Genomic DNA, 144,179 nt, shown 5'->3' on the forward strand with positions numbered 1-144,179 from the left:
AACCTTGCAGGCAAGATGACCATACCCTCGAAATCACTTCTATCTTTGCTTTGCTAGTTGTTCGCTCTATCGCTATGCTTGCGCTACCTACCACTTGCTATACCATGCCTCCCATATTGCCATGTCAAGCCTCTAACCAACCTTTCCTAGCAAACCGTTGTTTGGCTAAGTTACCGCTTTTGCTCAGCCCTTCTTATAGTGTTGCTAGTTGCAGGTGAAGTTGATGTTGGTTCCATGTTGGCACATGGATATTTTGGCTTATCACAATATCTCTTATTAATTAATGCATCTATATATTTGGTAAAGGGTGGAAGGCTTGGCCTTATGCCTGGTGTTTTGTTCCACTCTTGCCGCCCTAGTTTCCATCATACCGGTGTTATGTTCCTTGATTTTGCGTCCCTTACGCGGTTGGGTGATATATGGGACCCCTTGACAATTCGCCTTGAATAAACCTCCTCCAGCAAGGCCCAACCTTGGTTTTACCATTTGCCACCTAAGCCTTTTTCCCTTGGGTTTTCGCGAGCCCGAGGGTCATCTTTATTTTAACCCCCCCCCGGGCCAGTGCTCCTTCGAGTGTTGGTCCGAACCGAGCCGCCTGCGGGGCCACCTTGGGGAAACTTGAAGTCTGGTTTTACTCGTAGCCTGTCTCATCCGGTGTGCCCTGAGAACGAGATATGTGCAGCTCCTATCGGGATTTGTCGGCACAGCGAGTGGTCTTGCTGGTCTTGTTTTACCATTGTCGAAATGTCTTGTAAACCGGGATTCCGAGACTGATCGGGTCTTCCCGGGGAGAAGGAATATCCTTCGTTGACCGTGACAGCTTATAATGGGCTAAGTTGGGACACCCCTGCAGTGTATTATCTTTCGAAAGTCGTGCCCGCGGTTATGTGGCAGATGGGAATTTGTTAATGTCCGGTTGTAGAGAACTTGACACTTGACTTAATTAAAATACATCAACCGTGTGTGTAGCCGTGATGGTCTCTTTTCGGCGGAGCCCGGGAAGTGAACATGGTTTGGGTTATGTATGAACGTAAGTAGTTTTCAGGATCACCTCTTGATCATTTCTAGCTTCGCGACCGTTGCGTTGCTCCTCTTCTCGCTCTTATTTGCGTATGTTAGCCACCATATATGCTTAGTGCTTGCTGCAGCTCCACCTCATTACCACATCCTTCCTATAATCTTAAATAGTATTGATCTCGCGGGTGTGAGATTGCTGAGTCCTGGTGACTCACAGATTCTACCAAAACAGTTGCAGGTGCCGACGATACCAGTGCAGGCGACGCAACCGAGCTCAAGTGGGAGTTCGACGAGAAACTTGGTCGTTACTATGTTTCGTTTCCTGATGATCAGTAGTGGAGCCCAGTTGGGACGATCGGGAATCTAGCATTTGGGGTTATCTTCTTTTCATTTGGATTTGACCGTAGTCGGTCTATGTGTGTATTTTGGATGATGTATGAATTTATTTATCTATTGTGTGAAGTGGCGATTGTAAGCCAGTTCTCTTTATCCCATTCTTGTTCATTACATGGGATTGTGTGAAGATGACCCTTCTTGCGACAAAACCTACAATGCGGTTATGCCTCTAAGTCGTGCCTCGACACATGAGAGACATAGCTGCATCATGGGCGTTACAAATATGCTAAGGTGGCACGGGTGGAGTCCTGAAGTGCTCGCGAGGAAATCCACCAGGCGAGGCAGATAGCGGCTGGTAAGCCCTTTGTTTTGCGGAGCATTTTTGGAAGTCAGTAGTATGCGTTACTCACATGCCTATGGAGTTCCGCAAACGCGTTTGCAGATCTTTCGAGGAGTGCCACTGATGCCACGTAGTTCTTTCGGGCCCAGGAGGGGAACCGATCGAGAAGTTGTTCTAGTCGCAATTTCTTGCGCCAGAGCACCCGACGCCTCTCAACGACCAGATGAAGCAGCTGATAGAGCTGCACAGGATGGCCGGCTTGGCCATGAAGGATCTAATAGTCCGGTTATGGCCAGCCGAACCAATTCCTAGCAGCTACTTCGGTTTGGTGAGGCGACTCATCAATGCGCTGCCCCGAGTTGAAGCTGTGAAGCGCTCGACGTGCATAGAGGGTGCTCGGATGGCCTTTGCCCGTGTCAAGATGCAGTGGGCAAAGATGAAGGCCACCGATGTGGAGACCGCAGGCCCGCCCAAAGGCAAGGACCACCGCAAGCCAGAGAGATACATTGAAGATGTCATGGCAGGTGCCCGAATAGTAGAGGGCCAATGCTCAAAAGACGTCATATTTGAGTAGAAGTATCCGGGTTTGTAAAAATTGTGTTTTGTGAACCCATGCATGTAATATATTTGCGCTATTTATCTTAAGTTATTTTCCTCCTGTGTGGCCGTTTTAATTCTGAAAGTTTGCCAGTCGTTGGCCTCAGCCCCCATATATATATATATATATATATATATATATATATATATATATATATATATATATATATATAGTTTGGAGGTGTTCGTCCTGGAGCATTACCAGACTTTATCCAACGTCTTGGTCCGTGAAGGAGGTGTACGGGAGGTGAACTAGGCAATCGGAGTATGCGGCTTTATTACTTTCACGTAGCCATAGGAGTTTGACAGTGGGGCTGAATATTAGCCCCTTGTATGTGTGCGGCAGTCCGAACTAAGGTGCCTTTACCACGTGGCTGGATGAAGACCAGTCCCTCGTATAACACAGAATAAATCACCAACGATTTGTAGCATAAGACTATGTCACCGAATTGCTGACCAGCTCTCGGCTTATCATGACAGTCAGATTTCGGCTTTCTCTACTGAGGTATTTGACCGAACGAACCAGAAAAACAATCGCGGCAGTTCTCCCTTTACGACCTTAGCCGAACGAGCAGAACGTAAGGTGGTAAGCACAGGAGCCGGGCAACCCAACTATAGACCAAAGATATGATTCGGAGCTGATGCATATAATGCAATATTCGGGACGCCGAATTGTACCCGATAGGTGTTCGGACTTGAGAACGTGCGGAGGCAAATACAGCCCCCGGCGTTTAAGACCGGACTAAAGCACGAGTGGCAATCTGAAGTCAGGAGGGAATGCGGATGAAAAGGAAATCAGTACCAAACAAAAAATGGTGATCATCTGCTTCCTTTATATCTTGTATAATATGTCAAGACGTGCTATTACAGATAATGCCATGAATATCAAGGCTATTTTACATGCCGAGCAGATACACAAGGGAAAGTTTTACACAGGGCCGTTTAGAAAAAGTAGTGGCTTGAAGGTCCTATTGTTGCCCTGCTACATGTCTGCGTCGTTTCGCCTTGGTTAAAAAAATCCCTTGAGAGGATAGGTTGATGGTTGTCTTATAGGAAGGCGGAGCTGTAGAGAGTAGCCTCTATACAACCGTGAAGACGGGTTTTAATGAACTTCTAGTCTAAAAAAGGTTTAAGGTCTAAATAGGGTCAAGCCGTACTATAGACCTTTCTCCAAAGTGTGCCTCCGATGTTGCCCAAGGTATTTTTAGTGCGTAATTATGCACGCGCGGTATGTACGCCGCAACCTGATGGGGCGAGCGGTGGAGGCCGAACTGCTAATCCATATCCGGATCTGCCGAGCTATCATTCTGTAATGTAGACCAGACTCGCTTGGCTGGGTCAAGGGCCTTAATGGCCGACGAGTTGTTCGGCTTGATGAGGCCGTTCTGTACCTCAGCTGCGAGGGGCACGGTGTGCTCCTCGGTACGGAGGGAGCGCTCCATATTTTCATTGACTGTGATGACGCAGCGCGGTCCGGGCATTTTGAGCTTTAGGTAGGAATAATGCGGGACTACATTGAAGCGGGCGAAGGCAGTTCGTCCGAGCAATGCATGATAACCACTGCAGAAAGGGATGATATCGAAGATCAAGTCTTCGCTTCGGAAGTTGTCCGGAGAACTGAAGACTACCTCCAATGTTAAGGAGCCCGTACAATGGGCCTCCACACCGGGTATTACTCCTTTAAAGGTAGTATTGCTAGGCTTAATTCTTGATGGGTCAATGCCCATCTTACGGACAGTGTCTTGATAGATCAGGTTCAGACTGTTGCCACCGTCCATAAGGACTCTAGTGAGATGGTATCCATCGATGATGGGATCGAGTACCAGGGCCGCCAAATCTCCATGAAGGATATTGGTCGGGTGGTCCCTGCGATCGAAGGTGATCGGACAAGCCGACCATGGGTTGAATTTTGGGGCGACATGCTCTACGGCGTAGACGTCCCTTAGTGCACGCTTGCGCTCCCTCTTTGGGATATGTGTGACATATATCATGTTCACTGTTTTCACCTCGGTGGGAAACTTCTTCTGTCCCCCTGTGTTCGGAGGGCGGGGTTCATTATCGTCCTCGCTTTGAGGCCCTTTCCCCTTATGTTCGGTATTTAACTTACCGGCCTATTTAAAAACCTAGCAGTTTCTTTTGGTATGATTGGCAGGTTTGTCAGGGGTGCCACGAATCTAGCAAGGCCTGTCCAGTATCTCGTCCAAATTAGATAGACCATCTCTATTTCCTTTGAATGGCTTTATCCACTGACCGGGTTTGGAGCCACTGAATCCGGCGTTGACCACCGTATCGTCAGTTTCTTCATTGTTGTTTCGACGCTTATTTTTGTTACGTCGTGGCCTTCCGTTGCCATCCCTGGCTTCAGAGGTGCCAGGGTCGTTGGTACTGTTGCTTCTACGAGCCAACTAGCTGTCTTCGCCCACACAAAAGCGGGTCATAAGTGCGGTGAGAGCTACCATAGTCTTCGGCTTTTCCTGACCGAGGTGTCGGGCGAGCCATTCATCACGGACGCTGTGTTTAAATGCTGCTAAGGCCTCGGCATCCAGGCAGTCGACAATTTGGTTCTTTGTTATTAAGAACTATGTCCAGAGCTTACGGGCTGACTCTCAGGGTTGCTGGACTATGTGACTAAGGTCATTGGCGTCCAGTGGCCGGACATAAGTTCCTTGGAAGTTGTCTCGAAAATCATCTTCCAAGTCCTCCCAGCTGCCAATGGAGTTTTCTGGGATGCTATTCAACCAGTGCCAAGCTGGTCCTTTTAGCTTTAGGGGAAGGCATTTAATGCCATGGAGATCATCGCCGCGAGCCATGTGAATGTGGAGGAGAAAATCTTCGATCCATACAGGGGGATCTGTAGTTCCATCATATGCCTCAATGTTTACGGGTTTAAACCCTTCTGGGAACTGGTGCTGCATTACCTCATCGGTAAAGCACATGGGATGTGTGGCGCCTCTGTATTGGGCGACATCACAACGGAGTTCCGATGACATCCGTGTTCGGTTCTCGGCCCGAACTTGGTGATGCTTGTCCCGCCAAGCTTGATAGCCGTCGTCTCGTGCTGGAGCATGTGCCCTTGATCCGTAGATTGATCTAGTCTGGCAGGCTCTATTGTCCAGGTCCGAACGTAAATCATACTTGTCGCCCGGAGCCGTTGCCTCTTTGCCTCTACGGCGAGGTGGTGCGGGCTGGTGTTCGCCATAATTAGACGCTTTGTACCGTCCGCATGGTGGTCGATCTGTTTCATCGACATGGTTGTATCTGGACGGTATTGGCTCAAGGGCCTCGTCGTCGAATTGTGGTTGTAGTCTGTGTTTTGGATAGCTCTTTGTTGGGCGCTCAAGGCTGTATTATTCAGCAGCCAGGACCTTGGTCCATCCGTTGTTGAGCGTATCCTGTTCGGCTTGAAGCTGTTGTTGTTTCCTTTTTAGGCTCCTTGCGGTGGCGATAAGTTGTCTCTTGAAGCGTCTTGTTCGAGGGGTTTCTCTGGTACAATAAAATCTTCGTTACCGAGGCTAACATCTTCCTTGGAGATCGCTAGATAGTTACTATCCTCTAAATCCTCGCGATCGACAGGTTCGTCTAGGTTGACTTGTCCTTGTTCCCACTCATCTTGCTCGAGCGCAGGCTCGACAGGGTGGTCGGAGTCTTCGGCGTTGTCCGGGGTGTTATTGTCTCCGGTGTCGATATTACTGTCCTTCTCCCGATGCGGTTGTGAGCGACGCCGCTGATGTCGGTGCTTTGGTGGTGCTTCGACGGGCTTGTCCTCGATCGGATCCTGAGTGCCATCATCGTCCTTCTTTTCGGGCGTATCCACCATGTACATGTCGTAGGTAGAAGTGGCCGTCCAACGCCCAGTGATGGGTGGGTTTTGGCCTGATTCGGCTTCGACATCATCGTCATGCCGTCAATGTCCTCGGAGGCATAGTCTAGCATGTTGATTAGGTCCTCGACAGTGGCTATCAAGTGGGTGGTGGGTGGGACGTAAAATTCCACGCACTCAGCCCCTAGTTTGGTCTGGGCGTAGTTCGGAAGTGATACTTCCGTAATGGCAAGAGATCGCATTAAGTCCAGAGCCTCGTTTAGGAGCGAAGGATGGACGGGTGACTGAGGAGCTGCGGAGCTGGGCCTGGTAAGCGCCACCTGACCGTGCTCGATGGACGTAGACCTCGAGAGTTCAGAGTTGACCTCCGGAGGTGAGTTCGGCTTCCTGATGACAGAGAGAGTTTTGTTTGACTCTAGGCCCATTGATAACATGGCCACCTCTGGGTTTCCGGTTGAGAACTCCATAACTGGAGAGAGTCCGGTGGGGCTTAGCCTCCCGTCTTCGGATAGAGTGGTCCGCTCTGGATCTAAGGCCAGGGCAGGAACGAGAGTTGATCCTTGAATAGAGTCTGGTGGTGGATCCAACGGGTTTCCTTCATGAAGATGAGGAGCGGCGGCCGAGGCCAAGAACCCTTCGAACATAAAGTCTCCTCAGATATCAGCGATGTAATTCAGGCTTCCAAATCGGATCTGGTAACCAGGGGTGTAGTTGTCGACCTGCTCAAGGTGACCAGTTGAATTGGCCCGCAGAAAGAAACCACCAAACACAAAAAGTTGACCAGGGAGAAAGGTTTCCCCGAAAACAGCATCGTGGCTCATGACAAGCTGAGCCATCGATCCTTCTGTCGACGTCATAGTGGAAAGGTGTCAAAACCGTCTGATCTCGGGTAGGGGGTCCCGAACTATGCATCTGAAGATCGAGGGTAACAGGGGACAAGTGGGACACAATGTTTACCCAGGTTCGAGCCCTGTTAATGGAGGTAAAACCCTACGTCCTGCTTGATTGTATTCGACGAGTATAGGGGTTACAAGAGTTGATCTACCTCGAGATCGTAATGGCTAAACCCTAGCTGTCTAGCCTATGAGAATTCTGATAGCCTCTACGTACTAAACCATCCGGTTTATATACACACCGAAGGGACCTAGGGTTGTACAGAGTCAGTTTGTAAAGGAAGGAAATAAGATATCCGTATACCAGGCTTGCCATCCACGCATATGGGAATCCTGCCCGGACACGAGGGAAAGTCCTTCGCCTTTATCTTCACGGCCCATATCCAACAGTCCAGACGCCCGAGGACTCCCTAATTCAGGACTCCCTCACCCGCCGTATTGTCACACCCCGATTTTCCCACAACACTTAAGCTAATAAATCATGATAAAATGTGGTTTGACAAAAACTTTTGAGTGTTTTGTCTTTGCTTTGATTGAATGTTTGACTGTTGTTCGCAAGTGCTCTAAAAAATCAAATAAATTCTCCAACTCTTATACTCCTTCTCCTTGATCCAAAAATCTTTCCCAGTGATCATGCCATGTGTATAGGACATAAAAATATTTTCTTACAAAAATAATTTGGCCAAATAGTATTTTCAAAAATTAGTTTTCCAAAAACCCCTGAATAAGTATTTGCACTGCAAGTACTTAATTAAGGGCAGTAAAAATCTTTCCAAAAATATATTTGACTCCTATTAGATATAGGACACCCACAAACCACAAAAATATAATTTTAACAGTTATTTTCCTCTTTTATTTAAAGGCTTTTTCTTAAGTCCAGACATGGTCTTTAATAGGTTAAAATTATTTTAATGCTTTAAAAATATTTGGAAAAAACCTAGGGAAACTCAGTGGACATATATTGTCCATATATAAGAGTTTCAACACATGGTCATGTTCAAAATATTGGTCAAATCCCTCAAAAACCCTTTCTGGATACTTCAAGCTTTTGAAATACTTAAAAGGGAAATATTCCCCAAAAATTCCAAGAAAATTCTAGCATGTCACATATGAAATGTTTGATGATCTTGCCAAGTCTTATGTCTTGGAGAACAATATAACAGCATCAAATCCCCTCAAAACTATTTCTGTCCATTTTGAAGTTTGAGCAACTTTACATTGCCAAACATGTCCAAATGTTCTCAAACCTTGTGAACATGCTAAAATGGTCTATTTATTCATCTAGACCAAGTGGCACAAGTTAGAGAACAAGTTAACTTGATCAAAGTGCCCCAAAACCCTTCCTGTCCAGAACCAAATTTGAACAACTCTACATTGGCAACTTTCTCCTTTTTATCTCAACTTTTGTGGACATGTTAAGAACCTCAAATGATGACACTATACCAAGTGGTGCATCGAGGAGAACAGATTTGCATGACTAAATCTTGGGAAGTCCATTTCTGTTGATTTCTAGGGTTTACAAAAGTTGCATTGGCAACTTTGCCCAAATGGACTCAATCTTGGTGGAACCACTTGTTTTCTCATGACATTTGGCCCTGTCAGGCCTCATGACAAGGGAAGTCCATTTTATTGCCCAAACGTACATCAAACACCTTCGGGCAGAAATTTAAAATGCATGTTTTGTCCATTTCCACTAATCTCCATGAGCTCAACTTTTTCCCACAACCTCATCTGATCCTCCTCTACCTCTAGTGTGCTTCCCTGCGCGAGAGGCAATGATGAAGGGGGGCAGGGATCCACTTTTCTTCTCTGGGCAGCAGCATTTCCAGTCTCTCTCAACTCCCTCTCCCCTCCAGTGGATCCCCAGGGCATCCAATGCCATTTCCACATTGTTTACCCCCCCTACAGCTGCCAGACACAAGAGGGCGCGTGAGGACGCGAGAAAAAGCCGTGGGAGCCGGCCATTTGCGCGCTCCGGAGCACGTTAGCGTGCTACCGACCGTTGACGCTGCGTCTCCCGACCACCTCAAGCCTCCCCCTTGCGCCAGCCGAGGTGCCTCGACTTCCGCAACACGCCACCATGCTGGCCCCCTCTTTCCCCTCTCTGTCCTGCCCGTGCCGCGCGTGCCTAGAGCCGCCCGAGCCCGCCAATGCGCGTGCGAGCTCGTGGCTCCACCCGGAGCTCGCCCCGCTCCCTCTGTCTCTTTCTGGCGCCCTACACCACCCCCACGAACACCCCAGACATGGCCTGGTGAGCCAATTCGGCCCCTGGCCTTGCCTAGGCCGCGGCCGTGCTCGCCGTCCACGTTGCTCCGTGGCCTCGCCATATAAGTCCGCCCCTGACCTCCCTCTGGGTCCCCTTTGCTCTCTCTCTCTCTCCCGTGCATCCCCTGGGCCAAGCCAACTCTCTCCCCGAGCCCTCCATCGACCTCCATGGCCGGAACAGTGCCGCCGGCCGCCACCAAAATTCGCGTCGCCCGAGCCCCTTCCTCTCCACCCAACCGTTCCACTGCATCACAGCAACCACCACGGAGCTCCCCCGCACTCCATTTACACTCCCCGGAGGCCGTGGCATCAAGTTCATCCTCGACGGCACACCGGTCCGCCACACCCGAAGCCCCGCCTCTTCCCGGCCTTCCCCGTGGGCGTGCAGCACATGGACGGGTGCGCCGCGGCACGCTGAGTCCGCCGGTGTGCCTGGCGCCGCCGGAGGTGGCCCGTGCCGCCCAGGAGACCGTCGGCGCCTGCTCGGCCTCGCCTCCCCTGCCTCTGCTCTGTTCGAGCGGGAGGTAGGAGACGGCCTGAGCGCCGGGCCCCGCTCGTTAGTGACCCGGTGGGCGGGCCCCGCCCGTTTAAGTGGAAACGGCTTCGCCGGATCCGCCTTCGACGTCACCGCTATCGCCCGTGCGGCCGTGCTGCTGGGCCAGCCCACTAGCTATCTCTTGTCCAGTGCGAGTTTTAGGTATAAACCTAAACCCTTTTCTTTTTCTTTTCCAGTAAGCTTCAAAAATCCATAAACAATTCAAATAGACTCCAAATTTGATGATTCAAATTTCTAGTGACTCCATAAATCATGCTCTACCTGTTGGTGCAACATGCACACTTTTCCAGAAAACCTTCCTTCACACAAATTTAATAAAATCCCATTTTCCATTTCTGTGATGAACTTTAGAAAATCATAGAGGGCTCATACTTGATCCAAATGCCATGATTCAAATTCCTAGATGCTTATAAGTTCATAACTTAGTTTATAAACATTTTTGTTAATACTTTCTGTGCCACACAAAATAATGAGCCATTTCTTCATACTTGTCAACTTTGCAAATTCATAGAAAAATCATTTGAACTCCAAATCCAGTGAAACCAACTCCTAGATGCTTCTAAAATCATCCTTTGTTAAATGGGTGCCTTTGCTCATTTTTCAAAAATATGTTTCTGTACACTTCTTGCAAATCCATAAACCCCTTGATTCCATCATATCAAAATGTTTAGAAATATCCACTGACCCAATTCCAATGAAACCACTCTGGATAATTTTCATATAACCAGAGATGTCCTAGAAAAGTCAAATTAATATTTTTAGAGCACTTTTATTTTCTACCTTGTTGTGTTGCTTAATATGGTTGCTTTCGACGATAGTTGAGGAAGTAGACGAAATGCTCGGAGTTGGACCAGAGATATTTGAAGACCTCGAAGACTTTGTTTAAACAGGCAAGCAGCCCTTTGACCATGATGAACCATTTTACATCATAATAGTATTTTCGTTGCTTCACTAAGTGCATGATATACCTTGAATGGCAACCTTGCTAGGCTTGCCTCCGTTGCATACTTCATTGATACTTGCATTGTTCATGACTCTACCCTTGCTTAGAGTTGTGTTGGTGGGTTATAGAAATATGCTATAGTAAATGGCTACGCAAAGTGGGTCAGGGTTATGCATGGAAAGAAACAAGTGTGGTTTGACATACTTGCAAACAGCCACAGTGAGTGCCACTGATGCCCCTGGGAGATGATGATGAACTAGGTCACTACTTGGTGGAGAAGCAGTGTACGGAGGCTTGATAAAAGTGATGTTTACAGAGACGGATTAGATTTAAGATTTGTCGACTGTCCCAACCTTACATGCGCAACCACTCTACCCTTATATGGGAAAGGGCATTATTGATTACCTAGGCCGATACTAGCTTGGAGCCCGCATTACTAGTGACGGGAGAGTCGTTGTTGCGCTCTCTCGGGACGGGGTCATGCCAGGTAGGGCGGCCATGACTGTTTTCACAGGGCACCGGACACACCGTTGGTACCCCGTGCTTGTGGTATGTGATGAATATGGGAGCGAGGCTCCACAATTTTAAGATGTGAAATGTTGGGCACGGGGGTTACTACCAATCGAGTGGACTCTATGTTAGTGTTTTCTAGGGAAAGATAGTGATCGGGTGCTTACCCCGGGTACATGAGGTACCGCGGGTCGTGGATGACACGGAAGTTCCCCGGATCTTGTGGGTAAAGTGTGCAACCTCTGCAGAGTGTAAAACTATTCGAATAGCCGTGTCCACGGTCAAGGACAGTTGGGTGGTGCTGCTTAGACTACGTCCATATGTTTCTGGAAAACAACATGGTTTGATAAATCTGTTGACGTGATTCGTGAGGAAGTCACGATGAGCTTGAGCATGAGTTGTTCACAACTCTCTCTCTCTCTCTCTCGATGTTGATGTCTGTAACTTCCTGATACTTGTTGCAGATGCATTCATATCCTTGATAAATGCTGATCATACTTGCATGAGAAAAACTAGCTTTCCCCAAAAATTCCAATTTAGCAGTAGTGCCTTGCATAATTATTTTGATCTCACCCTTGGGTTGCTTGCGAGTACATTCAAAGTACTCATTGGCTTGCCACTGGTTATTTTATTGGCCAGGCATGAAAGAACAGGATTTGATGAAGAATACTTCGGTGCAAATGCGCGAGCTAGGACGCTTCCCAGTCAGAATGCCTGTAGGGTTAAGGCAGATGGCATGGGTCCAAGTTACCAACGAAGATTTCCGCTGCGATGTGATACTCAATACTTGACCATAATGGTCCTACTTGTGTAATACGGTATGCATGGATGTAAGACTCTTGTTATTCAGCTTCTGTGTGTTCAGTGAGCATTGATTTCTGGGATCACTGTACACGTGCATTCGGTGATCACGACTTATGAGTCGGGGTCCCCACAGAGCTGATATTAGAGCCATCCTGACTGTAGGAAGCCTTAGTTAGCATGATCGTTAGTTAGGGTAAAACTATTTCCAAAACTGTTACTAGTTTTCAAAACTATCTATACTTCTCTTCCCTTCTCAGTTTTTCGAAAACTAAGGTATACTTTCCTTATTGATCTGATCTCTTCCCCTTCAAAACTTTTGGTCGCTAGAACCCTATGCCCCTGACCACAGGATTCCTTGTAATCCTCGAAGGAGTACACCTTGCCAAACACTCACCCACCTCTTCTAAACACAAGATTGGCGACACCCGAGCAAACGATGCCAACAGAAGATACGTCTTCGAGGAATGAGGACATGAAGACCCAGAGGATGGTGATACCTTTGAATTTTCCCCAGGGTGATGCAACCTTGGCCTACGATGATCAGGGCATAGGATATGCAAGATAATGATATACATCGCTAATAGAGCAACCCTGTCCTTACCGTTGTTGTATCAGCAACCACCGGTGGATGAGAACCTCGCCATTTGGTCCGCCTCACTATAGTGAGCAGGAAAACGGTTCTCTTCTTTCCCCGCTCTCGGTGTCGATGTTGTCATCAACATAACCGACATGTTGGACCTCTACTATGCTTTGTTAATGTCATTGCATAAAGGATTACCTACTTGGTACCATCGACGCCTTAGAAGACAAAAAAGAGGGATCGTCATGATTAAGGAGAAAATAGAAGACCGAGTCAATGCCTGCTATGAGAAGCCACCTTCACCCCACCACTTCAACAGGCAAGAAGTTGTTGAAGAATTTTCAGGCTCAACCCGGATTGCTTCATCGAACAACTACAAGAGACGTAGCAACACCTGAGGGAAACCCAGAAGACTGCACGAGGCACGGAGCAAAGCACGACTACTGAATCCGAGAACCCCTAGGGTAGGATGAGTCGTGTACCCCCTATGCGCAGTCGAGTCCATATGATGGTTCGAATAGAACCACGATTGTGTGTTGCTTGTTTTTATTTGTTTGAGTTTTGATCATTCGCCCTTTTTGCCCTAGGCAACAAGTACGTGACTATATCACCTTCCTTGTTTTCTTTTGTTTGGCCCTTTTTGCACCTGTTTGTTGCACTGGCACTATAGAACCCCCTTTAGGCATCCCCTCCTCTATGCTACTTTTCCCTCTCATCTCTCTCCTCAACTGAAGACCAGCAAGACAAGATGCACCAAGGATTCCACCTCAGCGACCAACTAGCACTGAAGACTTCTGCTACAACCTCCACGACCAAGTGCAGCCCCATAGAATTATGATTTAACCCTCCAGACTAGAAACCCATTCCTATACCCTTCGAGACTTCACAAGATACCCAGCTCGAATCCTTAACCATGAGGTTAACCTGCGAAATCGCAAGAGAACCAATTAAGCCTCCGTAACCTTGCACAACACTGGGTTCATTATGGAACTAGTGGGCGTAATGAGCAAGCGCATTGTCATCCTAATATAGCACAAGAATTGACGATGCCATAGGAAAGACCAGTTTGAGGATATAGGAATAGAGGACAAATGACTTGATGAGTTTATATCAATGACTTCGAGAAATTATATGAGACTATTTGGTGGATTATGAGGCTTTCATGTTGGTACATGAACTTGTGGGATCAGTTAATAGAGTAGCATGACTCTCATTGCCCCTGAGTAAATTGGACAATTATGATTGCAAGCTAAAATTCTCAGAAATATAAGGATTTGACTTAGCCAAGGGGACATTCATAGAAGATAGCTGATATTACGATAATGACTTGGGGGAAGTGTAGAAATTCTCGTTGGACATGAGATCTGGATTTAAATAGGTGATCCTAGTGGAGTATAGGTGGTGAGTAAGTCTACATGGTTTGGATTAAATTGGATTTAGACTGATGGTCTCGATCATGATACCATGTTTCTCGGTGGACGATAAACTAGGAGATTGGATTAATTGTCGGAGTTGATTTAGGATTATATATAAGCTTGACCTTGGAGTTTACTTGACCATGATAATGGTAATCGGTGGACTGACTATAGCAAAGATAGCCCTTTCCAGTATTTGTGGATTATAGGGCATTAGAAGATCGTGTGGAACACCATACATTGGATCTGTAGAATTAATGGATTGTGTAGTGATTGACGGAAGATAATGGGCTGCTGGAGTTGATTTATAGGAAGGCACCAAGATCTTGGAGTGGCATACGACGTGTTTCCTTAGGATAGAGATGCACTACCTTGGACCCTGGAAGAATAGGATGAGCACTTGGATTGTCATGTTTTATTCCAGCTTGGAAGCTTGTATGCTCTACCCATGGATTGTTAGGGGTAGCCATAGATATGAGATTGGGGATCGTAGACATATATGATTTTGCTAGACCTCCTCTCAGGAGTCATGATGATATGAATAGCGTGAGTGATGATTGGAGTTGACCTATAGGAGATGATGCTATCGGTGGTATGGTGTGATTCGTTTAAAGGACTAGGTAGAACTATTGGCATCTCAGAAACTGTGCTCAAGGATAGGATGATAAACGTTCACACGCACCGTAGAATCCTTGAAACCCTAAAACCCTACCAAGCCACAACATGGTCGGATCATGACCACGAGCTTTGGTTCTAGGTCAAGTAGACCCTGGCCAACACTCAACCATGACCACCACCAATACCCCATCCTACTTTAGGTACCTCATGAACAAAGTCTTCATGGAGTGCTTGGACAAGTTGGTTGTCATCTTTATTTTGGTAACATACTTGTCCACCCGAAGACAGAAGAAGAATCGTTGAGCTGGTCAAGCAACATCTGAAGATCGTCATGTCTAGGAGGAAGAACTATACCAACCACATACGCCAAGAAGTAAACTTCCGCATCGAAGACCAGGTGTATCTACAAGCCACTCCTCTCTAAGGAACCAAGCATTTCCATGACAAGGAAACCCACTCCAAGATTTAACAACCCCCTCTGAGATCACTACGAGACGAAGAGAAGACAGTTACCAGGTGGAGTTGCCACCTGAGTTACCTGATGTGCACAACGTTTTCCATGCATCACAACCCCAGAAGTGTTTCCAACTTCCTAACTAGCCCGATCTCAACGAGGGCATCGACCACGGAGCCATCGACCCCTAGCCCAATCTAACCTACCGTGAGCTACCCATTAGCAACCTGGATCCAGAAGAACGTCATACACGAAGCCACACCATCAAGTACCCCAAGGTTCAATGGAGCACCACACGGAAGCAGAAGCAACATGAGGACTTGAAGACTACCCCAGATCCAAGTTTTTGTACCCCTTTCCGCGCCTAGTCTGGGAATCTCGGGGACGAGATTCTTGTAAGGGGGGTAGGTCTGCCACACCCCGATTTTCATGCCACAACACTTAAGCTAATAAATCATGATAAATGTGGTTTGACAAAAACTTTTGAGTGTTTTGTCTTTGCTTTGATTGAATGTTTGACCGCTGTTTGCAAGTGCTCTAAAAAATCAAATAAATTCTCCAACTCTTATACTCCTGCTCCTTGATCCAAAAACCTTTCCCAGTGATCATGCCATGTGTATAGGACATAAAAATATTTTCTTACAAAAATAATTTGGCCAAATAGTATTTTCAAAATTTAGTTTTCCAAAAACCCCTGAATTGAGATTTGCACAGCAAGTACTTAATTAAGGGTAGTAAAAATCTTTCCAAAAATATATTTGACTCCTATTATATATAGGACACCCACAAACCACAAAAATATAATTTTAACAGTTATTTTCCTATTTTATTTAAAGGCTTTTTCTTAAGTCCAGAAATGGTCTTTAATAGGTTAAAATTATTTTAATGCTTTAAAAATATTTGGGAAAAACCTAGGGAATCTCAGTGGACATATATTGTCCATATATAAGAGTTTCAACACATGGTCATGTTCAAAATATTGGTCAAATCCCTCAAAAACACTTTCTGGATACTTCAAGCTTTTGAAATATTTACAAGGGAAATATTCCCCAAAAATTCCAAGAAAATTCTAGCATGTCACATATGAAATGTTTGATGATCTTGCCAAGTCTTATGTCTTGGAGAACAATATAACAGCATTAAATCCCCTCAAAACTATTTCTGTCCATTTTGAAGTTTGAGCAACTTTACATTGCCAAACATGTCCAAATGTTCTCAAACCTTGTGAACATGCTCAAATGGTCTATTTATTCATCTAGACCAAGTGGCACAAGTTAGAGAACAAGTTAACTTGATCAAAGTGCCCCAAAACCCTTCCTGTCCGGAACCAAATTTGAACAACTCTACATTGGCAACTTTCTCCTTTTTATCTCAACTTTTGTGGACATGTTAAGAACCTCAAATGATGACACTATACCAAGTGGTGCATCGAGGAGAACAGATTTGCATGAATAAATCTTGGGAAGTCCATTTCTGTTGATTTCTAGGGTTTACAAAAGTCGCATTGGCAACTTTGCCCAAATGGACTCAATCTTGGTGGAACCACTTGTTTTCTCATGACATTTGGCCCTGTCAGGCCTCATGACAAGGGAAGTCCATTTTATTGCCCAAACGTACATCAAACACCTTCGGGCAGAAATTTAAAATGCATGTTTTGTCCATTTCCACTAATCTCCATGAGCTCAACTTTTTCCCACAACCTCATCTGGTCCTCCTCTACCTCTGGTGTGCTTCCCTGCCCGAGAGGCAATGATGAAGGGGGGCAGGGATCCACTTTTCTTCTCTGGGCAGCAGCATTTCCAGTCTCTCTCAACTCCCTCTCCCCTCCAGTGGATCCCCAGGGCATCCAATGCCATTTCCACATTGTTTACCCCCCCTGCAGCTGCCAGACTCAAGAGGGCGCGTGAGGACGCGAGAAAAAGCCGTGGGTGCCGGCCATTTGCGCGCTCCAGAGCACGTCAGCGTGCTCCCGACCGTTGACGCCGTGTCTCCCGACCACCTCGGGCCTCCCCCTTGCGCCAGCCAAGGTGCCTCGACTTCCGCAACACGCCACCATGCTGGCACCCTCTTTGCCCTCTCTATCCTGCACGTGCCGCGCATGCCCAGAGCCGCCCGAGCCCGCCAATGCGCGTGCGAGCTCGTGGCTCCACCCGGAGCTCGCCCCGCTCTCTCTCTCTCTTTTTCTGGCGCCCTACACCACCCCCACGAACACCCCAGACATGGCCCGGTGAGCCAATTCGGCCCCTGGCGTTGCCTAGGCCGTGGACGCCGTCCATGGTGCTCCGTGGCCTCGCCATATAAGTCCGCCCGTGACCTCCCTCTGGGCCCCCTTTGCTCTCACTCTCTCTCTCTCCCGTGCATCCCCTGGGCCAAGCCAACTCTCTCCCCGTGCCCTCCATCGACCTCCATGGCCGGAACAGTGCCGCCGGCCGCCACCAAAATTCCCGTCGCCCGAGCCCCTTCCTCTCCACCCAACCGTTCCACTGCATCACAGCAACCACCACGGAGCTCCCCTGCACTCCATTTACACTCCCCGGAGGCCGTGGCATCAAGTTCATCCTCGACGGCACACCGGTCCACCACACCCGAAGCCCCTCGTCTTCTCGGGCTTCCCCGTGGGCGTGAAGCACATGGACGGGTGCGCCGCGGCACGCTGAGTCCGCCGGTGTGCCTGGCGCCGCCGGAGGTGGCCCGTGCCGCCCAGGAGAGCGTTGGCGCCTGCTCGGCCTCGCCTCCCCTGCCTCTGCTCTGTTCGAGCGGGAGGTAGGAGACGGCCTGAGCGCCGGGCCCCGCTCGTCAGTGACCCGGTGGGCGGGCCCCGCCAGTTTAAGTGGAAACGGCTTCGCCGGATCCGCCTTCGACGTCACCGCTATCGCCCATGCGGCCGTGCTGCTGGGCCAGCCCACTAGCTATCTCTTGTCCAGTGCGAGTTTTAGGTATAAACCTAAACCCTTTTCTTTTTCTTTTCCAGTAAGCTTCAAAAATCCATAAACAATTCAAATAGACTCCAAATTTGATGATTCAAATTTCTAGTGACTCCATAAATCATGCTCTACCTGTTGGTGCAACATGCACACTTTTCCAGAAAACCTTCCTTCACACAAATTTAATAAAATCCCATTTTCCATTTCTGTGATGAACTTTAGAAAATCATAGAGGGCTCATACTTGATCCAAATGCCATGATTCAAATTCCTAGATGCTTATAAGTTCATAACTTAGTTTATAAACATTTTTATTAATACTTTCTGTGCCACACAAAATAATGAGCCATTTCTTCATACTTGTCAACTTTGCAAATTCATAGGAAAATAATTTGAACTCCAAATCCAGTGAAACCAACTCCTAGATGCTTCTAAAATCATCCTTTGTTAAATGGGTGCCTTTGCTCATTTTTCAAAAATATGTTTCTGTACACTTCTTGCAAATCCATAAACCCCTTGATTCCATCATATCAAAATGTTTAGAAATATCCACTGACCCAATTCCAATGAAACCACTCTGGATAATTTTCATATAACCAGAGATGTCCTAGAAAAGTCAAATTAATATTTTTAGAGCACTTTTATTTTCTGCCTTGTTGTGTTGCTTAATATGGTTGCTTTCGACGATAGTTGAGGAAGTAGACGAAATGCTCGGAGTTGGACCAGAGTTATTTGAAGACCTCGAAGACTTTGTTTAAACAGGCAAGCAGCCCTTTGACCATGATGAACCATTTTACATCATAATAGTATTTTCGTTGCTTCACTAAGTGCATGATATACCTTGGATGGCAACCTTGCTAGGCTTGCCTCCGTTGCATACTTCATTGATACTTGCATTGTTCATGACTCTACCCTTGCTTAGAGTTGTGTTGGTGGGTTATAGAAATATGCTATAGTAAATGGCTACGCAAAGTGGGTCAGGGTTATGCATGGAAAGAAACAAGTGTGGTTTGACATACTTGCAAACAGCCCCAGTGGGTGCCACTGATGCCCCTGGGAGATGATGATGAACTAGTTCACTACTTGGTGGAGAAGTAGTGTACCGAGGCTTGATAAAAGTGATGTTTACAGAGACGGATTAGATTTAAGATTTGTCGACTGTCCCAACCTTACATGCGCAACCACTCTACCCTTATATGGGAAAGGGCATTATTGATTACCTAGGCCGATACTAGCTTGGAGCCCGCATTACTAGTGACGGGAGAGTCGTTGTTGCGCTCTCTCGGGACGGGGTCGTGCCAGGTAGGGCGGCCATGACTGTTTTCACAGGGCACCGGACACACCGTTGGTACCCCGTGCTTGTGGTATGTGATGAATATGGGAGCGAGGCTCCACAATTTTAAGATGTGAAATGTTGGGCACGGGGGTTACAACCAATCGAGTGGACTCTATGTTAGTCTTGTCTAAGGAAAGATAGTGATCGGGTGCTTACCCTGGGTACATGAGGTACCGCGGGTCGTGGATGACACGGAAGTTTCCCGGATCTTGTGGGTAAAGTGTGCAACCTCTGCAGAGTGTAAAACTATTCGAATAGCCGTGTCCATAGTCAAGGACAGTTGGGTGGTGCTGCTTAGACTACGTCCATATGTTTCTGGAAAACAACACGGTTTGGTAAATCTGTTGACGTGATTCGTGAGGAAGTCACGATGAGCTTGAGCATGAGTTGTGCACAACTCTCTCTCGATGTTGATGTCTGTAACCTCCTGATACTTGTTTCAGATGCATTCATATCCTTGATAAATGTTGATCATACTTGCATGAGAAAAACTAGCTTTCCGCAAAAATGCCAATTTAGAAGTAGTGCCTTGCATAATTATTCTGTCCTCACCCTTGGGTTGTTTGCGAGTACATTCAAAGTACTCATTGGCTTGCCACTGGTTATTTTATTGGCCAGGCATGAAAGAATAGGATTTGATGAAGAATACTCCGGTGCGAACGCGCGAGCTAGGACGCTTCCCTGTCAGAATGCCTGTTGGGTTAAGGCAGATGGCATGGGTCCAAGTTACCAACGAAGATTTCCACTGCGATGTTATACTCAATACTTGACCATAATGGTCCTACTTGTGTAATACGGGTATGCATGGATGTAAGACTCTTGTTATTCAGCTTATGTGTGTTCAGTGAGCATTGATCTCTGGGATCACTGTACGCGTACATTCGGTGATCACGACTTATGAGTCGGGGTCCCCACACGTATCATCTATCGCTCCAAAGTTTACACAACCATCAATGGCGAACTCTACAAGCATAGCAAAGTGGGAGTTTTTCAGCATTGTGTCATTGAAGAGAAGGGCAAACAACTGCTACAGGAAATACACGCGGGGGCTTGCGGGCATCACGCATCCCCCAGAACAATTGCAGCAAAGGCTTTCCACCACGGTTTCTTTTGGTCCCACGCAATGTGTGATGTTGAGGTGATAATCCGGAGCTCTGGGGGTCAATAGAAGGGCTTTGAATTAACTTTATGTATGTGTGAAATAAAATTGTTTTGTAGATGTCTCTTGTCTCATCTGTGTTCTTCATCCTGGGGGTATCTAGTATCATGGAGAGCGAGTCATGGAGAGGCTAAGTGCGACTGTAAAGTGTTATTCTGGACACCAGTGACAGAAAGGTTTAGTATTCTAACATGGATCCTCCCTCTGGGAATTAAAGAGGTGTAGTCATTATAATCTTAATTATCGAGGCAACCCCGCGAGACGGATAAGGCCTTCGGTTGGACAATTGACTCTTGATGCACAACACGTGCCGGTTAAGATGTAATTTGGACACATCCCCCACTTCAATTCTTAACAAGCATGTCTCGATGGGTGACTTCCAACGCACAAATTAAGATCATATTTTGCCCCAACACAAATATATGGTTGTAAGCATTAAGACCTCATACTTTTGATTTTGATCCTGTCAAAAGCTGGAATTCTTCTTTAATGAAAGCTCACTTGAGGCCCTAGCTTTAAGGGGGCCTTACCCCCATGTGTTCAATAAGTCAGGGTCACCTCTGGGGGAAAAGGCAAGAATCATTTTTGGATCAACAAAGGAAGTAATCGGCTTTCACCCCAGAGATCGAGATAGGGTGCACGTAGCACCACCATCAAAGTCACACATGTGTTGTCACCATCACTTTTTCAAAATCCCAACAACTACATGCGAACAGTCGCTGCACAACTATCTCTGCATCAAGCCTTTGTCTATAGTTTACACCCCATCGCCGAAGTTAATCACCAGATCTAGAGGTTGAACCCTCTTCGAAGACTTTTTCAGTAACCATCGTCGTCATATGGAGTGGTAGGAGGTAGTTGTGGTACAACCTGTTGGGAACGTAGTAATTTTTAAAAAAAATCCTACGCACACACAGGATCATGGTGATGCATAGCAACGAGAGGGGAGAGTGTTGCCCACGTACCCTCGTAGACCAAAGGCGGAAGCGTTAGCACAACGCGGTTGATGTAGTCGTACGTCTTCATGATCCGACCGATCAAGTACCGAACGTACGGCACCTCCGAGTTCAGCACACGTTCAGCTCGATGACGTCCCTCGAACTCCGATCTAGCCGAGCTTTAAGGGAGAGTTCCGTCAGCATGACGGCGTGGTGATGATGATGATGTTCTACCGACGCAGGGCTTCGCCTAAGCACCGCTATGATATTATTGAGGTGGACTATGGTGGAGGGGGGCACCGCACACGGCTAAGACATCCAAGGGATCAATTGTTGTGTCTAGAGGTGCCTGCCTGCCCCCGTATATAAAGGAGCAAGGGGGGAGAGGCGGCTGGCCAGGAGGAGGCGTGCCAGGGAGGAGTCCTACTCCCACCGGGAGTAGGACTCCCTCCTTTCCTAGTTGGAGTAGGAGAAGGGGGAAGGAGGAGGGAGAGAGGAAGGAAAGGGGGGCGCCGCCCCCCACCCTCCTTGTCCAATTCGGACTAGAGGGGGAGGGGGCGCGCGGCCTGCCCTGGCCGCCCCTCCTCTTCTCCACTAAGGCCCATCTTGGCCCATTAAACCACCGGGGGGGTTCCGGTAACCCCCAGTACTCCGGTAAAATCCCGATTTCACCCGGAACACTTTCGGTATCCAAATATAGACTTCCAATATATCAATCTGTATGTCTCGACCATTTCGAGACTCCTCGTCATGTCCGTGATCACATCTGGGACTCCGAACTATCTTCGGTACATCAAAACACATAAACTCATAATATAACCGTCATCGAACTTTAAGCATGCGGACCCTACGGGTTCGAGAACTATGTAGACATGACCGAGACATGTCTCCGGTCAATAACCAATAGCGGAACCTGGATGCTCATATTGGCTCCTACATATTGTACGAAGATCTTTATCGGTCAAACCGCATAACAACATACGTTGTTTCCTTGGTCATCGGTATGTTACTTGCCCGAGATTCGATCGTCGGTTTCTTAATACCTAGTTCAATCTCGTTACCAGCAAGTCTCTTTACTCGTTCTGTAATACATCATCCCGCAACTAACTCATTAGTTGCAATGCTTGCAAGGCTTATAGTGATGTGCATTACCGAGTGGGCCCAGAGATACCACTCCGACAATCGGAGTGACAAATCCTAATCTCGAAATACGCCAACCCAACAAGTACCTTCGGAGACACCTGTAGAGCACCTTAATAATCACCCAGTTACGTTGTGACGTTTGGTAGCAGACAAAGTGTTCCTCCGGTAAACGGGAGTTGCATAATCTCATAGTCATAGGAACATGTATAAGTCATGAAGAAAGCAATAGCAGAATACTAAACGATCGAGTGCTAAGCTAATAGAATGGGTCAAGTCAATCACATCATTCTCCTAATGATGTGATCCCGTTAATCAAATGACAACTCATGTCAATGGCTAGGAAACATAACCATCTTTGATCAACGAGCTAGTCAAGTAGAGGCATACTAGTGACACTCTGTTTGTCTATGTATTCACACAAGTATTATGTTTCCGGTTAGTACAATTCTAGCATGAATAATAAACATTTATCATGCTATAAGGAAATAAATAATAACTTAATTATTGCCTCTAGGGCATATTTCCTTCAGTATCCCACTTGCACTAGAGTCAATAATCTAGATTACACAGTAATGATTCTAACACCCATGGAGCCTTGGTGCTGATCATGTTTTGCTCCTGGAAGAGGCTTAGTCAACGGGTCTGCAACATTCAGATCCATATGTATCTTGCAAATTTCTATGTCTCCCACCTGGACTTGATCCCGGATGGAGTTGAAGCGTCTCTTGATGTGCTTGGTTCTCTTGTGAAATCTGGATTCCTTTGCCAAGGCAATTGCACAAGTATTGTCACAAAAGATTTTCATTGGACCCGATGCACTAGGTATGACACCTAGATCGGATATGAACTCCTTCATCCAGACTCCTTCATTTGCTGCTTCCGAAGCAGATATTTACTCCGCTTCACACGTAGATCTCGCCACAACACTTTGTTTAGAACTGCACCAACTTACAGCTCCACTGTTCAATGTAAATACGTATTTGGTTTGCGATTTAGAATCGTCTGGATCAGTGTCAAACCTTGCATCAACGTAACCATTTACGACTAGCTCTTTGTCACCACCAAAAATGAGAAACATATCCTTAGTCCTTTTCAGGTATTTCAGGATGTTCTTGACCGCTGTCCAGTGATCCACTCCTGGATTACTTTGGTACCTCCCTGCTAAACTTATAGCAAGGCACACATCAGGTCTGGTACACAGCATTGCATACATGATAGAGCCTATGGCTGAAGCATAGGGAACATCTTTCATCTTCTCTCTATCTTCTGCAGTGGTCGGGCATTGAGTCTTACTCAACTTCACACCTTGTAACACAGGCAAAAACCCTTTCTTTCCTTGATCCATTTTGAACTTCTTCAAAACTTTGTCAAGGTATGTGCTTTGTGAAAGTCCAATTAAGCGTCTTGATCTATCTCTATAGATCTTGATGCCCAATATATAAGCAGCTTCACCGAGGTCCTTCATTGAAAAACTCTTATTCAAGTATCCCTTTATGCTATCCAGAAATTCTATATCATTTCCAATCAGCAATATGTCATCCACATATAATATCAGAAATGCTACAGAGCTCCCACTCAAATTCTTGTAAATACAGGCTTCTCCAAAAGTCTGTATAAAACCATATGCTTTGATCACACTATCAAAGCGTTTATTCCAACTCCGAGAGGCTTGCACCAGTCCATAAATGGATTGCTGGAGCTTGCACACTTTGTTAGCTCCCTTTGGATCGACAAAACACTACAGGAATCATCTATTTTGCCGTCTGCCACGGCGGACGGCAAAGGCACGAACGGCTGACTGCAAAGACCTTTGCCGTCAGCCGCGGACGGCAAAAGGCTCCGGCAAAGTAGGCTACGGTAAACAGCTACTTTGCCGTCTGCTTTCTGGCGGCTGACGGCAAAGGCCCTTTGCCGTCTGCCGCGGACAGCAAAGAGGGCGGACGGCAATAATTGTGCTCTCAGTCCGTTAAGTGCCTAATGGCAGCCCTTTGCCGTCCGCCGCGGACGGCAAACTTTCTAGTGCCTTTGCCGTCTGCCATATGATGTCATCTACACATCACTACATGGTAGGCCTTTGCCATCCGCCGCTGACGGCAAACTCTTTGCCGTCTGCCACTGTAGGCAAACTGACCAAATGGGTCAGCTCCCAGGAAGCACAGCTGGATGCCACGTGGCTTCTTTGCCGTCCGCGGCAGACGGCAAAGGGCCCGTTGTCGTCGGTGGCAGACGGCAAAGAGCCTGCATATTGGGTCTTTTTTCTGTTTTTTATTAAATCCAACAATTTTCACAGAAAATATATATGGCATATATAGATATATTTCACAAGGCAGAGTTCCATCACATAAGATTTATATGACAACAATTTTCACAGCAAACATATAAGATATCCAATATGCATAGTTCCATCATACATAGTTCGATCACATAACTTCATCACATATGTTCCATCCAACTACCAAGTTCCATCATACATAGCATAGTTCATCCAACTACCAAGATACATGCATAGTTCAACGATACAAAAGAAACAGAGAAAGGGATAAGGAGCACTCCATCTATGCAAGCTTTCGTCAAGTGAATGAAATCTACAAAATGAAAAACAAGAAAGTTAGAAATAGGTGACTCGAATAAGAAGACTAGAACAAGAAGAGTAGAACAAGAAGAAAACTAGAACAAGAAGAGTAGAACAAGAAGAAGACTAGAACAAGAAGAGTATGTCATTTATGAGCTAACTTACGTGAAATGGATCATATATGAGCTAACTAATTTGAAATGGGTCGTTTATGAGCTAGCTAAGGTGAAATGGATCATTTATGAGCTAACTTAGTTGAAATGGGTCGTTTATGAGCTAACTAAGGTCAAATGGATCGTTTTTTAGGTAACTAAGGTGAAATGGATCTTTTTTAGCTAACTAAGGTGAAATGGATCGTTTTTGAGCTAACTTAGGTGAAATGGATCATTTATGAGCTAATTTAGTTGAAATGGATCTTTTTGAGCTAACTTAGGTGAAATGGATCATTTAAGAGCTAATTTAGGTGAAATGGATCGTTTTTTAGCTAACTTGGTGAAATGGATCGTTTATGAGCTAAATTAGTTGAAATGGATCGTTTATGAGATAACCTAGGTAAGATGGGTCATTTTGGAGTTAACCTAGTTGAAATGGGTCATTTTAAAGCTAACGTAGGTAAAATGGATCATTTAGGAGCTAATCTAGGTAAAATGGGTCATTTTTGAGCTAACTTGGATGAACTGGATCATTTATAAGCTAACCTAGGTAAAATGGGTCATTTTAGAGCTAACTTAAGTAAAATGGATCGTCTATGAGCTAACTAAGCTAATTAAAGCTAAGTCTAGGTCTTTATGCATGTGTTAAGCAAAACACTAGATAAGCTTACCAAGATCCAGGAGGTGTAGGAGCGGTGTGGCTCGTGTCGGTAGCTGGAGAAGGATCGTGCGATGCTTGTCTGGAGTTACGCTGCACCAAAGATCATTTCCAATGTCTTGTTAGCATGATGACACTCAAATGTTAAGACTAGCAAGTAATGTCCATTCAAATAAAACTCACCGTGGTCCCAGGAGCAATCACTGGCATCGGCGGAGCGGTCTGACCTGTCTTCTCGCACACAGACTGCACATTTGGTTTCGACGACTCAGTCATACTAGTTAGTAATGAGACAAACACTATATGAATGTTTTGGCTAATCTGCAGAAGAAACTTACCACAAGGAGCTCGTACATGGCCCTTGCCTGCATGTCATTCCGTGCCCTCTCCTCCTCCATCATCTTTGTCATCCTCTCCTCCAACTCCCGCTGCCTCTCCGCCGCCTCCGCCAGAAGTTTCTCCGTTCGATCTCTCTCACTCTGTATAGCAGCCTGCAACACCACTCACATGACCATTTGTAACCATTGATGGAAGCGCACACAATGTAATGGAGAAAGATAACTGAGTACGTATCACTAACCTTGATGGCGAGTTGCACTGGCCGTTCACGAGGCCTTATCTCAGGAGCGGAGCTCGACTGGCGCGCCTTGATCTCCGGGAGAGTGCTAGGACAACGGATAAGTCCATCTCCAATGGCTATGGAGCCATGGGACCTCCCGCCACCAGATATCATCACCAGCTCTGGATCAATGGGACCCTGGCTCGGGTTAAAGTCCTCCCCTTTCCTCGCCTTCCCCTCATCTCTATATCTCACGAGCTTGTTGTGGGAGGAGATGTTGGTGAAGTTGTTTGCATCATCGAGGTCAGACTGAGAGAAAGCCTTGACTTTCTTGAAAGAGGCAGTGTGGGCCATGGCATACAGGTCGTACACCTCTGGCACCTTATCCACCTTATTGTGGCGTGCCTGAAAGAGAGAAACAATGTAAATTAGTAATTAAAGGGCTCAAGCTAGCATGATGAATGAATTGCATGATTCATGAAGCAAACCACATACCCAGTTGCGCCCGAACTGATATAAGTTGGAGCTGCCTTGATGGTGTGGCACACCTTCCATTTGGGCACGTTTGTCCTTAGCCTCGTTGTGGAGGGCTAGCCATTCTTTTGAGCACCACTCATCGACCAACACCTCCCAACAATCCATCCGATCCGCACACCATCTCGGAGGCGCCTAAGTTAGCAAATAGAAACTTGAGCGCTACGGCTAAGAATTACTAAATGAAGGAACTTAAGTAGAAGGCCTTAAGAATTACCTTCATGTACTGCTCCTTACTCAGGAACTTATCGCGGCACGCCGGCTTGGTCTTCTTGATACCACGCAAGGCGTAGTAGTCTCGAACAGCCTGCACCCGAGCCTCGTGCCGTAAGTTCAGTTCAGTTCTGCTTTCCTTTCGGTTCTTTCATGTTTTGTAACGGCCTATCACATAGCGCCTCCAGATCGACTCTAGCCTTAGTATTATCCTTTGACTTCCCATCTATGCCGAACAATGTACCAAAAAGTGCCTCGGCGATATTCTTCTCAGTGTGCATCACGTCGATGTTGTGTGGGCAAAGGAGGTCTTTGAAGTAAGGCAGATCCCATAAGCATGTTTTGTGAGTCCAGGCGTGCTTAGAATTATACCCCTTGAAGTACCCTGGACGCTCTGGATCTGGCTCAAGAGCGTTTAACTGATCCAGGGTCTGTTGGCCTGTCAATGCAGGTGGTGCAGAGTTTTTGACAACTCTACCTCTGATGAAGTTCTTCTTGTCTTTCCTGAACTTATGGCGAGGATTCAGGAACTGTCTATGCATGTCGAAGCAAGAAAACTTGCGACCGGCCTGAAGCCAACGAAACTCAAGAGCTCCCTTGCATGTGGGGCACGGGAACCTTCCATGCACACACCAGCCAACGAATAGCGCATACGCTGGCAAGTCATGCGTCGAGTACATGTACCAGACACGCATTATGAAGTTCCGTTTGCTATAGGCGTCGTATGTCTTGAACCCATTATCCCAGGCTTCTTGCAATTCGTCCTTAAGCGGTTGCATGTACACATTCATATTTTTCCCCGGATAGTTGGGCCCTGGAATTATCAACGTCAGGAAATGTTCTTTCTTTGCAGAATCTGTCCGAGGGGGAGATTGAGTGGAAAGACAAATACGGGCCAACAACTGTATTGGGCTGCTGTCATACCAAACACACTGAACCCATCCGTGCTAATGCCGACTCGAGGATGCCTTGGATCTGCCGCTTTGTCACCATGTAATTCATCAAACTTTTTCCACGCAACACCATCTGATGTGTGTACAATCATCAGATTCCCATCTGCATCTAGTTCGGTTCTTTTGCCCGTTTTGTGCCATGTCATCTGTCTGGCCGTCTCTTCGACCATGAAAAGACGTTGAAGTCTTGGTACGATTGGCATATACCAAAGAACACTAACGGGGATTTTGGTCTGTGTCTTCTCACCCATACCATTGTCTACCACAACATACCTGGAAGACTTGCAAATGGGACAATAGTTCAAGTCCGCATAGTCAAGCCTAAACAAGACACATCCTTTCTCACAGGCATGTATCTTATCATAGGGCATCTTCAGTGCACGAAGGATTTTGTCCGACTGGTACAGGTTTCCAGGCATTACATGGCCTTTGGGTAGAAAGCGTCCAAATACTGTCATCATTGCATCGTAGCATTCTCTGCCCAAGTTGAACTGAGCCTTCAGAGCCATTACTTGTGAGATGGCATCCAACTGACAAAGCTCAGTGTGCTCATGGAGCGGACGTTTTGAAGACTCCAACATTTCATTGAAGGCCTTTGCAGATTCCTCCAGCTCCTCGTCCGAATCCCGAGCATCATCGAAGTCTTGCACCATGTTTTCCATCCCGGTACCATGCTCGTCGGTGCGACGACGATCCACCTCAGCTCGGTCACGTTGGGCAGACTCACCATGAAATGTCCACACCGTATAATCGGGCGTAAAACCACTCTTGTGCAGGTGTTTGCCCATTTCAGCCTCTGTCCTCTTTTCCCAATTTCCGCACCGTAAACAGGGGCACCAGGTTTTCCTCTGGCCATTTGCAAATGCGGCTCGCACAAACCCCTTGGTTTTTGTAAACCATTCAGTGCTCCATTTGTTCTGACCAGTGTGACCGGTGTACATCCACGCACGATCACTCATCTTGACTTTCAGAGCTACTAGACACACAACAAATATATATATATATATATATAATTCACCATGTATATATTCATCAGTTGATCTACTTTGTCAATTTTATTACGTCCATGCAACCTACACTCTAATAGGTAATGATAGGTCCTAATCCCACCCGAGTATGTTTAGATTGGGTTCATTTTCCCATACTATGCTCTGGATCCTACGCAAAATTTCGGCAGCACCTCCCCGCTGTTCTCCTGATACACGTCTCTGCAATAAACAGAGAGGATGTGTACCCGGAGACAATAGGGGAGGCACTGATGAAATTTATGCGTCGGATCCGGAGCAAAGCATATGGGAAAACGAACCCAATCTAAACATACTCGGGATGTCCATGGATAGCGTTGGACAATTCGAAAGAATCAAGGTTATAAATATGCAAATGCATGCATATTTATAACTATGACGCTTTCGAACGGGAGACACATATTGGTTACGCATACTGATGATTCAAGACACATATATAGCTAGCTATCAAGTTTCATTGGAATAGATCAAATAATTAATGGGGGAGGAGGACATGTCATTTGTGCTCACCCACGAACGAAGGGGCAGAGCTCGTCAAACGCACGGCGAGGTCGTCGAACTCCAAACCTCGCAGTGATGAAACAACTGCACATTTAAAACTACCCGATCAACACAATTATATATGATGTTTTTCATAACAAAATCGAAAGATATATGACCTAACTAATAATTCACAAATATATGACCCCGTCGGCTTCTGGAAGGCCAAAGAACACCTTTTCGGGAGGTGTCGGGGGTCGGGGTGTCGTGTCGGTCTCGGGGTGCCGTGTCGGGGTCGGGGTCGGGGTCTCGGGGTCGGGGTGTCGGGTCGGGGTGCCGGGTCGGGGTGTTGGGTCGGGGTGTCGGTCGGGGTGCCGTCTCGGGGTCGGGGTGTCGGGTCGGGGTGCCGGGTCGGGGTCGGGGTGCCGTGTCGGTGTCGGGGTAAGGGTGGGTGTGGTGTCGGGGTGTCGGTGTCGGGGTGTCGGGTCAGGCTCGGGGTCGGGGTGTCGGGGTCGGGGTGTCGGGTCGGGGTGCCGGGTCGGGGTCGGGGTGCCGTGTCGGTGTCGGGGTCGGGGTGTCGGGTCAGGCTCGGGGTCGGGGTGTCGGGGTCGGGGTCGGGGTCGGGGTCGGGGTGCCGGGTCGGGGTCGGGGTGCCGTGTCGGTGTCGGGGTCGGAGTGCCGGGTCAGGCTCGGGGTCGGGGTGTCGGGGTCGGGGTCGGGGTGTCGGGGTCGGGGTCTAGGGGTCGGGGTGTCGTGTCGGGGTGCCGGGTCGGGGTCGGGGTGCCGTGTCGGGTCGGGGTGCCGTGTCGGGTCGGGGTTTTTTCCTCTTTTTTCCTTTTCTTCTTCCTATTCTTCCTTTTCTTCCTTCTTCTTCTTCTTCTTCTTCTTCTTCTTCCTCCTTTCCTTTTTCCTCTTCTTCTTCTCCTCCTCTCCTCTTTTTTCTTCTTCTTCTTCCTCTTCTTCTTTTTTCTTCTCCTCCTCCTCTTCTTCTTCTTCCTTTCCTTTTTCCTCTTCTTCTTCTCCTCCTCTCCTCTTTTTTCCTCTTCTTCTTCTTCCTCTTCTTCTTTTTTCTTCTCCTCCTCCTCTTCTTCTTCTTCCTTTCCTTTTTCCTCTTCTTCTTCTCCTCCTCTCCTCTTTTTCTCTTCTTCTTCTTCTTTCCTCAAACTAAACTAAACCTAAAACTAAACCTAAAACTAAAACTAAAACTAAAACTAAATCTAAACTAAAACTAAAACTAAAAAGGAAAAAAACAGAAAAAAAGGAGGGGGGCTCACCTGGGGCAGGGCCGATGGAGGAGGAGGCCGGTGGAGGAGGGGGCGGGGCGGTGGAGGAGGTGGTCGGTGGAGGAGGTGGCCGGGGCGCGGGGGCGGCCTGGGGCGGCGGGGGGCCTGGCCCGGGGCGGTGGGGCGCGGGGCGGCGGGGGGCCGGGGCGGGGGGGGCGACGGGGCGGTGGGGCGGCGGGGGGCCGGGGCGGTGGGGCGACGGGGCGGCGGGGGCGACGGAGCGGCGGGGGCGACGGCGCCGGGCGGCAGTGGCGACGGGACGGGGGGCCGGTGGGGCGGCGGCGAGTGGTGGGGGCGGCGGCGGCGGCGGTGGGGTGGGAAGTGGTGGCGGGGCTCGGCGAGGAGAGAACAGAGTAACGGGCGGGAGGGTACGGGCCGTTAGGTAGTGTCCTCTTTGCCGTCCGCCACTCTTTGTCGTCCGCCCTTTTGCCTCTTTGTCGTCTGCTAGCAGACGGCAAACAGGTGGGCCGTTAAGTATTTTCCAAACGGGCGGGGGGCGAGGGCCACCTCTCTCTTTGCCGTCTGCCAGCGGACGGCAAAGAGCTCGCAGATGGCAAAGAGCTTCTTTGCCGTCTGCCATTTCTTTGCCGTCTGCTTTTGGGTAGCTGATGGCAAAGAGCTTCTTTGCCGTCAGCTAGCAGATGGCAAAGAGCTGGCAGATGGCAAATTAGCTGATTCCAGTAGTGAAACCTTCCGGTTGCATCATATACAACTCTTCTTCCAGAAATCCATTCTGGAATGCAGTTTTGACATCCATTTCCAAATTTCATAATCATAAAATGCTGCAATTGCTAACATGATTCGGACAGACTTAAGCATCGCTACGGGTGAGAAAGTCTCATCATAGTCAATCCCTTGAACTTGTCGAAAACCTTTTGCAACAAGTTGAGCTTTATAGACAGTAACATTACCGTCAATGTTAGTCTTCTTCTTGAAGATCCATGTATTCTCAATGGCTTCCCGATCATCGGGCAAGTCAACCAAAGTCCACACTTTGTTCTCATACATGGATCCCATCTCGGATTTCATGGCCTCAAGCCATTTTGCGGAATCTGGGCTCACCATCGCTTCTTCATAGTTCGTAGGTTCATCATGGTCTAGTAACATAACCTCCAGAACAGGATTACCGTACCACTCTGGTGCGGATCGTACTCTGGTTGACCTACGAGGTTCAGTAACAACTTGATCTGAAGTTTCATGATCATCATCATTAACTTCCTCACTAATTTGTGTAGGTGTCACAGGAACCGGTTTCTGTGATGAACTACTTTCCAATAAGGGAGCAGGTACAGTTACCTCATCAAGTTCTACTTTCCTCCCACTCACTTCCTTCGAGAGAAACTCCTTCTCTAGAAAGGATCCAAATTTAGCAAAAAAAGTCTTGCCTTCAGATCTGTGATAGAAGGTGTACCCACCAGTTTCCTTTGGGTATCCTATGAAGACACATTTCTCCGATTTGGGTTCGAGCTTATCAGGTTGAAGCTTTTTCACATAAGCATCGCAGCCCCAAATTTGAAGAAACAACAACTTTGGTTTCTTACCAAACCACAGTTCATAAGGCGTCGTCTCAACGGATTTTGATGGTGCCCTATTTAACTTGAATGCAGCCGTCTCTAAAGCATAACCCCAAAAAGATAGCGGTAAATCAGTAAGAGACATCATAGATCGCACCATATCTAGTAAAGTACAATTACGACGTTCGGACACACCATTACGTTGTGGTGTTCCGGGTGGCGTGAGTTGCGAAACTATTCCGCATTGTTTCAAATGAAGACCAAACTCATAACTCAAATATTCTCCTCCACGATCAGATCATAGAAACTTTATTTTCTTGTTACGATGATTTTCAACTTCACTCTGAAATTCATTGAACTTTTCAAATGTTTCAGACTTATGTTTCATTAAGTAGATATACCCAAATCATCTATGAAGGTGAGAAAATAATGATACCCGCCGCGGGCCTCAACATTCATCGGACCACATACATCTGTATGTATGATTTCCAACAAATCTGTTGCTCGCTCCATAGTTCCGGAGAACGGCGTTTTAGTCATCTTGCCCATGAGGCACGGTTCGCAAGTACCATGTGATTCATAATCAAGTGGTTCCAAAAGTCCATCAGTATGGAGTTTCTTCATGCGCTTTACACCAATATGACCTAAACGGCAGTGCCACAAATAAGTTGCACTATCATTATCAACTCTGCATCTTTTGGCTTCAATATTATGAATATGTGTATCACTACTATCGAGATTCAACAAAAATAGACCACTCTTCAAGGGTGCATGACCATAAAAGATATTACTCATATAAATAGAACAACCATTATTCTCTGATTTAAATGAATAACCGTCTCGCATCAAACAAGATCCAGATATAATGTTCATGCTCAACGCTGGCATTAAATAACAATTATTTAGGTCTAAAACTAATCCCGAAGGTAGATGTAGAGGTAGCGTGCCGACCGCGATCACATCGACTTTGGAACCATTTCCCACGCGCATCGTCACCTCGTCCTTACCAATCTTCGCTTAATCCGTAGTCCCTGTTTCAAGTTGCAAATATTAGCAACAGAACCAGTATCAAATACCCAGGTGCTACTGCGAACATTAGTAAGGTACACATCAATAACATGTATATCACATATACCTTTGTTCACCTTGCCATCCTTCTTATCCGCCAAATACTTGGGGCAGCTCCGCTTCTAGTGACCAGTCTATTTGTAATAGAAGCACTCAGTCTCAGGCTTAGGTCCAGACTTGGGTTTCTTCTCCTGAGCAGCAACTTGTTTGCTGTTCTTCTTGAAGTTCCCCTTCTTCTTCCCTTTGCCCTTTTTCTTGAAACTGGTGGTCTTGTTGACCATCAACACTTGATGCTCCTTCTTGATTTCTACCTCCGCAACCTTTAGCATTGCGAAGAGCTCGGGAATTGTCTTATCCATCCCTTGCATGTTATAGTTCATCACGAAGCTCTTGTAGCTTGGTGGCAGTGATTGAAGAATTTTTTCAATGACGCTATCATCTGGAAGATTAACTCCCAGTTGAATCAAGTGATTGTTATATCCACACATTCTGAGTATATGCTCACTGATAGAACTATTCTCCTCCATCTTACAGCTGTAGAACTTATTGGAGACTTCATATCTCTCAATCCGAGCATTTGCTTGAAATATTAACTTCAACTCCTGAAACATCTCATATCACTACAAAAGAAGACACATCCATGACATTTTGGGCCAAACGAATTTTTTTTCTGTCATACATATGACACTTCTATGACGATAATTGTGACAAAACCCGGTATCATCATAGATGTGGTGGGCTCCTACTTCTATGACAAAAATCATGATAGAAAATGGGCTTTTCGTCCTGGGCGGGCCAGAGACGCAGCTGCATGACATTCTTTGGGCCGTCCATGATGGAGAAAACCGTGGTAGAAGCAAGGGCGAGGAAAATATCGGGGGAGTTCCTAGTTACGGTGGGTAGTCGGGGGCCGAGCGATGCGCGTTTCCCTTGTACACGTACGCGCGTGTGTGCGAGGCGTTGCACTCTAACTGAACCCGAGCGAGGCATTGGGCTCTAACTAAACCCGAGCGATTGCACTGCAGGCTACGCGTTACTGAACCCGAGCGATCGATCGATGGCTGTTAACAGAACCGGATCGAGCGATTCCTTCGCTACTGCTTCTAACTGAAGCCTGTTAGTAGGCTGGTAAAAGCTTCATTCAGCCAGCTCTTGGCGGACTGAACCTTCTCTACCACCGCACCAATCAGGGTGCGGTGCTCCTCCACGCTGGAAGCACGTTGCAGTGCTTCCACTAGAGTATTTGGCGCTTCCGGATTAGTGGAGGTCGCCGATGGAACTGATGCCCCCTCCTTCGAGCACTACAAAAAAAGACACATCCGTGACATTTTGGGCCGAACAATTTTTTTTTCTGTCATGCTTATGGCTCTTCTATGACGATAATTGTGACAAAACCCGGTATCATCATAGATGTGGTGGGCTCCTACTTCTGTGACAAAAAATCATGACAGAAAATGGGCTTTTTGTCCTGGGCGGGCCGGAGACGCAGCTGCATGACATTCTTTGGGCCGTCCATGACGGAAAAACCCGTGGTAGAAGCGAGGGCGAGGAAAATTTCGTGGAGTTCCCAGTTACGGTGGGAGGTCGGGGGCCGAGCGATGCGCGTTTCTCTTGTACACGTACGCGCGTGTGTGCGAGGCATTGGCTCTAACTGAACCCAAGCGAGGCGTTGGGCTCTAACTAAACCCGAGCGATTGCACTGCAGGCTACGCGTTACTGAACCCGAGCGATGGATCGATGGCATTTAACTGAACCCGATCGAGCGATTCCTTCGCTACTGCATCTAACTGAAGTCGATCGATGCTGCCTCTGGGATGAACAGTGAGCGTTGCGGGGGGGGGGTTGGATGAACAGTGAGCGGTGGCGTTGCCTCTGGATGAACAGGACCCCGTGGTGTGGTGGGGGCTGGATGAACAGTAGACGGTGGATGGGTGACCGTGGAGGGGTGGTTGAACAGGACCCCGTGGTGTGGAGGGCTGGATGAATAGTAGATGGTGGAGGGGTGCCCGTGGAGGGGTGGTTGAACAGGACCCCGTGTTGTGGAGGGCTGGATGAACAGTAGACGATGGAGGGGTGCCCGTGGAGGGGTGGTTGAATAGTAGCCGGTGGAGTAGCGCGCGGTGGAGGCTGGATGAACAGGAGCCCGTGGAGGCTGGAGGAGGGCGACGGTAGCCCGTGGAGGCTGGAGGAGGTCGACGGTGGAGATGAACAATATCCCGTGGAGTCCCGTTTTGCGGTACGCCACACCCCTCCCGATGAACAGGACCCCAGTTTCGACCGTAGGAGGTCCGTTTCGTCCGCTTTGCGGTACGCCACACCCCTCCCGATCAACAGGACCCCCGTTTCGACCGTAGGAGGTCCGTTTCATCCGTTTTGCAGTACGCCACACCCCTCCCAATCAACAGGACCCCCGTTTCGACCGTAGGAGGTCCGTTTCCTCCGTTTTGCGGTACGCCACACCCCTCCCGATCAACAGGACCCCCGTTTCGACCGTAGGAGGTCCGTTTCCTCCATTTTGCAGTACGCCACACTCCTCCCGATCAACAGGACCCCCGTTTCGACCGTAGGAGGTCCGTTTCCTCCGTTTTGCGGCACGCCACACCCCTCCCCATGAACACGACGCATTCCGTTGCCTCCCCATGAACACAGCGCATTCCGTTGCCTCCCCATGAACACGACGACGACGTTGTTTCTCCGTTCCGACCCAGCCATGTACACGAGCCCTAGCCGTACGTATGCGCGAGTAGGCGTTCGAGACCCCGCCCGTATGTACACATACGTGGCCGTATTTTCTTTCTTGCACCCTGGCCGCTGTACGTACGTGTACATGCTACGTGCGCGCCTCTACTACGACACGTACGCGCCTCTACAACGACACCTGCGCGCCTCTACATCCACCAGTATATATGTACGTACACGTTCGCGACCAGAATGACAACGCTACGTACGCTACGACCAGGTGGGTCCCGACTGTCAGGCACTTCCTTGCCTGCGAAGATGTAGCTGGTGGGTCCCAGCAGTCAGGGGGCGAATCATTTTTTTTCCCGGACGCACTTCCTTGCGTGCGAAGATGTAGCTGGTGGGTCCCAGCAGTCAGAGGCAAACTTTTTTTCGCGAAATACGGTGGCCCGACCGGTGGGTCCCCGCTGTTAGGTGGAGGAATAATTATTTTGCACGTAATAAGGAGGCACTTCCTTGCTGCGGCCGTGGACCCAGCTGTCAGCCTCTCCACGTACAGTCCACGTCCAATGGAAGCCGTTCCTTGACCACGTTGACCACGCCGCACCGAGAGCACCAGGGCGGTGGACGACGGCGAGGCCTAGGAAGGGGACGAAGCGGAGCCGGGGAAGACGCGGCAGTGGATGCCCACGCGTAGAGGAGTACGAGGGTTCACTGGTTCGCTGCGGTGTGAGGCTGCCATCGCCGCAGAATAACAAGGGGTGTGGGTGAGTAGAGGGATGGCCTGGCCAGCGGTGGGAGTAGTAGGGGGCGGTGAGGCCTCCGCCGCATTGCAGCCGGCCACGAGAGGCAGGAGCACGAGGCACGACCGGCGTTGGTTTTGCCGGTTGGAGCAAGAAGACCAGAGGTTGAAGAAGCACTACGGCCGTTGGATGGACATCGTACGGTCACTGGAGCTAGAATCGTGCATATTGACTAAGTTGACAAAGCCCTCCGTCCCCGTCAACTTAGTAGGCCCACAAGTCAGCCTGCCACTATACTGGGTCCCAGCTAACAGGGGTAGTATTCATTTTTTTGTGCGTAATAAGGAGGCACTTCCTTGCGTGCGAAGATATAGCTGGTGGGTCCGAGCTGTCAGCGGCGGTAACGTTTTTTTCGCAAAATACAGAGGCCCTTTCTGTGGGTCCCTGATGTCAGGTGGAGGAATCATTATTTTGCTTGTAATAAGGAGGCATTTCCTTGCGTGCGACCGTGGACCCAGCTGTCGGCCTCTCCACGTACAGTCCACTTCAGATGCATGTCGGTCGTTGACCACATTGACCAGGCCGCGCCGAGAGCACCAGGGCGGTGGACGACAGCGAGGCCTAGGAAGGGAATGACACGGAGGCAGGGAAGACTCGGCAGTTGTTTCCCACGCGGAGGGGAGTACGACTGTACGAGGGTTTACTGGTTCATCTGCCGTCGCCGGAGAATAACAACAGGTGTGGGTGAGTAGAGGGATGGCTAGGCCAGCGATGGGAGTACGGTGTGGCGGTGAGGCCTGCGCGGCAGCAGAGCCGGCCGCGGGGAGGAGGGAGCAGGCAGTCCCGCCGGCGCTTGTTTGAGCGGCTGGAGCAGGAAGAGCAGAGATTGAAGAAGCAGGACGGCCGTTGGATGGCCATCCAACAGTTAGTGCTTGTGCGTCGACCATTTTTTTAGGAAAGCCTCAAATCTTTGGAAAATAGCATACAGCCCATCTGCCATTATTTCTAATAATTTACAGCCCATTTGCTAATTATTAAGGTTTTTTTGGAGCCCATATTCTTTTTGTTAGCATTACAGCCCATATTGTGGCCACGGTTAAAAAATTATACGAAATTTTACATATTTCGGTGCGGTCCGAACTGTTTTTAATCCCGAAATTTCGACTCACATTCAAACTGATTTTAAAAATAAATGTATATCAATATAAAATCCAACAAATTCTCCACGCATAAAAATTAATGTAATTTAAAATCTTGAAATGAAAAAAAAAATATTTGAAACTAATTGCCGGTTTGATGTGTTCTAAAAATGTACAGCCCATTTCTCATTACTGATGGGCCATTTTCTCGGCTAGCCGAATGAAAGCTCTCCTCGTCTTGAAAGATTTGCAGCCCAACAGGCCTGACAAAGCGACTTACTTGGCAAATCACAAAAAAACTGGGCTGTGGCCGTGGACCCAGCTGTCAGCCTCTCCACGTACAGTACTCTTCCGATGGAAGTCGTTCCTTGACCACGTTGACCACGCCGCACGGAGAGCACCACGGCGGTGGACGACGGCAAGGCCTAGGAAGGGGACGACGCGGAGCCGGGGAAGACGCGGCAGTGGAAGCCCGCGCGGAGAGGAGTATGAGGGTTCACTGGTTCGGCTGCGGTGTGAGGCTGCCGTCGCCGCAGGGCCTGGCCAGCGGTGGGAATAGTAGGGGGCGGTGAGGCCTCCATGGCAGCACAGCCGGCCACGGGAGGCAGGAGCATGCGGCACGACCGGCGCTGCTTTGGGCGGCTGGAGCAAGAAGACCAGAGGTTGAAGAAGCACTACGGCCGTTGGATGGACATCGTACGGTCAATGGAGCTAGAATCGTTCATACTGACTAAGTTGACAAAGCCCTTCGTCCCCGTCAACTTAGTAGGCCCACAAGTCAGCCTCCCACCAAGGTGGGTCCCAGCTAGCTGGGGGAGTATTCATTTTTTTGTGCATAATAAGGAGGCACTTCCGATGGGTCCGAGCTGACAGCGGAGGGAACGTTTTTTTCGCGAAATACGGTGGCCCGTCAGGTGGGTCCCAGCAGTAAGGGGCAAACGTTTTTTTCGCAAAATACGGTGGCCCGTCCAGTGGGTCCCTGCTGTCAGTTGGAGGAATCATTATTTTCCGCGTAATAAGGAGGCACTTACTTGCTGCGGCCGTGGACCCAGCTGAGACTCTCCACGTACAGTATACTTCCGATGGAAGTCGTTCCTTGACCACGTTGACCTTGCCGCGTTCCGTTGCATGCATGCGTCCATGGGGGTGGTGCGTCCCCACTGTCAGCCTCTCACGTACAGCCATCTTCCGATGACTCTCGGTTGTTGACCACGTTGACCACACCATGCTGAGCGCACCCAAACTGGAACGACCCGGAGATGGGGAAGACAGGGCAGTGGAGTCGCAGATGGAGAGGAGTGGGAAACTTCACTGGTTTGGGTGCGCGGCAGCACAGCCGCGGTGCCGCCCACGGGAGACAGGAGCAAGAACAGAGGTTGAAGAAGGAGCATGGCTGTTGTCTTAACATCCAACGGTCCAGCTGCTAGAATCATTTGTTGATTAAGTTGACAAAGCCGTGCGTACACGTCCGCTTAGTAGGCCCACAAGTCAGTCACCAAATCTGACGGGTCCTAGCTGTCAACGGGATGAATAATTTTTTTCGCAAAACAAGGAGGCACTTCCTTCCGTGCGAAGATACAGCGGTGGGTCCCAGCTGTCAGGTGGAGAAATAATTTTTTTTCGCAAAACAAGGAGGTCCCTCCTGTAGCTGGTTCGAATCCAAACCTAGACTATGACTATATATGGTGCAATTCTACTCTGCAAGTAATGAAACTGACATATCCAACGTTCGCTTCTCCTCTTCTCTACTTACTCTGCCTAGCATCAGAAGCTCTGGCCGCAGCAACCATGTCCGCTGGCTGCTCGTCCACCTGCTCTTCAGTAGGAAACAACCAGATATGCGCCAAGTCGCCACCCGTACCATCGCCTGTGGGTCTCATCACACCCCCACTGGCACACGCACCGCAGCCGATTGCTCATCGCAACCCGCAGCTGTTGGTGTGGTGCCACTCCTGCAAATCACGCAGAGTCATCCGTCGCGTCTCAACCACAATCCGCAACCCTAGCCGAGTCTTCTACAAATGCCCGAATCATGGGGTAATAATATGTTTAAGTGTTGCTCTGCTGCTTTTAGTTGCTGATTTTTTTAATAGTTTGGTTGATGATCTTCCAATTTGATTCGTGCAGAAAAGGGAAGATTCGTGCAGAAAAGGGAAGATTCGTGTGATTTGTATTTCTGGGAAGTTGCTGATGTGGGGGAGTGCAACTACGCTGATTATTTGGTTAGCCGAGGAATCCCAATACCAGCAGGTTGGGGTGTTAGACAAGTAACTGAAGGAACGGCAGAAGAGGAAGATGCAGAGCAGAAGGTTAAAGATGCAGTTCCTCTGGTCATGGCCAAGCAACAGCTGCTGAACGACCTTGACAGCAATGAGGAGATGAAAGAGCTTGTGAAGATAATGGGCAAAATCGATGTGCTTTGTAGGATGATTGTCTCTTTATTTGCAGTGTATGTAGCACTCGTGATGTATTCAGTGGCTACGACATGAGCACTTTGCTGAAACTAGTAATGAATGAAACCTGTGTAGCAGGCTGGGCGTAGTGTTCTGAACATCAAATGATTTCTATTAATGGAAATCAGGGGGTATCCCCTTTTGCTCATATAAATAAATAAATAGCAGAGGCCCTGTCGGGTCAGCTTTGTTCTCATTTGAAGACGTCGAGCAAATTGCAGTCCAACAGCAAACTATGTCAACAAATTCAAGTTTCACAGCCAAATATGAGTACAACTAAACAACAATGTCCTCATGTTTTAGTTGTCATACAATCACCAAACACAAATCAGCATACATAACAAGTGATGTTCTCACAGCAAAATACTAAACAACATGTTCATCAGGTTTCAGTTGTCATAGCAAACACAATTTCACATAGTAGATAAAAAACGTCTTCTGACAGGCAAATACGACAAAAGCAATGTAATCATCATCCACAGCAGCAGCATCAACATCTTCGCCATGTGTATCAGTCTGAATCGTAATTCCCCATGGTGTCATCTTCTTCTTCATCCTCAACGTTCTCGAACGTTGGCTTCTTCTTGATCAACTCTTGTATGTCCACAGCACTACAGGCAATCTTTTCGCCGGCGTCATTGACGTGATGGTTCTCAAATATATTAGGAACATCTGTGTTATCTTTTACATCAGGAGCAGTGTAAGCATCATCTTGTTGTGCAACTTCATTAAACGAATTCCTCTGCTCAAACCTCTGCAATACTCTCCAGCCATCGCTACGTGAAATGTGTCTTCCAAGAAAAATATCTGTGTTGCTTGATTTTCCAAAATAAAAGGCTCTTTGGTCTGGTACGCCGCCTTGACATTGATGGATTTGAAATAATCATCAGCTCTGGGTTTTGCGATCCTGGAAAATAGGTTATACCAACGACAGCACACCAGAACCACACACCGATGATCCTCGAAACTGGAGATATACTGCAACTGAACAATGTCTGTTATGTTAGCATACATTTCAGTTGTCTCTTTGTCATATGTATCCGTGCTCATGATGGCACTGTTTTGTGTCTTCCTGCCTTCGTCTCGTGCAAGGGTGTTGTAGCGCACATCTCCAACAACACAAGATTCATAATGTCTTACCCGAGTATCAGGACCCATTGCTAGTGAGTAAAGGGCATCATCAACTGCCTGCCCATCCTCCCGCATCTTCTTAACCTATGGTTAGAAAATAGACAAGCTGATCATCTTATGTACTCAATATATTAAAAAAACTGACAGTGCACTTCAAAAGTTTACATGGTTCATGAACCATTTCGCAAATCCTGCCATAACCAATTTGTCAATGTTTCTTGGATTTTGCGGTGGTAACTCCTCTTTGTAGATGCTGCACAACATAGTGATTGCGTCAAACATCTAAATATATAAGAATGTGCTGCAAGTTTAGTAGATTACGATGTATAAGCTGCAGTACTGCACTTACTTGATATAAGGTAGTATCTCAGGACAGTTATTCAACACATACCAAACTATTTTGTCCAAATCTTTAGGTTTGTCCTCTTGTCGACTCTTCCCTGTAACTCGAGCAGAATAATCGACAACATTGAGCCCGGGATTGTCTTCACCCACCTCTTTGCTAAGCTGATCAGCTGTTTCAATGTATTTTGAGCAGAATGTCAACGCTTCTGTAGCAATGTAGGCCTCTGCAATGGAACCCTCGGGTCTAGCTCTGTTCCTAACATAGCCCTTGAAAGTGCCTAGCCGCCTTTCAATAGGGTACATCCAGCCATACTGTACTGGACCTCTAAGTAGTGCCTCATCAGGTAGATGAACAGCCAAATGCACCATCACATCAAAGAAGGCTGGAGGATATATCTTCTCAAGGTCGCATAGGATAGTTGGTATCTTGTCTCTAAGACGCTCCAAAGCATCTATCCTGATATTCCTACTGCAGAGTTCCTTGAAGAACTGTCCCAACTCTGCAACTGCTCTGTATAAGTCAGGGCGGCCCAATCCTCTAAGGATAACAGGTAAAACCCTTTGAAGTAGGACGTGGCAGTCATGAGTTTTCAACCCTTGTACCTTGTTTCCATCTGCACTGACTCTCCTTTCAGGGTTGGAAGCAAATCCATGTGGGAATCTCACACGTGACAGGACCTCGCAGAGTTCTTTTCTTTTTACCTTGTCCAAGACGTACACAGCTGGTGCCATATCCCGTGGTTTACCTTCATCTTGCACCTGCAAATCCTTTCTGATACCCAGGTGTGTCAAATCAATCCTAGATTTTAAGGTATCTTTCGTCCTGCCTTCAATATTAAGAAGTGTGCCGATAATGCTGTCACATATATTTTTCTCAATGTGCATCACATCAAGATTACGTTGCAGATCCAAATATTTCCAATACTCCAAGTCCCACAAAGTGGACCTGCGGGTAAACAATAATCTCTCTTCTACCCTGTCACGTTTCCTTTTCCCGCTACCATTACCAGGATTGTTTCCTGGTGTAATATGCCTGACCTTCTCTAATTCCACTTGCAACTCATCGGCGGTGAGCCTCTTTGGCACATCACGGTTTTCATGCTTTGCATTGAACACATGTCTTCGGTATTTTCTAGGATGCGGCTTGTCCTTGGCAAGGAAACGGCGGTGTCCAATGTAACAGATCTTGCTAAGTATTGCGTATGACAGCGGATTCCTATCACAGCGAACACATGCATTGTAACCATGTGTCGTTCGCCCTGACATAGTGCCCAAAGCCGGATAATCATGGATGCACCAAATTATAACAGTACGCAGAAAAAATCAGCTGGTGGGCTGCTATATAGGTCTCGAGCTAGAACACCCTTCCATAGCTGTTGAAGTTCCTCCACAAGAGGCTCCATGAACAAATCAAAATCCTTTCCAGGACATTTTGGACCTGGGATGAGCAAGGCCATCATGTAGTTTGATTCTTTGGTGCAGACATTTGGAGGCATGTTGTAAGGGATAACAAGCACTGGCCACATGCTATATGTGGCGCTCTGGTGGCCAAATGGGTTAAATCCATCTGAAGCTAAGCCAAGTCTAATGTGTCTCGGGTCAGCAGCAAACTCTTTGTGTTTATCATTGAAGCTTTTCCACTCACTACCATGAGATGGATGGCTCATTACATTCTGATCTCCGTACTCCTGGTTCCCAGAATGCCACAGTACATCCTCTCTTGTTTCAGCATCATGAAACAACCTCTGCAATCTTGGTATAATTGGAAAATGTCTCAGAACATTATGAGGAATCCTCTTCACAACATCGCCATCTTTCCATCTTGATGATTTGCATTTCGGGCATTCACTTAAGTTGGCATAATCCTTCCGGAACAGAACACAATTATTCTTACAAACATGGATCATATCATATCCAATTCCAACTGCACGAAGGAAATTCTTCATTTTACTTTAGGTGTGTGGCAGCTCAGACGCATCTGGGAAAGATTCGCGGAAAGCAGCCAACATCGCATCGAATGATTTGTTGGTCATCCGCTCAGATGTCTTCACCTGAAGAAAGGTGACCATAGCTGAGAATACTGACAGCTTATTTCCTGGGGTGACAGCAACGTTGCATTGTTCCAACATGCGGGCCCACCGTTTTTCTTCTGCAGGTGAAAGTTCACGGAATGCACGAGCATTTCGTAGCATTGTTTCAATGTTGGTCAAACTCATTGGCTCCGCCACCACCACCTCCTCCTATTCCACCTAAGCATCAGGCAGATCAAGATGGTGATCTGCTGCTTCCACGTAGTCAATAACATTGACGTTCACAGCTTCACCATGATGAACCCACCTAGTATATGTGACCGACATCCCATACAAGTGTAGATGATTTTGCACAGTTGACTGGGGTCTTGTAACTGAATTCATACAACTGCTACACGGGCAGAGCACATCTAATTTCGGACCACCGTACTCAGCTCTGATAAAGTTCATGAAGTTTTCAACCCCCTTGACATATGCAGCGGAGAATCTTCGAGCAGAAGTTATCCTCGTCCTGTCCATCTATTAGACATACAAATTAGTTCTTCTACTAGATATTACAGGAAAAACATATATGCTTTTTTATGAAGTCCAGAAAAAAATACCTAGGTCGATGTCTAAAGCTATGGCAAGATATTTGGACGAGCAGATCTAAGTAACGAAATATATGTAAAGCTAATTCAGCAAGCATATTTGAGTGCCAAATTATGGCAGGTTGTTTCAGCAGTCAATGAGGCCGAGCACACAGCCATCGAACTATCGAAGGCCATCGCAGCAATAAAGATCGAGTATAAAACGGTGTAGAGCTATTTCACCTAACAGATTGGCTACTAGACCATGGCAATCTACGTCACAATAAATATATGGCAGGATATTTTAGCAACTAATCGGCCTTGGCATGCCATCTCAGCTAAGCAGATTGACTGCACAACAGGGCAAGGAAGCTTGTTGAGCAGAGCATATTGACAGTAAACTACTTCGGCAAATAGTGAGATTAATAGCGTCTATCAGCTAACATTCAGCGCTACACCGACATGAACGGGGCCTCAGTCTAGAATGCGCGTGCCGTGGGCGAAGCTGACCGCCGTGCGTCTCCACACGAACGTCGCCAGCGGTGGCGGCGCTGACCGCCGTGCGCCTCCACAAGAACGTAGCCAGAGGTGGCGGCGCGGCTAGAGGACGGCAGTCTACGAGAGCGTACTGTGGGAGCGAGAGGATCGTTGAACCGCGGCGCCGACGTATCGGCGCGGCGGGGAGGGCGGCTTTGGCGGAGCGAATGGAGTGGAGGGGGACGGGGGGAGGGCGGTTTGGGGAATATTATTGGCTAGTTGGCTGAAGGGCGGTTGAATCGGATTTGGGGGGAATTTTTGGGTGTGGGGAGGAGGATTTTCGCGCGGTGGGCGGGGGGAGTTTGGCGCATGGTCGGTTTCTCCAAGTGCAGTCCCACGTGTCAGTGAAGAGGCAAGCCGAAGCGCGTTCCGTTTGCGTGAGCCATGTGCAGGACCGAACGTGTGTGGGGTGCAATGCGACCGCGACAGGAGTGATGTGAGTGTACCGCCTTTTTTCCTTTTAAACTAGGTGCTTCGCCCCCTCAAAAAAAAATTTGTTGCTTCGCGCGATCCATCAATACTACTACTAGTAATCTGGTAATCCTGACTAAAACAGCGCGGCCGGGTCTTTTCCCGCGCGATATGCTGGGAGGTTGGCTTAGTTGGGTTTTTTAGGACGAGTAATGCTACACCTACGTAATCCTAGTTACGTAATTAACATAATGTGAAATGTGTAGTGGACGTACTATTGGAGTGCCTAAGATAATTTGTGTATGTATAGACCCTATGTGTTTATTTTACTTCGCATGTTAGATTTGTCTCGGTTCAATAAAAAGCAGAGTTGGTGATGATGGTGTGCCTGTCATCCTGCAATATAGGTCGTCCGATCTATATCTAACGGATAGGAAGGAAACTATGACAATTTACCCGCACTCCTCTCCACATTTGCAGATAAGGCTTTCCCTCGTTCATCCTTTTCTCCCACAAGATCTTGATCTTCCGTGCAATGCACGGGCATCTTGCTAGTACTCCTACAATATGTATATTATTGTGAAAGTTCATATACACCGGCCGAGATTAATGCAAACACAGCAGATTTTCATTACATTTCGAACTTTTATAGGACAGAAAAATAAAAGAAACCCGACCCTAAACCTATTCTACTGCGACGACCGACGTCCTCCATCTGCGATCTCTATGTACGGGGGCGGGGTTCAAGACTCGTGAAGTGAAGGTGCGGTCTCCGGCGAGGAAGAGTAGAACACGGGATACTGACCGGCCAGTTGGCACACCATGCCCTGCCGCCTCCCATGCCCTACTCATCCTTGGAGGAGTCCCCGACCTCGGCGGTGCCGGATGTTGGATGGCGGCAAGTTGGACGCATGGCTGACGGTGCTCCCGTCGTCGGCCGCCAGCGTGGCCACCGCTTGTGCGGTCGCGTCCGCGTCCGGCTACGCCGCTATTGCATCGCGAGAGGCGACTTGAACGAGGGCGGCGACCTCAAGCTTCATCCCCGAAGACAAGCTCTCCCGCAGAGCGTTCGCACTTGCGGTCATGGCGGATGTGGTGCCAGGTAGGAGGACGATGCGCTATGGTGTGGAGGTTAGCTGGGCGTTGCCGCTTTAAGTAGCGCATTCCGGTGAGGCCAAGCGTCCGGGTGCGTCATTAAGTCGCCGGAGTTGGTTCCTCGGGCACCGAGCCTCTTAACGATGACATACGAATGGACGGCATGAATGCAGGCAGCTGGCGCCGGCTGAGAACGCACTGCGCGACGGCGCGAGGGACGAGGGTTTTGGTGTGCCAGGGTAGGCAGCTGCGGTCGTGGCAACGTTGGAGATGCCCTTTGCTCACATGCGATCCCTGCATGTCATTGAAAAAGCAAGACGACCCGGAATGGTCTCAGGTCCAGAGGATGCAGTTGGCCGCGCTACACCACTCCGCGAACGCGTCGCGGCGCCCCGTGCATCCTCGACGAGCCGGGTGTTGGGGTGTGTCTGGATTGTGGCCAAAGTGCACCTTACCAAAATTTTGGTCATGACCCAAAGATTGGTCTTTGTTTGGATGGTTGCCATTTTTTTGGCATGCCAATGAACTCTAGCCAACTCTAGTTCATTTTTCTTGCCAATGTCGGCCAAGGGCAACCAATACCTCAACCAAAATTTTGGTCATGACCCAAAGATTGGTCTTTGTTTGGATGGTTGCCATTTCTTTGGCATGCCAATGAACTCTAGCCAACTCTAGTTCATTTTTCTTGCCAATGTCGGCCAAATCATGGGCAACCAATACCTCAACCAAAATTTTGGCTACCCAATGCTTTGATGGGGCAACCTTGGGCACAAACCAAACATACCATTGGTCGTGCCACAGCACTAACGCCACCCTCGGCACACTGAAACCGACCGTGTCTAGCGATGATATGAGCGTGTCTCTCACCGCAGTCGCCGTGTCCAGAGGCGGTGCTGGAGCTGCGCCCCATTGTTGGCCCCAACGACCCACATGAACGGTTGTCGGTGGCGAGGAGGTCGTGGGCCAGCTCCTCCATTGGACTAGTCTGCGCTACGTCGTCCCGACGGGTGTGCCCTACATGTCGGTTTCCCTGTTTTCCCGGCCATATTCGAGCGTCAGTGCTCCGTGTTGCGCATTAGGCCTTTCACTATGTAGGCCAAGCGAGACAACTTATTGTTTATTTGAGCCGTTCAAGTATAATCATGTGGCGTTTGCTTATTTCTCATTTCTCTCCAACCCTCTTCTCAATCGATAATGTCGCCCTCCAGTCGATTCCATCCTCCCGCATGCCTCATTTGAACATTCTGTCGAGTATCATTCGCATGTACCCACCCTAGTCCTCTTTCAATAGATCTCCGGACCCCGAGATGAAATCGAGAGGGAACGAGTGGGGGCACGTGATACCTAAGGCGGATTCAAAATTTTGAACCGGTGATCATAGCATCCGCAAATCATATATAAAGGGTATTCAATGTTCGTTTTGTTTTTGAACGTACAATATACTCCCCCTATCCTTTCTAGTTTACATATAAGTTTTATGTGTAGTCAAAGTATCTCTACTTTGATCAAAAAGGTATCAACATTCAACAACGCCCAATAAATATTGTTAGATTCGTACGTACTCCTAGATTTGTACTCGAGATGGTTTCCAATTTGACTATTGACAAGATTAATAGTACATGAGATGTATAATGTGAAAATTATATCATTGGAAACTCCTTTCACATACGAATTTGACCGTATGCTTTGTGTAAGTTGCATGTCATATATTATTACTCTAACATTTGGTCAAAGTTAGCCTCAAAAAACGCATTAGACCCTGTATGCTTTGTTTAAGTTGCATGTCATATATTATTACTCTAACATTTGTGTAAGTTGCATGTCATATATTATTACTCTAACATTTGGTCAAAGTAGTATAGTGGAAGTGGATCCTCCAACGTAGGTATCCCTGCCTTACTCCCTTTCGGTCACTTACTGGCGAACCCCATGCTTGCTAGGCCCCGCATGTCAGTTAGTCAATGGGTTCGGCCACGTCAGGGGATCCTCATCCGTAGTATACTCCCTCTGTTTTTATTTACTCCGCATAAAACGGAGGGAGTGGTGGTATAATAAATGACGCGGGCGGGGGACGGGGAGGGACGTCGGTTTGCTCTCAACTGCGGTCCCGCAAGCGAGCGAAAACGCAAGACGAAGCGCGTTCCATTCGGTGAGCGACGTGGAGGGTCCAGCGTGCCGGGCTGCAACGCGAACGCGACAAGAGCGATGTACAGTCAAAACCGATTGACCGGTCGTCACCGGAACCACTATTCACACCAGAACCTTCGCTGCTCGGCCTACGCCAGCCACTTCCCTAAAACCACACCAAACCTCCAGCCCATTCCCCCACCTTTCGATCCCCTAGCCCGCGTCAAGCATCCCCTAGTTCGCCGGAAAGCCATGGTGCGCCGCAAGATCACTTACTACAAGATGCTGATGCCGGAGCGCCGCGCAGAAATCGCGGCGGCGGTCGGCGCCACAGACCTCCGTTCCCAAGCTCGCTTTGCGGCGGGCCAATCCCCGAGTTCTCTGGAGCCAAGCTACGAGGAGGAGGAAGCCGATCCAATGTTCATGGCGGAGGTCGCAGCGCAGAAGGCCCCCGATGGGTATGAGACGATGGACGTCGACTTCGTGCCGGCGTCCGAGTCCCCCATGGTGCAGGCGGACCAGCGGTTCAACATGGCGATACTAAAGGAGGACCGGGAGGCAGAGGCTCAACTCGACGCGGAGCGCGCGCATGCCGCTGCCATCGAGGCTCTCCTGCAGGCGGAACCGGATGTCGTGGATGTGAACCGGGCGGCGGAGGCTCAACTTGAGGCGGAGCGCGCGGATGCCGCTGCCATCGAGGCCCTCCTGCAGGCGGAACCGGACGTCCTGGACTAGAACCGGGCGGCAGAGGCTCGACTCGACGTAGAGCGCGCGGATGCCACTCTCATCGACGCCCTCCTGCAGGCGGAACCGGACGTCCTGGACTTGAACCGGGCGGTGGAGGCTCGACTCGACGCGGAGCGCGTGGATGCCGCTGCCATCGAGGCCCTCCTGCAGGCGGAACCGGACGTCCTCGACTTGAACCGGGTTGTGCTCTCGTCCGTGCAGAGCGCCCGCACGCTCCGCTTGAACGAGTAGCTGGAGGCCGAGGACAACCACGGTGCGGAGACACACGTCGGCAGCGACGCCTGGTTCGTGCCGGCAGCCAAAGACGACGAGGCCGTCTCTTTCCGCGAGCAGTGATAGTTTTTCTTTATGCTGTTGTTTTTATGGATCTTTTGTTGTGTAAAAACATATATTTGTTATGCAAGTCGCCTGACTTGGGTCAGTCTACCATTTCAGGCGGTTGGGTGAATATCCTACGTCTCCTAACCCTTCTTTCCTTCTTCCTCACCTCTTCTTCTTCCCCAACAGACCACCGCACGGTTCATACGGATACTCCCCAACATGCGGTTGGATAAACATACTCTATGAACGAAAATTATGTGTCAGCGATAGGATGGCTGAGTTTGGTTTGTTCACATGCTTCAGCACGTGTCAGTGAGGGTGCGTTCCCTTGGTTGGGTTTGCGGCGTGCAGGAGCGACTGTGTGAGAGTGCGGTGCGGCCGCGGCGTGCAGGAGCGACCGTGTGAGGGTGCGGTGCGACCGCGATAGCCGTGCGCAAGTGTACCTCCTTCTCATTTTGAAAACTTTAGGCAAGCTTGGCAAAAATGTGTGGCGGAGTTTGGCAATGCAAGGCCTAGACCCAAACAGGATAAGTACGTACGTACTAGGAGTACTAGTGTTAAAAAAGAAAGGCGGGGTTTTCCTTCGCGGGATTTAATCGATACAAATTCTCGTTTCACGTGTCAATTAATGCGTATTTTTTTCTTCAAAGACCATAGAGCTAACCATCTCACACCTCATCGCTTGATTAATGCAGCGCCATGCAAACCAACCTTCTCACTTCCGCATGCATGCAGGGGATATTAATGTCCTTGGTTGCTAACCCCATCAATTTTGCCTCGATTAGTGTTAGTGGCCCTTTGCAAATTGTAATTTTGATATACTAGCCTTGTGTACAAAAAAATGGAGGTAGTAACTATATTTGACTTGCTTTCCCATTGCGGTGACGTCGACGATATCTTTTTTTTGGTGGTTTGGCGAAGTGCGTTCAACGGAGAACACCATTGAGGGAGACCACGGTAAGTCGTTCGCAAGTGCCGCCTACAAGCCGAGACAACTGCCTTATTTGCATCCAGGAAGTCCTTTACTAGTACTACTAGGAGTACTAGTGCAGTGAGATGGTTTCTCGAAGAAGACGATGGAGAAGCGGAGTCAGCGAAGAGTGAAATGATGGTTGCTTCATCCGTGCTTTTGTGATTTGACGCCTCACTGCTTTGTGATTTGTGATAGACGGGACAGGGGAGTAGACTCTGTGCTCTATACTGTACTACATGCGTCCAAGCATGGGAGAAAGAGGAGAGACGTTGCATTTTTCTATTCCTTCAATCAATCAATCAGGGAGCTTCGGTTCCATCTTTTTGGCTTTGGCAACACCGTCCACAATGGTTCCCACGATGCCAAAAGCTATTTTCACATTTGGCTACACATTGTGGATGTCCTTAACCATACCACTTGGTTTTGCTCCTGTGTGCTATCTATACAAATCTCAATTATATTGATCTAAAAAATTATAGAATCAAGATTAGTAAAAAGGAGGTGATTTTGCCGCGCGGATGGCGGGGGAGGTTTTTTATTTGAGCAATGCTACATCCACGTAATGGTTTACGTAAAGTTACGAACTGATGTGACGTGGGACTATTTGATTGGATTAAAGGAGAGGATTAGGCCCACCCCACCTGAAAATCAGGGGGGCATATATAGATTAGATGGAAAGTATACGTAGTAGCTACGTAGCCCTGTGTAAGTCTAGGATTAGGCTTCTTATTTTCGGAGGACGTTGTCCTGGCGGTTTGCAAACATGCGGTCCCATGTGTCAGTGCTTTACCAACCCGATCTGCGTCCCACATGAGGCAGAACAACGGCAGAAGCAACACGTGGTTAAGTTGAAGAAGATGAGGGAGAAGCGGATTCAGCAACGAGTGAAATGATGGTTGCTTCGTCCCTCCAACTTAACTGCGGGAAAGGTGCAGCTTGTGATTTGACGCCTCATTGCTCATTACTACGCCGGCGCCATGACTGGGGTGCTTCACCCTGGCTACTCTGCAATGTATTCCGGTATGGCACGTGGACCCGGTAACTTGATGTCCCACATGTCGGCGAAAGGGACTAGAAGATTTATGAAAGCGAGCGCTCCACTCTTACGACGGAGGAGTAGACAACACGATGGCCCAGTGAACTGTCACTTGTAGTACTGTATAGTACTATAGTTTTGCTATTTCACATGATCCATCGATACAAACCCGATTAAACAGGAAAGGGCGGGATTTTTCCCGCGCGGTAGATGATACTGGCCATACATTTCAAAGGCAATTTTAATTTATGCAAACTGAATAATTATAAGTAACAATATGATATCTAGTAAAACTATAAACACATATGATTTATTGTGTTAGAGTGTAGTAGTAGTGTTGTATTGCATAGTTGTTAGATGTAACATGCGAGAACGTGTAGAGATGTAGTTTTGGAGGGCCTACAGAGAGAAAAGCGTAATACGGTCACCGAACTTCAGAATAAGCTGATTACGGTCACTATATACGTTTTGCGGTGATTATACGGTCACTTGCTCATAGTTCAGCATCGGATTGCACTCTGTTGACCGGCCAAATAGTCTGCGTGGCGCCATGTTGACTAGTTAAATTGACCACGTTCCTTGTCGGTCCCACCTGTCAGTTCGCATAGGCAAAAGGTCAGAAAAACACAAATTTACGCAGGCGCGACAAGGCTCCAACCCGTGCGCGGGAATCACCTGGTTGTGTATGTGTTTGTCAGGGCCTGATGTGTGCGCATGCACGTGTAGGTTGAGCACTTGAGCGTGAGAGTGTGTGTTGGTCGTGTGGTGTACTGGTGTGTGCATGCATGCATGCGTGTGTGCTTGTGAGTGTTGCGTGCGTGCGTGGCTGCGTGTGTACGTGTGAGTGTTGCGTGCGTGCGTGGGTGCATGTGTTTGTGTGAGTGTTGCGTGGATGCAGTTCGTGTGCATGCGTGCGTGTGTGTATAATCACCACACCAGCTCCTGTGTGTTAAAACAGACAGCTCAGCATACCAATACAAGGCCACATTGTCCGCTGTGCCCGCGGTCATGACTTCAAACCACCGTCCAAATATTTTTTTGTCGTTTGTTTTCATTCTTACTAGCAAGATGCTCGTGCGTTGCACGTAACATCAAGATGCATTTGTATGACTTGTTTATCTTGTGAGAGAAAAGGATGAACGAGGGAAGGCCTTATTTGCAAATGTGGAGAGGTGTGTGGTACCTTTTTGCAAAATTGCCACAGTTTCTTTCCTATCCGTCAGATATAAATCAGACGGCCTATATTGCAGGATGTCAGGCACACCATCATCACCAACTCTGTTTTTATAAGAGTGTATTTTATGTATTTTATAAGAGTGTAGATGTAGAGTAGATACAAGTCGACAGGTGGGCACGATGGTAGTGAGATAATGTGATGCAACACTAGAGGTGCCACGTGGAGCGTTTAACTGGTCAACTAGTCATGTCATGAGCAAATATAGAGTTGTACGGTGAGCCCGTGACTGTATAATAACCACTAAACGTAAATGGTGACCATAATGAGTGGAGTCTGAAGTCCAATGTATGTATCGTGCTTTCGCTTCAAATACAATGATCGTCATTGCATATATCGCGAGAGAAAGATGAAACATGCGTGAATTTTCTGGGGGCTTACTTTTAGAGGACCTGGAGATAGTTTTATGTGCATACGTGAAAGGGGCGTACAGGGGGGTATGCGATGGAGAGAGAGATGCTCTTCATTTCTCTTTATTATGACTAATTTTGTATATAGTATAAAAATATACAAATTCACAGTGTGGAATAAATATCATTGTGGACACCATGCAATGCAAATTAGCGTTCGTACTCCTCCATATAACTTTGTAATGTTGTATATATGTAGAAACTCTAAAATAACTTTTTGGCCACACTTTATTCAAAAGGAATGTTGTATGCGAAATAAACGTGAAGAGAGGGCTTTTTAGATCAATGGGGTACGTGATGTAACATGTGTGAATGTGTAGTTGATGCATTTGGCGGGGCCTAGAGAGGTATGTGTGTGTATTACGTATTCGAGAGAGGAATGGATAGAGGGGCCGACGGGGGGGCGTGGGAGAGATAGCACGAGAAATGAGGGTGGTCTAGAGAGAGAGACGAATATGACGTCACGACAAGAGATTCCATTCCCTTGAGTGTGTATATGCAAGGGGGGAGGGAATAGAGGCACCAGGAGAAATTTTCTGTGTGTGTGGTGTTTGTGTTGGTATGTGTGGGTGTGAGAAGATAATGAGACGTGGGGGCAGAGGGTGTGTCACCGCGTGAGGTCCGGTGGGTCGAGGTGAGGCCCTTCGTTCGGTTCCAACCTGCGCCACATTGGTCGGCCCGTGACGCATTTAGGAAGACCCATGGATGACTAGTCGTACAAGACAAAGATAGCAGAATTGTGAAGGACTCTATGTCCACTGACAAAGCCGGCTAGGATTTGTAACCCTAGGTTCTCGGACTAAGGTAACCCCTTTATCTCTGATATTACTATTCATCCAACCTAACTTTAAGGGGCATCCTACAGGATGCTCTGCTAGAATCATACTCGTCGATTAGGAAGAGAGGTGTGAGACAATGCGTGAGAGACAGGCATAAAGATAATGTGCGTACATGATACACGTAGGCAGGTCCATGTATATAGAAAGGGTCGATGAGGATTGTGTGTGTGTATGTTTGCGAGAGGAAGAGTGCTTGTGATAAAGGTTAGTGAAAACAGTTGTAAATGGTTACGAGAGGGAGGGAGGGTTATATCTAGAGCATCTGTGCGAGAAAGACACCTCGGGAGAGAGTGTGTGAGCATGTGTGAGAGACCACCAATGGAGAGTGAAACTACACATAAAAGACTGCTCTACACATTGATTAAAGATATAAATTGTATCCAAATATTAGGATGGGATCATGATATTTGCAATTCGCGTAAGGAGCGGTCATTGATCCATCAGACATCTAGATTCTATCGAATTTGAGCATGTCTATGTTATTTCGACACAATTGATCCACATAGTTAGTATTTTGAACTCCAGACAATGCATCTCTTTAGCAATCGAATGTAAACGTGAGTATAGTTCATGTTGTGTGTGTAAAGCACATTATACATACGAAAGTTACACAATGGACATTATAAATAGCTACCTATGAACTAGCATACATTTGAATTCAACTTAAGGTGGTTTAAAAAAATCAAATTCAACATGAAGTCCATTCAATTATTTGAATTTGATATCATGGCATTTGTAAACCATACCTAAATTATGGGGGCACCAATCTTTGCTCTGATTTTGTACATAATAGCATATGTAGTCGTGTACAAAATATATTCAAATTTAGCTCATCCATTCCAAAATAATCGTAGTTATAGGATTTTCAAGTGTCAAAATTTCAAAAAGAAGCGGATAATTTAATGAGGTTTTCAAATATACAAAGTCAAATATGACGTTGTCTATTTAGGTCAAACCTCATAGTTCAAGAGTACTCTAAACGTGAATGCTTGTGTTTCAAAATTTCGAACGAAGCGCCAAAAGAGCCTCTACTCGGCCGAAACCGCATGAGACCAATGTTTGGTAGTACAAGGAAATTACTTTTCTAATAACTCCGACCCGTGAAACCTACCGGCTCGACGTCCAAAGGTCTAAACCGGGGTAGGTTTGTAGCTTCATCTAGACGCCACGCAACCGCATCCGAAAAACATTCATACACAATGGCCGCCTAACCACACACGCGCGCTGCCGAAATCGCTCCCGCCCACTATTTGATACACCTGGGATTACCATCCTACCCCCGACCCGCAGTAGGTCCGAAATTTAAGAGGGGGCAAAGTTTGTACTTTCCCCAAATTTCAAACAAGCGCGTCCCATCTTCTGTTCAAAAAAGCCAAAAACAAGCGCGTCCCAGACCGAAACATGGTTCCCCCCCCCACCCGTCTGATCCCCCATTCGTACTCCGTGGGCGCCAAAACTACCTCTCCACCAGCCGCGAAACCCGGCGTCCTGCGTCCGCCACCCCATCCCACCCATCAACCGCCGCCCTCCTCCATCACGCCGGAGCCGATACCCCGACGTCGTCGTCCACCGCAACCTCAACCGCAATGCCCTCCATGGCTAGTAGTTGAAGCCGAGGCCAAGCAGTCCGTAACCGAGCCAGTTCAACCACGCCGTCCTGCGCCTCAGTGTTGCCGCTCCAACTTCGCCACCCTCCACCGCACTGGAGCTATTCCTGCTACGCCGTCCTTCGCCGCCTCGGATCTGCTTCCCCTCCGCCGACATACGGCCACGGCAACACAGTCAACAATTTGGCCATGGGTTCGTCCAAGCCTGCACCCTCCAGAACATCGGTTTCCCCGGTAAAAAGAAGAAGATCGGCGTGACATGTGGAGGTGACCACACCGGCAACCGAAAAAGGTACTCCTCTTCCCCTATTCGTGCAAATCTTACGTCTCTGCTTGCACGGTATTCATCCCACAGAAGACACTAGTTGACCGCTTCTTCTTGATACTAGATGTTCCTAGTAACTCGCGATGCACAAGGTTTCTCCTCATATACTATTTCACCTTAGCTAGAGGTCCGCCGCCCCCCTGAATTTCAATTTCTGGCCAGTTGATTCCCAATTAACGGAAGCATTCCTCGGTGTAGCAGGCGCTAGTACGCCTATTACGCTGGGGAAGCAGCGCCTTGGTGTTTATCTTAGGGGCGTGTGCGGCCTAGAGCTACTGGGCCCGATCTGGAGGTCGGCCGGGATTAAAGGGATGGCCTAGGGGCGCTGCCAAGCACGGCGGTGGTGTGAGGTCGATGGGAGGGCGGGGCGGCGGAGGCAGGGGTCTGGGCCGGTGGTCGCTGGCGGTTCGAGAAAGATCGTCAACAGTGACTGGTAGGAGGTAGACGAAGGCCATCTGCCCATTCCTTATAGATCGGACGGTTCATTAAAAAATCGACTGACCTATTTATTTTCAGTCGACTGTTATCTTAGATATGACCACATGTGGTGGTGTGCTGGAGGAGTAGCTGCATTTCCTGTGCTCATATATTACAAAATCATACGGAGTAGAATCTAATTTTGTTTGCCATGCAATGTTGTAGAGCTATCATATGTCTCCTGTCATTTATTTTTCAGCCACCTGCTATCTGCTACTTTTACAGTGCACTAGTTCTGCACACACTTCACCCTTACTCTCACTATTGTGTTTTTATGCAAGGGTATTTCAGACTCTGCTGCCATGAGAGAAGCCAAAAAGAAAAGAGAGAAGTCACTCCAGCTTGGTGTGCGGGTAGGCAAGACACGTTACAGTGCTATAAAGGGTGCAGTGTCAGCAAATGGAGACGGTAAACGTAGCTCTGGAGTTGATGACCTTGCTCGCAATCAACCACCATCCCAGGTGCTTGCTTTAACTTCGCGGTGTCATATGTGGTTGCATGTTCCATATGGTGTCTAGCTTGTATTCGAAAGGCCGAAGTCGGTAAGATAAGGAAAGATATTTTTTTACATGAACCACCATCCCGTGAGCACCAGAAGACAAATAGCTAGTCAGGGCACTGGCCGAGCCAGTGACAAGCCCAGCAAAGATAGGCATCACCTGGAAGCCAACTAAAAAGCTACGATGGTGGCGAAGCAGCCCGCCTCCCACCAGGCTCTTAGGTCCTAGATGATCATGATCACCACTCCAGCCGGATATCTAGCTTGTATTGCTTCCAATTTGGTTAAATTGCATCTGCTTAGCTTACACATTATACCTTTGAATATGACATGCCTTTCTGTTTTTGGTACATACTAGTACATCTGTGTATTAACCATGTTCTTACATCAAACTAATGTTCTTGTGTATCCCTCATCAATCACTTATGACGAGGCAGGCAGGCAAGGGGACTACTCCTCATTTAAAGAATGCAGCGTCAGCCTCCCGACATGATTCTCAAGAAACAGAAATGCTAGATGAAGATAGTGAACGTAGCTCTGTAGTTGATTACAGCATTTCCCCTACACTAGCATCGCAGGTGCTTGCTCTAACTTGGCAGCGTGATATGTGGTTGCATGTTGCATATGGTGTCTAGATTGTAATTCTTCCAATCTGGTTAAACTGCATGTGCTAGTCTGCTTAGCTTATACATTATACCTGTTAATGTGACATGCCTTCCTGTATTTAGTACATAGTACATCTGTCTATTAAGCATGTCCTTACATAAAACTATTGTTTTTTTGTATCCCGCATCAATCAACATGATGAGACACCTTTAGTATATGTAGTGCGATATTAGTTGCATCTTTCATATGATTTATAGCATGCGCTGCTTCTAATTTGTTCAAATTCCATCTATGGTGGGACGCTTTTAACTTGGCAGAGTCATATTGGTTGCATCTTTCATGTGGTGTCTAGCTTGCATTGCTTCTTATTTGCTGGAATGGTTTCTGCTTAGTTTACACAAACAGTTGTGAACATGCCATGCCGTCCTGTTTTTCGTACATATTCCATCCTGGTATCATGTGTTTGCCTTACATCAAAGTAGTGATTGTCAGTATCATGCATGAATGAGTTCTGAAGAGAGAATTTTATTGCTTTTTCTTGTCGGTTTTACTTGACAATTCAAAATCAATAAAGCAGAAGGAAGTTAGCAAGGCAGTGGATAAAGGTGCTCCTTCCGAACTGAGGGCCTCTACAGTTTCTACTCCTCCACACCCCCAAGATGATTTCCAAGACAACACATGCATAGACACTCAACAAAGCTGTGTTTATGATGAGTACGTCTCCCCTAGTGCAGCATCACCGGTGCTCCCTTTAACTTGGCATTGTTATATGTGGTTGCATGTTATGTGTGATGTCTAGCTTGTATTGCTTCTAATTTTGTTGAATTCCATCTGCTTACTTTACACATTATACTTGAATAAGACACGTGTTCCTATTTCTAGAACATACAATATCTGTCTATCACACCATGTTCTTACATCAAATTACTACTATTGTGTAACTTGCAACAATCACTTATCATAAGACACGTTTGACTTCGGAGTGTGATATAGGTTACATCTCACATTCATTTCTAGCTTGTACTACTAATTTGTTGAAATGGCACTTATGACGAGACGCTTTTAACTTGGTAGAGTGATATTCGTTCCATCTTTCATATGGTGTCTAGCTTTCATTGCTTCTAATTTGTTGAAATGCCTGCTCCTTAGTTTACACATCATAAGCTGTGAATATGCAATGCTGTGAATATGCAATGGCACTAATGACGAGAGACCTCTAACATGGTAGTGTGATGTTAATTGCATCTTGCATATGATTTATTTCTTGTACTGCTTCACATTTGTTTAAACGCCATTTATGATGAGACACTGTTAACTTGGCAGAGCGATATTTGTAGCATCTTTCATATGGTGTCTACCTTCCATTGCATTGCTTCTAATTTGGTAAAATGTCTTCTTCTTAGTTTACACATCATAGTTCTGGTTATCTCTTCCGTCCTGTTTTTCATACATATTACATCCTCCTATCATGTGGTTATCTAACATCAAAGTTCAGTTCGTCTGCATCACGCATCAATTTGTTCTGAAGAACTAAATTGTTATTCGTTTTTCTTGTCGGCTTGACTTAACATGGCACAGAGAAAGAGGAAGAAACACAGAATGGCAGGGAATGAGAAGCGGATGAATCCTGCAGATTCTGCTGGTACTGATGGTGCAATAGAAGGTCAAAGTCCAGCGGAAAATTCTACAAACACGGCATCCCATGCTACACGAGTTGCAAAAAAAGCCAAACAGAAACAAATAGCTGCCACCAAACAAGCAGAGACAGCCCTAGTTCTTGCAACACCTACCACAGTACTACCAGCTGCACGACTTACTCGTGCGTCAACTGAGCTAGCAGCACGTTCCCAAGCTCCCTTGCCACCTGACACTACTTCCCAAGCACTCTTGACACAAGATGAGTTGGCAATATCAGATGAACCTTGTGAGCTTCAACAGCAAGAAGGTAGTTGCTGGAGTCAAGTTACAGTTGCATGCTTCTTTATATGTAGTCTCACAGTTTGATGTACACTAACACTTCCTATGTTCGTTGTTGGACTAGCACCTAGGCGCAAGAGGAAACAAACATCAGGGATAATGCTTGATAGGTTAACTAAATCTAGAGGAGGAAGAATGGAGATCCGTTTTGAGGTAGGTTTAAAAAGGCCACGTGATGCTACAGAGTCAGCCAAGTTAGTATCAGAGGCAGCGGTTGCCGTTAGGTGTCATGTACGTATCCTCCCAACATGGATTCCGTACAGGAATGACAAAGACGAAACTCAGTTCAACACCTTCCTCGACCATTTATCTGTAAGTATGGTTATGTATTGAAACTAGTAATATCGTCTTGCTCTGTCCCATACTTTCTAGGTTGCTGATAATGAGACTCCCATAATTTTCAATAGATGAGGTTCAAGTTGGATAGCCAAGATGATGCAACCAGACAAGCTTGCACCCATGTTTTCAAGTCTGCTCTGCGATAGTATCGGTATAACTTGAGGAAAACTCACTTTGAAGGCAAGGCTAACAGTGAACTTTCCCAAACATCTCCAGTGGAAAATATATCGGATAAAGACTGGAGGGGCCTTGTTAAACACTGGTCTGATCCGAAGTATCAGGTACATTATATATATGTGATCAGATCACATGTTGAAGTCCTATTTATGCATGTGCCACACAAATCTATCTTCTTGTAGGTGAACTGTTCAAAGAACAAGGCCAACCGTACGAAAGTGAAATTCCAACAGATGACAGGATCTCGTAGCTGTATTGCACACTGCGAGGCTCTTGTAATTAGCTGTTGTTTCACTCTTTTCGTTGTACCATATTATCAGATCTATATTGACTTGTTCGAAATGCAGAGGAAAGCCCTCAAGGACCAAAAAGTAACTGAACCAAATGATGTGGAAATCTTCAAGGACTGTCACACCAGCAAGAAGAAGGGCATGACTACACCAGTCAAAGCCGCTATTGTAAGTCCTTAATCCTCATGCCTTTTAACTACTACTTACTCTGACTTGTGCCTTGAACTGCATGGTTTGCAGCCAATGTCTATTACTCTTTTCAATTTTATACACAATTGTCTTAGCGTATCATTGCACCTTACAAGGTTTAAAAGAGAGGAGTGATGTTCCTTTGATCTTGACCCGTAATCTAGTTCCGTGCTGGACTTGCCCACACAACGTTACAATTGCATGTTTGTCTGTTCTCAGTTGTTTTGTGATATGAAGGATGTCATACTATGCTTACCGTATTATAAACTTCGTCTCTTTATCCTTAGCCCTCAATACAATGTGAAGGACAATACATTAGCGATGGTACATGGTCATATGTTTGGAACCTGGTTTTATTATGTACTTTGCAATAAAATACAACTAATATTTTACATGGGTTCACCAGAATAAGTTCTGTATATAGACCAAAGCTATTTTGTTTGGTTTTGCTGCCTCCTTAATATCTTCTGTTCTGGTACTACTAATGTAAAACCTCAACTTTTCAGCAAGCTATGGAAAAAATGGTGGAACCGCCACCTTCTGAAGGTGGCGAGGCAACTATAACCGCAATGTCAGCTCTTGCTGCAGTGGGTCAGTACCTGTCCACTAACAGTGCCAAAAGCACGTTCCTGCGTAATACTGGGTTGGTTGTTAAGGCAATATCGTCCAAACTGCCTCATGATCAAGATATGCAAGCTCAAAGCAATGTTGTATCTGCGCTCCAGACACAAGTCCATTCCCTAACAGAGACCCTTTGTGAAACAAGGAGAAACATTGCTCAATGTCGTCAAGATATGCATGGTTTTGAAACCAGACTATCAGACATTTGCTATGTTGTTCAGGAGCCTAGGGGAAATGAAGGCGAGGGTTACGGTGCTCCATCGGACAATACAGCATGAAAACCTAACAGTCAGGTCAAATGAAGTGAGCTTCTGAACTTCTGGTGGTGCATTTATCTGCTAGACTGTTAAGTTTATGCCAACCTTCCTTTTGTTATATAGTTGTAATTTGTTTTGGTGCGATACAAAATTTATTCCTAACGTGCAGCCACCGGCTGAAGAAAACAGCAAGCCATTTTTGTATAGTGTAGGGTGTTCCCTATATTTGCACTGGTGGCGATCTTTGATGCCAAGTGGATGTAATCTGTGCAATCGCCTTAATAGCCTATCGTTAGTTTTGGCCTTATTTATTTCCTAGTCTTCTTTTTCCCTAGTTTGCTAGTGGCCGCAACTACCATGGGCCATATACGGGTCGTAGGATCCATGGGTCTCCTACGGGCCGTCGATAAATGGGCCTGTAATCGGTGGGCCTCAGGCCGTCGGATAAATGGGTCTACATGGGCCTTAATCGGGCGTAATTGGTATCGGCCCAGCACGGTAACATGCCGTTAACAGGCCGTAGGACAGCGAAGTCTTAATTCTGTCACAGGCATAACGGGTCGTTAATTGGCCAGAATATAGGACGGGCTGGAAACGGCGCAACGGGTTAACAGGCCAGAAACGGGCCGACTCTTGCCATGGGCCGAATTTGGCCCATTAGGGTAACAGGCCAGTAACGGGCTGACTCTTGCCATGGGCCGAATTTGGCCCATTAGGGGAACAGGCCAGCAACGGGCCGACTCTTGCCATGGGCCGAATTTGGCCCATTAGGGGAACAGGCCAGTAACGGGCCGGAAGTAATCGAGGGCCGAAAAGGAACCCAAGAATGTATGGGCCGTCAATAGGCCGAAAGCTAACACGGGCTGGAAACGGCCCATGTAAATCACGGGCCGTTAATGGGTATAAAGAAAATTACTGTTCATTATGGGCTAGAGTCACCGTGGGCCTGTAAAGGGCCGAAAGATACGAAGGCCTCATATGGGCCGAAAAACGTCGTGGGGCATACATGGGCCGAAAGTGAAATGGGCTGGTGTTATATTCGACGGCCCACATGACGTTGTTGGGCCGATTTCCTTTAGGGTCTAACGGGCCATGAGTTAACGGGCCGTAAAATGGGCTATTTGCGAAGAGACCGTTAACAGGCTTTTCATGGGCCAGCCCATTAACTTTTGACCAAGTCAAACGGGCCGGCTTTGTAAGCTAAATGGGCCAGTAGTGGGCCGTGGCACGTGTCGACATATCATAGGCGCCTATCTGACCCACTAACGAGCTGACACGTGTTTCATCCGGCCAATAAGAATTTTACACGTGGAAATTTCCCATTGGTCGGGGCTGTTAACGGGTTATCGGATCCAAAACCCGACCCGATAGCTTAACGGCATTCCGTTATGGTGGATGCCACGTGTCGGTCACCCTTGACGAAAGCACTTCTGTGACGCGCGATTTATCGTCATGGAAGTGGACACTTCCGTGATGATAATTTTGGTAATGTCATGGAACACTTCTACGACAGCACAGGTATGACTATCTTGATTCTGTCATAAAATTGTCATGGATGTTCATGCATGTCAAAAAACGCGACCTACTGTGACAAACACGTATCATCACGGAAGTGTATTATTTTGTAGTCCCGGTTCTAAGCTGTAAAGCATGGCACACTGAACTATCGAGTAGTCATCAGCTTTGCTCTGCCAGACGTTCATAACATCTGGTGTTGCTCCTGCAGTAGGTCTGGCACCTAGCAGTGCTTCCAGGACGTAATTCTTCTGTGCAGCAATGAGGATAATCCTCAAGTTACGGACCCGGTCCGTGTAATTGCTACCATCATCTTTCAACTTTGCTTTCTCAAGGAACGCATTAAAATTGAACGGAATAACAGCACGGGCCATCTATCTACAATCAACAAAGACAAGCAAAATACTATCAGGTACTAAGTTCATGATCAATTTAAGTTCAATTAATCATATTACTTAAGAACTCCCACTTAGATAGACATCCCTCTAATGCTCCAAGTGATCACGTGATCCAAATCAACTAAACCATGTCCGATCATCACGTGAGATGGAATAGTTTCAATGGTGAACATCACTATGTTGATCATATCTACTATATGATTCACGCTCGACCTTTCGGTCTCAGTGTTCCGAGGCCATATCTGCATATGCTAGGCTCGTCAAGTTTAACCTGAGTATTCTGCGTGTGCAACTATTTTGCACCCGTTGTATTTGAACGTAGAGCCTATCACACCCGATCATCACGTGGTGTCTCAGCACGAAGAACTTTCGCAACAATGCATACTCACGGAGAACACTTGTACCTTGATAATTTAGTGAGAGATCATCTTATAATGCTACCGTCAATCAAAGCAAGATAAGATGAATAAAAGATAAACATCACATGCAATCAATATAAGTGATATGATATGGCCATCATCATCTTGTGCTTGTGATCTCCATCTCCAAAGCACCGTCATGATCACCATCGTCACCGGCGCGACACCTTGATCTCCATCGTAGCATCGTTGTCGTCTCGCCAACTTATGCTTCTACGACTATCGCTACCGCTTAGTGATAAAGTAAAGCATTACAGGGCGTTTGCATTGCATACAATTAAGCGACAACCATATGGCTCCTGCCAGTTGCCGATAACTCAGTTACAAAATATGATCATCTCATACAATAAAATATAGCATCATGCCTTGACCATATCACATCACAACATGCCCTCGAAAAACAAGTTAGATGTCCTCTACTTTGTTGTTGCAAGTTTTACGTGGCTGCTACGGGCTGAGCAAGAACCGTTCTTACCTACGCATCAAAACCAAAACGATAGTTCATCAAGTTAGTGCTGTTTTAACCTTCTCAAGGACCGGGCGTAGCCACACTCGGTTCAACTAAAGTTGGAGAAACTGACACCCACCAGCCACCTGTGTGCAAAGCACGTCGGTAGAACCAGTCTCGCGTAAGCGTACGCGTAATGTCGGTCCGGGCCGCTTCATCCAACAATACCGCCGAACCAAAGTATGACATGCTGGTAAGCAGTATGACTTGTATCGCCCACAACTCACTTGTGTTCTACTCGTGCATATAACATCTACGCATAAAACCTGGCTCGGATGCCACTGTTGGGAACGTAGTAATTTCAAAAAAAATCCTACAAACACACAGGATCATGGTGATGCATTGCAACGAGAGGGGAGAGTGTTGTCCACGTACCCTGGTAGACCGAAAGCGGAAGCGTTAGCACAACGCGGTTGATGTAGTCGTACGTCTTCACGATCCGACCGATCAAGTACCGAACGTACGGCACCTCCGAGTTCAGCACAAGTTCAGCTCGATGACGTCCCTCGAACTCCGATCCAGCCAAGCTTTGAGGGAGAGTTTCGTCAGCACGATGGCGTGGTGACGATGATGATGTTCTGCCGACGCAGGGCTTCGCCTAAGCACCGCTACAATATTATCGAGGTGGACTATGGTGGAGGGGGGCACCGCACACGGCTAAGAGATCCAAGGGATCAATTGTTGTGTCTAGAGGTGCCCCCTGCCCCCGTATATAAAGGAGCAAGGGGGGAGAGGCGGCCAGCCAGGAGGAGGCGCGCCAAGGAGGAGTCCTACTCCCACCGGGAGTAGGACTCCCTCCTTTCCTAGTTGGAGTAGGAGAAGGGGGAAGGAGGAGGGAGAGAGGAAAGAAAGGGCCCCCCCTGCTTGTCCAATTCGGACTAGAGGGGGAGGGGGCGCGCGGCCTGCCCTGGCCGCCCCTCCTCTTCTCCACTAAGGCCCATCTTGGCCCATTAAACCCCCGGGGGGTTCCGGTAACCCCCGATACTCCGGTAAAATCCCGATTTCACCCAGAACACTTCCGGTATCCAAATATAGGCTTCCAATATATCAATCTTTATGTCTCGACCATTTCGAGACTCCTCGTCATGTCCGTGATCACATCCAGGACTCCGAACTATCTTCGGTACATCAAAACACATAAACTCATAATATAACCATCATCGAACTTTAAGCGTGCGGACCCTACGGGTTCGAGAACTATGTAGACATGACTGAGACATGTCTCCGGTCAATAACCAATAGCGGAACCTGGATGCTCATATTGGCTCCTACATAGTCTACGAAGATCTTTATCGGTCAAACCGCATAACAACATACGGTGTTCCCTTTGTCATCGGTATGTTACTTGCCCGAGATTTGATCGTCGGTATCTTAATACCTAGTTCAATCTCCTTACCGGCAAGTCTCTTTACTCGTTCCGTAATACATCATCCCGCAACTAACTCATTAATTGCAATGCTTGCAAGGCTTATAGTGATGTGCATTACCGAGTGGGCCCAGAGATACCTCTTCGACAATCGGAGTGACAAATCCTAATCTCAAAATACGCCAACCCAACAAGTACCTTCGGAGACACCTGTAGAGCACCTTTATAATCACCCAGTTACGTTGTGACGTTTGGTAGCACACAAAGTGTTCCTCCGGTAAACGGGAGTTGCATAATCTCATAGTCATAGGAACGTGTATAAGTCATGAAGAAAGCAATAGCAGAATACTAAACGATCGAGTGCTAAGCTAACGGAATGGGTCAAGTCAATCACATCATTCTCCTAATGATGTGATCCCGTTAATCAAATGACAACTCATGTGAATGGCTAGGAAACATAACCATCTTTGATCAACGAGCTAGTCAAGTAGAGTTATACTAGTGACACTCTGTTTGTCTATGTATTCACACAAGTATTATGTTTTTGGTTAATACAATTCTAGCATGAATAATAAACATTTATCATGATATAAGAAAATAAATAATAACTTTATTATTTCCTCTAGGGCATATTTCCTTCACAACCTACAATCACCATGTCACAGCCCTAGCTCAGACCCTGTTGTCTTTGCTTGATCATCATGTCATCATGTTTAAAATTCAAATGAATTTGAAATGGGGACTGTTAAACCCTTGCAGCAAATGAAATTCAACTAGGGTCAAAATTAAATCTTTTCAATGAACCCAAAATGCCCTTCATAAATGTTCATCATTTTTGAATTGGTCTAGAACCTCTGCCAAAAATGGTGCACATTTCTCTAGGACACTCTGGATTTTTGAATTAATCATAAGTATTTGAATTTGGACATTTAAATTCGATAAAGTATTTTAAATGTCCAAATAATCTTGAAAGCATTTGAGGGCTGTTGGAAATAATTCTAAAAGTTCCCACAAATATTTCCAGGATTTTATGAAATGATTTAGTATTTTTTTCACTAAATCAAAACAGAGCAAATAAATAGAAAAACCGAAACAAAAAGAAGAAGAAGAGAGAACCCACCTAGGCTTATCTGGAGCCCAAGTGGCCGGCCCAACCCTCTGGCCTCCTCCTGTCGTCTTCCTCCCCTGCCAGGAGGACGAAGGCGCGTGCTCGCCGCGCACGAGTCCAGCTCCTGCCTCTCTGCTAGCTCCCCGACGCCCTACGCACGCCACGCAACCTGTGGAACCCTCTCGGCCTCCCCCTCGTGCTCCTCCCCCTCCTCTGCTCTCTCCCTTCCACACACCCGAGCACGCTCATCGTCGCCGTCGCCGCCAACGCGCCCACCGGCCATACATCGCCTTGCCGGCGCGCCAAGATGCTCCGCTGCTTCATCCACGACCTCCTCACCGAGCCACGCCCCGCGGGAAGCCCCGCCTCGCCGACTACGTCGCCTTCTTCAAACTCCGGCCACGAGATCGCCGGTGACCTTGTGCTCACCTTGCTGCGCCCCCGAGACCGCTGAGCCTCTCTTCCGAACCACCGTGAGCTCCCGATCCTTTTCCCCCATCTCCCCTTGATGTTTTCCTCGCCTAGGCCATAGTTTCGCCAGAGCCGTGAGCTCCTCGCCGTCGGCGATGATGCAGCCACGGCCACGGTCGCTGCAGCCCGTGTCCGAGCACATCAGTGTGCTCAGGACGTCTCCGCCAACCCGTAGCCACCAGCAGCTCCCCCTCCCACGCTCTCTAGCGCCGAGCCCGACGGCTCTCGACCTCCGACCGCCGCCCAAGTGTTCTCCGCCGGCGAACCAGACCACCCCGCGACCCCCTGACGCACCCCTAGATACGGGCGAGCGCAAGCTTGCCTCCGGTGCCCTCGGCGCGCCCAGCCGTGGCCGGAAATGGCCGGCCGACGAGCGCCGCGGCGCTCCAGTTAGCGTCGGTGATAGCCGCTGACGTAGCCTTGTCATTAAATGCTAATGGCCGCGCTAATCACCCTAGAGCCACTGCCATGTGGGTCCATGCGCCCATTTAGGTTAGCCTAATTTTCTGTTTAGATTACTGCTAAGCATGTGGCCCCACGTGTCAGCTTGACTTTGACTTAGTCATCGTTGACCGAGCCCACCTGTGGGCGACCTAACTAGCCCAGGGTCACTGACCAATGGGTCCCGCAGGTCAGGTTTGACCTGGTCAACCTCAGTTGACTCGCTGACATCATGCTTGCACAACGCTGACGCGGTTAAACGTTTTCTGGATTTAAAATAATTCAGAAAATTCCAGAAAATAGTGTAAACTTCAAAAAATCATAGAAATTAATCTGTAACTCCAAATGAAAAGATTTATATATGAAAAATGATCAGAAAAATCCAATCTATCCATCTGTAACCTTTTCATGCATGTTAGAACAACTTTTAGCTGTTGTTTAGGACCAATCATATAAATGGCATTTGAATATCCACATATGAAGTTTGAATTTGAATCTTGGATTCAAACCAACTCCATTTAACCTGTTGCTAGTTGCATTAGCTCAAATCACAGCATATTGACACGTCAGGATCATGAATCATATTGTTGTGCATTACATTGATTGTGTTCCTTCTCTGTTGCCGGTGGTTGTTCCCTCTCGATAGACGTGTTCCGACGATGAGATCGATGACACCGATGAAGAGCTATACTATCTTCAAAAGTGCCAGGGAAGCAAAACCCCCTTGTTCATTCTGATACAATCCCACTCTCTCGCTCCTGCTCTCTTTTACTACATTAGGACAACAACGATTCATCTGTTACATGATGCGGTAGTTGAACCCCTTTCCTCTGCATGACCTGTCATTGCCACAGTAAATAGATGAAACCCACTAGCATGAGTAGGAGTTGTTTGAGCCCTGATGTGCCTACTCATTCATGCTTGTTTGTCATGCCTGCTACTGCTTAGAGTTGAGTCAGGTCTGATTCATCGGGGATGAATTGGAATGGTGATGAACATGTCCTACTGTGTGTGAGCTAAGTGTGTGAACACGATTTGGTAAAGGTAGCGGTGAGAGGCCATGTAGGAGTACATGGTGGGTTGTCTCATTGAAACCGTCCTCAGGAACTGAATTCTGTGTTTATGATCCATGAACAGCTACTACCACGCGTGGGCCCGAAACCAATGGACCCTCTCGACTTATTAACCACCCCTGTCCTCTGTCCGGGAGTTGCAAGTAGTTTCTGGTGTTTGTAGTATGCTGGAGGACGTGCACAGCACTGACCCGAGGGGTGGGCTGTGATGCGGTAGGCACGTGGCCCGGTGTACCGAGTCGCCCGTTTGGTGACCCGAGAACCCTGCACACATCGTTCGGGGCCGTATGTGGAAACCTCGGGCGGACTCCCTGCGGATGGAACCTGAATAGGCGATAAACCTAGACTAGGGACTTGTGTGGTTAGTCAGGTCGTGGCCGACACCCTCGCTGGGCTTCCGCTTGAAGGTTGCCAAGTACATGTCGTGTAAACGGCGATAAGTGGTGAGAGCGTGTGTGAAGAAGTACACCCCTACAGGGTTAACATCATCTATTCGAATAGCCGCGTCCGCGGTAAAGGACTTTTGGGTTGCCTTTACAGTTCATAGACAAGTGAAAGTCGATACTCTAAAATGCACAAGATAAGCGTGAGTGCTATGGATGGCCTTCTCATAGGGAGACGGGAGCGGATCCATAGTGGTGTATTGATATGGTGAATATGTGGACTCGTGTGCGCCACCTCAAAAGAGTTACTTGCAGTCGTAGTTCAGGATAGCCACCGAGTTAAAGCTGGCTTGCTGCAGTTAAACTCCACCACCCCTTTGTCGATACTGATGCATATGTAGCTAGTTCTGATGTAAGTCTTGCTAGGTACATTTGTACTCACGTTTGCTTAATTTATGTTTTTGCAGAGAGACTTCAGTCTCGCTAGTAGTTCCGCATGGACTTCGACGTTTAGCTTGTTACCTCAGCTACGATCTTGTGCCCTCGGCAGGGTCTTGTAGGTAGTCAGGCTTCTCAGCCTTTTCATTTGTAGTTGTCTGTACTCAGACAAGTTAAGCTTCCGCTTGTGCTTGTTGCTTGTATGACTTGAATGCTGGGTCATCAGACCCATGTTTGTAATATCTGGCTCTTCGGAGCCTAATGAATAAATACTTTGAGTTGTAGAGTTTTGTTGTGATGCCATGTTGTATTTGCATATATCGAGCATAATGTGTGTATGATTTGGAATGCTTGGTATGTGTGGGATCCGACAACCTAGTTGTTTATCCTTGGAAGCCTCTCTTACCGGGAAATGTCTCCTAGTGCTTCCACTGAGCCATGGTAGCCTGCTACTGCTCCGGAACACTTAGGCTGGCCGGCATGTGTCCTTCTTCGTTCCTGTGTCTGTCCCTTCAGGGAAATGTCACGCGGTGTCTACCGGAGTCCTGTTAGCCTGCTACAGCCCGGATTCTCCAGAGTCCTGTTAGCCCAGCTGCTACAGCCCGGATTCACTCGCTAATGACGGACCCGTTCGTTGCTGGGTCATGTATGCCTGTCCCTGTAAGTTAGTGCCACTTTGAGTTTACGACTAGTCATGTCGGCACGGGTTCTCTGTCATATGGATGCTAGCGATACTACCATATACGTGAGCCAAAAGGCGCAAATGGTCCCGGGCCAGGTAAGGTGGCACCCGTGGGAATACCGTGCGTGAGGCCGCAAAGTGATATGATGTGTTACATGCTAGATCGGTGTGACTTAGGATCGGGGTCCTGACACACCATCATCCGACCATCGGGTCTACATCACCACCACCATCGTAGTGGATCCGCAGGAGGTCGTTGTAGCCATGCTGCAGAGGAGGACAATGCAAGACCACCTGCGCATCAAAGAAGCCACCCAAGTCAAAGGCGCATAACAACCGTCCATAGTTAGGCTTGGATGCTCGCTTCGAATGCCTGCGCGCTACACAAAGACACCACAAAGCCGGATCAGCCCACCAGGAGGGGGACTCTCCAACTAGAAGTAGATAAAGGTGACTGGACTATCCATTCATTTACAGTTGTTCTTATTTGTTAGGGTATACATTTTTAGTGTTTTCCATATGTAAGTTCCATCAAATACATCAAAGATACACATACTTGCTTTATACATACATGTGTAATAAAACCAAAGGTACACATACACCAAAGATACACATAACACATGTTGTCTCTATACTCTATGTAGGTTGTCTGGATTTTTTTGTTAGTATATATCGTTTTTTCCACATAAGAAGATGAGGAGAGAGGCTGGTTATTTGTGCAAGGAAGTTTTTGACATATTTGTATGGAGACTTTTGACTATCGGTTTGAAATTTTGGGAAGGGGGTTTGTGGCACGTAGGGGCAGGGGCACCGACCCCATTTTTTTGGCTTTCAATTTTAGTCTTTGGCAAGGTTTGAACTGAAAGTATAAATTAAGTTCCATCTTCATATTCAAGTTTCTTGTGACAGGGGCTTTCAAATAATATTGATTTTGAATACGTTTTAACGAGTTTTAAAAACTTCATTAAGTTTCACCTACTCAGACTTGATAAGAAAAACGATGAAAATCACATGTTTCAGAACTAAAACTTAAAACATGTTGCGTCCTCGTGTGAAATCCAATAACTTTGTGGATCACAAGGGGAAATCATGCGGCCAGATACGGCTCAGCAGGCGCTTGCCCCCAAAAATTTCCACTAGATGAAAGCCTATTTCGACAAGTATACACTTGTATCTACAAGCTAGATTTATGTGCCGAATTGGAAATATTATGGTTAAATGATCACTATATGCTGTACTCATATAAAATTTACGTTTTCACAGAGAGAAAAGTATGTTTTTGTCTCTCAAGTTCCCAAAAGTATATACTTGGTCTCTCAAGATTTTTTGGTATATATTTGGTCCTTCAAGTCTCAAAACCGGATAAATCTGGTTTATAACGAGATTTGAGCACATTGATCGGGTTTGATCGGTTTTGACCATGGAGACCAGGTTTGGCCGATGAACAGTAAATTCAATAAAATAGCAAATAAAATTCGAAGATGCTTGGGTGCACTAGGTGTGCGTACATTTTTGTGGTCAAATAATATCCGAGGACCTATAAAAAACGCAAATATTGGCTTTTTCGTGAGCCAAAATTTGTTTTCTTTGCCACAAGCACCCTGAATGTCGGAAAACTACACAAATTTTCACGCACCTAGCGCACCCAATGTTTCCACAAAACTTAAGATTTTTTTGGGTTTTTTGCTATTTTTTGAATTTACTATTATTCAATAAAACCAAGTCAACTGGTCAAACCCAGTCAAAATCTGGTTTTGGACAAAACTCATCTTATTTTGAGACTTGAAAGACCAAATGTCTACCAAAAAACCCGAGGGACCAACTCTATACTTTTGAGGAACTTGAAAAACCAAAAACATTCTTTTCTCTGTCACAAATAACTCAGAATGTTTGTACCCAGCTTGTTTTGTATTCTATCTATATTGTCGAACACCTTCTCCTACACTGTTCGCATCTGACCTCAGACTTTAGAACAAGAAATGAAATTGAAAATAAGACACGGAGCAATATTCATTCCACTCCATTTCGAACCTTTCCCCTAGGGTTTCCTCTAGGGTCCACCGACTCCTTCAGTGGCACCGTCGAAGTCCACCACAATTCTACCTAAAATCGTTGCCGATTGCTGGTCCATCGCAGGCGTTTGGTGATCCAAAGGTGAGCTGTTAGTAGATTGGAGACCTTATGGTGATCCCAGGGAGTTTGGAGGGAGGGATAGGGTTGAAGGGAGACCTATCGGTGCAAGATGTACGGGTGGAGATGAACGTGGGCGGAGGAGATGGATCGACTAATTTGTAATCGGGGGAGGATCGGGATGGCGATATGGAGGCGAAAGATACAGATGCAGATCATGAGGATACTGAGGAAGAGGATTGGGATCACTATGCGCCTGATCCGAAATTGGAGGATATGTTTGAAGGACTCAATTTGCAAGGCGAAGAGGAGGAAGATCTGGACCTCTCCGGAGAAGTTGAGGAATTGATTAAAGACGTTCGCTGGCTAGCCCTTTTTAGGGTTCATACAATGCGCCCGTTTAGCCATGCTGCCCTGCTAAATTCAATGAGGAATGCATGGGCCTGTGCGCAGGGAGTGACATTCAATATCAAAGGAGAGAACTTGTTCTTAGCACAATGCCATTGTTTGGGGGACTGGAAACGCGTGATGGAAGGGGGGGCCATAGTAGTTCAGCAGAGATCTGGTAGTGCTTGTGGAATGTGATGATTTTACAAATGTCTCAAATTACTCACTAAACTTGTTCCCTTTATTGGCAAGAATCAAAGGACTACGAGATGGTTTGACTAGGAAGAAGGAGTTGGCCGAAAAAGTTGCTGAGAAGGTTGGAGAACCTCCATTTATAGTGATAGTTAATGAGGGGAAGATTAATCCATTGAGCTACCTGCGGGTCAGAGTGTTTGTTGATGTCAACAAACCTTTGGTGAGGTTTGTCCCAATTACTTTGAAGGAGAGAACAAAATACCCAGTGTACTATAAAAAATTACCGGATTTCTGCTTCTTTTGCGGCTGCATGTGTCATGTAGTTGAGGAGTGTGGTGATGGGATTCATGACCAGAGGTCTTGTGAATGAGGTGATTATTTACATTGGAATGGAGAACAGCTGGGCAGTGGCTCAAGAGGTGGAAGGGGGAGCCGGGCTGATTCAGGAATAGGAAGAGGTACAGGTGGTGGCGGTCGCAGGGGAAGGAGAAGTGAAGGGGCGGAAGAGGGGGCAGAATGAACATGGCCGAGCCTCCAGGTGCAGGTATAGGAGATGCATGTATGGATACAAAATGCGGGAGCAGCTGATGATGGGGATCGCTCTACGCTCAAAAGGTTGATAAGGGATGATGGGACTATTAATGTTAGAGGCCAACCAGTTCCAAATTTGGCCGGCAGGGTGGCAGGGGTGATTTTGCTCCTGGAGAATGGGGGCTCAACGGAAGAGCCTTTAGAAGAGCATGATCCAAATGCTACCCCGGCAAGGTACCAGTGGTGAAGAGGAGAAGGCAAAGAGATGGAAAGGAGGGTGATGATATGGATACTACAAATGAGGTGGCCTCTGAGAGTGAGGACCGCCGAGCCCAATGAATTGTCTAAGTTGGAACTGCCGGGGAGGGGGGAATTTTCGGACAGTTCACGAGTTAGCGACAGTGTGTCAGTCGCATTCCCCCATGTTGGTGTTTTTGTGTGAAACTAGGCAGAAAGAGGAGAAGATGAGAAGAGTGCGTAACCGTCTTGGTCTAAAAGGGTTTTGTGGTGTGGATAGTAATGGAATGAGTGGGTGTTTAGCCCTCTATTGGCATGAAAACTGTGTGGTAGAAATTATAGGCAAAGTTGAGCGCCATATCGATACGTTGATCCGAATGCATGAAGATGCAGAGCAATGGAGAGCTACCTTTGTATACGGTAAACCGCGCGTTGAGAATAGACATCTGATGTGGACAAAGTTACAACACTTAAAAAATGTTAATGACTTGTCATGGCTGGTTATTGGAGATTTCAATGAGGCTCTGTGGGACTTTGAACATTGTCGGATTTCGGGTTCCGGCAAACCCTTGAGGTTCGAACACTGGGGTGCGCACGAAGATCTCTCTCTCCCTAGCTCGCTCTCGCAACGATCGCAAGGCCTAGCTCGACGAAACCAAAGAACGAGATACGCAAGAGTTTATACTGGTTCAGGCCATCGATGTGGTGTAATACCCTACTCCAGTGTGGTAATGAACGAGTACAATGGGAAGAACAGCCTGCTGAGGAGAGGTGTTCTTGTGCTTGGTGGGTTTGTGTGGTTGAGGCTGATCTGAATGATCCGTCCCTAGATGAGTTTCCGGTCAGTTGCCTCCTATGGTGGTGGCTAGTCCTATTTATAGAGGCCCTGGTCCTCTTCCCAAATGTTAGGCGGGAAGGGATGCCACAACGGCCAAATTCGAAGGGAGACAGCTAGTACAAGTTATCCTGACTAAAGGTGGTCTTCGCCTGCCAAAGGCTCTGGTGGTGACGCCGTCTTGGGCTCCACGGTGACCTCCGTCCTGTCGTCCTGCTGGTCTTGGTCTCGTTGCACCGATATGGAAACCTTTGCCTGATGCCTCGGGACTCCTCGCTTGCGCTTGCCTCTTTAGCACCAAAGAGGAAACGAGGACACTGTGCGCTGGCGCCCGCCTAGCCCCGGTCGTCATGGCTTACGTCATAGGAACCTCGCGAGGTGCCCCGTGCCTTGATCTCTCCGCCCCTCGCGAGCCAGCTTGGTGAGGCTGCCCTCGAGGAGGTCTTGCATCGTCCTCCTCAGGAGGCTTGGCCCCTCGCGAGGGTCTTGGGTGTTTGCTGGTGAAGATGGACCGTACAGGGCCGCTGGTGGAGCCACGCTGTGGGCTGCAGGCAGGCAAGTCTGGGGACCCCCATTCCCAAGACGCCGACAGTAGCCCACGGGCCCAAGGCGCGCTCGGACTTGGCTTCGAGGCGAAGCCAAGGAGCAAGTGCGGAGCACCACGGGCCCCAACAGCCTGCGGCCCCGCTTGATGCGTGGCGATTGATTGGACGCGGGCGTCTCCGCTTCCCCACGCTGCCTCGGCAACTTCCCGACTTGACGAGTCCCTGCTGCATGCAGAGAAAAATCATCATTACCTGTGATCGTGGGGATTGCCAGTTGGCCTTCTCCCGCTATAAATGAGGAGGGGGCGGAGCCCCCGTCGCTCATCTCTTCCTACTCCGCTCGCTTCTTCTCCCTTGCTTTGTTGCTAGTAGCGACACCCATGGCGCTGATACGGAGGTTCCCGGCTGCAGAGAAGGGAACCCCCCCCCCCCCCCCCCGCGACGAGCCCGGGCCACATCCGTTGAAGAAGAGGCTGGCCCATCGCCGCGACGTAGTCGTGAGACTGGAGGTGTCGAGGCCTTGCTGCGAGCGGCCACCTCCCGGGTATCCGCTGCCTCTGTAAGCCCAAGGTGAGGGCTCCGGAGGAAGAGGCGACCAGCCGTGGCCGTGGTGATGCACGTCGTCACCCCAGGAGCCCACGCCGTGGACTCCTCGCGTGAACTTGTGATGTGGGCGGCAATGCCTCCGCGCACTTGGATTCGCTTTCCACAGTTCTTCTCCGCCGAGATGCCCCCGAGGGGCCCCCTCGAGCTTTGGCTGCAGCACGCCGACTGCGACGCCCCGGCGACTAGAGCGGAGGTTGAAGTTGTCTCCCAGGCAAGATCTTCATGACCCGCGGCTGGGGCGAGGTTGCTCGGGTCTGCTGTGCGAAAGGCGCCCTCGCCATCCACTTTGAGTACGATGGCGCCTCCACCATGTTCTTCAAGGTCTTCGATGAGGAAGGTCGCCGCCTGGAGTGCTGCCCCGAAGGGGGTCGTCAGGGCGGCGCAGCGGCCATCGACGAGCATGCAGCTGGCTTCGCCAGCAGCCCCTCCGGCAGCAGCGGTGGCGCTTGGGAGTCCAGCGACTCTCCTGAGCCCTACGAGACCTCGGAGACGGGCGACGAAAGCTACATGCCCCCGAGCTCTCGCCGCGCCCGGAGCAAGGCCGTAGTGTCGAGCCGCCGCTGTTGCTGATCTGGATGGGGTTGGCGCCGACCTCCTGTGGCCCACTGTTGATGGTGGCGTCGGCCGCGCTGGCGCGTGTAGATAGGCCCCCTAGAAACTCCCTTCTTTTGTTCCCTGCAAGGAATTGAGATGGGCCCCGTGGGGGCGTGTAAAGGGTATGTGATGTCTTTTGTTGATATTATCCTTATTATGAAAATTTGCAAACGCATGTCCTGCTTTGGCTCGGTCTCCCCTTTCCAACCCCGCGGCAGCTTGGTGCTCTACGCCGACAGGTCCCGGTCCCCAGGCAGGCTGCAGCCGTCGCTGGTATGCGAGGTCGTGATGCCGTGGTCAAGGCCAGGAGGTGAGCGGCCCAAGGTCCAGTAGGAGCTCCTGAGGCGCGATGCTCAAGAGGTCCCCTTTAGCGCACAAGCCACCACCAAGAGGTAGGAAAGGGAGGCGACGTCGCCGTAACAGGGCTGCGACAAGTAAGAGTCATATGCCGTAGTGCTTGATCGACCTGGGCATGAAACTTATCTTGGTAGTCCAGAGCCGGTTCCTTGTGTTGCGCCAGCCTCGCGCGTCGACGGTCGTAATGGCGGAGCCAGGTTAGGCCCTTGTGAGCCCCCCTTCTCCACGCTCTTCTGTGTGCTCTATGTCCTCAGGTCCTGGCCCTCGAGCAAGCTCAGCCGCCGCTGGTATGCCAGGTCGCGATGCCGTGGTCAAGGCCGGGGGTGAGGGCTGGAGAGCCAGTAAGAGCTCCTGAGTCGTGATGCTCAGGAGCCCCCCTTTTAACGCCCAAGCGAATCGCAAGGGAGAAGAGGGAGCCTGTGGTACCGCCTGCTGTCGTCCTCAGGAAGTCCCTGCAGGTTAGCGCGAGGAGGGACACGGATTGTCACTACGATTGCCGGTCTGCCACTGGTCGCTCCGCAAGAGGATGAAGGCACTGAGGGCCTCGTGAGGTGACGTGCGCGGGGCGTGCCGCGAGTCAGAGCTCGACCGCTCAGATTTGTCGATGTTGCAGGGACGGACCCAAGCACAAGCGCCGTGCCAGCGTGAGTAGCTCCCGTGGTGGGTGACAATCAAGCTGGTGATAACCATAGATAGATTATGCATGGAAAGCGAACTAGCTTAGGTAAATGCAAGAACGATACATGCCACTGGGTCGGACCCGAGCGGCCTGGGGATGATGCAGCCCGAGGGGCGCCCCCAGCATAGTAAGCTAAAGACATAAAAGGATGCATGCCGCAGGGACAGGCCCACGCGATCTAGGGATGATGCAGCCCGGGGGGCACTCCCAGCTAAATAAACTTGGAAAATGTCACCTGGTTCCATTGTCAAAGGATGTAGGGGTAGCTGAAGATGTGTGGCGAAGGGGTTGCTCCTCACGAGCCACTAGGGCCCTGAGCCTCGGGAGGCTCTGGGGGTCTAGGCGGTTCCTCGAGGACCGTCTCCATCTCCGCCAGGACTGCATGATGACTGGCCTCCTGAGCCACCAGGATGCTCTGCAGGTTGCGCTGGAAGGCGGCTGCCACACTTGGTAGGCTGAACGGCATGCGAACATAGTTGTGAGGTGGGCCCTCGCAACGTCCCACGCGCAAAGGCCGGAAGAGCTCCTGAGATGCAGCCCTGTTGAGCCCTAGGATGTCGATGCAGACATGCAGCCCGCCATCCTCGCCTGGATGGGGAGCCGCGCCAGGTGGGCGGCGATCGCCGCGCATGGCCCTTGCATCCTGCAGCTCCTGAGTGGTCTTGGCGATGAACTCCTGAGCGTCGGGCACTCCTCGCCCGGTGTCCTCCTAAGGGAAACGTGCCGCAAAGCACGCCTCCATGTGGTGCCCGAGCACCTCCCTCATGATGTTGGCTAGGTCTGAGGCCCTCCAGAAGAGAGCACTCGAGCCCCGCACGAGGAGGGCGCCGGCCGCGCCTTCCTATGCAAGGGAGGGAGGCGCCCCAGGCGCGGGTGTTGATCCTGACGTGGCACCATTAGAGGCGCCGCTCCCCTGAGGCCATGTACGGAGTAGTTGCTTCTTCTTCTTGGGTATGGCCTCAGGAGGGTACTGCGCACCATTGTTGTCGGGGTCTTCGATTGCTGTGGCTTGGAAGGCACGCTCAAGGGAGCACACCGCATCTCTTTCTTCGCAGGGGACTGTGATGATCCCATCGCTTCCTGGCATCTTGAGAACGTTGTAGTCGTGGTGGGTCACTACCATGAACTTGGCCAGGGCCGGATACCCGAGGATGGCGTTGTACGGCAGACAGATGTGGGCGACGTCAAAGTCGATGAGCTCGGTGCGGTAGTTGTCGCGCTGGCCGAAGGTGACAGGGAGGCGGACCTGCCCTATCAGGGTGTTGGAGCCGTCGGTCACTCCTGAGAAGGGCTTGGTGGGCTGAAGCTGATCGTATGGCACTTGGAGGCTGTCGAATGTCTCGATGGATAGGACATTGAGCCCTGCGCTGCCGTCAATGAGGGTCTTGGTGACTCGTACGTTGCTGATGACGGGTGAGCAGAGCATCGGGAGGGCTCCAGCAGTGGCCGCGCACTTGAGCTGGTCCGTCGAGCTGAAAGTGATGGCGCACTTGGACCACCTGAGCGGGCGTGTGGCCTCAAGCCTGTGAAGGGCTGCGTTCACCTCGCGAGCAAACTGCTTGAAGATACGCTGAGAGGCTGGGGCCTGAGCTCCGCCCAAGATGCAAGCGATAGCACGCGGTTCCTGGAAGCCCCCAGCCCCCTCGTCTTGATGGTGGTCGTCGTTCCTTCTTAGAGGTGGCGGCAGCAGAGGAAGGCCAGCGTTTCCCTAAGGGCGGTCCTCACGAGGCTGATCCCTCCAGGCGCCCTCACGAGGCTGGTCCTGCCAGCGGTCCTTGCAAGGCCGGTCGCGCCACTCTTGGCGGGGGCCGCGATAGTCCCAGCGTCCTCCGCCTTGTCCTCCTCCTCAGCCGTATCCCCGGTCGTTGTGCCCGGGGCGTCGACCGAAGCGCCCATCTCGAATGGCCCTGAGCTCTTGACAGTCGTTGGTGTTGTGGTTGTGTACGTTGTGGAAGGCGCAGAATGGTCGGCTGCTTTTAGACGACTCGGGATGGTCCCGGCCGCGCTTCGTATCCGGCTCTGCCGCAGGCATGGCTACTCCCTTGCGCTTCACGTCCTTGGCCTTGGCTTTCTTATCCTCCGGGTTGGTAGCTGGGAGCTCGAGGAGGGAAAGGCGCCCTTCCTCAGCTCTCGCGCACTTGTTCGCCATGTTGAACAGCTCCAGAGCCATGCATAACTCCTCGTGGATGGCGATCTCCTCCTTCATCTTGACATCACGGACGCCATCAGAAAAGGCGAAAATGATGGCCTCATCCGTCACCTTGGGGATCTTGAGACGAACGCTGTTGAAGCGCTGGATGTACTTATGCAGGGTCTCTCCTCGCTACTGCTTGATGCGGCGTAGGTCACCCGCGGCCGGAGGGCAGTCGCGAGTGCCCTGGAAGTTGGTGACGAAGCGGTCGCGCATCTCGCCCAAGGAGGAGATCGAGCCCGGGGGCAGGTTCAGGAGCCACGAGCGAGCACCATCCTTGAGAGCCATGGGGAACTAGTTCGCCATGACTTTCTCGTCGCCGTTGGCCGCCTCGATGCTCAGCTCGTAGAGCTGCAAGAACTCCGCAGGGTCGGGGGTGCCGTCGTAGCGAGGAGGCGGGTCCGGCTTGAACTTGCCCGGCCAGACGACGCTACGCAGCTCAGGAGTGAAGGCGCGGCAGCCTGCCGTGGCCACCAGGGCCCTTTGCAGAGGTGGGGCCTTCCCTTGGTGTCCGCGCACCGCCACTGCAGGCGGCGCACGGTCTTGTCGTGGTGGCGCCGGGAGTGCAGGAGCGTTCTCTTGTGGCCGGGGAACTTCTTGGCAGCTTCGTTCTTCTCGCGCGGGTGCCCGACGTGGTGGGTCACGCCGGGGGGTCACGCCCCTTGGTGCCAGAACGCCGTCTTGGTGCGGAGGTGGTGGAGGTGCTCCGTGAGCAACGTCGCCCACAGCTGGCGGAGGGCGAGGCAGTGAGAGGGATGGTGCGGGGGAGCCCCCTGCGGCGCTGACGAGCTCGGCGATGCAGTCCAGCTAGTCCTCATAGAGGTCGTCGACTGGGCGGTAGCGCAGGAGCTCGCATGCCATGAGCATTGCGGCCTGCGCGTCTGTAGGTGCGCGACATGCGTGGGACGACGAGCCGGCCGGAGTCAGCGACGGGGTGGCGGTGCGGCCGTCCCGCCGCACCGAGGGGTGCAGCGAGGACACTTGCTGCTCGTTTCCCGCCGGGCCGGTGGCGGCGTTGGTGGCGGGCGACGGGGAACAACGGGGAGGCCCGCCGACAGGAGCTGTCTGAGCGACAGGGGCGGCGAGGGCGGCCCAGCGCTCTGCATGGGATCGACGTGCGTCCGCCATGGATGCGGTGGAGCGATGGAACGCGGATCGGCAGGAGGAAGGCTTCAGCGCACCCCTACCTGGTGCGCCAAATGTCGGATTTCGGGTTCCGGCAAACCCTTGAGGTTCGAACACTGGGGTGCGCACGAAGATCTCTCTTTCCCTAGCTCGCTCTCGCAACAATTGCAAGGCCTAGCTCGACGACCCCAAAGAACAAGAGACGCAGTAGTTTATACTAGTTCGAGCCACCGATGTGGTGTAATACCCTACTCTAGTGTGGTGCGGTGGATTGCCTCTTGGGCTGAGGATGAACTAGTACAATGGGAAGAACAGCCTCCTGAGGTGAGGTGTTCTTGTGCTTGGTGGGTTTGTGTGGTTGAGGGTGATCTAAATGATCCGTCCCTAGATGAATTTCCGGTCAGTTGCCTCCTATGGTGGTGGCTGGTCCTATTTATAGAGGCCCTGGTCCTCTTCCCAAATGTTAGGCGGGAAGGGATGCCACAACTGCCAAATTCGAAGGGAGACAACTAGTACAAGTTATCCTGACTAAAGGTGGTCTTCGCCTGCCAAAGGCTCTGGTGGTGACGCCGTCTTGGACGCCACAGTGACCTCCGTCCTGTCGTCCTGCTGGTCTTGGTCTTGTTGCACCGATATGGAAACCTTTGCCTGATGCCTTGGGACTCCTCGCCTGTGCTTGCATCTTTAGCACCAAAGAGGAAATGAGGACAGCGCCCGCCTGGCCCCGGCCGTCATGGCTTACATCATAGGAACCTCGCGAGGTGCTCCTTGCCTTGATCTCTCCGCCCCTCGCGAGCCAGCCTGGTGAGGCTGCCCTCGAGGAGGTCTTGCTCGTCCACCTCGCGAGGCTTGGCCCCTCGCGAGGGTCTTTGGTGTTTGCTGGTGAAGATGGGTCGTACAAGGCCGCTGGTGGAACCACACCGTGGGCCGCAGGCAGGCAAGTCTGGGGACCCCCGTTCCCAGGACGCCGACAAACATTTTTCAGCTACAACTAGAGTAGAAGCTCAAATGGTCGAGTTCTGAGACACACTTGAGATTTGTGGACTTGTAGATCGCGGGTTTAAGGGTGTCCCTTTCATGTACGACAATAAGCGCAACATCACTAGTAATGTTCATGTAAGGTTGGACAGGGTTGTAGCTTCGAGAACTTGGAGGAATTTGTTTACGTTTGCAGCTGTTGAACACATACTGTTTCCTTGCTCGGATCATGTAATGCTGGGATTGAAAAGAGAACCAGACACTAGACCTACGGTAGTCAGAAACAGGCGTTATGAAGTGTTTTGGGAGAGAGACTCGGCTCTTTCTGAGGTGATCAAACAAGCATGGGATGCTGTCGGAACAATACAAAACTTGGCGCAGTTAAGAGAAGCACTATCTAAGACCATGATTTCCTTGAGATTATGGAGTAAAAAAATTGGTAATGTGACTAGGGAAATTGCTAGTCACGCACACAGCTAGAGGAGCTGATGCACATGAATGCGGATATGCAAGATAATAGGAGAGTCACGGATAGAATGAACGAACTACTATACCAAGAAGAAATGCTATGGCTCCAAAGATCAGGAATTTTGTGGCTTAAACAAGGTGACAGGAATACAAAATTCTTCCAGAGCAAGGCAGTTTGGAGAGCTAGGAAAAACAAAATCCGAGCATTAACAGAGAGCATTGCTGTTGTGCATTCAGATTTTGCCACTATGGGGAACTTACCAACGACTATTTTCATGAAATTTTCTCTGTAGATAGTTCGCTTGATGCATCACCAGTACTTGAACTCCTGCAATTAGTAGAAACAGCGGATGATAATGTTAAATTGTCACGACCGGTTTTTCAATAAAATAATTATTGAGAGACCAATCCCTTTTACGGACTAGCGAGGAAGAATTCCTTCTCACTGGTAGACAATATCTTGGTCACAGAAGAAAAGTACCAGGAGTACTAAATATAATACAAGGTTGAGCAGAGACTGCCCAACAATTTATTACATGCACGCCGCTAAGACAAGACGGCGGATAGGGTGGCAAACTACTAACTCACGATAATAATGGTGGTGGAAATATCATCGCGAAGCGAGTGATATGATTCCAGAAGACTACAACTCTTCGAGCGTCGGAGTGAGGCTCGAGAAGACTTATTGCGGGTGGCGGAAGCGTATACAAAACAAGTGACCAAAATCCGGGATCGCGCAGGACTGACTGGGACTCCTCTTGGCATCGGACGCGCTATCAAACTCTTCATCCAAGAGATCGCCTTCATCAACATCTGGCCAAATCAACAAGCCAGGTGAGTACTATGAAAGTACTCGCAAGACAGTTCGGACATAAGATATAACGAATGCAACATGAAGCATATGAACAAGTTAACCAGTGCGATCAGACATAGAGATAATAAATACTGGGTGCCAAGCGACGGTCTGAATGACGCCTCGAGCGGAAACTGCAGAATAGTAATACTGGTGCCAAACGAGTGTCTGAAAGACTCCTCGAGCGGAAAATGCGGAATAATAATACAGGTGCCAAACGAGTGTCTGAAAGACTCCTCGAGAGGAAAATGTAGAATAATAATGCGGGTGCCAAACGAGTGTCTGAAAGACTCCTCGAGAGGAAAATGCAGAATAATAATGCCACAGTCGGGCGTCGGGGCGACACCACATAAAGGGCTTATAACAGAAAATAAAGACAGTGCCTGCCGCAGTCGGACGTCTGAGCGACATCACATAAAGGGCTTATATTTAAAGTGAGAAACGAGTATACGCCACAGTCGGACGTCTGCGCGACGTCTCATAAAGGGCTTATATTGTAGCTCAATAATACAATAGTTCGGGAACATAAATTATCACAAGCATGAGACAAATATAAAGTTAGTCCATCCACAGGAATAACAATAAAATGAATTTACCACTTGAGCTTGTTCACCGGGGACAAATTTTTCACACGGATAGATATGGATATAATGTTTACACTACTTGATCATGGATGAGATGATTTGGAAAGAATTGACTCTGCAGAGTTTGTACTTAACCACAGCCAACGGATTTCAGTAGTCACGGGGACTAGTTCCGTCTACGGTGTTTTGGAAGAAACACGTCAAACCAGTACACACCCAATTCAACCATCCGAAGCCAGGGATCACCCTCGGCAACATTCAAGAAAAACCTTGAGACGGGGAGGCTACAACCTCGCGTAGCATGGGATCAAATTTCTATACGCGCGCTCTAAGGGGGTGCCCCCCTCTCGGTCCCAACCGGAAACACCCATGCCCCCTGACCGGATGACTGGCTTTAATCCTGGGCCAAGGTACCATCCTCCCGGCCTCTCTGTTTGGTGTGTACACGGAAAGAGGGTACCAACTTACTAAACCGCATCCTGGCAATGAGACATGTGGTAGCACGAAAAGGGGAGAGAACGGTAACATGGCTCCAACCACGTTAACGTCGGAGGGAGTCGGATGACGCAAGGCTGGTATGCTACAACAGTACCACCTTGCTGCCCTTCATGTCACCACATGATTAGGCCATCTCTCATCAGAGATCATCGCGACTTTGGAACATGCGGGAAAGGAACGATAACGTGGCTCCAACCACGTTAACGTCGGGGAAAGTCGGATGACGCAAGGCTGGTATGCTACAACAGTACCACCTTGCTGCCCTTCATGTCACCACATGATTAGGCCATCTCTCATCAGAGATCATCGCGACTCTGGAACAACCGGGTCGTTGCCTTACAAGCAACGAGGTATTCACCGACACTCATATGCCACGCACAAACTCTCACGTGAACATGTAAAACACCTGTCATATCAAATGTTCAAAACATGCTTGCCTGGTTCGGAGAAGTCGGAGTCTAGCTCGGCGAAGTTCGCGGCTCCTTCACCTCTTCCGGAACCTACGGCAATCACGAAACGGGCACTAACGTGAAAACCAACACATGCACAGAGACTTTTCCAAATATTTTTCAAATAAATCCCATAAAAAACTAGAGAAAATTTGAAGATTGTCAGAAAAAGAATCACTCAAAAATACCTTTTTATTAAAAAGTTATAAAGGTTTCTGTCCAGGGACTTATCTGTAATGAAACAGAAAAGTTCCAGGGTTTTAACTGAGAAAACAGAAAACGCTTCGGTTGGGAATGCGCAAGCGCAAAGGAGAAAACGTATTTGCCTGAAGGCGCCAACAGAAAACGGTTCGAAAGAGAATAGAATAGAGGCTAACAGGCGGGGTCCACCTGTCAGGTTTAAAAAGCTCGCCGGTGCCCGAAGACTGCGGTGGACGCCGGCGTCGAACCACGGCGAGTTAGGAGAAACGGAGGGTACCAAGAGCTTCAGCGTCTTCTTCCGCGTCGGTGGGTGGTGGACTCTTCCAACGGGGAGCACCACGTCGACGGCGACACTATCTCCGGCGGACGGCGGCTCGGGTGAGGATGGGGAACTCCGGTGGAGGGCTGCAAACTACGAATTGAGGCGCGGGTCAGAACGAGGGATGCAAGGCGAAGCTACTGGCAAGAGAATGGAGGCGGAGGAGCGCACACGGGGGCGAATCGGGCTGGATCCCGTGGCGGGTCGCGGCGGCCGGAGTCGAGGAAGGAGACCTCCTCGGGGCTCTTCCAGTGGCTAGGCTTGCTCTAGGGGGAGTGCAGGGATAGTGGGTGCTCGAGTTGAAGCTCGGGGCCTCTATTTATAGGCAGATCGACGGGGTGGCCGTGAACGAAGAATCTCCGGCGAGCGATTACGGCGGAGCAGTGGATTGGCAGGTGGTTTGAGCGGCCAGGCAGCATCAGTGGAGGTTACTGGAGTCGTTTCACAGCTAAACGGAGATGGTCTTGGCGTAATGGCGTCGGTCCACGGTGAGGTGACCGCACGGGCTCAACGGCGGCAGAGAGCACGCTCCGCGCCCTGCGGTTCACGACGAGAGCGGCAGCGCATTCGGGGGAGTGGAAGGCCACGCGGCGGGCTCCGGTGGTTTGGGTGGCGCTGGGTGGCGTCGTCGGCGCCGTGTCTCCCGCTGGCGTCCGCAAAGCCGCCGCCGGCGTCGGTCACGAGGCGGCGCACCTTCTGCTGCTCGTCGCCGACGCCCGCAAGGCGCCAGGCGTTCGTGCGGTGCAGGAACAAGAGGGCGGGGACGAGGAGCAAGGCGACGCGGTGGTACTGGCGAGATCGATGTCCTTCTCTGAAGAAAACGACAGCAAGCCACTGACTGAATCTCTGAATTTACTGAACTTGACATAGACAGTGCATTGCAGGTGTTCGACAGAAGGTTTTGGCTATGAGATAAATTTTTCTGGAGCTGTAACTTGGTGAGATGACCACTCAATGCACCCAGAGGCTGCCTGATTTTACTTGGAATTTTTGGAGAAGGTTTTGAATGAATTTCACCAAATTTGACAAATCTGGTCCAAACTTGCAGCAGGGGTAGTTTGAAAATTTTGAACTGAAGACCAGTGGATCTTCATGGATCTAGGTTGAGGGTTCAAAGGACTAGGAGGGGAAAAAGGTTTGGTGGCAAAAATCAAAACAGAAAATGGAGTTCCTTTGTAAATCTCCAAGTGCTAGAAGAGAAGGCAGAATTTTGTTTGAATAGAATTTGAATGGAAATAATCACATGGGGAGGTTCAACTTGCTGGATTTGATGCAAAATCATGATCCAAAGGTGAGGAAGTGGTTAGGAGAGAGGATTTGCACTAATGCCATGGCAAGAAGGAATTGTTGAAAGTGGCAAATGATTTTCCAAAAGCCATAGTGCAAATTCAAAAAGATTTTCAAAAGTTATTTTCCCAAGTGAAAAACATTTTGTCTTGAGTCCAAGTGAAAAGCAAGAACCTCCAAGACCAAAGACAGATCTTGGTTGAATCCAAATACAGCTTTTGCCATAAGGAAAAATATTTGAGAGTGAGAGTTCTCTTGAAGAAAAATTTAAATCACTCCCCTCAAGTCAAATAAAATCTTTTGAAAAATCCAAATAAAAACTTGGGTGTCACATAAATTATGTGCTCCATTCACTGACAAGGAAATATCGGATGCCATGTTCCAAATTGGGTCGTTGAAGGCGCTAGGTCCGGATGGGTTTCCAGCCTGGTTCTTTCAGCGAATTGGAGTACTCTAAAGGAAGGAGTGGTAGCAGCAGTAAAGGATTTCTTCAGCACGGGTGTCATGCCGGATGGGGTTAATTCAACCTATGTTGTCCTTATTCTAAGATTTCAAACCCAGCTAAGATCTCTGATTACAGGCCTATTAGTCTATGTAATGTGGTGTATAAGGTCATCAGTAAGTGCTTGGTGAACCAATTGAGACCATTGTTAGACAGTATTATATCAGCGGAGCAGAGTGCGTTCATACCTGGCAGGATGATCATGGATAACACACTGGTGGCCTTTGAGTGTATCCACTACATTAAGCAAGAAAAGGACCCTACAAAAAGTTTCTATGCATATAAGCTCGATTTATCAAAAGCTTATGATAGGGTGGATTGGGTTTTCTTGGAGCAGGTGATGCAAAAGTTGGGATTCTCTTAGCGATGGGTTGACTAGATAATGTCTTGTGTCACATCGGTGAGGTACACTGTCAAATTAAATGGAACTCTATTGGATTCATTTGCACCATCACGAGGGCTTCGGCAGGGCGACCAACTGTCACCCTTTTTGTTCCTTTTAGTAGCGGTGGCTTCTGGTGAGATAACACCTGTTAGAGTTTGCAGGAAAGCACCCAGTATTTCTCATTTATTGTTTGCAGACGATACCATGCTATTTTTTGAGGCCTCAAGAGCACAGGCAGAAAATGTGTGGGCAGCTCTAGACTTATATGGGTTAGCCACAGGGCAAGCTCTGAACTATAATAAATGCTCCTTGTTTTTTGGAGACTCTTGTCCACCGGCAGTACAGGAACAAGTTCGTGATTCCTTAAGTGTAACCAGTTTGGTCTTTGAGGAGAAGTATTTGGGACTTCCTACTCCGGAAGGGTGAATGTCGAAAGGGAAATTCCAGATCTCCACGCACGTCTCACTAAGTGGCTAATCCAGTGGGATGATGGATTCTTGGCCCAGCCTGGCAGAGAGGTCCTAATTAAGTCGGTGGCCCAAGCGCTACCAACTTATATTATGGGAGTTTTCAAACTCCATTTCTCTGTTTGTGACGATCTCACGAGGATGGTGAGGAATTTTTATTGGGGATCCTCGAAGGGGAAAATAAAGGTGCACTGGAGGGGGGGAATCATCTTATGCAACCTAAAGATAGAGGTGGTGCATGGTTTAGGGACTACCAGTTATTTAATCAAGCCCTGCTTGCAGACAAGCTTGGAGACTAATTACTAGACCTGATAGTCTATGTGCTCAGGTGTTGAAGGTGAGATACTACCCTGTGGGCAAGCTAGAAGACACTGTTTTCACGGGCAACACATCATCCTCATGGCAAGCTATCAGCTATGGCCTAGAACTGCTCAAGAAATGATTAGTCTGGAGGATTGGCAATGGAAAAAGTGTAAGGGTGTGGCGTGATAATTGGATTCCCAGACCATTCTCATATAAACCTACTTCTCAGCAAGGAAGATGTCGTATTCATTTTGTGTCTGATTTGTTGAATCCGAATGGTTCATGGAATGTGAACCTGCTCTCACAATATTTTGTTCCAGCAGATGTGGACGAGATTTTGAAAATCCGGGCTTCGCCAAGATTGGGGGAAGATGTTATAGCATGGGGTCCTGGGAAGTTGGGCATTTTTTCTATTAAGAGTGCTTATCAATTGGCCTTTGATGAGCTGAATCGGGATAGCTCAGTAGCTTCGAGCCCGGCGCCAACAGGGAGCAGATCTTCCTGGAGGTTCATTTGGAACTATGATGCAACGCCTACTATTAAGAACTTCGGTTGGCGAGTGGCCACAGATGCTCTCCCAACATGGAAAAATAAGCATCGGATTGGTCTAGAAGTAACTAGCATTTGCAAGTGTGTTGTGTTGAAGAGGAGGATAATTACCACCCATTCACCCGATGCCAACTAGGGCGTGATTTGTATATTGCCATGGCCAGTAAATGGTGTTTGCCGAACATTGAGTCACTCAGACCTGTCGGGAAAGAGTGGCTGCTCGAAGTCCTTGCTCCATTAACCGAGATCGAACGATGTATGATGGTAATGATCTTTTGGAGGATATGGTTCGTGCGTAATAAACTTTTCCATTTTAAACCAGCACCACCAATGGAATCCTCCATCAGATTTCTTCAGAGTTACTTGCAGTCTCTTGTTACCATTAAGTTGAATACTCATATTGATCCTGTTAAAGGGAAGTCTGTCATTGAGTTTATTCCAGCTCCTACATCTACACGAGCTTCAGCTGTAGAAGTGAGATGTACCAAACAAATACAAGGTTGGGTGAAGCTTAATACTGATGGCTCTTTTGCCGCGTCTGAAGCGGCCGGAGCGGGCATGATACTGAGGAACTCTGCCGGCGATATCATATTTTCTGCATGCAGGGCTTTATACTCTTGCAGAGATGCATTGGAAGCGGAGCTTTGTGCTGTTATGGAGGACTTGTCTGCATCTATCCAGCATACGGATTCTCCTATCTTTGTGGAGATGGATTCACTCGAAGTGATCTCCATCATCAATGGAAGTGAAACAAACCGATCGGTCTATGCTTCTCTTGTCAATGAGATCAAATATCTGACAACCCATAAGCATAGGGGATCGCAACAGTTTTCAAGGATAGAGTATTCAACCCAAATTTATAGATTCGACACAAGGGGAGCCAAAGAATATTTGAAGGTATTAGCAGATGAGTTGTCAATTCAACCACACCTGGAGATTAATTATCCGCAACAAAGTGATCAGTAGCAAACTATTTTGATAGTTTTGATAGTAGTGACAGCAGCGACGGTAATAGTAACAGTGATAGCAGTAATTTGTAGCAAGTATAACAGTGATGATAGCAGTAGTAACGCAGCAAGATCAATATAGATAAATTTGTAGGCATTGGATCGGTGACTTGTTGGATGATATTCATCATGTAACAGTTATAACCTAGGGCGATACGGCACTAGCTCCAGTTCATCGATATAATGTAGGCATGTATTCTGTAAATAGTCATACATGATTTATTAAAAGAACTTGCATGACATCTTTTGTCCTACCCTCCCGTGGCAGCAGGGTCCATATTGGAAACTAAGGGATATTAAGGCCTCCTTTTAATAGAGAACCGGAACAAAGCATTAACACATAGTGAATACATGAACTCCTCAAACTACGGTCATCACCGGGAGTGGGCCCGGTTATTTTCACTCCGGGTTACCGGATCATAACACGTAGTAGGTGACTATAACTTGCAAGATCGGATCTAAAACATGGATATAAAGATGAATTCATAAACGGTTCAGATCTGAGTTCATGGCACCCGGGCCCAAAGTGACAAGCATTAAGCATAGCAAAGTCATAGCAACATCAATATAAGAACATAGTGGATACTAGGGATCATGCCCTAACAAAACTAACTTGATTACATGATGAATCTCATCCAACTCCTCACCGACCAGCAAGCCTACGAAGGAATTACTCACTCCCAGCGGGGAGCATCATAGAATTGGCGATGGAGATTGGTTGGTGATGACGAAGAACGAAGATCCCCCTCTCCGGAGCCCCAAACGGACTCCAGATCTGCCCTCCCGAGGAAGAACAGGGCTTGGCGGCGGCTCTGTCTCATGAAACGCGATAATTCTTTTTCCCTGATTTTTTCTGGAATAATGTGAATTTATAGTATCAGGGGGGTCGTCAGCGGGGCCACCAGGTGGGTACAACCCACCTGGGCGCGCCAGGAGAGGGGGCGCGCCCTGGTGGGTTGTGCCCAGCCAGGGGCCCCTCTCTGGTGGTTGTTGACTCCAAAAATCTTCATTTATTCCATAAAAAATCCTTGCAAAGTTTCACTTCATTCTGAGAACTTTTATTTCTGCACAAAAACAACACCATGGTAGTTCTACTGGAAACAGCGTCAGTCCGGGGTTAGTTTCATTAGAATCATGCAAATTAGAGTCCAAAACAAGAGGAAAAACATGAGAAAAAGTACATACGTTGGAGACATATCAACTCCCCCAAACTTAAACATTTCCTTGTCCTCAAGCAATTCAGTTGATAAACTGAAAGTGAGAAAGAAAAACTTTTACAAACTCTTTTGCTCTTGTTTGCATAAATAAGCTTAAACAGCACCCAGGTTTTCAGCCAGCATTATAACTAATCATGTCAACAATAACATTTAAAGATTGTAATGATTCATATCAATGACATAATCAGCTAGCGAGCGATAATAAGATATCTCAAACAGCAACACGTTGTCAAAACAACCATGATATAATATGACAATAGTGGTATCTCGCTAGCCCTTTCTGAGACCGCAAAACATAAATGTAGAGCACCTCCAAAGTTCAAGCAGCGACTAAACATTGTAATTCATGGTAGCAAAGATCCAGTCATGATGCACCCAACATTAGCCATACACAATGCATAAATCATGACAGTTGTGCTCTACTCAGTTTCTGGCGCTTGTTTATAGAAGGTGGTGACACAACATAAAAGTAAATATAAAGTCCCTTCGCGGAGGAAAGCAGTGATTTTTAGAGGTGCCAGAGCTCAATTTTTAAAACAAAGATAAATGATATTTTGAGACATGCCCCCTTCTCATTCACTTCACGACCATCAGTTATCAACATCTTCCATGCTAAGCACGCTAGTGGCGGTTCCCAAGCGGGAAGTAAAGGTTTTGACTCCATTGGGAATTTTTGTTTGATTATTCAAGAGATGAACTCTTTTTCATGTTTGCAGTTTGGGACTGGGCATCCCTAATACCGCCCATTTCCTCGTGCGATGGCGGGTCAATAAACACTCAACCTGAGGATAACATGCTTAGCACGGAAGATATCAACCACCTCCTGTCGTTCCACGAACGATCCAGGCACACAAAAGGATAATTTTTAGAAGTTTTCAGAGGTGGCACATGCAAATTTACTTAGGAGGGCAGGGTAATACCGTATATAGGTAGGTATGGTGGACTCATCTGGAATAACTTTGGGTTCAAGGTTTTTGATGTACAAGCAGAATTCGCACTTAGTACAGGCGAAGGCTAGCAATTAAGATTGGGAAGCGGCCAGCTAGAGAGCAACAATGATCATAACCAGGCATTATGCATAAGTAACATTGGACACTAGCATGAGTAGGATATGAACACCATGAACATAAATATTATACAGGCTATGTTGGTTTTGATTCAACTACATGCATGAACATGTACCAAGTCAAGCCACTCGAACATTCAGAGGAGGATACCATATCATCATACTACATCACGATCATTTTAACGCTATGTTGATATTCAAGATAAATCATTATCAACTCCCAGCTACTTATGCATGGCATGAGAAACTATAATCTCTAATTGTCATTGCAAACATGTTTAATCATAATGGGCTGAAGCATGGGCACTAGGTTAAACATATTTACACAACAAGAACAAGTCGAGTTCATACTAGTTTCACTTTGCCATGGCCAGCTCATCGAATATCGTCATTATTACATTTCACTTGCACGACCGAATGATATGAAAATAATAATAGTGCAAGAGTGCCATGGACGAAGCTGGAATCTGCAAAACATTTTATTCAACAGGAGAAGACAAGGTAAAATGGGATCTTTATTAGTTCAACAGTTATTCATATGAGAGCCACTCAACATTTTCATCGTGGTCTTCTCCTCGGTAAGACTCGAATAAAAAACAAAAGAAATTCAGAGAAACACACTGAAATATTTTTGAAGTTTTTGGTTTTCTTCAACAAGCAAATAAAAAGCAAAAACAAAAACGAGAAAAACTATTTACACGGGAAAGCTCCCAACAAGCAAAAGAAGAACAAGGAAATCTTTTTGGATTTTCTTTTTAGTGCTACTACTAAGCATGCATAGAAAGTAAATTACTACAACTAATTTTTTTGGTTTTTCTAAAGTTTTTCAAACACACAAGAAGAAAGCAAGAAAATAAATCTAAGCATGGATGATAGAATGAAAAAGTGTGAACACCGACAAATAGAATGATATGTGAACATGAATATAATGTCGGTGAGAAACACGTACTCCCCCAAGCTTAGGCTTTTGGCCTAGCTTGGTAGTCGATCAGTAGCCTGGAGGGTAGTAGTCGGCGTGGTAGCTCACGAAGGCTCTCGGTGCGGAGGCTTCAGCATGTCGTGCAGCCAACACTGCTGCGTTGTGAGCTCGGGCCTCGCTCTCAAGAACAAAATACCTTTCCTTGATGTTATAATCAAAAAGAGCAGGCGCAAGCAAATATGTGTCCACAACATGTGATTGGTTAAACATCAGATTATAAGTGAAGTTATCAGCCCTTCCCGTGAGAAACTTATGCTCTTTTAAAGCATCAAAATCTAAATACCGAGTGGGTAGGATAGGATCAAAAGGCAAAGGTGAAACACTCAGCCCTCATGCTAAACGCGTGGCATAAATTCCACCATAGAACCAGCCACTTTTGGCTTTATGCTGAATTCTACGTGCAACAATCGCTCCAAGGTTATAATTCCTTTCACCAGTGAGAGCGGTGTGAATGAGGCTCAAGTCTGGCGCACAAAGTATGCTACAGTCTTGCTTGCCTACTATGCATTTCCCGTTAAATAATGCAAGGTACTGAATTGCGGGAAAGTGAATGCTCTTTATTCTCCCCTGCCTCACTCCTCTATTTTCACCGTAACAAAGGCTAGTCAAGAAAGACTCATACTCAGCCTTTGCTGGCTCATCAAGCAAACCCCAAAAGGGAAGTTTGCAATGGTAAGCAAAGTTCTCTAGTGGAATAGTAAATGGATTATCATAAAGCATAAATGACACCCTAGTCTCACGTGGAAAATATTTAAAACTTTTGACAAATGATTCAGTGAGAAGATGGCGTTGTTCACACTTATCTGAGAGGTAGGTACCGAGACCGACATTGTGAACATATTACTCGAATTCCTCTTTGATGCCCACTTGCATCATATACTCATCGCAAGGCCATAAGCAAGTTTTGGTGGCAGCATCTCGCGTGGAACTTTCGCTTGGTTCAACATAAGACCAGCAAGCAGAGCTGTCACTAGAGGATGCCCCCGAGGATCATCTCCTCAAAGAACTACTTCCAAACAGGTTCATCATGTCCGCGTACAATTTTTCCTATGAACAAAAATCTGAATTTTTGTCCACAAAATTTTACCCACCAAACTTCACAAAACTAATAGCAACTACTCATAGGGATACATAGAGCCCATAGCCAGCATTCAAACTACTTAGAACACTAAGAATTGAACATGCAAGCACATCTGCAGCAGCACCAAGAGTAGCTATTTATTCAAAGTACAAACCACTAAAACAAAAACTAATTGGACAAATGAAGGAGTCACATACCAAGCAACAAATCCCCGAAACAGATTCGGAAATGGAGCTTCGAGCAAAGAGATCGAAATCCGCGGGTTTGAGCTCAAGAACACGGGAAATAGAGTATGAGGGATTTTTTTTCTGGAGGTAGGTGACAATGTGGGATGAAGAGATAAGTGAGGGGGCCCACGTGGGGACCACAACCCCCCACGGCGCGCCAGGGGGTGCTGGCATGCCCTGGTGGGTTGTGCCCACCAGGTGCACCCCCCTCTGGTATTATTTGCACCAAAAATTCTTAAATATTCAGGAAAAAATCATATAAAATTTTCAAGGCATTCTGAGAACTTTTATTTTTGGGACATTTTTTTATTCCACGAAATTCAGAAAACAGACAAAACATGGCAATTTATTTTGTTTAACTAATAAAATAGAAAACAAAAAGTAGGGATGCTTACTAAATTCATCAACTTCATACCGTTCAAAAATGATTCATTAATAAGGTTATCAGGTCTTATTAACAACCACTTTCGATTAGCATGAAACCGAAGAGCTTTCGTAAATCACTAAGTTATCTCAATGGGGATATGCATCTCCCCAACAATAAGCATTTCATATTTCTTTTTGACAATAGGTAGAGGTATTTGAAAACTTCCAATTGTGATTGTCAGAGATTTTTCAACAACATTAATACCATTCACTTGGAATTGTTTCTTCGGAAAGTGCATCATATGCTCATTACCATTAATATGAAAAGTGATCTTGCTTTTATTGCAATCAATAACAGCCCCTACAGTATTTAAGAAGGGTCTGCCAAGGATAATCGACATGTTGTCATCCTCGGGCATCTCAAGTATAACAAAGTCAGTCAAAATAGTAACATTAGCAACAACAACGGGCACAACCTCACAGATACTGATAGGTATGGCAGTTGACTTGTCAGCCATTTGCAAAGATATTTCAGTAGGTGTGAGTTTATTCAAGTCAAGTCTTTTACATAAAGAGAAAGGCATAACACTAACACCAGCTCCTAAATCACACAAAGCAGTTTTCACATAATTCTTTTTGATGGAGCAAGGTATAGTTGGTATACCCGGATCTCCATCTTTGAAAGTGTAATTAGCAAGCATAGTGGAGATTTTAGCTTCTGGTATTTTTCCCTTATTTGTGATGATGTCTTTCATATACTTTGGATAAGGAGGCATTTTCAAGATATCAGTCAAGCGAGTACGCAAAAAGACTAGCCTCAGTATTTCAGCAAAGCGTTCAAATTCTTCATCATCATTATTTTTAGTTGACTTGGGTGGAAAAGGCATAGGTTTTTGAACCCATGGTTCTCTTTCTTTACCGTGTTTTCTAGCCACGATCTCTTTTATCATACCTTTTATTTTTAGGTTGTGGGTTATCAAGATCAACAGGTGGTTCTATCTCAACATAATTTTCTGGTTCTTTTTCATTTGGTTGAGCATCTTCATGAACATCAGCATTAACTTTTTCATTATCACTAGGTGGATGTTCATTACCAGATTGAGTTTCAGCATCAGAGATAGAAGTTTCATTTTCATTATCAGGAGGTTTCTCTATTTCAGGTTCACTAGAAGTGTGCAAACTCCTATCATTATTCTTTTTCTTTTTCTTTTTAGAAGGACTAGGTGCACTAGTGTTATTTCTTTGTGAATCTTGTTCAATTATTTTTGGGAGTCCCTCAGGATAAAGTGGTTCCTGAGTCATTTTACCTCCTCTAGTTGCAACTCTAATAGCAAAGTCATGCATATTATGATTCATTTCATCAAGTAATTCTCTTTGTGATTTAGCAACTTGTTCAAGCTGGGTTTGTACCATAGAAGCATGTTTTCCAACACCTCTAACATCATTTGAAATTCTAAATAACAAGTCACTCAAGCAAGCAATTATAACAGAATTGTATTTCAATTGTTTCATAACATTTGCATTGAAGTGATCTTGTTTTCTAATGTAGTTTTCAAACTCATAAAGGCATTGACTAGGATGCTTATTGTGAGGATTATCATTATTATTAAACTTCATAAGTGAATTTACCTCTACCACCTTAGGCGGTGGTGGTGTATTAAGCCCATGTATTTCTTCAATAGTAGGTAAATTTTAATATCCTCAGCTTTAATACATTTTTCCTTCATAGATTTCTTTGCCTCTTGCATATCTTCAGGACTGAGATATAATATACCCCTCTTCTTTGGAGTGGGTTTAGCCGGTGGTTCAGGAAGAGTCCAATCATCATAATTTTTCAATATGTTATTCAATAATTCTTCATCGTGGGTAATAGTTCGTTCCCTGAAAACACAACCAGCACAACTATCTAGGAAGTCCCTAGAAGCATCGGTTAGCCCATTATAGAAGATATCAAGTATTTCATTTTTCTTAAGGAGATGATCAGGCAAGGCATTAAGTAACTGGCAAAGCCTCCCCCCAAACTTGTGGGAGACTCTCTTCTTTAGTTTGCACAAAGTTAAATATTTCCTGTAAGGCAGCTTGTTTCTTATGAGCAGGAAAATATTTTTCAGAGAAGTAATAAATCATATCCTGGGGACTACGCACACAACCAGGAGTAAGAGTATTGTACCAAGCTTTAGCATCACCCTTTAATGAGAAAGGAAATAATTTGAGAATAAAGTAGTAGCGAGTTTTCTCATCATGAGTAAAAAGGGTGGCTATATCATTCAACTTAGTAAGATGTGCCACAATAGCCTCAGTTTCATAACCATGGAAAGGATCAGATTCAACAAAAGTAATTAACTCTGGGTCGACAGAGAATTCATAATCCTTATCAGCAATACATATAGGTGAAGTAGCAAACTTAGGATCACATTTCATTCTAGCATTCAGAGATTTTTCTTTATACTTGCATAATAATTTCTCTAGATCATCTCTATCCTTACAAGCAAGAATATCTCTAGTTGCCTCCTCACTCATAACATAACCTTCTGGTACCTTAGGCAATTCATATCTAGGAAGGCTAGTTCTAGCAGGTATTTTGGGAGTTTCAGTTTCAAGCTCATCATCAGATTCAACAACATCATGTTGTATAACTCTAGCAATTTGTTCATCAAGAAAATCACCAAGTGGCACATCATCATTATAAAGCAAGGTACTAGCACCATCATAAGCATCATTCATAGTAGAAGTAGCATCATCAATAACTGGTGACATAGTAGAATTCATAGCATGTGGTGGTGTTGCAAGTTTACTCATAATAGAAGGTGAATCTAAAGCAGAACTGGATGGCAGTTCCTTACCTCCCCTCGTCTTTGAGGGAAATATCTTAGTCTTTGGATCCTTCAGATTCTTCATAGTTACAATATGATAATAATCCCAAGTGACTCAACAAATATAGCTATGCTCCCCGGCAACGGCACCAGAAAAAGGTCTTGATAACACACAAGTATAGGGGATCGCAATAGTTTTCAAGGGTAGAGTATTCAACCCAAATTTATAGATTCGACACAAGGGGAGCCAAAGAATATTTGAAGGTATTAGTAGCTGAGTTGTCAATTCAACCACACCTGGAGATTAATTATCTGCAGCAAAGTGGTCAGTAGCAAAGTATTTTGATAGTTTTGATAGTAGTGACAGCAGCAACGGTAATAGTAACAGTGATAGCAGTAATTTGTAGCAAGTATAACAGTGATGATAGCAGTAGTAACGCAGCAAGATCAATATAGATAAATTCGTATGCATTGGATCGGTGACTTGTTGGATGATATTCATCATGTAACAGTTATAACCTACGGCGATACGGCACTAGCTCCAGTTCATCGATATAATGTAGGCATGTATTCCGTAAATAGTCATACGTGCTTTATTAAAAGAACTTGAATGACATCTTTTGTCCTACCCTCCCGTGGCAGCGGTGTCCATATTGGAAACTAAGGGATATTAAGGCCTCCTTTTAATAGAGAACCGGAAGAAAGCATTAACACATAGTGAATACATGAACTCCTCAAACTACGGTCATCACCGGGAGTGGGCCCGGTTATTGTCACTCCGGGGTTGCCGGATCATAACACGTAGTAGGTGACTATAACTTGCAAGATCGGATCTAAAACATGGATATAAAGATGAACTCATAAACGGTTCAGATCTGAGTTCATGGCACCCGGGCCCAAAGTGACAAGCATTAAGCATAGCAAAGTCATAGCAACATCAATCTAAGAACATAGTGGATACTAGGGATCGAGCCCTAACAAAACTAACTCGATTACATGATGAATCTCATCCAACTCCTCACCGACCGGCGAGCCTACGAAGGAATTACTCACTCCCGGTGGGGAGCATCATGGAATTGGCGATGGAGATTGGTTGGTGATGACGAAGAACGAAGATCCCCCTCTCCGGAGCCCCAAACGGACTCCAGATCTGCCCTCCCGAAAAAGTAGATACGTTGGAGACATATCAATATCTCATGGGTCTTAGACATACTTGTATTACTCACATTTTGCGTTCCCAGAACAAGGCTAGTGACCAGCGAGTTACTACACTCTCGGCTCTCGCGTCGCCCCCGCGGGCGGCTCGGGAGCAAACCCTAGCCGCCGCCAGCAGCCCACCCACTGCCCTCTCCTCCCCTCGCCACCGCCGGCAGCTGTCACCGGGCAAAGCCCGCGTGGCTCGGCGCCGGTGGGGCCCTTTTCCTCCTCCCGTCCGTAGGTGGCTGGCGCGGGCTGGTTGTCTCGGCGAGATCTCGAGTGGCTGCGCGTGCTCGGGGTGGCGTAGCTGGCCAGCGAGGCGGCGCATGGAGGCGCAGGTGCGCATAGGCGTGGGCACACAGGGCGCGATCTGGCGTAAGGCGCGGGATCCAGCGATGGGCTTCGAAGGTGGAGCTCCTCTGCTCTGGTGCTGGGCGGGCGGCGAGGCTAGGCTGGTGATGATGCGTTGAGCTGTGGGCTGGGCGCGTGGTGGCCGCGCGGGACGTGGGTTGGGCTTGTGCTGGTCGCGCGGGACATGGGCGCGCTGCGCCGGGTGAGCCGCAGCTGGATCTGTAGAGTGCCTATTGCGGGGCGGGGTCATGGTGAGCACTGCGGCGGAGGAGAGGGGTTGGGAGGGAGCAAGCTTTTCAGTGGCGCATGGGCTCTTCATGCGCATCACCGGCCGTCCACTCGTTGGGCTCCAGAGGGCGGTGTGAGGCAAATCGAACCACGGTGTCCTGTTCTGCGAGGTGGCTGCGATGACCATCGGGCGCAAGGGGCTGGCGGTTATCCGGCGCGGACCAGGGGCAGTGATGGAGACCTGGGCCCCGACGTCCAGATCTGGTGGCTGTGGCGGACGTTGGGCGCGTGGGGCCGACGGTCGTCGGGCGTGTGTCTGCGGTGGTGGCCTGGCTCGGGTTGGTGGTTGGCGGTGCAACATCGGGTGAAGACCTTCCTGCCAGCCTTTGGGCCGGGGCAGGCAACGGCGATGCCTGCGGGCGCCGCTTCCTTCTTGAAGGCGTCGCTGAGGCATTCCTGCTCGCTCCACCACGCAAGGCTGCTCGGGGGAAACCCTTGATCCCATGGGATCGGACGATGAAGGCGATGTGTGTCGCGCCTCTTGGGGCATCGTTTCAGGAGCTCCTTACCGGCCAGGGGGACCAATGATAGATGGAGGATGTTGTTTGTGCTGCTTGGTCGTGTCCGACGATGAGGGAGGTTTGACTTCTGTGGCAACGATGACGGTGGTGAGCATTGTCGAAGGCGTGGCTTTGGTCATGGAAGTCGGCTCTTCTCCGGCGTGTCTATGAGATTACCTCGGCTGCTTGTTGTTGTGAAGCCGAAGCTGCTGTGCGGGGCTCCGGTGGTGTACGATGACGAGCGACATGTGGTCCGTTCGGCGATCTCCTGTGATGCCAACCTTGCTTTGTTCTACGTAGTTCTCCGCCGGAGCCAGAGCTGCATTGTCTTGCGATGGGCGGATGGCGTTCCGTCTTGTAAGTGTACTGTTGTTCTGCAGCTAATAGGACTGCCTTTTCCTTTTTCCTTTGATCTTTGGATCCTCCTCATCTTGTTTCTTCCGCTGCTTTCTGCTAAATCTAATCGAGAAAGCTAAATTACAGTCGACTGGACGTTAAGAATAGATCCGTACAGTTCCCGTTTTTCTGCCTTTTCCTCTCGATCAACTTCCCGCATTTTTCTAGCACGGTAAAAATTTGGAGGAAGCGGGAGTCAATCCCACACCTCCTGGTAGATAAATGAGGTAGGTAACCACATGGCCTACACTTAGCTTGTGTTTACAATTAGGTCAGTAGTCTTTTGTACATGTATGTAACGCGAGGTAAAAAATGAACCTTTTTCTTTCTTTTCCTTTTTTACACTATTTTTTCTTACCATTTTGGCATTTGTTTTCTTGTTCTTTTCTAGTCCGATGACTTATCTACTCTATTGGTATGGTCATATGCACAACATGTTTCGATCCTTGTACCTCTTATGAGGTAACTCTACTAGCCAACCACCTCACGTACATTCCCTTTTCTTGAACAAATGAAAGTAAATAGGCAATTTAACATGTCACCTCTTCTAGGTTTGCACAAAAATTAATGCAATGTCCGATCTTTTCCACACTTAAGTAGATTACTTTTACCAACCAATCTCAAGTTGATGACACCGAGGTAATTTTGGCGAGATGGAGGGGGGTGATGAAATATACCGTCGATTTTTGTGTGTGTTTATAGCATGGTAATTCACACATCACAGACCTGATAATTTATGTACCCCGATCCTGATAACTTTGGCGATTGGGGGAGGGGGCGGGGGAGTTGATGAAATATCCCCCTGGTAAGCATATTGGAATAGCATGGTAACTCACACATCGTACACCTGATAACTTATGTACCCTAGTATTGATAACTTTGGCGCGTGGGGGGGTTACGAGATATCCCCCGGTAACTTTTGTATAAATAGCATGGTAACTCACACATTGCAAACCTGATAATTGATGTGACACGGTCCTGATAACTTTTGGCTAGGGGAGTGATGAAATATGCCCACGGTAACTTTTATGTTAATAACACGGTGACTCACACGTCGCACACCTGATAACTTATGTACCCCCGGTCTTGGTAACTTTGGTGACCGGGAGCGGGGGGTGATGAAATATCCTCCCGGTAACTTTTGCGTGAATAGCATGGTAACTCACACATCGCGGATCTGATAACTTATGTACCCCAGTCCTGGTAACCTTTGGCGATGGTGGTGGGGGAGGGCTCTTGGTGAAATATACCCCACACCCCCGATAGTTTTTGTGCGAATAGCATGGTAAATCACACATCGCAGACCTGATAACTTAGGTACAAACACCCCGGTAACTTTAGACCCAAATAAAAATTTGTTGAAATATACCCCGGTTACTTCTATGCAAAATAGCATGGTAATATATGCACCACGAGCTGATAACTTAGGTACAAATACCACAGTCACTTTGACCCGGGGGAAAAGTCGTTGAAAACACAGCTCCGGTCACTTCTGCATAAATAACATGTTAATATACGTATGACAGAACTGATAACTTTACGGTGACTTTTTGACCAAAAAAGTGACCAAAACATGCCAACATAAGATCTAGTTTGGAAGTTCTTGTTGCGAGGAATTTTTATGTGAAATTTTTTTTCAATCAGAAACGACAGTTTGATCTATAATTTTTTTACAGTTTTGAAATAGCAAGAATCTACAATGACATCTGCTTTCATGTTCTCTAATGCATTTGCATGTGGAGAGAATGTTGGAGGAGCCATTTTTATGCCCCGATGATTTCTATGTAAACAGGATGGTAACTGACGTACCATAGAGGTGATAACTTATTGTAGCCTAGGTGTGGTAACTTTTAACCCGAACAAGAAAGTCGTCGAACTATACCAACATGTGATCTAGTTTCGAAGGTATCGTCGCGATGAATTTTTTTATGTGAAAACAGTTTTTCAATCGAAGCGACAGTTTGACCTACAAAACATTTAAAAGTTTTAAATTTGATGAAATCTTCGATGACATCAGCAATTTTGTCCTATATGCATGTATGCAGCTATTAGGGAAAATATTGGACTGAATGTGTTTATTTTTGTATTAAAAAAGAAATCAACACTCACCAATAGCAGCCCAAGCGATCATAGATGAATCGCGCGGATCTATCGCTTATAGTCGGTACGTATGGACATTAGCATAGTCCAAATCTAATTGAAGCCAGCAATTTGCTGGATCTTTCAAAAAAAAAGAACAAGGCTAGTGATTTTTTAGCTTCCTTTGGTAGACTTCAGAGTAGGACCATGACTTGGATTGCTTCGGCTCCTACGGAGGTTTTGAACATTGTTCGAGATGATTTTAATACTCCGATGAATGAGTAATATAAGTATTTTTCCCGCACATTCCGCTCCTTTTCGCCGGTAGCTATTTCATTTTCATTTTTCACCACTAGCTGGTTGCTCAAGGCCGAAATACTCTAGGGAGACCACTATGGGCGTGTTTGGTTGCTGTTGTGAACAGTTCCTGCATCGCATACACTTCTCAACCCAGCCTGGTTGAGCAAAAACATGCCCTAATACGCCATCTGCAAGTTGATTGGTTGCCTGCATCTAGTGTCCCTGCATTAGGTAATACGCAAGTGCACTTTTTTTGGTTGCCTGCATTGGCCCGAGCGGCACATGAACACGGCGTTTGGTTGCATACGGCGTACATGTTGTGCTTACCTTGTACCCTAGTTGGTGAGCTTACCCACACCTAACACACCAACGCCACAGCACAGCAATGGCGATGAACTGGGCGAAGATGATGAAGTTCTTCACCTTCAGCCCAAACTGACGATCCACCTTGACACCTCCAACCTTGTGACTGTCAACACTGCTGTCGTGCTTTCACACCCACTCGGAGTAAGCTTGTTCTGTTTCCTGCCTAGTCTTGAACCCTCTATGGGTGTTGTTGCTATATGATGCCACTTGTGCACTGGCTTCTTCCCATGAACTATAAACCCCTAGCAATGCACAAGAGCAAGAGTTGAAGCAGCAAATCAATGGAGCACACAAGTAGCAAGCAAAGTAGCACACAAACAACAATGGAGCAGAAGAGAAGTAAAGCATGCATGATCATACGGCATAGCAAGTTCTTCCTAGCACTACATTGGTGTTAACCTACCACCACATCCAAAAGAGGGTGTCGTCCTACCACCGCAAGTTCACCATCAGCGTGAGGGGTTAGTATATACCACCTCACCAAAATATACAGACCATCAAATAGTTTTTGAGCCCTAGCTACACAAAATGTACATCGTCATCGTCGTCATCGTCGCCACCGCCATCGCCGTCGGGGATCATCCATGCTCACAGGAAGCACTACTCTAGTAGTAGTGCTTCCCAGCCAGCTCCTGAGCCACAACACCCTGCGAGCGTCGGCCATGGCAACGAACCCAACACCCTGGGCCTTGTTGTCAAGCAGGTGGCTGAGAGCCGCCATGAGAGCCTCGTCGCTGAAGCTACCCTGGGTCATGACAGCACCATACATGTGAGGGTGGACGTCGAGGGGCTTGCACTCCCTGATGGCTGTTGCCACCTCCTTCACCGCCTCAGTCATGCTGCAAAAGACATTGATCTCCTCCTCCATCAGGCCTCCTCTCTTCCTCTTCCTATCATGGACGGGGTCAAATGGCTTGTCGAAGGGCTTCGCAGCAGGCTTGTCAGGGCCATCAAGGACCTTGATGTTCGGGGTCCCAGGGAAGTCCATCCTTCTTTGCATTTGCTGCTGCTAGCTTGAGTGCGGCGGCAGCAGCGGCAGCAGTAGTTGGCTCAACGAGCACTATTGGCACATAGAGGGAATCAGACGCGGAAACCTCTAAATCAGGTGCCATCTCGGACATAGGCTGCGAGTCCTCGACAAACGATGAGCAAACTGGTTGTCGGACACTGAGGGAGTCTTAGATTAAGGGGTCCTCGGGCGTCCGGCCTGTTGAACATGGGCCGGACTGATGGGCTGTGAACATACAAGATGGAAGACTCTCACCCGTGTCCAGATGGGACTCTCCTTAGCGTGGAAGGCAAGCTTGGCGCCCGGATATGAAGATTCCTTTCTCTGTAACCGATTTTGTATAACCCTAGTCCCCTCTGGTGTCTATATAAACTGGAGGGCTTAGTCCATAGAGGCAAGGATAATCATAGGCATACATGCTAGACTTTTAGGGTTTTAGCCATTACGATCTCGAGGTAGATCAACTCTTGTAACACTCATATTCATCAAGATCAATCAAGCAGGAAGTAGGGTATTACCTCCATAGAGAGGGCCCGAACCTGGGTAAACATCGTGTCCCCCGTCTCCTGTTACCATCGACCTTAGACGCGCAGTTTGGGACACCCTACCCGAGATCCGCCGGTTTTGACACCGACATTGGTGCTTGCATTGCCGCTGTGACGTCGAAGACAGGATTGATGGCTCGCCTTGTTATCGAGGACAGTATCACCTCTGGTGGTTCCCTGACCTCAGGCCAAACCCTCCGGCTGGGCGGCTTCACCATGACCACCCCTACGGCCGTTAAGCCAATGATGACTTCTCGGGTCATCGAAAACCACCTCCGTGTTAGCTCCGAATACTCTAAGCAGATGGATCCGGCTGAGTTATCATCTTTGAACGACCTCCTAGATCGCATCGCCTCCCTGGGGGTCGCTACAGACTACGATCAGATTGGGCTTAAACCCGACCAGAGAGAAATTAAATCTTCGCCGATCACCCACCAGATAGCGGTAGTAGAGGAGCAAGGCGACAACTCTTCCTCTATACTGAGGACAAACTATGTTCGGATTTCCAAGCTCGAAGCCGGACACCTGCCTTCGGAAAGACACAGCCCGCCCTCCGAACCTAGAATCGGACGACGGGCCTGAAAAATCAGTTAATATCCCGGAGCTCGAGCTATTAAGGCCGGAAGTTCTTCAAACTCCGGATTCCAAATTGGGTCAGGGTTCGGATTTAAAGCCACCCACCCACCCAGATAGACGCGATCTCACGTACATACGGCAGCAGTCTCAGGAAACAGTCCATCACTTTTGGGACAGATTCCTCCTTGGCAAAGACAAGATTAAAGATTGCTGCGACGAAGACGCGATCTCAGCATTCTGCAATAATTGCACGGACGTAGGACTCCTCAACGCCATCAACCGCCGTCGCGTATTAAACTTCGCTGACTTGGCAACCATCGTACAGAAGTACCGCACAATGGAAAGCGCCTGGAAAACTCAGGCAGCTCTCTGGGAACCACCAGTTTCCACTCAACCCTTTGTCCGGGCAAAAAGGGTGCACCCTTGTGGCGCACCAGAACCAATAGTTAAGAAATCTAAGCACATCACGTGGCGCGGAACCGTTCTGGAGGGATGGCTCGATAGGCCATGCAAAATACATACAACACCGGACACCATACCAACCCACAGCCTTAGAGCATGTTGGATACTCCGGCAAGTGGCCAAGAGCAGCGAGGATATCCTCACCAAAAATACACCAGTGCAACACCCCCCGGAAGATGACGACCCTAGCGTATTGACAGTCTTCGAGACTTTTGCTTCAAACAATCAGCGTAAAAGGGCTTTCCGCGATCTCGCCGAAGTCTGCCAAGTCATAGTAATAAACCCTTGGAACGACACGGCCGTAACTTTCAATTCCAATGACGAACCAAAATTCCGGACAGTCCGGGCACCAACCGCCTTGGTCCTCCATCCAATTGTGGACGGGTTTCATCTCACCAAAGTGCTCATGGACGGCGGCAGCGGATTAAACCTCATCTACGAGGATACGCTCAATAAAATTGAAATAGATAGGAGCCGCATCGAGCAAAGTAGCACGACCTTCCGGGGAATCATTCCCAGTCAGGAGGCGCGATGCGCGGGAAAAATCACGCTCGGCATGGTATTCGGCACACCGGAGAATTATCGGTCCGAAGAGATAACCTTCCAAGTGGCTCCTTTCAACAGCGGATATCACGCCCTATTGGGGCGAGATGCATTTACATGCTTCCAAGCTATACCTCATTACGGGTACATGAAGCTCAAGATGCCCGGGCCCAAAGGTATCATCACTCTTGGCAGCGATCCGGACATAGCACTCCGCGCCGAAAATAAAACCGCATCCCTGGCCCTCGAGGCATTGTCTGAAATACTCGCGGCCGAAGATCTAACCACGCTGCGCTCTACTGTGGATAGGGATGACGTAATCCTGGACAAATGACCCAAATCCACCTCCTTTAAACCAGCAGATGAAATAGTCAAATTTCAAGTCCACCCGACGGATCCCAAGAAGACAGTATCCATCGGGGCCCAACTCGACCCAACGGTCGACGCCGCGCTACGAGAGTTCCTGCGTGAGAACTGGGACATATTCGCCTGGCACCCTTCTGATATGCCAGGAATCCCACGCAGGTTGGCCGAACACAGCCTCAATATATTAAAGGGATATAAACCGGTCAAGCAAACACTGCGGCATTTTTCCTAACCCAAACGACAAGCTATGGGAGAGGAGCTAGCCAAGTTACTCGAGGCCGGATTCATCAGAGAAATAAAACACCCGGACTGGCTAGCAAACCTGGTGATGGTACCAAAGAAGGATAAATCATGGCGCCTATGCGTTCATTTCAAAGACCTCAACAAGGCCTGCCCTAAGGATCCCTTCCCCCTCCCTCGCATCGATCAGATTATTGATGCAACCGCAGGACACGACTCACTGTGTTTCCTTGACGCATACTCCAGATACCATCAAATCAAGATGAAGGAGTCCGATCAAGCCGCAACGGCATTCATTACCCCATATGGGCCTTTCTGCTTCAACACTATGCCTTTCGGGCTGAAAAAAGCTGGCGCCACCTACCAACGCATGATTCAAACATGCCTGGAGAAATAGATCGGCAAGACAGTTGAAGCATATGTGGATGACGTCGTCATCAAAACCAGGCACGTCGAGTCATTGATAGACGATCTATGTCTCACATTCGACAAACTCCATACATATGACATCAAGCTCAATCCGGAAAAGTGTGTTTTTGGCGTCCCCGCTGGAAAACTGCTGGGCTTCATCATTTCCAATAGAGGAATTGAGGCAAATCCAGCCAAAATCTGAGCTTTGTCACAATTGGCTACGCCAACAGACCTTAAATAGGTCCAAAAACTCGCGGGATGCATGGCAACTTTAAGCCGCTTTATCTCCAGATTGGGAGAAAAAGCATTGCCACTTTATCGCCTTCTTCGACGCACCGACCACTTCGAGTGGACGGATGCGGCAACGGCCGGACTGGAAGAAATAAAGGCCCTTTTAGCGAGCAACCCAATCCTGGCCGCACCGAACATCGGTGAACCCATGTTATTATACATATCGGCAACACACCAGGTGGTGAGCGCCGTGCTCGTCGTTGAGCGAGAGCAGGACGGACACAAGTTCCCGCTCCAGAAACCGGTATACTACGTATCCACTGTCCTCACTGTCCTCACACCATGCAAATCCCGATACCCTCATTACCAAAAGATAGCATACGCGGTCTTCATGGCATCCCGGAAGCTGCGACACTACTTTCAACAGTGCTCGATTACGGTGGCTTCCGAGGTACCACTCAACGACATAATAAACAACTGCGATGCCATGGGCTGGATTGCCAAGTGGGCCATTGAGCTCCTACCATTCGACATAACATACAAACCGTGCCGAGCCATTAAATCCCAAGTACTGGCTGACTTCGTCGCCGAATGGACAGAGGCCGAACTCCCTAAAGAGTACGACACATATTCCAACTGGGTTATGTACTTCGATGGTTCCAAAATGTTGGCGGGGTTAGGGGAGGGCGTTGTCTTAACATCCCCCACTGGAGACGTAGCTTAGTACGTACTCCAAATATTATACACAGACTCCAACAATGCAGCCGAATATGAGGCCTTATTGCATGGTCTTGGGATGGTTGTCTCCATGGGCATACAATGCCTAGAAGTGCGCGGGGACTCAAACCTCGCAATATCTCAAATAAATGGAGATTTCGATGCCAAAGTCCCGAAAATGGCAGCTTACTGTAATGTCGTTCTCAAAATGTCGGCTCGGCTCGAGGGGCTCGAGTTTCATCATGTGGCTCGAGAAAGTAATCAAGCGGAGGACGTCCTTGCTCGCATCGGCGCCAAGCGCGAGCCCGTCCCACCTAACATCTTTCTGGAAAGGCTTTTTAAGCCGTCTGTGGTGTGGCAAGGGGAGAGCGGCAACACCAGTCCGGATCCGACTATAACCCCAGATTCCGAACACACCGATATCATCGGGGGCTCGGCCACCGAAATAACACCGTCGGCCCATCTCATCATGGCAGTCATTGCCCCATGGACCGAACCCTTCTTGGCCTACCTTAATAGGCGAGAACCCCCTGAGGATCAGAATGAGGCTCGCCACATTGCCCGGTGCTTGAAAGCCTACAAGGTTCACGACGGAGAACTCTACAAGAAAAGCGCTACCGGAGTACTTCAAAGATGTATCTCCGAGGAAGATGGGCGGTAGCTCTTGGCTGAAATTCATGCCGGTCTCGGTGGTCACCACACTGCGGCTCGGGCACTTGTAAGCAAGGCCTTCCGTACAGGTTTCTATTGGCCGACGGCCCGAGCAGATGCACAGGACCTTGTCCAACGTTGCGTCGGATGCCAACTTTTCGCCAACCAAAGCCATATGCCACCCACTGCTCTACAAACAATCCCCATCACTTGGCCTTTCGCGGTCTGGGGGCTTGATATGGTCGGACCCCTTAAAGGAGGAAGCCATAAGAAAAAGTAGCTGCTGGTCATGGTGAATAAATTCACTAAGTGGATAGAGGCCAAACCAGTTAAAACGGCCGAAGCCGAGCCAGTGATAGAATTCATATCCGGTGTTGTGCACCGTTATGGTGTTCCACACAGCATCATCACCGATAATGGCTCCAATTTCACAGCCGATGAGGTGAAAACCTGGTGTGCTAATCTGGGCATTAAGCTCGATTACGCCTCTGTCTATCACCCACAAACAAACAGTCAAGTCGAACGGGCCAATGGTCTTATTATGAACGGCATTAAACCCAGACTAGTGCGGTCTTTGAAAGAATCAGACAAGCACTGGGTTGAGGAGCTCGACTTCGTACTCTGGGGGCTGCGGACCACGCCCAACCGCACTACTGGATATACACCTTTCTTCATGGTGTACGGCGTGGAGGTTGTGTTACCCTGCGACATTATTCATGACTCACCTCGAGTGCGCATGTACGAAGAGAGAGAGGCCGAGCTTGATCGGCAGGACAGCCTAGATGCCCTGGAGGAGGAGCGCGATGTTGCAAAAGCCCATTCCGCATTTTATCAACAACAGGCCCGCAGATATCAAAGAAGAGAAGTACGGGCCAAGACTTATAATGTTGGCGAACTCGTTCTACGCTTGCCGGAGAAGAAAAAGGACAAACTCAAGCCCAAGTGGGAGGGTCCCTTCATCATTGACGAAGTTCTCACTGGAGGAGCGTACCGCCTGCGTGATGCATCAGACAGTCGCCTAGAGCCGAACCCCTGGAACGCGGCCAGACTCCGAAGATTCTATGCCTAGCGCCGAACTCTTTGTTCGTCTCCTTCTCCCTATTGTTTCCATTATTTTTTCCTCTCTTTTCGTCTTTTCTTTTTTAGCCTTAAAGCTTTCGTGCGGCTAAACCGTGCACTTGTGACGTACACATCCTCAAATATGTACGTCCATTATACCTAGGATTCTTGGACAGAAGCTTATTATTGTTATTTTCCGAGCATCAAGCTCATCACATATGCGTGTTTTCCCCATATGTACCTTTTCTTCGCCATTATATGCATCGATATGACTTAAGTTTTGGCCAAGCTGAGTTGCCTGGCTCCTGTGCTTATGCCCTACGTTCCCGTTTGTTCAGCTAGGGTATAAAGGGAGCACCTCTGCGATTGTTACTGCCGGGTCATCCGGATGTGTACCTCAGACTGGGTGAAGCCGAAAGCTAGCGTTCTTAGGAGAATATTCGGTCAGCGGACTAAAGATGTTTTTGCATTCACCCCATTGTGAACCCCCAGATGTTACGTATACTGCGATTTTTTCAATCACAGTTCGGACATGCACATTAACGCATGTACACCCAGGGAAAGGAACCCTTAACGGAACTATTCTCTCTGGAAGATGTTTCTTACAATCACAATGTAATATAACATAGCTAGCCGGATACAACTTGTCTGTTCAAGCAACTGTGACCCCTACGCCTAGTTTCCACGCATACCCCGGTCTATTTTTTTGCTCAGGTATTCGGAAACACTCCGCACCTTCGGGTCCAGAGGTCGAAGCGAAAAGGTCTGCCATGACAATCGTTTTACAATCCGGCTAGGGGCAAATATGTCAAGGAAAGTACATAGTCACTTGGACTAAAAAATTTCCTCCTCTATACTGTCTAACAGGCTGTCTAACTTACAATCTTGTTGGGAATATTTCACGGCTACTTCAACTTGGTCATATACCAAATTAACGGGAATTTCTTTTCCATCTGACCCTAGAGGTCTGACCCGGGCCATATGATTCGGATCAAGCTTGGTGTACCATGTTTTCACCATGGCCCAGGCTTCTCGTGCACCTTCCCGGCAGGCCGATATCTTCCATAATCGGAAACGCCGCCGCGCTCCCTTGAATAGTTGTGTAAGCTCTTCCATCCTTCCTGGAGGGGAGGCGGATGGACATAAAGCCTTGGCAACACTTCGCATCGCCTGCCGAGCTTGCTCGTGCATTTGCGACAGCTCTTGTAGCAGATCGCCCGAGGATCCGGACATCTCCTCTTCGGGACGGCCAGTTAGCATACCTACAGACATAACTCTGCCAGTCCCTTTCATCTCCGAATTACACAGAGGTAAGTTTTGACCACATACTAAATATGCCGCCTCACGGCCTCTTATTTTCCTTCACAGAGTCAGCCAGCTGGGCCCGCACATCTTTCAGTTCTTCGCCCAGCTGGGTGTTGGAATCCTGGAGCTTGTTTTTCTCCTCCCTGACTCGTGTCAGCACACATTCGCCCGCGGCCTGTAGTCTTTTGGCTTCTTGTTCTCCCGCTTGAGCGTCTTTTAGTTGCCCCTTTAGTTGATCTGAGATCCTGCCATGAGATGAGCAATAGTGTTAGCATTGCTGGTATCTAATTATGTTTTCTCGATGGAGGGAAACATTACCAGGCGACACCTTCTTAGATTTCTCCAGTTCGGCAGTAGCAGCAGTTAGCTGGGTCTGATACTTTTCTAGTTCTTGAGACAAGAGGTTATTCTTCTCCGTAAGCACCTGGTTATACAATGATCCTTAAATCAGTTGTATCAACTGCTTCAAGTCTCGGGGGCTACTGGTATATAATTATCAGATTTGTATAATATAAACTTACCCGTATATCTTTTAAATACTGGTCTATGGCTCTGGCAAGCCCGTCTCGAGTAGCTCGGATGTATGTATCAGCCGAGCTGAAGGCATTGAATGCCTCTTTTGTAAAGTCGGGGTCGCCTAGACCGGCCTTCCGGCGCTGATGATTCATGGCACTCTCCACTTCCGAGTTTGTGACGGATACATCATCCGAATCCTCTGCCAAAGGACAATCCGGCGTAGCTCCTGTATCAACCCCCGTCTTTACGGCAGGATCTGGAACCTGGCTATTGGGAATGTGATCGGCAGGACCCCCTGGATATGGCGAACGCTTTTCCTGATAAGGCACAAGCGGACAACGTCACGGTTGGATGTGACTGCCAGGGAGCGTATTTGCAAAGCTGTACTTCTTCGATGAAGGCTCGGTCGTGTCTTCGTTTGCCTTCCTCTGCGAAGGCTTGCCCGGCGTGGGAGCCGCCCTCTTTGGAGTTGCCCCTGGTATAGTATGGCGCGACGAACGCCTCCCCTTTGGAGCACGAGACAGTGCGGTGGGTGGGGCCGAATGAGGAAGCTCTTTCGGAGGAAATGTCTCCTGATTACTTACGTGTGAGGCAGGGAGAAGACCGGGATAGTCGGCGATGATGGGCGCTTCCGTGTCGTCATAGCTCGCCTGGTAGAAAACCCCATTCTCGAGTTCCATGAATATGTTTGGATCCTCTTCGAATCCAGGGTCAAGGTCCCGGTTGTGGTCCTCTGGCTGTGGGGCGGGGCTATGGAGCCCCTCGACGATCTTTCGCCATTCCTGTTACAAATGGACGGATTAATGTTTATTAAAATTGACTCAGAGAGTAGATTGAGTACGGTAGTAGGATTGGAACTCACCCAGCTAGGAGGATTGTAGATGGAAAATCCATCTCGGCGCTTGATACGAGTGAAATCCTCTTTCTCCCTTTTGAATAGTTCGGCCAATATTTTGGCCAAAGCGACGGGGGTGTTCGGACCCTTCCGACCGCAGCGGGAGGCGTCATCTTCCCCATTATAGTGCCACATGGGAAGCCCTCTGTATTGGAGTGGCTGAACCCCCCGCGCTATGGAAGTCGCCATTACCTCGACTATTGATAATCCGGACTGGACGAGCATCTTTATCTTGCCCATCAATTGACGGACCTCCGCGCTGTCTTCCTCCTCGAGGCTCCGAGGGCGCCAGCTGTGGCGTTTCTTCATGGAGCGCTTGAGAATTCGGGCAGACCCATTCAGACTGGGTCAGGAACGGCGGCGTCCTCGATATAAAACCATTCGGATGCCTTCTTCGGCGTGCCGAACAGGTATCCGGTCCTGGCAATGCGCCATACCTCGGCTCCGCCCACTTGAAATATTGATCCCTCTTGGTTACGGGGGACGAGGCAAAATAGTTTCCTCCATAATTCAAAATGGGCCTCGCAGCCCAGGAAGAGCTCGCAAAGAGCAACGTAACCCGCGATGTGCAGGATGGAGGCCGGAGTGAAATTGTGAAGTTGGAGGCCATAATACTCCAGAAGTCCTCGGAGGAACGTATGGATTGGAAATCCAACGCCTCTTAGCAGGTAGGGAATGAAACCCACTCATTCCCCCTTGGATGGATTGGGGAAATTCTTAGCCTGAGCCCCGCCATTGAAGGAAGTCAATCCCGCTCGAACGGGGACTAGATCCACGGGGGGAAGAAATCCCTGTGTTTGCAGCTTCACCAGCTGACCGTGGGATACGGAACATCTCTCCCAATCGCCTTTTTCTGGGCCGTGGGGATGGGAGGAAGAGCTGGGAGCGCTGGCCATGTTGGAGTGGTTTTTCCTAGCAAGCTCTGAGGATTTTCCGCGTGATGTGGAACGGATCTGAGATCCAATCCCTTTAAATAGACGACTTTCTTAGATGGCCGGGGTGTTATATGCAAAAAATACCCTGACCTCTCGTATTCACTCGACACATGGAAGCTGAAGCTATGGATGCACAGAAGCCGATGGGAATGACATTAAATGGAAGGCCGAATATAGCCCTTTGAAGTCAGCGGAGGAGGAACCCGCCTTGCAATGCTGAAGACAATCTGCGCGCCGGACACATCGTCATTGAAAGCCTAGTTCGGGGGCTACTGAGGGAGTCCTGGATTAAGGGGTCCTCGGGCATCCGGCCTATTGGACATGGGCCGGACTGATGGGCTGTGAAGATACAAGACCGAAGACTCTCACCCGTGTCCGGATGGGACTCTCCTTAGCGTGGAAGGCAAGCTTGGCACCCGGATATGAAGATTCCTTTCTCTGTAACCAACTTTGTATAACCCTAGTCCCCTCCGGTGTCTATATAAACTGGAGGGCTTAGTCCATAGAGGCAAGGATAATCATAGTCATACAGGCTAGACTTTTAGGGTTTTAGCCATTACGATCTCGAGGTAGATCAACTCTTGTAACACTCATATTCATCAAGATCAATCAAGCAGGAAGTAGGGTATTACCTCCATAGAGAGGGCCCGAACCTGGGTAAACATCGTGTCCCCCGTCTCCTGTTACCATCGATCCTAGACGCACAGTTCGGGACCCCCTACCCGAGATCCGCCGGTTTTGACACCGACATTAGTGCTTCCATTGAGAGTTCCACTGTGCCGTCGACATAAGGCTTGATGGCCCCTTCAATCGTTGGTGGTGGCATTGTTCAGGGAGAAACCTTTCACCCCGGACAAATCTTTGTGTTCGGCGACTTCGTACTGCGAGCCAACTCGCTCGGCCATCTGGAGCAGATCGATAGCTACGCCCCTAGCCATCAGGTCAGATTCGGAAGTTTGAACTACGTCGCGGACATCCGTGGGGATTTGATCTTCGATGGATTTGAGACCGCGGCAACCGCTCCCCTTCGCCCCGTTGAACATGGCTGAAACCTGTCATCGGGCCGCATCCAGGAGATAGCTCATGTAACAACTCCGGCCTTAGATTCGGAGCAGATCAAGACGTCCGAAGATGGGAGACTCAACCCCATCACGGGGGCTACCGAGTCTGCGGCATTGGAGCCGCGCGCAGATCCCACTTCGTATGATACCTGCATCAACGGAACCCCTGACTCATCTCCGATATCGAGTTCCGAACCCAGCGAGCTCGCGGATACCGAACTCGATCGTTCATCGATATTCAAGTTCAGCGCGGCAAAGGTCTTTCAGCACTCGCCTATGGGCGATCTACTAAGCTCACTAAAAAATCTATCCCTGGCAGATGGCTCGTCGCCGAACTATGTCCGGTTCGACCTTACGGCGGATGACGGAGAATTTTGCTTCCCACCCGCCACCCACTTCATAGCCATTGTTGAAGACCCAACCAACATGCTTGACCTCCGCCCCGAAGACATCGACGGCATGGACGACGATGAGCGGCAAGACTAGAGCTCACTATCCGCTAGATGCAGGACGACCACTTCCTGGTATGACGTGTGTATGGTAGACACACCCAACGACGATATCGACGATGACAAGGAGGATCCAGTTGAGGATAAACCTCCTGGCACATAATCCGAACACCGGCGCCCCCGGCGCCGCTCCAGGTCACGTCGCCCAAGAGAAAACAATACTAGCAATGGAGGTGATACTACTCCGGACAACAAAGACCCTGTTGAGGCAGGATCCGAACAGGAGGACCAGGAAAGCGGGCAAGATAGCCCCGATGAACAGGTCATGTACGGAGACTCGGAGGATAGCAATTATCTTCCCCTCTCCGAGGAAGAGGAGAGCTAAAGGAAATATGCCCTAGAGGCAATAATAAAGTTATTATTTATTTCCTTATTTCATGATAAATGTTTATCATTCATGCTAGAGTTGTATTAACCGGAAACATAATACTTGTGTGAATACATAGACAAACAGAGTGTCACTAGTATGCCTCTACTTGACTAGCTCGTTAATCAAAGATGGTTATGTTTCCTAGCCATAGACATGAGTTGTCATTTGATTAACGGGATCACGTCATTAGGAGAATGATGTGATTGACTTGACCCATTCCGTTAGCTTAGCACTTGATCGTTTAGTATTCTGCTATTGCTTTCTTCATGACTTATACATGTTCCTATGACTATGAGATTATGCAACTCCCGTTTACCGGAGGAACACTTTGTGTGCTACCAAACGTCATAACGTAACTGGGTGATTATAAAGGTGCTCTACAGGTGTCTCCGAAGGTACTTGTTGGGTTGGCGTATTTCGAGATTAGGATTTGTCACTCCGATTGTCGGAGAGGTATCTCGGGGCCCACTCAGTAATGCACATCACTATAAGCCTTGCAAGGATTGCAACTAATGAGTTAGTTCCGGGATGATGTATTACGGAACGAGTAAAGAGACTTGCCGGTAACGAGATTGAACTAGGTATTGAGATACCGACGATCAAATCTCGGGCAAGTAACATACCGATGACAAAGGGAACAATGTATGTTGTTATGCGGTCTGACCGATAAAGATCTTCGTAGAATATGTGGGAGCCAATATGAGCATCCAGGTTCCGCTATTGGTTATTGACCAGAGACGTGTCTCGGTCATGTCTACATTGTTATCGAACCCGTAGGGTCCGCACGCTTAAAGTTCGATGACGGTTATATTATGAGTTTATGTGTTTTGATGTACCGAAGGTAGTTCGGAGTCCCGGATGAGATCGGGGACATGACGAGGAGTCTCGAAATGGTCGAGACGTAAAGATCGATATACTGGACGACTATATTCGGACATCGGAAAGGTTCCGAGTGGTTCGGGTATTTTTTGGAGTACCGGGGAGTTACGGGAATACGGGGAAGAAGTATATGGGCCTTATTGGGCTTTAGGGGAGAGAGAGAGAGGCAGGCTGCACGCCCCCCCAAGGCCTAGTCCGAATTGGACTAGGGGGAAGGGCTGCGCCCCTCCTTCCTTCTCTTCTTTCTTCCCCTTCCTTGTCTCATACTCCTACTACATGGAAGGGGGGAATCCTACTCCCGGTGGGAGAGTAGGACTCCCCAGGGCATGCCATAGAGAGGGCTGGCCTCTCCCCTCCTCCACTCCTTTATATACGTGGCCAGGGGGCACCCCATAGACACAACAATTGATCATTGATCTTTTAGCCGTGTGCGGTGCCCCCCTTCCACCATAGTCCACCTCGATAATATCGTAGCGGTGCTTAGGCGAAGCCCTGCGTCCGTAGAACATCATCATCGTCACCACACCGTCGTGCTGATGAAACTCTCCCTCAACACTCGGCTGGATCGGAGTTCGAGGGACGTCATCGGGCTGAACGTGTGCTGAACTCGGAGGTGTTGTGCGTTCGATACTTGATCGGTCGGATCGTGAAGACGTACGACTACATCAACCGCGTTGTGCTAACGCTTCCGCTTTGCGTCTACGAGGGTACGTGGACAACACTCTCCCCTCTCGTTGCTATGCATCACCATGATCTTGCGTGTGCGTAGGAAATTTTTTGATATTACTACGTTCCCCAACAGTGGTATCAGAGCCTGGTTTTATGCGTAGATGTGATATGCACGAGTAGAACACAAGTGAGTTGTGGGCGATACAAATCATACTGCTTACCAGCATGTCATAATTTGGTTCGGCGGTATTGTTGGATGAAGCGGCCCGGACCGACATTACGCGTACGCTTACGCGAGACTGGGTTTACCGTCGTGCTATGCACACAGGTGACTAGCGGGTGTCAGTTTCTCCAACTTTAGTTGAACCGAGTGTGGCTACGCCGGGTCCTTGAGAAGGTTAAAACAGCACTAACTTGACGAACTATCGTTGTGGTTTTGATGCGTAGGTAAGAACGGTTCTTGCTCAGCCCGTAGCAGCCACGTAAAACTTGCAACAACAAAGTAGAGGACGTCTAACTTGTTTTTGCAGGGCATGTTCTGATGTGATATGGTCAAGACGTGATGAAGATATAAGTTGTTGTATGAGATGATCATGTTTTGTTGAAGTTATCGGCAACTGGCAAAAGCCTTATGGTTGTCTCTCTATTGCATAAGATGCAAGCACCAAATAATTGCTTTACTTTATAGCTATGCGATAGCAATAGTTGCAAGAGCAATAGTTGGCGAGACGACCATGTGACGACACATTGATATAGATCAAGATGATGGAGATCATGGTGTCATGCCGGTGACGATGGAGATCATGACAATGCTTTGGAGATGGAGATCAAAGGCACAAGATGATGATGTCCATATCATGTCACATATTATGATTGCATGTGATGTTTATCTTTTATACATCTTATTTTGCTTAGTTCGGCGGTAGCATTATAAGATGATCTCTCACTAAATTTCAAGATAAAAGTGTTCTCCCTGAGTATGCACCGTTGCCAAAGTTCGTCGTTCCCAGACACCACGTGATAATCGGGTGTGATAAGCTCTACGTCCATCTACAATGGGTGCAAGACAGTTTTGCACACGCGGAATACTCAGGTTAAACTTGACGAGCCTAGCATATGCAGATATGGCCTCGGAACACTGAGACCGAAAGGTCGAGCGTGAATCATATAGAAGATATGATCAACATAGTGGTGTTCACCATTGAAAACTACTCCATTTCACGTGATGATCGGATTGGTTTAGTTGATTTGGATCACGTGATCACTTAGATGATTAGAGGGATGTCTATCTAAGTGGGAGTTCTTAAGTAATATGATTAATTGAACTTTAATTTATCATGAACTTAGTCCTGGTAATATTAGCATGTCTATGTTGTAGATCAATAGCTCACATTTAGCTCCCCTGTTTTATTTTTTGATATGTTCCTAGAGAAAACTAAGTTGAAAAATGTTAGTAGCAATGATGCGGATTGGATCCGTAATCTGAGGATTATACTCATTGCTGCACAAAAGAATTATGTCCTTGATGCACCGCTAGGTGACAGACCTATTGCAGGAGCAGATGCAGACGTTATGAACGATTGGCTAGCTCAATATGATGACTACTTGATAGTTTAGTGCACCATGCTTTGCGGCTTAGAATCGGGGCTTCAAAGACGTTTTTGAAACGCCATGGAGCATATGAGATGTTCCAAGAGTTGAAATTAGTATTTCAGACTCATGCCCGTGTCAAGAGGTATGAGACCTCTGACAGTACCTTGCCTAAAAGATGGAGGAGAATAGCTCAATCAGTGAGCATGTGCTCAGATTGTCTGGGTACTACAATTGCTTGAATCAAGTGGGAGTTAATCTTCTAGATAAGATAGTAATTGACAAAGTTCTCTAGTCACTATCACCAAGTTACTAGAACTTCATGATGAACTATAATGTGCAAGGGATGACAAAAAACAATTCCCAAGCTCTTCGCGATGCTAAAATCTGCGAAGGTAGAAATCAAGAAAAACATCAAGTGTTGATGGTCAATAAGACCACCAGTTTCAAGAAAAAGGGCAAAGGGAAGAAGAAGGGGAACTTCAAGAAGAACAGCAAGCAAGTTGCTGTTCAGGAGAAGAAACCCAAGTCTGGACCTAAGCCTGAGACTGAGTGCTTCTACTGCAAGCAGACTGGTCACTGGAAGCGGAACTGCCCCAAGTATTTGGCGGATAAGAAGGATGGCAAGGTGAACAAAGGTATATGTGATATACATGTTATTGATGTGTACCTTAGAAATGCTTGCAGTAGCACCTGGGTATTTGATATTGGTTCTGTTGCTAATATTTGCAACTTGAAACAGGGCTACGGATTAAGCAAAGATTGGCTAAGGACGAGGTGACGATGCGCGTGGGAAATGGTTCCAAAGTCGATGTGATCGCGGTCGGCACGCTACCTCTACATCTACCTTCGGGATTAGTTTTAGACCTAAATAATTGTTATTTGGTGCCAGCGTTAAGCATGAACATTATATCTGGATCTTGTTTGATGCGAGACGGTTATTCATTTAAATTAGAGAATAATGGTTGTTCTATTTATATGAGTAATATCTTTTATGGTCATGCACCTTGGAAGAGTGGTATATTTTTGTTGAATCTCGATAGTGTGATACACATATTCATAATATTGAAGCCAAAAGATGCAGAGTTGATAATGATAGTGCAACTTATTTGTGGCACTGCCGTTTAGGTCATATCGGTGTAAAGCGCATGAAGAAACTCCATACTGATGGACTTTTGGAACCACTTGATTATGAATCACTTGGTACTTGCGAACCGTGCCTCATGGGCAAGATGACTAAAACGCCGTTCTCCGGAACTATGGAGAGAGCAAAAGATTTGTTGGAAATCATACATACAGATGTATGTGGTCCGATGAATATTGAGGCTCGTGGCGGATATCGTTATTTTCTCACCTTCACATATGATTTGAGCAGATATGGGTATATCTACGTAATGAAACATAAGTCTGAAACATTTGAAAAGTTCAAAGAATTTCAGAGTGAAGTTGAAAATCATCGTAACAAGAAAATAAAGTTTCTACGATCTGATCGTGGAGGAGAATATTTTAGTTATGAGTTTGGTCTTCATTTGTAACAATGCAGAATAGTTTCGCAACTCACGCCACCCGGAACACCACAGCGTAATGGTGTGTCCGAACGTCATAATCGTACTCTACTAGATATGGTGCGATCTATGATGTCTCTTACTGATTTACCACTATCGTTTTGGGGTTATGCATTAGAGACAGCTGCATTCACGTTAAAAAGGGCACCATCTAAATCCGTTGAGACGACACCATATGAACTGTGGTTTAGCAAGAAACCTAAGCTGTTGTTTCTTAAAGTTTGGGGTTGCGATGCTTATGTGAAAATTTTCATCCTGATAAGCTCAAACCCAAATCGGAAAAGTGCGTCTTCATAGGATACCCAAAAGTTACTGTTGGGTACACCTTCTATCACAGATCCGAAGGCAAGATATTCGTTGCTAAGAATGGATCCTTTCTAGAGAAGGAGTTTCTCTTGAAAGAAGTGAGTGGGAGGAAAGTAGAACTTGATGAGGTAGTTGTACCTTCTCCCGAATTGGAAAGTAGTTCATCACTGAAATCAGTTCCAGTGATGCTTACACCAATTAGTGAGGAAGTTAATGATGATGATCATGAAGCTTCGGATCAAGTTACTACCGAACCTCGTAGGTCAACCAGAGTGAGATCCGCACCAGAGTGGTACGGTAATCCTGTTCTGGAGGTCATGTTACTTGACCATGACGAACCTACAAACTATGAGGAAGCGATGGTGAGCCCAGATTCCGCAAAATGGCTTGAGCCATGAAATCTGGGATGGGATCCATGTATGAGAACAAAGTGTGGACTTTGGTTGACTTGCCCGATGATCGGCAAGCCATAAAAATAAATGGATCTTCAAGAGGAAGACGGACGCTGATAGTAGTGTTACTATATACAAAGCTAGACTTGTCGAAAAAGGTTTTTGACAAAGTTCAAGGTGTTGACTACGATGAGATTTTCTCACTCGCAGCGATGCTTAAGTCTGTCCGAATCATGTTAGCAAATTGCCACATTTTATGAAATCTGGCAAATGGATGTCAAAACTACATTCCTTAATGGATTTCTTAAAGAAGAGTTGTATATGATGCAACCAGAAGGTTTTTTCAATCCTAAAGGTGCTAACAAAATGTGCAAGCTCCAGCGATCCATCTATGGACTGGTGCAAGCATCTCGGAGTTGGAATATACGCTTTGATGAGTTGATCAAAGCATATAGTTTTATACAGACTTGCGGTGAAGCCTGTATTTGCAAGAAAGTGAGTGGGAGCACTACAACATTTCTGATAAGTATATGTGAATGACATATTGTTGATCGGAAATAATGTAGAATTATTCTGCAAAGCATAAAGGAGTGTTTGAAAGGAGTGTTTGAAAGGAGTTTTTCAAAGAAAGACCTCGGTGAAGCTGCTTACATATTGAGCATCAAGATCTATAGAGATAGATCAAAACGCTTGATAAGTTTTTTTAATGAGTACAAACCTTGACAAGATTTTGAAGTAGTTCAAAATGGAACAGTCAAAGAAAGAGTTCTTGCCTGTGTTACAAGGTGTGAAATTGAGTAAGACTCAAAGCCCGACCACGGCAGAAGATAGAAAGAGAATGAAAGTCATTCCCTATGCCTCAGCCATAGGTTCTATAAAGTATGCCATGCTATGTACCAGATCTATTGTATACCCTACACTGATTTTGGCAAGGGAGTACAATAGTGATCTAGGAGTAGATCACTGAACAGCGGTCAAAATTATCCTTAGTGGAATAAGGATATGTTTCTCGATTATGGAGGTGACAAAAAGGTTCATCGTAAAGGGTTACGTCGATGCAAGTTTTGACACTGATCCAGATGACTCTAAGTCTCAATCTGGATACATATTGAAAGTGGGAGCTATTAGCTAGAGTAGCTCCGTGCAGAGCATTGTAGACATAGAAATTTGCAAAATACTTACGGATCTGAATGTGACAGACCCGTTGACTAAAATTATCTCACAAGCAAAACATGATCACACCTTAGTACTCTTTGGGTGTTAATCACATAGCGATGTGAACTAGATTACTGACTCTAGTGAACCCTTTGGGTGTTGGTCATATATCGATGTGAACTATGGGTGTTAACCACATAAAGATGTGAACTATTGATGTTAAAATCACATGGCGATGTGAACTAGATTATTGACTCTAGTGCAAGTGGGAGACTGAAGAAAATATGCCCTAGAGGCAATAATAAAGTTATTATTTATTTCCTTATTCCATGATAAATGTTTATCATTCATGCTAGAATTGTACTAACCAGAAACATAATACTTGTGTGAATACATAGACAAACAGAGTGTCACTAGTATGCCTCTACTTGACTAGCTCGTTAATGAAAGATGGTTATGTTTCCTAGCCATAGACATGAGTTGTCATTTGATTAACAGGATCACGTCATTAGGAGAATGATGTGATTGACTTGACCCATTCCGTTAGCTTAGCACTTGATCGTTTAGTATTCTGCTATTGCTTTCTTCATGACTTATACATGTTCCTATGACTATGAGATTATGCAACTCCCGTTTACCGGAGGAACACTCTATGTGCTACCAAACGTCACAACGTAACTGGATGATTATAAAGGTGCTCTACAGGTGTCTCCGAAGGTACTTGTTGGGTTGGCGTATTTCGAGATTAGGATTTGTCACTCCGATTGTCGGAGAGGTATCTCGGGGCCCACTCAGTAATGCACATCACTATAAGCCTTGCAAGGATTGTAACTAATGAGTTAGTTGCGGGATGATGTATTACGGAACGAGTAAAGAGACTTGCCGGTAACGAGATTGAACTAGGTATTGAGATACCGACGATCGAATCTCGGGCAAGTAACATATCGATGACAAAGGGAACAACGTATGTTGTTATGCGGTCTGACCGATAAAGATCTTCGTAGAATATGTGGGAGCCAATATGAGCATCCAGGTTCCGCTATTGGTTATTGACCAGAGACGTGTCTCGGTCATGTCTACATTGTTCTCGAAACCGTAGGGTCCGCACGCTTAAAGTTCGATACGGTTATATTATGAGTTTATGTGTTTTGATGTACCGAAGGTAGTTCGGAGTCCCGGATGAGATCGGGGACATGACGAGGAGTCTCGAAATGGTCGAGACGTAAAGATCGATATATTGGACGACTATATTCGGACATCGGAAAGGTTCCGAGTGGTTCGGGTATTTTTCGGAGTACTGGGGAGTTACGGGAATACGGGGAAGAAGTATATGGGCCTTATTGGGCTTTAGGGAGAGAGAGAGGCAGGCTGCGCCCCCCCCCCCAAGGCCTAGTCCGAATTGGACTAGGGGGAGGGGCTGCGCCCCCTCCTTCCTTCTCTTCTTTCTTCCCCTTCCTTGTCTCCTACTCCTACTACATGGAAGGGGGGGGGGGGAATCCTACTTCCGGTGGGAGTAGGACTCCCCAGGGCGCGCCATAGAGAGGGCCGGCCTCTCCCCTCCTCCACTCCTTTATATACGTGGCCAGGGAGCACCCCATAGACACAACAATTGATCATTGATCTTTTAGCCGTGTGCGGTGCCCCCCTTCCACCATAGTCCACCTCGATAATATCGTAGCGGTGCTTAGGCGAAGCCCTGCGTCGGTAGAACATCATCATCCTCACCACGCCGTCGTGCTGACGAAACTCTCCCTCAACACTCGGCTGGATCGGAGTTCGAGCGACGTCATCGGGCTGAACGTGTGCTGAACTCGGAGGTGTCGTGCGTTCGGTACTTGATCGGTCGGATCGTGAAGACGTACGACTACATCAACCGTGTTGTGCTAATGCTTCCGCTTTCGGTCTACGAGGGTACGTGGACAACACTCTCCCCTCTCGTTGCTATGCATCACCATGATCTTGCATGTGCGTAGGAAATTTTTTAAAATTACTACGTTCCCCAACAAGAGCCTCGACAACGAAGAATTCATCGTGCCGGAGGAACCTCTCGAGCAGGAGCGCTTTAAACGCCGGCTAATAGCCACAGCAAGGAATCTAAGAATAAAGCAGCTGCAGCTTCAAGCAAGCCAAGATCTGCTCAATGATAAATGGACCGAGGTCCTAGCCGCCATAGAATACGGCTCTAGTGGCCCGGACAAAAGCCACCCCAAGTGCAGGTGGCTCCCTCCACATGATGCATATCCCCGCGATCCCGAACCTGGGTAAACATCATGTCCCCCGTCTCCTGTTACCATCGACCTTAGACGCACAGTTTGGGACCCCTACCCGAGATCTGCCGGTTTTGACACCGATAGACACGACAAGAGCCTGACTAAGATCTTGCGTATGCGTGCTCATGTCCTACAATCGTAGCATGCATTGACAGTAAGCATAGCACACAACATACTGGACAATCCATGAAAGCAGAAGCATACATGTACATAGTTCATCACTATCATAGTAAGCACATGCTTCATCGCTATCATACCAAGCATACCGGACAATCTATGAGCAGGAACATACATCTACAACAAACAACATGTTACAAATGGACCACCAATAGCTACAAATCACATATCTAAGCACGAATCAACACAAGCACAAGGTTCAACTTCAAACTTTACTACTAATCTAGCCTACCACATGCTTGAACATCTAGCCCTACCACAAATTGCAACCGCATCATAGCAATCAACCATATCAGCTCAGAGATCAGACCACTAACCAACCATGCATCTAGATCAAACCCTAGCTGCAGCTCAGATCTAGCAAGAAGGAACAGAGAGAAAGGGGGATTGAACTCACAGAGGCCATGGCTGTAGCTCGAGGACGATGGGGGACGGTCTTGGAAGATCAACGCCAGCCGGTGAAGTGCGCCGACGCCGTGGACCGCCGGCCGATGAAGATGCGCCGCTTACCTGCTCGTCGGTGTCGATGCGTGTCGGCGGAAAAGCTCGAACGGAGGGAGAATGGTGGCGGGAGTTGGGGCGGTGAGGGAGGGGCTAAATAGGGGTGGATCGGCGGGAGGTGAGCCGAAATCCTCCCCCCGATTTTTCGGCGACGCGGGCGAGCTCGCGCCATCTCCCCTGCTCGCACGAGGGGAAAAGCGCGTCGCCCTCCCCTGCCTCGCCCGAGCCAGGCTCGCGAGCTACTGCCGATTCTGATGTTTCCCCTGGGCCTGGTCTGACCTGGACGTGCTTTAAGTTTCGTGTGATGCAGACCGTATAGTAAACACAGGCAACCAAACGGGCCACTTTCTTCCCGCGCGGACGGGCCACTTTCTTCCCGCGCGGGCTAGGGTGGGCCTGATACGGGCAACCAAACACGCCCTAGCGACTCGGGCGAGGACGATCGAACCGGCGGAACCCCCAGTCCCCCGCACGCGCCGGCCCTGAGCCCTCCCTGAAGGCCCGAGCCACCTCCGGCTCCCCAGCGGCCGGCGGCCACCGGCGAGGTGCTCGGCTCCCACCGGTTGCTCCCCCTCTAACCCTCCCCTCCCCTCCCCCATTAGCGTGCGCCCATCCTTCTCCCGCACGACCAGGGTGGCCGGCGCCCCTAACCTCCTCCCGCACCCGCAGGCCGCCGGCGACCGGCGACCAGGGGCTGCCGTCTGCGCCTTGCTTCTTCCCCGAATCCACTCTCCCTCGCCTAGAGTTCGCGCCAGTTGCTCCAACCCGAGGTATGGAAACCAAATTCTTCGATTCCTACATTGAGGGATAATGACTGGGATTTGTGACTGTTCCTACATCGATGGATGATGACTTGGATTTGTGACTATGAGGATAATGTGTATGCATACCTTCATATTATTGTTCACAACATTTGTGCATTGAACCATGAACTGTCAAGTGCTGCTAGTCTATTTTTGTTGTAAGCATACACCTCCTGTTCTTTCAAACCTGAAACCGACCTCTCCTGTATGGATTGTAGACGGCAAAGCTTAAGTTACTGTCAGCATTTACATTCTTCTGTATTTTTACTGTTCTTTGCAATTCATAGCATGTTTTCTGCATTTTCCAAAATGCACTGTAGATGGACAAGGAGAGGTTCAGGAGAAGAAGGTTGATGCTTATAAAGGCCGCTGCATCCGTGTCTTCGTGTATGGTCATGTTGTATGTCCGGCCAAGACTACAGAGAAAGAGAGAGAGTATTTCCTATGGCCCAATCGAGGCAAGAGACAAGAAAAGGATTGCCTTTCTAAATAATCAGATTTACAAGGATGATATAACTTGTCTGACAACGCTGAGGCTTACGAGGGCTTCTTTCTTCGGGTTATGCCAAGTTTTGAGGGAACGCTCTTTGCTTCGTGATACTGTTCATATATGTATTGAGGAGCAAGTCGCCATGTTCTTGATCACAGTAGGACACAATCTTCGGAATAGGGTTGTAGCTGCTATTTTTAATAGGTCAGGTGAACCGGTTAGTCGCTATTTTGGACTGGTCCTCCATGCTATAGTTCAGCTAAGGGATGAGTTTATTAGGCCACCATCATTGGAGACCCCAACCAGAATTGCTGGCAACCCGAGATGGGACCCATACTTCAAGGTATGACCATGCACAGCTATATTTTTTTAGCATATAAACTGTCTACTTACTAATTTTTTTGGGCGGTTCTGATCATGTAGGATTGTATTGGAGCTATTGATTGTACACAGGTAGAGGCTTCTTCCTGTAAGAACGTGGAGACTGCCTTCCGTGGTAAGAAGTTAGTTGCAAGCCAAAATGTGATGGCAGCAATTGATTTTGACCTTCGTTTCACACATGTGCTGGCTCGTTGGGAGGGATCTGCACATGATGATGCTGTTTTAGTGGATGCGATAGAGTGTGAGAATGGCCCATGTGTTCCTCAAGGTAATAAATGTGTTCTATCATGATATATCCACATAGAGTTAATACTACTTATTACACAATACTACCTTCGCTGCTGATATATATTCCTAACATGTAGGTAAATTCTACCTAGTGGAAGCCGGATATGGAACCAAACCTGGATTTTTGCCACCTTTCCACAGCATGAGATATCACTTTACTGAGTGGGGGGACAACCATGTGCGAGATGCAAGGGAATTGTTCAATCTTAGACACTCATCTCTACGAGTACCTATAGAACGTGCATTTGTATCACTCAAGCGAAGATTTAAAGTTCTTGATGATGCAAATCCATTCTTTCCCTCCGCTACTCAAGTGGATGTTGTGATAGCTTGCGTCATCCTCCACAACTGGGTTCTTTCCCAAGGCACTGATTGTTTCATTATACCGGAGATTAATTGGAAACCTAAACCCCCTAGTTCTCAGATAGAGCATACCCATGACGATAGACACATGGTTGAGTTCAGACAAGCCCTTGCTGACAAAATGTGGGAAGACCATCAAAACTATCATCGCAATGATGCTGACTTCTTGAACACTCCAACTTACTATCACGAGATGGCCACAATCTTCAGTGATGGTGTGCCTCCTGATGTACACGCCAAGAGTGTGGATGAGCTTCTTGCTGCAGATGTGGCCGGGAATGAAATTGTTACTGGAGGAAATGACACTTTTGCTGCTAGCGTTGAAGAGTTTACACTGCCTTTTCCTTTTCCCGACTGGGGGAAGAATGGTGATTCCTCTAGCAGTAAAGCATCAAAAAGGGCCAAGGTAAACAATGATGAAGAGTTGATGCATTTGATGACCAGCCTTGATAACCTTGCAAAAGCCATAGAGAAATCTGAATGCGTAGATACAGATGTCCCTGAAGATCTTTGGGGTAACTTGATGGATCTCCCTGGATTTGAAGAGGCGCATCTTACCCATTACTATGCTCATCTAGTCGAGAATCCTGCAATTGCTAGAGCATTCAACAAACTTAGCATGTCCAACAAAATGGCATGGGTAGCTAGATATATCAAGAACCACCTTTCTGAGTAGTATATTCGAACTATGTGGTAAGTGGTAAAACTGCTTTTTGTTACCAATACGGACAACAACTATGTGGCATGGCCGTGCTGTGTCCATGTTTGTTCTGTAACAGGCTATGCTATCTCTGTTTGTTGTGCTACAAGGGAAGTAGGGCTGACACTGACCTTGTAAATATTTCATGTGCATGCTAGTCACACTCCGGACAGGACCTGATGCTCGTTGCAAAATATCCTTGATGCATATCCTATTGGTTGATCTGAATTTCAGCATGTAGGACGGATAGTGATGCTATGAACTGAATTTTCAATGCATGAGTCAGATAAATTATCGTTAGTGTTTGTTTACGTATACCCCTGAATTTTTTGTGCTGGTGTAAGTTGCTTCTTTGCGGTGTTCCTATCGAAGTTTTTCCCAAACCTGGCGAACCACATGCTGTAAAGCTCCTGGTTTGGTTCAGGATACCAGAGCATGAAAACTATGTTCAGTGACAGCCACAAACTGAACTGGCAGGTTTAGTGGCCAAAGTATATTTCCATATATGTCCACGTCTGTGTAGTGTGTACACGAGACCATCAGCATCGAGCAAAACTCGATCCCAAAACCTCTAATATAGAGCCAAAAAATACCTCAAAACGCTAATTTTATTAAGTCCATATAGCCGAGCAACAGATCATACAAATATGGGAGCCTTTAAAGACGTAGGAACAAATTGTTGCTGCAAAAAGACACTTCGACAACCACGATGAACATCACAGGACCTACGCTTACACACACGTTACAGCAGATATCTGCTGTAATCACGCATGCACGGCATGGCTAAGCATACAGCTCGGTGATGGCCATAAACCCCAAAATAGGCCTTGTCTTGTAGTGGCTGAACCCCGCGTCCATGAAAATCTTGCGCCACTCGTGCTCGTCACGCTCCTTGCCTGCCGTGATCACCATCATCAGCAGATCAAACGAGACTTGGGCTTCCAGCATGGCTTTCAAAGGAGATCCGACCACTATGTCTATGATTATCACTTTCCCGCCCGATTCGGGGATCGCCTTCTTGCACTGCGTCAAGATCTTCACGCAGTCCTCGTCGTTCCAGTCATGCATGATGTACTGCAATATGAACATTCGAATTAATTAGCATAATAAAACAATTGAAGAAGTTATGTATTCGTGGCAACTATATGTTGTACCTTGAGGAACACCGCATCGGTGTTTGGAATGGAGCTCATCATGTCGCCTGAGATGTACTCGACCACGCCGTCGGGCGGGATGGAATTGACCACGTTGGGGAGGTCGAGCACGGAGCACTTGACGTGCGGGAAGGCCCTCGCGATGGCCCTCGCCGCGGAGCCGGTCCCGCCGCCGACGTCGACCAGCGAGGTCACCCCCTCGAACACGTCGCCGTAGTTGCCGATGACGAAGTCCATCGCGAGCTGGGTGTCGGAACCCATGCCCGCGTTGAAGACCTGGTTCATCTTGGGATCACGCCCCATGACGCCCCACAGGTCTGTGCCGTGCGCCATCCTGAACGGCATCGCCACCGCCGCCGCGCCGTCATCGCTCATGAACCACTCCGGCAGGTGCATGGCCGCTTTCACGTGGTACCTGGTTGTCTGGGAGAGCACGAACGGCGAGAGGCTCCCGCACGACCCGTTGGCGCCGGCGTCGTCCACCAGCAGGCGAGACACCGGCGTGAGGCCGTAGACGGCGCTCGCCTTCTCCCCATCCGCGCACTCCTCTGCAGCAGGTGCGTTGACAGTAAAGATACCGAACGCGGCGAGAAACCTCATGAGGCGAGGCAGGTGCGCCTTCTTGCGCTCCGGGACAGAAATGGCGTCGAGCAGGTCCGGCAGCGTGGCGGCGCCGCCGCATCGGTGGATGGCGTTTGGGAGACCGAGCTTGATGGCGCACTCGAGCGCCATGGATTTGAGGTAGCCGAAGGTGAGGTCCCAGAGCTCGGTGTGCGCCTGCAGAAGCTCCTCGTTGGAGAAGGTCGCCATGGGCACACAGACTGGTGGTGGTTTTCGGCTGCACCTGCAAGGTGTGTAGGTACATCCTTGTGTGATATATAGGCTCCCCTGCACACACTCACATAGTCACATGAATCGGGAGGCTCGAGGTCCCCACGGCGAAGCATGCAGTGCACCACTACCTAGTGTGCCACCTGTCACCATGCAGCGTTCCACTGGCTGCTATGCCACGTGGACAGATAATGACAACATTTGGAGAAATAGAGCACTGTCACTCTGTGAGCCACCCATTGACCGGCCATTGTGTGTGGGTAACGTGGTCGAGGCCTTAGGCCCATGGTTGCTTTTTGAAGTTAAGTTAAGAGTTACGGCCCACTTTGATTTGCAAGAAGCAGAAAAAAAATGCGATTATACAAGGCCCAAAAATAGATACGGTAATCTCAAGCAACTAGCCGAAGGTTATCCCTTGCGGGGTTCCTGCATGGTCACTTTCTCGGCATGCTGGATCGTCAATTGACGGCGGCCATCCAATTTTACATTTTTTTCATACGCCTTTTTGAGTTTTAGATGAGTTTTTTTTGGCTTTTTGGTCTTTGCCCAGTTTTCCCTACGATTTGAAGCATTATTTTTATGAACCATAGTTGTGCTTCTTAGAAAAAAAATAGATGTGTTTCCGCGAGAGGCACAATTTTGCTTTTGTGCTTCTCGCGAAAACAAGTCTGTGCTTCAGGAAGCACACACTTGCTTCCATGAGATGCGCTTCTCGAAAAAGAAACAAATATGTCCTTTCACGTACTTCTTGTGGAAGCACAGATTTGCACGGTTGTGCTTCTTGAAAAGGGAAAAAAAAATATGTGCTTTCACGAGACGTACAGATTTGCTTCGTGTAGAAGCACATATTTGCTTCCGTTAGAAGCACAACTATGCTTCTCAAAAAGAAAAAAAATATGCTTTCACGAGAAGCACAAGTTTGCTTCTTGTGGAAGCATAGATTTTCTTTCGCGAGATGCATAGGGGGAAAATATGTGCTTCTCGGAAAAGAAAACTATAAGTGAAAAAACCCAACCGTGCTTCCGGCCTCCGGTTTTTTCTTTCATTATTTTTGGTTGTCGGTTTCTTCGGTTATCTTTTTTACCAATTCTTTGGGGGCTCTTTTGTTCCCACTTTTTTTTTTTCTGGTTTTATTTTTTTAGAAAAAATATCTATGCAACCTATTAACATGGGATCTAGTTTCGAAGATCTCGCCACGAGAAATACAATGATGAAAATGTTTTCAATAAAGAATCTATGAAAATAACCGAAAAAACATTGGCGCCTGAGAAGGTGGGGCTGATCTTTGCAAGGATGATTTTGAAGACTTGGATGCGGCTATGTGCCACTTACTGTGACTTGTAAATCTAGCTCGCCTCTGGCGCTGTGATAAATGGCTCGGCCCAAGAAATGTAGCTTGTTTGTTCGCTTCCATTCGATCATTCATTTGTTTTGTTTTTCTTTTGTTTTTTATTTTCCTACAAACTTTTGTTTATATTTAAAAATATCCTAACAAATTAATAGTTGTATGTAAATTGTCTATGTATTGCTTAAAAAACATATGCATTGTTAAAAAATGTCCACACAACTTTTTAAAAATGTTGATGCCATTAGAAAAAATATACATTACAAAAAAAATCACACGTTGAAAAATATATTTGTGACATTTTAAAAAATGTTTATACAATGAAAAAAGTATTTTCATAATTCAAAAAATCGTACCATTCAAAAAAAGTATGTGACATTTGAAAAATATGCACACATTGCAGAAAAAAATTATGAATTTTTGAAAAATGTTTATACAATGTAAAAATATTCACCTAGTTAAAAAAATTGTGTGTTCATTATTTGTGAAAGTTTTAGAAGTATTCAGATAATGTAAAAACATGTTTCACATAGTTTTAAAAATCATTTATTTCTATTACAAAATGGACAATATGTATTTGGAAACTGTTACCGTGTATTTGAAAAAGTGTTCAAAACATGTATTTTATAAATGTGCATCATGTATTTTAAAAATGTCAAGCGTGTATCAACAAAAAAAATCAAGTGTGTGCTAAAATTGTATATTGTGTAGTGGGAAAAAGTAGACATGTGTTGAAAACAAATATAACCGATAGAAACCAAGAAAGAAACAAAGAAAAAGTAAAGAAAACCAAAGAATAAGAAGAAAACCAAAATATAGCAAAGAAAGAAAGGAAAACAAAAGCCCAATGAGAAAACAAATAAAAGCAAAGTAAAAATGAAGAAAAAAGGCCGAAGAAAACCAAGAAAGAAACTAAAAGTACAGAAAAAAGAGAAAAAACCAGAGCGAGAGAACCCTATAGCGACCGCTACGAGGCGGAATGAAATGAACTTCCGTGTGGAGCGAGCATCCGCGCTAAAATGGGTTGGCCCACTTGTGTCGCCCGTAGGTAATTCCTATTAGGAATCGTAGCCCAGGCGCTAAGACTTTGCCAAAAAAGGAAACTGCCCCAAATGAAACCCTGTCACACATGGATATCATCTAAAAGAACCGTCTAGAGTAATTGATTTTTTTGTTCATTTTGCCTCAAGATTCTATCTTGTGCATCTAGCAAGTGTGGAACCTCTGTGATAATGAATGAGCCCCCCGCACTATGCTGGATGAAAGTACATGGTAGAGCATCATCACCACCTCACCTCTAGATCATCACCTCACCTCTGAATCTACCTGCTAAAACAAGGGGACCGGAGAACCTCTTCGTGCAGCATAACAACCGGACATGCCAGTGTGAGTCACACCGATTCGGCACAACAAAGTAGCAATGAGGCAAAGAGCAACTGGATTCGGCACATGTATCTCTCTCTCTCTCTCTCTCTCTCTCTCTGTCGTCACCTTGATAGCCCACGAGCCTATTAAGGGGGATATTGCCAGATCTGGTGCCCTCCGCTTCCCTTCACCCTGGGGGCAAGGAAGAAGACTACGAGAACCACCACCGGGCACTGCTCGCAAGCTCTAGAGGCTGGAATCCCGATGGCATATCGCCAAACCACAACATAAAGTCAAGACTAACCTCGACTAATGCTACCCTAATATGCACAAGGACCCGAGCACCTCTCCATGCCCACCGTCGGTCCAATGCCGTCGGATGAGGCATTTGATCGGGCGGGCAGCCTGGGACGACCCTGAAAAGAGTGGGCACTGGAAGAGAGGGAAAGAGGGAGAGAAGGGTGAGGTGCTAAAAAAACTATGTTTCTATGTAGTTCTTTCATGGGGTGGATTGGCTTGTACTGGGCGTTGTTAAATTTTCCCTACTTTGGGCGTTGTACCTGCTCCTCAGCCTCTCTTCTTCAATGTGTATTATTAAAGGGAAACACTAACGCCCACACGTGTGGGCATTTGCATCTCGCCCATACGCGTGGATCCGCGTCCGTTTGTGGGTGCACGAATCTTGGCATGATTGTGGTGCCACGTAGGACTGGGCTGGTGTGTGGGCATTCACCCGGTTGCCCACACGTCTGTTTCACCACACGGAGGGGCCGGTGTGTGGGCGTTTAGCAGTTCGCCCACACGCCAGTTTTCACTCATGCACAAGGGCTGGTGTGTGGGCATTTGCCATCTCGCCCACACACCCGTCTCCTCTCCCACACCCAAGCTGCCAGTTGCCATGCGTTTTGCAGTGTACATGGCAACTGCCCTAGAGTAGCAGATGGCAACTCTCTCTTTTTTTACCCAAACATGTCAGTTGCCATGTGTTTTGTAGAGTACACGGCAACTGCCCTAGTGTGCTTGTAAGCAGATGGCAACTCTCTCTTTTACCCGAACATGTTGTTCTGCCATGTCTCTTTGTAGCGCTACACGGCAACTACCTAGTGTTAGTAGGTGGCAACTCCTAAGGTTTTCAAATCATGGCAACTGTAGTAAACCAGACCATACATGGCAACTGCTTAGTGTTAGTAGGTGGCAACCTCTAAAGTTTTCAAATAATGGCAACTATAGTAAACCAGACCATACATGGCAATAGCTGCAGTTGTCCAAAATGGCATCTCGCACTTGACCTGAGATGGCAACTGCAGTTGAGCAACCATGGCAACTGTAGTTCAGCGACATGGCAACTGCAGTTAAACAGACATTGAAGAGGGTCCGGGCCATGGCAACCGCGGGGACGCGTGGTGACTGTCACGGGGCGTGCGGGACCGTGAGGTAGGTGGCTGAGAGAGGTTGTGTGGCCGTTATACATTTTGCCCACACGTAGGCGTGTGAGAGGGACCGCAAGGAAAAAAAGAGGCGTGTGGGCGCTAGTTGTTTTGCCCACACATAGGCGTGTGGGCTGGTCCTCGTAGACACCACATAAAACGTGTGGGCAGACCCCTTAACGCCCACACGTGTGGCAGTTATCGTCGTCCTTATTAAATAATACACCGCATGTGGTTTATTCTAGAAGGGAAAAAAATATGAAAGCGATCAAGCACGATGCCCCGTAGGGATGCTGGGCGCCGGTCGACTGGCTAGGATAAAGATTGGTAGCTTCAAGAGCCATTCGATTTGGCCTCCCACAGTCGTTTTATCTGCTCTCTCCCAAGAATCGTCCTCTTCCTCCGGTCAAAACATGCAGAAAAATCATCGCACGTGTAGGAGAAGCATAAAACATAAAAAAAAGTCACTCACACACATGGCAGACTCCACGGTCGCCGCCCGCTCGAGCTATCCGCGTTCTCCCTTGGCTGCTCGTGCTTGCTGGCAGTCGCCTATTGGCATTGGAGCCTCTCACCGGCCAGTCGTAGCTTCTCCATCGACTGGTCGCTGTTGGGGAACGCAGTATTTCAAAAATTTCCTACGATCACGCAAAATCTATCTAGGAGATGCATAGCAACAAGCGGGAGAGTGTGTCCACGTACCCTCGTAGACCGAAAGCGGAAGCGTTTTATCAACGCAGTTGATGTAGTCGTACGTCTTCACGATCCGACCGATCCTAGCACCGAACGTACGGCACCTCCGTGTTCAGCACACGTTCAGCTCGATGACGTCCCTCGTACTCTTGATCCAGTTGAGGCCGAGGGAGAGTTCCGTCAGCACGACGGCGTGGCGACGGTGATGATGAAGTTACCGGCGCAGGGCTTCGCCTAAGCACTATGACGATATGACCGAGGTGTGTAACTATAGAGGGGGGCACCGCACACAGCTAAGAGATTGTCTGTTGTGCTAGTGGGGTGCCCCCTGGCCACGTTTATAAACGAGGGAGGAAAAGGAGGTCGGCCTAGGAGGGGCGTGCCTATAGGGGGAGTCCAACTAGGATTCTCAATCCTAGTTGGAGTCCCCTTCCTTTTCCAAGAGGGGAGAGAGGGAAGGAGTAGGAGAGGGAGAAGGAGAAGGAAAGAGAGGGGGGCGCCGCCCCCTTCCTAGTCCAATTCGGACTTTCCATGGGGGGGCGCGCGGCCACCCCTTGAGGCCCTTCTCTCCTTTCCCGTATGGCCCATTAAGGCCCACTACTTCCCCCGGCGAATTCCCGTAACTCTCCGGTACTCCGAAAAATATCCGAATCACTCGGAACCTTTCTGATGTCTGAATATAGCCTTCCAATATATCAATATTTATGTCTTGACCATTTCGAGACTCCTCGTCATGTCCGTGATCTCATTCGGAACTCCGAACAACCTTCGGTACATCAAATCACATAACTCATAATACAAATCGTCATCGAACGTTAAGCGTGCGGACCCTATGGGTTCGAGAACTATGTAGACATGACCGAGACACATCTCCGGTCAATAACCAATAGCGGAACCTGGATGCTCATATTGGCTCCTACATATTCTACGAAGATCTTTATCGGTCAAACCGCATAACAACATACGTTGTTCCCTTTGTCATCGGTATGTTACTTGCCCGAGATTCGATCGTCGGTATCACCATACCTAGTTCCACTACAAAAAAATACACTTCCGTGATGATACATGTTTGTCACAGTAGGTCACGTTTTTTGTCATGCATGTACATCCATGACAAATTCATGACAGAATCAAGATAGTCATACATGTGCTGTCGTAGAAGTGTTCCATGACATTACCAAAATTATCATCACGGAAGTGTCCACTTCCATGACGATAAATCGTGCGTCACAGAAGTGCTTTCGTCAAGGGTGACTGACACGTGGCATCCACCGTAACGGAACGCCGTTAAGCTATCGGGTCCGATAACCCGTTAACAGCCCCGACCAATGGGGATTTTCCATGTGTAAAATCATCATTAGCTAGAGGAAACACGTGTCGGCTCATCGTTGGGACATATGTCATCCACTCACTAGACAGAAGGCGCCTATGATACGTCAACACGTGGCACGGCCCAACAGTGGCCCATTCCTGTGAAAAGGCCGGCCCGTTTGACTTGGTCAAAAGCTGGCGGGCCGGCCCATGGAAAGCCTGTTAACGACCTGTTCGCATATAGCCCATTTACAGTCCGCTAACCCAAGGCCCGTTACGCCCTATCCGAATTAGGCCCAGTAGCGTCATCTGGGCCATCCAATATGATTCCAGCCCGTTTTCACTTCTGGCCCATGTATGGCCCATGACGTCTTTCGGCCCATATTAGGCCCTATGTAACTCTTGGCCCATTAGCGGCCCGTGCTGAAACTGGCCCGTAATGAATAGTGTATCACTTTATACCCATGAACGGCCCGTGGTGAAACTGGCCCGTAATGAACAGTGTATCACTTTATACCCATTAACGACCCGTTATTCCGTCGGGCCGTTTCCAGCCCATGTTATCTTTCGGCCTTCTCAGAGCCCATTTATTCTTGGGCTCATTTCCAGCATTCGTTTACTTAAGGCCCGTTACTGTCATTTTCTGCTTGTGGGCCAAATTCAGCCCGTGGTTACAGTCGGCCCATTTGTGGTCCGTTAATACGTTGGGCCGTTTTCATAGCGTCATCAAATACGGCCTATTAACGATGGCCCGTTACGGTCGGCCCATGAACGGACGATTCCAACTCTAGCCCATTTACGACCATAATGCGGTCTGTTTGGCCCATGTTTGGCCAATCGATCATACGGCCCATAGAAGGCCCATTGATGATACGGCCCGCAGAAGGCCCATTGTTTCTACGGCCCGTAGAAGGCCCATTGTTTCTACGGCCCGTAGAAGGCCCACTGTTTCTACGTCCAGTAGGAGGCCCAGTGTCACTACAGTAAATATTAGCCCATGGTTATTGTGGCCTAGTTTTAAAAAATAGGTTATTGCAGCCACTAGCTAACCGCGGAAAAAGAACTGCAATGACTACAAGCAAACAAATAAACAAGACAACAAGGAAATAAATAAGCAAGCAACTAATGCTAGGCTATCACGGCTATTACACATATTGAAGGAAATATGCCCTAGAGGCAATAATAAAGTTATTATTTATTTCCTTATACCATGATAAATGTTTATTATTCATGCTAGAATTCTATTAACCGGAAACATGATACATGTGTGAATACATAGACAAACAAAGTGTCACTAGTATGCCTCTACTTGACTAGCTCGTTGATCAAAGATGGTTATGTTTCCTAGCCATAGACATGAGTTGTCATTTGATTAACGGGATCATATCATTAGGAGAATGATGTGATTGATTTGACCCATTCCGTTAGCTTTGCACTCGATCGTTTAGTATGTTGCTATTGCTTTCTTCATGACTTATACATGTTCCTATGACTATGAGATTATGCAACTCCCGTTTACCGGAGGAACACTTTGTGTGCTACCAAACGTCACAACGTAACTGGGTGATTATAAAGGTGCTCTACAGGTGTCTCCGAAGGTACTTGTTGGGTTGGCGTATTTCGAGATTAGGATTTGTCACTCCGATTGTCGGAGAGGTATCTCTGGGCCCTCTCGGTAATGCACATCACTTAAGCCTTGCATGCATTGCAACTAATGAGTTTGTTGCGAGATGATGTATTACAGAACGAGTAAAGAGACTTGCCGGTAACGAGATTGAACTAGGTATTAAGATACGGACGATCGAATCTCGGGCAAGTAACATACCGATGACAAAGGGAACAACGTAAGTTGTTATGCGGTTTGACCGATAAAGATCTTCGTAGAATATGTGGGAGCCAATATGGGCATCCAGGTCCCGCTATTGGTTATTGACCGGAGACGTGTCTCGGTCATGTCTACATAGTTCTAACCCGTAGGGTCCGCACGCTTAACGTTACAATGACAGTTTTATTATGAGTTTATGAGTTTTGATGTACCGAAGGAGTTCGGAGTCCCGGATGAGATCGGGGACATGACGAGGAGTCTCGAAATGGTCGAGACGTAAAGATCGATATATTGGACGACTATATTCAGACATCGGAAAGGTTCCGAGTGATTCTGGTATTTTTCGGAGTACCGGAGAGTTACGGGAATTCGTATTGGGCCTTAATGGGCCATACGGGAAAGGAGAGAAAGGCCCCAAAGGGTGGCCGCACCCCTCCCCATGGACTAGTCCGAATTGGACTAGGGAGGGGGGCGCCCCCTTCCTTCCTTCTCCTTCTCCCTTCCCTTCTCCTACTCCAACAAGGAAAGGAGGAGTCCTACTCCCGGTGGGAGTAGGACTTCCCCCTTGGCGCGCCCTCCTCCTAGGCCGGCCGCCTCCCCCCTTGCTTCTTTATATACGGGGGCAGGGGGCACCCCATAGAGACAACAATTGATCTATTGATCTCTTAGCCGTGTGCGGTGCCCCCCTCCACCATATTACACCTCGATAATATCGTAGCGGTGCTTAGGCGAAGCCCTGCATCGGTAGAACATCATCATCGTCACCACGCCGTCGTGCTGACGAAACTCTCCCTCAACACTCAGCTGGATCGGGGTTCGAGGGACGTCATCGAGCTGAACGTGTGCTGAACTCGGAGGTGCCGTACGTTCGGTACTTGATCGGTCGGATCGTGAAGACGTACGACTACATCAACCGCATTGTGTTAACGCTTCGCTATCGGTCTACGAGGGTACGTGGACAACACTCTCCCCTCTCGTTGCTATGCATCACCATGATCTTGCGTGTGCGTAGGAATTTTTTTTGAAATTACTACATTACCCAACAGTGGCATCCGAGCCAAGTTTTATGCGTTGATGTTATGCACGAGTAGAACACAAGTGAGTTGTGGGCGATATAAGTCATACTGCTTACCAGCATGTCATACTTTGGTTCGATGGTATTGTGAGATGAAGCGGCCCGGACCGACATTACGCATACGCTTACGCGAGACTGGTTTCACCGTTGCGAGCACTCGTTGCTTAAAGGTGACCGGCAGGTGTCTGTCTCTCTCACTTTAGTTGAATCGAGTGTGGCTACGCCCGGTCCTTGCAAAGGTTAAAACAGCACCAAATTGACAAACTATCGTTGTGGTTTTGATGCGTAGGTAAGAACGATTCTTGCTAAGCCCGTAGCAGCCACGTAAAACTTGCAACAACAAAGTAGAGGACGTCTAACTTGTTTTTGCAGGGCATGTTGTGATGTGATATGGTCAAAGCATGATGCTAAATTTATTGTATGAGATGATCATGTTTTGTAACCGAGTTATCGGCAACTGGCAGGAGCCATATGGTTGTCGCTTTATTGTATGCAATGCAATCGCCCTGTAATGCTTTACTTTATCACTAAGCGGTAGCGATAGTCGTAGAAGCATAAGATTGGCGAGACGACAATGATGCTACGATGGAGATCAAGGTGTCGCGCCGGTGACGATGGTGATCATGACGGTGCTTCGGAGATGGAGATCACAAGCACAAGATGATGATGGCCATATCATATCACTTATATTGATTGCATGTGATGTTTATCTTTTATGCATCTTATCTTGCTTTGATTGACGGTAGCATTATAAGATGATCCCTCACTAAATTATCAAAGTATAAGTGTTCTCCCTGAGTATGCACCGTTGCGAAAGTTCTTCGTGCTGAGACACCACGTGATGATCGGGTGTGATAGGCTCTACGTTCAAATACAACGGGTGCAAAACAGTTGCACACGCGGAATACTCAGGTTAAGCTTGACGAGCCTAGCATATAACAGATATGGCCTCGGAACACGGAGACCGAAAGGTCGAGCGTGAATCATATAGTAGATATGATCAACATAGTGATGTTCACCGTTGAAACTACTCCATCTCACATGATGATCGGACATGGTTTAGTTGATATGGATCACGTGATCACTTAGAGGATTAGTGGGATGTCTATCTAAGTGGGAGTTCTTAAGTAATATGATTAACTGAACTTAAATTTATCATGAACTTAGTCCTGATAGTATTTTGCAAATTATGTTGTAGATCAATAGCTCGCGTTGTTGCTTCCCTGTGTTTATTTTTTATGTGTTCCTAGAGAAAAATTATGTTGAAAGATGTTAGTAGCAAAGATGTGGATTGGATCCGTGATCTGAGGATTATCCTCATTGCTGCACAGAAGAATTATGTCCTTGATGCACCGCTAGGTGACAGACCTATTGCAGGAGAAGATGCAGACGTTATGAACATTTGGCTAGCTCAATATGATAACTACTTGATAGTTTAGTGCACCATGCTTAACGGCTTAGAATCGGGACTTCAAAGACGTTTTGAACGTCATGGACCATATGAGATGTTCCAGGAGTTGAAGTTAATATTTCAAGCAAATACCCGAGTTGAGAGATATGAAGTCTCCAACAAGTTCTATAGCTAAAAGATGGAGGAGAATAGCTCAAGCAGTGAGCATGTGCTCAGATTGTCTGGGTACTACAATCGCTTGAATCAAGTGGGAGTTAATCTTCCAGATAAAATAGTGAGTGACAGAATTCTCTAGTCACCATCACCAAGTTAGTAGAACTTCGTGATGAACTATAGTATGCAAGGGATGACGAAAGTAATTCCCGAGCTCTTCGTGATGCTGAAATCGACGAAGGTAGAAATCAAGAAAAAACATCAAGTGTTGATGGTTGACGAGACCACTAGTTTCAAGAAAAGGGCAAAGGGAAGAAGGGGAACTTCAAGAAGAACGGCAAGCAAGTTGCTGCTCAAGTGAAGAAGCCTAAGTCTGGTCCTAAGCCTGAGACTAAGTGCTTCTACTGCAAAGGGACTGGTCACTGGAAGCGGAACTACCCCAAGTATTTAGTGGATAAGAAGGATGGCAAAGTGAACAAAGGTATATTGGATATACATGTTATTGATGTGTACTTTACTAGTGTTTATAGCAACCCCTCGGTATTTGATACTGGCCCAGTTGCTAAAGAGTAGTAACTTGAAACGGGAGTTGCATAATGAACAGAAACTAGTTAAGGATGAAGTGACGATGTGTATTGGAAGTGGTTCCAAGATTGATATGATCATCATCGCACACTCCCTATACTTTCGGGATTAGTGTTGAACCTAAATAAGTGTTATTTGGTGTTTGCGTTGAGCATGAATATGATTTGATCATGTTTATTGCAATACGGTTATTCATTTAAGTTAGAGAATAATTGTTGTTCTGTTTATATGAATAAAACCTTATATGGTTACACACCCAATGAAAATGGTTCGTTGGATCTTGATCGTAGTGATACACATATTCATAATATTGAAGCCAAAAGATGCAAAGTTAATAATGATAGTGCAACTTATTTGTGGCACTGCTGTTTAGGTCATATTGGTGTAAAGCGCATGAAGAAACTCCATACTGATTGGATTTTGGAATCACTTGATTATGAATCACTTGATGCTTGCGAACCATGCCTCATGGGCAAGATGACTAATACGCCGTTCTCCGGAACTATATAGAGAGCAACAGATTTGTTGGAAATCATACATACAGATGTATATGGTCCGATGAATATTGAGGCTCGTAGCAGGTATCATTAATTTCTGACCTTCACAGATGATTTGAGCAGATATGGGTATATCTACTTAATGAAACAGAAGTCTGAAACATTTGAAAAGTTCGTATAATTTCAGAGTGAAGTGGAAAATCATCGTAACAAGAAAATAAAGTTTCTACGATCTGATCGTGGAGAAGAATATTTGAGTTACGAGTTTGGCCTTCAGTAAAAACAATGTGAAATAGTTTCACTACTCACGCCACCTGGAACACCACAGTGTAATGGTGTGTCCGAACATCGTAACCGTACTTTATTAGATATGGTGCAATATATGATGTCTCTGACCGATCTACCACTATCGTTTTGGGGTTATGCATTAGAGACAGCTACATTCACGTTAAATAGGGTACCATCTAAATCCGTTGAGACGACATCTTATGAACTGTGGTTTGGCAAGAAACCAAAGTTGGCGTTTCTTAAAGTTTGGGGTTGCGATGCTTAGGTGAAAAAGTTTCATCCTGATAAGCTCAAACCCAAATCGGAGAAATGTGTCTTCATAGGATACCCAAAGGAGACAGTTGGGTACACCTTCTATCACAGATCCGAAGGCAAGACATTCGTTGCTAAGTATGGATCCTTTCTAGAGAAGGAGTTTCTCTCGAAAGAAGTGAGTGGGAGGAAAGTAGAACTTGATGAGGTAATTGTACCTGCTCCCTTATTGGAAAGTAGTTCATCGCAGAAACCAGTTTCTGTGACGCCTATACCAATTAGTGAGGAAGTTAATGATGATGATCATGGAACTTCAGATTAAGTTATTACTGAACCTCGTAGGTCAACCAGAGTAAGATCCGCACCAGAGTGGTACGGTAATCCTATTCTGGAGGTTATGTTACTAGACCATGACGAACCTACGAACTATGAAGAAGCGATGGTGAGCCCAGATTCCGCAAAATGACTTGAGGCCATGAAATCTGAGATGAGATCCATGTATGAGAACAAAGTATGGACTTTGATTGACTTGCCCAATGATCGGCGAGCCATTTAGATTAAATGGATCTTCAAGAGGAAGACAGACGCTGATAGTAGTGTTACTATCTACAAAGCTAGAATTGTCGCAAAAGATTTTCGACAAGTTTAAGGTGTTGACTACAATGAGAGTTTCTCACTCGTATCTATGCTTAAGTCTGTCCGAATCATGTTAGCAATTGCCGCATTTTATGAAATCTGGCAAATGGATAAACAAAACTGCATTCCTTAATGGATTTATTAAAGAAGAGTTGTATATGATGCAACCAGAAGGTTTTGTCAATCCTAAAGGTGCTAACAAAATATGCAAGCTCCAGCGATCCATCTATGGACTGGTGCAAGTATCTCGGAGTTGGAATATACGCTTTGATAAGTTGATCAAAGGATATAGTTTTATACAGACTTGCGGTGAAGCCTGTATTTACAAGAAAGTGAGTGGGAGCACTACAACATTTCTGATAAGTATATGTGAATGACATATTGTTGATCGAAAATAATGTAGAATTATTCTGCAAAGCATAAAGGAGTGTTTGAAAGGAGTTTTTCAAAGAAAGACCTCGGTGAAGCTGCTTACATATTGAGCATCAAGATCTATAGAGATAGATCAAGACGCTTGATAAGTTTTTTCAATGAATACATACCTTAACAAGATTTTGAAGTAGTTCAAAATGGAACAGTCAAAGAAAGAGTTTATTGCCTGTGTTACAAGGTGTGAAATTGAGTAAGACTCAAAGCCCGACCATGACAGAAGATAGAAAAAGAATGAAAGTCATTCCCTATGCCTCGGCCATAGGATTCTATAAAGTATGCCATGCTGTGTACCAGATCTATTGTATACCCTACACTGATTTTGGCAAGGGAGTGCAATAGTGATCTAGGAGTAGATCACTGGACAGCGGTCAAAATTATCCTTACTGGAATAAGGATATGTTTCTCGATTATGGAAGTGACAAAAGGTTCGTCGTAAAGGGTTACGTCGATACAAGTTTTTGACACTAATCTAGATGACTCTAAGTCTCGGTCTAGATACATATTGAAAGTGGGAGCAATTAGCTAGAGTAGCTCCGTGCAGAGCATTGTAGACATAGAAATTGGCAAAATACTTATGGATCTAAATGTGACAGACCCGTTGACTAAAATTATCTCACAAGCAAAACATAATCACACCTTAGTACTCTTTGGGTGTTAATCACATAGCGATGTGAACTAGATTATTGACTCTAGTAAACTCTTTGGGTGTTGGTCACATGACGATGTGAACTATGGGTGTTAATCACATAGTGATGTGAACTATTGATGTTAAATCACATGGCGATGTGAACTAGATTATTGACTCTAGTGCAAGTGGGAGACTGAAGGAAATATGCCC

At 47.5% G+C, this 144,179-nt stretch overlaps 3 protein-coding genes across 3 annotated transcripts; 1 reads left to right on the plus strand and 2 right to left on the minus strand.

The window, feature by feature from the left end:
• Positions 1 to 25,046: 25,046 nt before the first annotated feature.
• Positions 25,047 to 104,119, minus strand: LOC141042746 (uncharacterized). Its single transcript, XM_073511629.1, has 6 exons — positions 103,724 to 104,119; positions 26,610 to 26,993; positions 26,368 to 26,520; positions 26,213 to 26,275; positions 26,043 to 26,122; positions 25,047 to 25,232 (listed from the first exon to the last, which is right to left on the minus strand). Coding segments are annotated over exons 1-6 (1,077 nt in total). The 3' UTR covers positions 25,047 to 25,231.
• Positions 104,120 to 125,434: 21,315 nt separating this feature from the next.
• On the plus strand, positions 125,435 to 128,289 carry LOC109777531 (uncharacterized). The gene is made up of 5 exons (XM_020336152.4): positions 125,435 to 125,598; positions 125,706 to 125,806; positions 126,160 to 126,672; positions 126,753 to 126,978; positions 127,076 to 128,289. Exons 3-5 carry the CDS (start codon positions 126,160 to 126,162, stop codon positions 128,035 to 128,037), a joined length of 1,701 nt encoding a protein of 566 aa, XP_020191741.1. The 5' UTR covers positions 125,435 to 125,598; positions 125,706 to 125,806; the 3' UTR covers positions 128,038 to 128,289.
• Positions 128,290 to 128,651: 362 nt separating this feature from the next.
• On the minus strand, positions 128,652 to 130,073 carry LOC109777530 (flavonoid O-methyltransferase-like protein Os11g0303600). Its single transcript, XM_020336151.3, has 2 exons — positions 129,216 to 130,073; positions 128,652 to 129,135 (listed from the first exon to the last, which is right to left on the minus strand). The coding sequence occupies exons 1-2, from the start codon at positions 130,023 to 130,025 to the stop codon at positions 128,845 to 128,847; spliced, it is 1,101 nt and encodes a 366-aa protein (XP_020191740.1). The 5' UTR covers positions 130,026 to 130,073; the 3' UTR covers positions 128,652 to 128,844.
• Positions 130,074 to 144,179: the final 14,106 nt, after the last annotated feature.

This window comes from Aegilops tauschii, chromosome 3, assembly GCF_002575655.3.
Source record: "Aegilops tauschii subsp. strangulata cultivar AL8/78 chromosome 3, Aet v6.0, whole genome shotgun sequence".
In the NCBI taxonomy this organism is placed as follows: Eukaryota; Viridiplantae; Streptophyta; class Magnoliopsida; order Poales; family Poaceae; genus Aegilops; species Aegilops tauschii.

Excerpts from the sequence above, each read along its gene's own strand:
- LOC109777530 (XM_020336151.3), bottom strand. The coding sequence starts at position 130,025 with ATGGCGACCTTCTCCAACGAGGAGCTTCTGCAGGCGCACACCGAGCTC. Across the intron at positions 129,136-129,215 it reads CCGATGCGGTGTTCCTCAAG|TACATCATGCATGACTGGAA; the intron begins GTACAACATATA and ends TTCATATTGCAG.
- LOC109777531 (XM_020336152.4), top strand. The coding sequence starts at position 126,160 with ATGGACAAGGAGAGGTTCAGGAGAAGAAGGTTGATGCTTATAAAGGCC. Across the intron at positions 126,673-126,752 it reads GATGGGACCCATACTTCAAG|GATTGTATTGGAGCTATTGA; the intron begins GTATGACCATGC and ends CTGATCATGTAG. Across the intron at positions 126,979-127,075 it reads TGGCCCATGTGTTCCTCAAG|GTAAATTCTACCTAGTGGAA; the intron begins GTAATAAATGTG and ends CCTAACATGTAG.
- LOC141042746 (XM_073511629.1), bottom strand. The coding sequence starts at position 104,119 with ATGGACTTCCCTGGGACCCCGAACATCAAGGTCCTTGATGGCCCTGAC. Across the intron at positions 26,276-26,367 it reads CCATGTACGAGCTCCTTGTG|TCTGTGTGCGAGAAGACAGG; the intron begins GTAAGTTTCTTC and ends CCAAATGTGCAG. Across the intron at positions 26,123-26,212 it reads TGATTGCTCCTGGGACCACG|CGTAACTCCAGACAAGCATC; the intron begins GTGAGTTTTATT and ends TCTTTGGTGCAG.